The sequence below is a fragment of the Pristis pectinata genome, chromosome 12, assembly GCF_009764475.1.
Source record: "Pristis pectinata isolate sPriPec2 chromosome 12, sPriPec2.1.pri, whole genome shotgun sequence".
Classification (NCBI taxonomy): domain Eukaryota; kingdom Metazoa; phylum Chordata; class Chondrichthyes; order Rhinopristiformes; family Pristidae; genus Pristis; species Pristis pectinata.
Window position 1 is genome coordinate 2,526,812 of NC_067416.1, and position 133,620 is coordinate 2,660,431.

At 49.3% G+C, this 133,620-nt stretch overlaps 3 protein-coding genes across 9 annotated transcripts in view; 1 reads left to right on the forward strand and 2 right to left on the reverse strand.

Annotated features, from left to right (window-relative positions):
• Positions 1 to 17,849, forward strand: part of LOC127576798 (LIM domain-binding protein 1) — a 79,804-nt gene extending 61,955 nt beyond the window's left edge. For 3 of the 5 annotated variants that reach the window (XM_052027549.1, XM_052027550.1, XM_052027553.1), the window contains 9 exons: positions 1,182 to 1,226; positions 2,347 to 2,422; positions 2,690 to 2,792; positions 4,689 to 4,861; positions 5,812 to 5,934; positions 9,120 to 9,203; positions 10,692 to 10,815; positions 11,899 to 12,047; positions 13,102 to 14,225. In XM_052027549.1, the coding sequence (XP_051883509.1) occupies positions 1,182 to 1,226; positions 2,347 to 2,422; positions 2,690 to 2,792; positions 4,689 to 4,861; positions 5,812 to 5,934; positions 9,120 to 9,203; positions 10,692 to 10,815; positions 11,899 to 12,047; positions 13,102 to 13,332 (1,108 nt within the window). In that variant the 3' untranslated portion in view covers positions 13,333 to 14,225. Of the gene's footprint in view, positions 1 to 1,181; positions 1,227 to 2,346; positions 2,423 to 2,689; positions 2,793 to 4,688; positions 4,862 to 5,811; positions 5,935 to 9,119; positions 9,204 to 10,691; positions 10,816 to 11,898; positions 12,048 to 13,101 lie in introns of all 5 variants that reach the window. The other 2 variants (XM_052027552.1, XM_052027551.1) reach the window with 2 other exon arrangements.
• A 6,253-nt stretch (positions 17,850 to 24,102) lies between these two features.
• Positions 24,103 to 97,233, reverse strand: LOC127576693 (CREB3 regulatory factor-like). 3 transcript variants are annotated; one of them, XM_052027346.1, is made up of 11 exons: positions 95,379 to 97,214; positions 86,514 to 86,603; positions 69,048 to 69,156; positions 56,158 to 56,342; positions 50,644 to 50,769; positions 45,610 to 46,615; positions 44,419 to 44,610; positions 42,941 to 43,130; positions 39,878 to 39,951; positions 34,015 to 34,137; positions 24,103 to 33,369 (listed from the first exon to the last, which is right to left on the reverse strand). In XM_052027346.1, exons 4-11 carry the CDS (start codon positions 56,164 to 56,166, stop codon positions 33,281 to 33,283), a joined length of 1,809 nt encoding a protein of 602 aa, XP_051883306.1. In that variant the 5' UTR covers positions 56,167 to 56,342; positions 69,048 to 69,156; positions 86,514 to 86,603; positions 95,379 to 97,214; the 3' UTR covers positions 24,103 to 33,280. The 3 variants fall into 3 exon arrangements, 2 of the variants coding, with proteins under 2 accessions (XP_051883306.1, XP_051883305.1); XM_052027345.1 differs by lacking the exon at positions 69,048 to 69,156; XR_007957274.1 differs by lacking the exon at positions 69,048 to 69,156 and having other exon boundaries at positions 33,353 to 33,369; positions 43,027 to 43,130; positions 95,379 to 97,233.
• Positions 97,234 to 111,213: 13,980 nt separating this feature from the next.
• Positions 111,214 to 131,566, reverse strand: atpv0e2 (ATPase H+ transporting V0 subunit e2). The gene is made up of 4 exons (XM_052027333.1): positions 131,400 to 131,566; positions 122,343 to 122,390; positions 121,442 to 121,567; positions 111,214 to 111,706 (listed from the first exon to the last, which is right to left on the reverse strand). Exons 1-3 carry the CDS (start codon positions 131,501 to 131,503, stop codon positions 121,474 to 121,476), a joined length of 246 nt encoding a protein of 81 aa, XP_051883293.1. The 5' UTR covers positions 131,504 to 131,566; the 3' UTR covers positions 111,214 to 111,706; positions 121,442 to 121,473.
• Positions 131,567 to 133,620: the final 2,054 nt, after the last annotated feature.

The window sequence follows — 133,620 nt, forward strand, 5'->3', positions numbered from 1 at the left end:
GAGCAGCGTCCGTGGGGGGGAATTGTTGACACTTTGGGGACTGAGAGCGGAGAGGTGAAGCTGCCAGTGTCTGCCAGCTCCACAACCCTGCTCGCCTCCCCTACCTGATGCCACCTGCCTGTGAACTCACACCCCTCCTCAGTCCATCAGTCACCTTGGACTCCTTTCTCACCTCTCCCCTTCTCCTTATACTGGCCCTCTCCCCTCTCAGTCCTGATACAGGGTTTCGACCCCAAACATCGACAATTCTTTTCCCCCAACAGATGCTGCTTGGCCCGCGGAGTTCCTCCTGCAGATTGTGTGTTGCAATGGTACTGTGTTGTGCTTTTGGTAATTGGTTTATTATTGTCACATGTACCGAGATACAGTGAAAAACTTTGTGTTGCATGCCATTCATACAGATCATTTCATCACATCAGTACATCGAGTTAGTACAAGGGAATACAATAACAATGCAGAATAAAGTGTTGCAGTTACAGAGAAAGTGCAGGGCAGGCAGACAATAAGGGCCATGACCAGGTAGATTATAAGATCAAGAGTTCATCTTTATCAGACTAGAGGTCTATTCAAGAGTCTTATAACAGCAGAATAGTCTGGGTGCTCTGGTTTCCACCCACATCCCACAAATATACAGTTTGGTGGGTTAATTGTCCATGAATTACTCTTAGTGTGTGTGGGTGAGTTGTAGAATCTGGGGGGAGTAAGTGGGAATGTGGGAGAATTAAAATGGTATTTAATATAAATGAGTGCTGGATGGTTGGTGTAACTGATGGGCTCTGGGGCGTGTTCCCTTGCTGCGTGATTCAATGCTTCAAATTAAAACCAGTCCAACATAAAGAAAACCCTGGGACTGCCAAACCGTCCAACACAAAGCTATCCTCCCCCTTACCTGGAGCCTGGTATACACTTGGTGACTATGTATAACGAGTCCACTGCTTCTCACCTGGAGGTAAATCTGCCCCCTTATCCTGCACCTGGCCCACAGCAACCTTGTCAAGAAAGTGACATCGCCGTCTCAACGGCTTCTGAAGGACGGTGAGGAGTGGAGAATAAATGCTGGCTTGGCCAGCTATGTCCAGTGAAGGAAAGGAGCAGTCTGGGAAATATAAAGTTATAGAAATAAATGTTAGTGAAAAGTGAATGATGCTGAGTTTTTCTCTGTTTTCTTCTGCTCCTCCCAGTCCAACACCAATGTACCCTCCGACGTACTTGGAGCCTGGAATAGGGTAAGTGCCTGAAGTATGAAGCAGTAGTGTGTGCTGTGGTATTGGGCCATTGCTGAGCTTGGACACACCGCACTCCACGTGGGTGGGACAGACTGACTCAGAAGACAAAGAATAAACAAAGCCTGGGTTCATTCCACTTCCAATGCCCACACCCTGCTGGTGGAGAGGACCAGAGACCTGGGCTGACCACTGTTCATCTCAGGCTGGGACGGTTCCATCGACCTCGACCGTAGTTGCTGCCTTCAGTGAACAACACTCTTACCTCTGTTGGTTGCCCATGACCTGCCAGAGATGGGTGGTGATGGAATGGGATGTGGTTGTGTGGGGGAGAGGCAGGGCAGTGACCAGCAGGGAAAATAGAGAACAAGGTTTCCTATATACAGCAGTCGCCCTGAAAGGCCTGGCTCTCGTTTTAAAGTTCTGCTGGAGGACCATCACCATCCCACACCGGGGAGAGTCTACCCCTGTCTGTCCCCGTCCCACACCGGGGAGAGTCTGCCCCTGTCCCTGCCCCACACCAGGGAGAGTGTCCCCCTGTCTGTCCCCGTTCCACACTGGGGAGAGTCTCCACCCCCCCACCAGCCAATTCACTCTGCCCATTTCTGTGCCTCAATTACTGAACAAGGGCCAAGTTCTGGGGTTGATATCGTGGGTGACAACATAATGCCCTGGGTCTACCCCCTGCTGTCCCTGGGGCAAACTGAAGGTGATTCTGGGAGATGTTACAAGGTTAGTGGTGTTTGGTGTCGCAGAGACCGGCTAGAATGTGCCGGATCTTACCCGCACCTGTCTGCTGCCCTTGGTCACCCCTAACTCCAGATTCAGGGCCAACCCTGTGTCCTGGCATGTTAACTGCCGGTCTCCGTGTTCACGCTCGGCTTTCCGAGTCTCTCAGCCAGCCTGCCGCTTCCAATTCTGACCAAGTATATGTGGAATTTCTGCTCTTCCACTGACTGATCAGAGTTTACTGGCAGACCCCAGGCTAAAGATTAACCTGGGAAGCTAATTTCTGAGAGTGCCCCCTACTTGGTGCCCTGGATCAACCTCCAACATCAGGAAGTGTGGCGGAGCTGGTGGTGTGAGGGCTGGAGGTTACAGTGCCTGCTCTGTTCTCTCACAGGAGACACACACCCTACATGAACCAGACCGACTACAGAATATTCGAGCTCAACAAACGATTACAGAACTGGGCAGAGGTAATACAGTCACTGTATGTTTCTCGTTGTCTGATCATTAACTCCCTCCCTCTCTTCCCCCCCCTTCCCCCCCCCACCCCCATCTCACCCATTCACATCCTTCCTATATCTGGATCTCCCTTTAACTGTTTTTGTCTCCCTGTCTCTTTCCCTGCCCTCACTCTCAACCTTTGCCCTGTCTGGTCCCTCCTCTTGTTACTCATGTTTTACTTTCTCCCGTCCCCGCACTGTCAGACCCTGACTCTAACTGAACCTCTGACTCTCCAGGAATGTGACAACCTCTGGTGGGACGCCTTCACCACAGAGTTCTTTGAAGATGATGCCATGTTAACCATCACCTTCTGTTTGGAAGATGGTCCCAAGCGATACAGTGAGTCACTGTCTTATCCCAATATCTCTCCTCGTCTCCTCTTCCTGGCACCAGGTCTCACCAGGCACCACATTGGGAAATTCCCAGCCAGGGAACACTGCAGCTCTCTGCCTCACAGCTGACAACTGCCTCTCGTAGCCTTGGGTAAAGAAGCCCCGTCCCCGTGGAGCAGATTGACAGCTGACGGTCCTCAGAGAGTCTGCTGCAGTACTTGAGTGAGGGCTGAGCCCAGCAGTGGATGTGGGGGTGGGGAGGATGTGTGGAGAGGGACAGGAGGTTGTAAGTCTGACTCCAGTGAGGGCTGGGGTGACCAACCTCGTGAATAAAGCTCTACCTGTAATAGAAGTTTACAAATGATGAGAGGCAGAGATAGGGTAGACAGTCAGAATCAGGTGGAAATGTCAAACACTAGAGGACATGCACTTAAGGTGAGAGGGGAAAGTATGTGCGAGGCAAGATTTTTACACAGCGGGTGGTGGGTGCCTGGAACGGGCTGCCGGGGTGGTGGTGGAGGCAGGTACGATAGAGGGGTTTAAGAGGATCTTAGGCACATGGTATTGGTACTGGCTTTGGTTTATTATTGTCACTTGTACCGAGGTACAGTAAAAAAAACTTGTCTTGTAAACCGATCGTACAGGTCAATTCATTACACAGTGCAGTTACATTGAGTTAGTACAGAGTGCATTGAGGTAGTGCAGGTAAAAACAATAACAGTACAGACAGCAAATGGAGGGATATGGATCACGTGCATGGGATTAGTTTAATTTGGCATCATGGTTGGCACAGACATAGTGGGCCGAAGGGCCTGTTCCTGTGTTGTTCTATATTATAATAATAATAATAATTTATTTTTAGTTTTTAGCGTGATTTTGATTAAATATTTTTAATTTCATTTTTATAAATAATTATTTTACACAAGTTATTCAAATTTATCTGAATTGTTTTTGGGATGTTTCTCACTATCAGAGACTTTTACAAATAGGTAAAAGGCCTTTGACCAGGGGCAAGCTGTCAAATGTCATCAGGGAGGTGTGGGCAGGGCTTGCGGGTGCTCCGCCTCTCAGGTGGGGTGGAGTCAGCATGTTCAGTCCTGACCGTCATGGAGAAGTGTGTGCAGGCAGGGAGAGGGGAAGATGAATGGCAGGTCCTGACAGGTCCAGGACAGGTGCAATCCAAGTGCCCTGTGTCCCAGAGAAGGGCAGCCTCCCAGGGTTCACTCCCTGCTCTGTGCTGACCTTCAGGGATCGATTAAAGGGAAATCGCTCACAGAGTTTTACTCCTGATATCCACCCCATGATTCCGACGGGAGGGAGGAAACTGATGTGTAGGTTTTGGGGTGGGACTTCAGAGGTTAGATCCTACCAACAAGTGAGATTGCCCCCTTGCCCAGAAAGTTGTGGGTTCAAGCCCCACTCAGAGGCATCAGCACAGAATCTAGTCAGTACTGAGGCAGGACTTTAAACTGAGGCCTCTTCTGCACTCTCAGCTGCATGTAACTGACACCATGGGACTGTTTTGAAGCAGAACTGGAGAGTTCACCACAGGCCCTGGTCAATATTTAACCCCCATCCAATGCAGGTTATGTGCTCATTATCACGTTACTGTTCATGGGAGCTTGCTGTGCACCGATGTGGCTGCTGCGTTCCCCACGTCACAACCCTGACCAAACTCCAGAATGGTGTGTTGTCTGCAAAGCGTTTCGAGATATCTCAAGGATGTGAAAGGTGCTATAGAAATTCTTCTCTGATGAATCTTCCAATACTTGCTTTCCCAAATGCTAACCTGGAGAACGGGCAGGAGCTGCCGGAGAAAGCCCAGTGCCATCGAATGTTCGGTCACAGTGAGAATTGGTTCCTCTAACTCCGATAACCTGTCGTTTCTTTCACCCCCTCACAGCCATTGGCCGGACATTGATCCCTCGCTACTTCCGCAGTATCTTCGAGGGCGGAGCCACCGACCTGTACTACATGCTCAAACACCCAAAGGAATCGTTCCACAACAACTTCGTGTCATTGGACTGTGACCAATGCACAATGGTGACCCAGCATGGCAAACCCATGTTCACCAAGGTACAGCAGGGCACCCACGGCAAACAGAAGGGTAGCTGTGGGCACAGCAGAGGCAAATGCAATGTCGGCCTTTGCAGGAGCTCTTGCAGGGCGCTGGTGAGACTGCAGTCAGTCTGCTCTCGATAAGGATGGATGTACTTGCCTAAGAGAAGGTTCACAGGACCGATTCTTGGGATGAAGGAAAGGCTGAGCAAGTTGGGCATGCCCCCATTGGAGGTTAGAGGAATGAGATAAGTCGGCATTGGATTCTAAGGGGGCTTGATGAGGTGGATGCTGGGAGGATGGTTCTTCCTGGGGGAGGAAGTTGGAATCAGGAGCATGAATTTGAATGGGTGCTTGAACATTTAGAGTGGAGAGGCGATGACATTTCTTATCTGAGGAGTTGAGATTCTTAACTCAGAGAACTGGAGTCAGAATCATTGAATATATTCAAGGAGGAGATGGACAGACATTAGATCTACAGGGGAGTCAAGGATGTGAGGAACAGACGGGAGAGGGGAGCTGAGGCCAAGATCAGATCGGCCACAATCTCATGGAATGGTGGAGCAGTCTCGAGGGGCCGAATGGCCAACTCCCGTTTCCATTTCTCAGGGTCTTTGGTTTTGAGAAGCACTCAAAGAATAACTTCCTGAGGTAATGGCAGGGAGCTTCCGACAGCTTCTCACAGCTCCCTGGGAACGATGCCTAATTAGGATCAGTATCCAGTAGTGGAACACCAGCGAGATGTCCTAAACCCGTCACCCAGGAGCCTTACTATTACTTTTCCCCTCTAGACGATGTTTAATCTCCTGAACTCTACTGTGTCCAACTCGAGAGAGTAAAACTATAGGGATGTTAAAATTGAATTGCATTCCATGTTAAGGTGAGATAGAGATACTGAATTGGTTGGGAGGGTTGGTGTTCCGTTCAAGGCGATTGGACCATCACTAACGGTGCGCTCAATGTTCTAGGTGTGTGTGGAGGGACGGTTGTATCTGGAGTTCATGTTCGACGACATGATGAGAATTAAAACCTGGCATTTCAACATCCGGCAGCACCGTGAGCTGATCCCACGTAGCATCCTTGCCATGAACGTGAGTACCTCCCTACGACAGGTTCCCCTGCCCTGCTCTACCTCTGGGTTATCCCCAGTGGTCCTGACTCCGGACCCCTGGGCAGGAAGTCAACCCCCTCAAGACTGACATTGTTTACAGTCTCCACGTAAACTGAGGTACCAAAGCAAAGCAGGTACAGGTGCTGTAAATCTGAAATGGAAAATGCTGGAACTACTCAGCAGGTCAGGCAGCTTCTGTGAAGAGAGAAATGGGTACGGAAGGTCACTGACTCTCTTCCTCTCTCCATTGAAAATGCTGTGGGCTTGTTCCAGAATAACAAAAACCTAGTGAACTCCAGGGAATTTTTTGTTGATTAATTCACGGGACAGGGGCACCACAGAAAGAGTGGCATTTATTGTCCACCACGTAGATGACAGAATAGGTGGAGGTGTGGTGAACTGTGAGGCGGACAGGAATGGGCATCAAGGAGTTATAGACAGAGCGGAGGAATGGGCAGAGGGGTGGCAGATGAAATTTAATTCTGAGCAATCACAATGTAAAGCAGAGGGCACGATTATAAAGGGTACAACTACGGAGAGGTTTAGGGTTGTATCCAAACGTCATCGAAAGTGACAAGACAGGTTGAAGCAACTGGGATCTGAGCTTTATAAATAGAAGTGTGGTATACTGGGATAGGGAAGCTATGGTGAGCCTTCATAAAACTGGTTTGCCCACAGCTGGAGTATTGTCCAGTTCTGGGAGCTACACTATCGGAAAGATGTGAAGGCTTTGAAGGGTTGCAGAAGTGAAATGATTCGAGGGATGGGGGCTTGTGAGAGGCTCAGATTACTGGAACAGGGGACACCATGGTTCCGTGTCTCCATCCATTTAACTCATTGCTGTGTTGTGCAGCATCTCACAGTGTTTGAGATTCTTCGCCTGGCTGGTTCTTGCTGCCCTCCTTCTCACCTTTCTCCTGGGCTACAAGCAAGGCACAGTGTCACTTCCACCCCTCCCAGCACAGGGGGGTGGGGGTCACCCACACCTCGGTGTGTGTAACAGTGGTGCAACATTCAATCTGATTGAATCAGTGTGAGGGCCAAGCACATGAAACATTTTATTTCAGCCACACCTAACCAAACACCGATACTTTCAGTCGGCCATGTGAAGACACAACCTCTGAGGTTTACTATGGGCCTGGTTCAGATTGCTACCAGACAACAGCAACCCAATTTCCTTTTTAAGTTGTAGTGAACTATGGCTGGTGAGTGTTTAACTGAAATCCTTCTTAAAGAACTATGTGACCTAGAGACTCACCCACAGCCTGGGCCTTTGATCCCACCAGCTTCACAGCCTGGACTTTAAGATGCCTCCTGTTTTACAAATTAACAACTCCTTGGCAAGGTATATTTATTGTGTTGGGGTTGCTTCAATTAAAAAAAGTACTGCCTCTAGTTTCCTCTCTTACTCTCCAAGCTGAATTTAGCTCCTTGTATCTTTACCCAAATAATCCTCCAACTCTTCCTTTGAGACGGATTTGCTTCCTTGGGTGGAATTCTGTTCTGTATATTTGCAATATAAAGTGGGAAGAAGAATTCTAGTAGGGCTGTAAAGGTTCAACATTACCAGAGAAAAATCTGCTTCTTTTATCTCTTGAAAGTTGTACATAATTTATTTAAAGTGGTAAATACTTACAGATAATGTTTGTATGAAACAAAGAAAAATGTAAGCTGATGAGTATTATGTTTCTGATTTTGTGGTAATATTTCTGGAGGAAAATGTAAAAGATGTAAATTAGTTTTGTTTTGTTCTTTTTTTGGGGGCAGTCACGTGTCTGACCACAAAACAAATCAAGATACAGGAAAAGATTAGAACCTGCAGAGCGTACTGCATCTCCTTACAAACCCCAGCCTTCACAACTCACAGGTGTAGTTGCGAAAGCAAGATGGTGCAGATGCTGGAAATCTAAAATAGCAACAGAAATACTCATCAGATCAGGCAGCACCTGTAAGGGAGAGAGACAGGGTTAGGGGGCCACCTCAGTATTCAGATAAGAGCTCATCGACATTTATGTATTTCTTTCCGACCTGGGGGAGGCCATTTGGCCCATGAAGTCGATGCTGGCTCTCAGATCAGTCCCATTCCCTCACTCAGTTCCCTGTAACCTATTCTCCGCACATTCCCATCAGCTGCCCCCAGATTCTACCCCTCACCCACGCACTAGGGGTAATTTACAGCAGCCAATTAACCTACTGACCTGCACGTATTTGGGATGTGGGAGGAAACCGGAGCACCCAGGGGAAACCTGCAGGGACAGTCACAGGGAGAATGTGCAATCCACACACAGACAGCACCAGAGGTCAGGAGTGAACCCATGTCTCTGGGGCTGTGGGGCAGCAACCCCACCAGCTGCACCACTGTGCCCCCCAAACGTTAACTGTTCCTCCCTGCACAGATGCTGCCAGATTGAAGGTTCTTCCTGCCCGGCTAAGTCTCCACTTGCTGAGTATTTCTACTGCTTTCCATTTTTGTTACAGAGAAGTTTCTGAGTGCAGTCCAGTGAGTTTATATTTAGGTTGACAGAGGGTTTAAAGATCATCAGGCACTCACAGGGCTGCGACTGGAACTTCACTAATTAAACCAAGCTCCTCGCTGCAGTGAAGTGAGAGCAACCAATGGAACTTGCTTACCTACCAGCCCCAGGGGCCAGAATAAAGGGTCAAGAGAGCTGGACATGACCCTAGCCACGTGGCTTCTGCCCCTGACAATGCCTCCACTCTCTGGGCAAGGGGTGAAGGTGCTGATGTCCCTGAGGCAGGCCTTCACTCTGTGATACCCCTGGATTGTTGCTGCCACAGTATTGAGAGACCTTAGGGTAGGAATTCTGCTGAACAGCAGCGACGGCTCAATGCCTGCCAAATTCTGTTTCACTGACTTGTGTGGCAATGGATTTCAGACCTGTGAAACCAGCCGGCCGAGAGCGAGGTCCCCCCAGGTCGGTACTCACTGGGATTGCCCGGAGTTCGAACCACAACTTGCAGCAGGGAGCACACGGAGGAAGAGCTTCCTCCCGTCCAGAGGCTGTTAGTGGCCAGAACCTCACACCTCCCAGAAATGTCCTGACCAAGCCGGGGCTCTGCACCTCTCCGGTCCTCAGGCGACCTACCATTCTCAGCGAAGTCTCACCCCTTGCCTCACTGACCCGTGTTTTGTCTCTCCACCAGTCCCAGGACCCACAGATGCTGGACCAGCTGTCAAAGAACATCTCTCGGTGTGGCCTGTCCAACTCCACCTTGAACTACCTCCGGGTAAGGCCACTTTACACAACATTTCAAACCCTACCAGTAAAACCAAGGTGTTGGTGACGGAGCTGGGATCTGAGGAGATGAATTCACACTCAAAGTTTGTGGGTCAGTCTAGAGTCTAGAGCAGGGAATCAAAGCTAATACACGCTGTGCAGTACTGAGGGAGGGTCACACTGTGGGAGGGGTGGTGCTGAGGGAATGCCGCATTATGAGATGCATTATCTTTAGGACGATGTGTCAAACTAACATCCACCTGCTTTCTCAGGTGGGAATAAGTGATGCACTGGTGGATGTTTGGTGGGGAGTTTTAGCCGGTTGTGTGAGAATATTTACCCCGCAATCGGTGTAGCACAAAGATCTTCTGGACACCTACGTATTGCAGAGTTTTGGATCTTGCTGTGTGCAATTTCCTGCCCCATTTCCTGCATTACAGCAGTGACAACGGTTCCAAAGTACCTCACTGGTATGGCCAGTGAAAAACAAAATGGGGAATTCTACAGGTTTATCATTAAAAGCAAGTTTCGCTGGAATATCTTTCGTGTTCATAGTAGGCTTTTATATCCTCACAGTGTCGCATCAGGATATTATTCCCCAGTCTCCTGGGTGGCACCAGTGTTCTGGGCATTTCCTCATTTGTGACCAGAGGAATCCATTCAGTGAGCTGCAGCCATTACTGCAACAACACAAAGCCTTGTTTAAACCCAGTTTAGATTCATCCAGTCACCAGTTCTGTGATTCGTAACTAATCTCACAGGAACGTGAAGCCCGGACTGGCCTCCTGCCCCTCAGACTTGCTCTGCCAGTAAGATTGGGACTGTTCTGACCCTGGCTTGAGCTCTACTTTCCAACCTGTTCCCCAGAACCCTCAGCTCCTTCACCAACACATAATCTGTCCATCTCCTCAGTGACGCCACCTCCACCGCTCCCTCCCTCGGAGAGAAGAAATTCCACTGCATCTCCATCTCAATTAGACAACCCCTTATTCTGAGCCTGAGCTCCTGGTTTTACATTCCCTCACGAGGGGAAACCGCCTCTCAGTACCTACCCTGTCAGAATCTTTTAAGAACATAGAGCATGGGAACAAGCCCTTTGGCCCATCACGTTGTGCCAAAATAATTAAACTAGTGATTAAGTAGCTATTTATTTCATTCTTCTAAACTCCAAAGAGTTTAGGCTCAACCTGTCTTCCTAAGACAACACCTTCATCCCAGGAATCGACCCAGTGATCCTTCTCTCCACCGTCTCCAACGCAGCTAATTAAAGGCTTTCAGAGTGGAGCTGGGTTACAGAATCCTGCCGTGGTGATTCTCGTGGACAGGGAGGTTACGTACAAGATTCTGGGCACCAGGATGTGTAACTGGCTTTTCTCTTGGTCTCTCCATGTCCTCTCTTGTCCCTTGCTCCTCCTCTTCCCTCCTCAATCTCCCTCACTGCCCTCCCCAACCCCTCCTCGACTCTCCCCCACCCCCCACACCTCCCCCCCCTGACCAGCTGTGTGTTATTCTGGAGCCGATGCAGGAGTTAATGTCCAGGCACAAAACCTACAGCCTGAGCCCCAGGGACTGCCTCAAGACCTGCCTGTTCCAGAAGTGGCAGAGGATGGTGGCCCCACCAGGTACGTGGAGGCGAGTCCGCCGTCAGTCTGTGCATGATGTTGATGCATGATGAGGCTCCCACATCGAGCGGAAGGTGGGTGTGGACTGAGGCTGCGAGGAGATAACAGACAGGAGCAGGAGAAGGCCACTTGGCCCCTCGAGCCTACCCCACCATGACCGATCTGATCTTGGCCTCAGCTCCACTTTGGAAGTCCTCAGCTGGTGCAGCAGCACCTGGAGATGAGGTGACGTCAGAGCTGAGGCATTGGCATAGTGCCCCTGCCACAGACTCTGCCAGACTTCCTGAGCATTTCCAGCATTTGTAACATCTCCACAGCTGCTTATCTGGTGGTCACCACAATGCTGTCTGTGGGATCTCACTGTGCATGTTTCCTTCATTGGTGGCATCTGGCCATTGCCTGTAAAACACTCTGGGATGTCCCAAGGGCTATAGAAATGCAAGAGTCCCTTTCCACTCCACAGGAGGAAGATCTCTGGTGCTGGAGGGAGAGGAGTGGGTGTGGGGGAGATCCCTTACAGTCAGGGAGAGGTGGGGAAGATCCTTCACAGCTGGTGGTGATTGGTGGGTCAAGGGAAGATCCCCCATGGCAGGGGGTGGGTGGGAGGGGAGATCCCTCACAGCTGGGGTAAGGTGGATGGGGAAATCCCTCGCAGCCAGGGAAGGGGATGTGGGGGAGATCCCTCACAGCCGGGTGTGTGTGTGTGTGTGTGTGTGTGTGTGTGTGTGTGTACGATCCCTCAGAGCTGTGGGTGGGGGAGATGCCTCACAGCCAGGGGTGTGTGGGGGAGATCCCTCACAACTGGGGGTGGGTGTGGGAGATCCCTCACAGCCAGGAGTGGGTGGGGAGATCCCTCATGGCTGGGGAGTGGGTGGATAGGTGGAGAGATCCCTTGGTGTGGGTGGGGAGATCCCTCACAGCTGGGTGTGGGCAGGGAGATCCGTCACTGCCGGGGGTGGATGGGGAGATCCCTCGGTGTGGGTGGGGAGATCCCTCACGGCCGGGGGTGGGCGGGGAGATCCCTCGGTGTGGGTGGGGGAGATCCCTCCCGGCCGTCCACTCCTGACTTGCTCCTGTCCCCAGCGGAACCGGCGCGGCAGGCGCCGAGCAAGAGGAGGAAGCGGAAGATGTCAGGCGGCAGCACCATCAGCAGTGGCACCAACTCCAACACCAACAGCAGCAGCAAGAAGAAGAGCCCGGCCAGCAGCTTCGCCCTGTCCAGTCAGGTACCTGTAAGCATCCACGCTTCTTCCACCTTCAGCCACCGACCGCGCAGGGAGGGTGTGCCGCGGGGAGCCCCCTCCGAGTCCCAGGAGCGTGGCAACAGGGGAGTCCCTCTGTGTCCCGGGAGCACGGGGGAGCTCCCTCTGTGTCGCGGGAGCGTGGGGCCACCCCCTCTGTGTCCCGGGAGTACAGGGGGAGCCCCCTTCGTGTCCCGGGAGCACGGCAATGGGACCGTCCCCTCTGTGTCCGGGAGTGTGCCGCGGGGAGCCCCCTCCGTGTCCCGGGAGTGCGGCGACAGGACCGTCCCCTCTGTGTCCCGGGAGCGTGCCGCGGGGAGCCCCCTCTGTGTCCCGGGAGCGTGCCGCGGGGAGCCCCCTCCATGTCCCGGGAACATGGCGACAGGACCGTCCCCTTGCCCCGCGCACCCGCTGCCACCAGCGTGTTCACCTCGGCCGTGGGTCTGAGGGCAGGGCCGGGCATCCGAGCGGAGAGCTGGGAAGTGTGATGCAAATGGGGAATGTGAGGGAACGCGAGGACCCTCAGTTTGGAGGTCGGGCACTGGACCCTTCAGTCTGCTGCTCACTGAACAAGGTCCCGGGGATGTCGGACTCGGCTCCAGGCCCGTGTCCCAGAACCCACACTGCCCCTGTACACGTGACAGTGCCATGTAAACACGCGGGTCCATTGTGTGTGCGCTTCTGTGCCCGTGTTTCTGTACTCACTCCTGTGTGTGTGTGTGTATGTATTAGATGCACTGCCCTCCCTCCCCATGTTCTCCCCCCACCGTCCCCCCGTCCTCCCGTCCTCCCCCTCCCCTCTCCCCCTGCCTCTGTCCCCTCCTCCCTCCCCCTCCTCCCTCACCGTCCCATTCCCTCACTCGCATCCTTCCCCTCATTCCTCCCCCCTCTGCCCTTCCCCCTCCCTCCCCCACCCTCCACCACTCCCTCCCCCCCTCTGTCCTCACCCCCCCCTCTGTCCTGCCTCTCCCCCGACCTCTTTCCCACCTCCCCCCCCCATTGTGATCCCTTCCTGAAATGAGCTGAGACCTGCTGCGTGTTGCAGGACGTGATGGTGGTGGGGGAGCCCACCCTGATGGGGGGCGAGTTTGGCGACGAGGACGAGCGGCTCATCACGCGCCTGGAGAACACCCAGTACGACGCCACCAACGGCATTGACGATGAGGACAGCTTCAACAACTCGCCCGCCCTGGGAGCCAACAGCCCCTGGAACAGCAAGCCGCCATCCAGCCAAGAGAGCAAGTCGGAGAACCCAACCTCCCAGGCCTCGCAGTAAAGCTGTTCCATACGGGACACGCACATTCCAAACCCCCCCGGTGAATCTACCTGTCCAAGTAACCGTGTAGAGGTACCAGCAGGGTCAGAATGGAAGATGATCCCCCACCCCTTATCCCCACTCTCACATGGATCTAATCATCGCAAAGTATTTTTCTTCAAATTTCTCTTAATTACAAAAAGTGTTAAAAAGTGAGTTGCATTTGAGAAGGTTTAAATCTCCTCTTCCCTTGCTCCCCCCGACCCATCTCCATTCCCATCACCGGTGTCAGGTAGGGAGGAGAGACTTGCTGTTCTAGAAGTTTCCGTGCTGAGGGAGAGGGCGGTGTGGCGCGCAGCTGATGGTGCCCCCCGCCCCCCCCCCCAGCCAGAGGAATCCAGAGGGGCAGGGAAGATGTTGGAGTGGTCAGGGGATCTAGTCCCTGATGGGATGTTGTCTAATCCTGAGGGGTCTCAGCTGTAGGGATCCACTGTGGATCTACTACCAATGAAGATGCTGTCAACCAGGGATCTGCTCCTTGTGGAGAGTGTCAGCCAGTTGGAGAGGGAGGGATCCACTCCTGGAGGTCGTAGATATCTCATGCAGAGATCTACTGCTGTTAGAGAGGATCTCCGCCAGGGACCTACTCTTTATGGAGAGACTTAGCTGGGCACCCACTCCCGATAGAGGTCTCTGGCAGGGATCCACTCCTGAGGGAGAGGGTTTCTGCCAGGAATTCTGTTCCTCATCCAGGTGTCCACTGATAGGGAAGGTCTCGGCCAAGGATGTGGCCCACAATCACCTTCAGTGACTTTTACAGAAAAGAATCAGGTGGCCAGTGGCAGCTCTGTGATGGTCTCATGGTTGAAGAGCCATGGGTGCCTCTGGGCCTGTGAGAAGGGGAAGGGATGGGGGATTAAGGGTGGGTGGGAGGGAGGGGCAGGAGGCAGAGTGGGACTTGGAGCAGAGGTGAGGCTGTGTGGTGAAGGACACTTATTGTTGCCCCCACATGTTACCCCCCCCCCCCATGTGTTCACCAGAAGGGGGCTGAGGGGCCACTGGTACAGAGGCTGTGCAGAGGGAGTCACTGTCACCGGGATCAGCAGGTAACGTGCAGCCGAATCCCCTCTGCCCCAGCAGAGCTCACAGGACAGGCATGGTGTTCAGCTCAAGGCAGAATGTGGGCTCATTGTGAGGTGTTCCAGCAGATTAGTAAACCCACTGATACCTCTCCTCAGTCCTGATGCAGGGTCCCGACCCGAAACATTGACCACTCCTCTGCCTCCACAGATGCTGCTCAACCCACTGAGTCCCTCCAGATGTTTTTTACACCTCTGCTTTTGTTGCTGAGACATTAATAGAAATTGTCTTGAGGCTCTGCAGCTCCTCGGTGGATATCAGAGCTTCGCCTGTCACTCCTGCCCTCTCCGGAGTTTGGGCTCATGCACAGCATGCGAGGCAGAGTGCTCCCCTGACCTCAGGACCCTGGGGTTAGAAGGGAAGCAGCCCTGGTCTTCAACCTTCAGTGATAGCGTGTGTCTGAGGTTGGGGCTGATGGATCGGTTTTCTTACTTCCCTGGTCGTATACTCGGCCACTCAAGTCTATGCCGGCCCTCGAAGCAATCCCATCTCCCACTCATTTCCCTCTCATTTCCCTGTCACTCATTCTCCCCACATTCCCATCAACTCCCTCACGTTCCACCACCCACCCACACACTGGGGGCAATTTACAGCGGCCAATTAACCCACCGACCCGCACATCTTTGGGATGTGGGAGGAAACCGGAGCACCTGGGGAAAACGCACAGACACAGGGAGAACGTGCAAACTCCACACAGACAGCGCTGGAGGCTGGGATCGAACCTGGGTCTCTGGGACTGTGAGGCAGCGGCTCTACCCTCTGCACCGCCCAATGACCCCTTTGTTTAAATAACCTGCTACCACTCACCATCTTGGTCTTAAGACTGGCTGGTTTTGAGAGGCGTGTTACCCTTTTCTCTCTGGGTCAGATCTATTGAGGGCTCCCCAACACTTCCCCACCACCACTGGTACTTTTCTAAGTGGAGGTTGTTTTGTCACCTCTGGGTACCCACCCCGTCACCCAATTCCCTGGTGGCCTTGGGATCTCATTGCACCGTGGACCTCCCCATAAAGCTCTCTGGGTAAGTGGGTGGCCTGGTGATTGTCCACCCAGATGGCACCAATGTGAGTTGGCTACACCAGGTTTGTGAATGGCAGGAGGCAGATCTGTGCTTTGTAAGGTGCAAGCAAGGTGCCAGCCTCTCCCAGCTCCCCCTCGCCTCCGGTCCTCTCCTGATCTCGGATTTCTCCTGAGCTTTCTCCTCCAGACCTGACTACAGGCGAGTTCCTGTTGCTGGACATCGGTGGAGACCAGGACAGTGACACGAGAGTGAGCAAATGAACTGGAGGATAAGGGTTTATAGGGAGCGAGGCTCCCAGGTTGATAACGCTGTAATAACAACAATATGTTTTCATTTATTAATATTTTGAGATCTGGCCAGCATTTATTGCCCATCCCTAATTGCCCCTTGAGAAGGTGATGGTGAGCCACCACCTTGGACCCCTGTCGTCCTTCTGCTCTCTCACTGATGTACTGCAGGGAGTTCCAGGATATGAGCCAGGGAATGGTGATGTATTTCCCAGTCAGGATGGTGTGTGACCTAGGGCAGGTCCCCACACCGGTTCCTCCATCCATCTGCTTTTATGGCTCCCCTGGGGGTTCCCCAGACCTGCAGCCAATCTCTGCAGGTTAGGTGGGACAATTGGTGCCCTCAGCAAACCTTCCAGCACAGCCACCCTCCCTCTAGGAGATAGGATACTGATGAGAGTCTGTGCCTGGGCACACTGTGAGGCTGATTAATGAACGGGCAGGAGAGGGAATGGGTTTCCTCCAGTACAGTGGATGGTGTGTGAAGGAATCTCCCGAAGTTGCTAATGGCGCTGAGGATGGGGTTAACTGCTCTGTCAGCCAGGCTCGTTCCCCCAGGTCACCGGTTATCCTGGGACCTCGATGTCCCCAGTGTTGGGAGGGGAGGTCAGCTGGACAGACCCACAGGCTGATCAACCTCCAGAGCGGGAAGGCCGTGCACTTTCCACACAGGCAGAGTCGCACTTGAATGTGCTGCCTCTGTGGTTGAATAGCCCACTGGGACACGTGAAGGAGAAGGGCTGCCAGTGCCAACAGAACTGCGGCAAAGCTCACCCCCGTGAGTTCCAAGTTTGCCTATTCCACACACTCGTGCTCTGCCGTGTTCCACTTAATGTAACTCTGAGGAGTCCAGAACGCTGCTGCCAAGTGTCCAGTCCTGTACCGGACTCTGTTCACCCATCGTCCATGTTACTCACTGACCCCATGGGCTCCCAGTTCACCAAAGCCTTGATTTTAGATATTCTCACTTTTCACATCTCACCCCCCTCTGTCCCTGTGACCTCCTCCGAGGTTTGATCAGAATCCACGTCCATCACCCAGGACTACATTGAACCTTCCCAGATCTCTGCACCTCTCCCATTGTGGTCTTGTCATCAGCCTGGAACTTAATGACTCCACCATTGCTGGCCCTGTTCTTGCCACCCTGTCCTGTGAACTCCAGAACTCCCTCCCTTCACCCCTCAGTGTCTCCTAAACCTGCACCAAACTCTCGGGCAGCGTTCAGACCATCTCCAGACGTGGCTCAGTGACAGGTTTTCTCTGATGTTGCTCCTGTGAAGCACCTCAGGATCTTTCACTACATTAAAGGCACCATCTAAACACAGGTAGCTTTGGGGATAATGTAGGAAGGTGCTGCCGAACAGGTGTGTCTAAGGAATGGTTGGACAGTGCCCAATGCATTAGCACTGTACGTGGCCCTGTGGGTCTGCAGTGGCCAGCCCCAACTGTACAGCTTGTTTGTTTGCTCCTGTTTCTCTGCTCAGTGTGTTTCAGGGTAATTGCAATGGAGGAAATCACAGACTCTCAGACTCCACAATCGGCCAGAAATGTTACAGACACCACACCAGTCACTGGATACTCCTGACACTTAAAAATTAACAAGTAATTGCTGTATCAGGCACAATACACATGCCTGGGCCATACCCATGCTCTGCCAAGGTGGCTTCAGCTCTTTAAGTTTGTTTCTCTTTAATAGTACCTTTATAAAAAGGTTTTTTTTTAGCTACCTTCCAAATCTAACCCCTGGTACCTCTGTAAACAGAGAGCCTGAGACGGAGACAAGGATTTCTTCGCTGCTTCTCATGATTTTCTAATTTGCTGTAAATCTGTAGAGAAGGACGGAAGAAGATGCACAATGTCATGTTTTATACAGCAAAAGAAATCCGGGAAAAAAAACTTTAAAAATGCATTAGGAAGGTGGAATGCTGAACAATCCCCTCAGAATTGTTTGTAATGTTTTTTAATGTTAACTCGTGTAGGGGAACTGTGTTTTATTTTGGTTTTGAAGCCTTGTTCTGTGTATCTCTGCTTGTATATTGAACGCTAGTACTTACCAATCTGTATTGCTGTCATTAAACATATGGTAAACCATACAACGAATGCTCCCAGTGCTTCCTTTTCCTTGTTGGAGAGATTAGGGAAATAGGTGGTGATGGAGCGAGGCTCAAGATTCCAGCATCTGCAGTCTCCTGTGTCTCCAGTTTGTGAGGGATGTCTTCAACACAGTTTGGAAATCGGTAGGGATTAAGAGACTGATGCAACAAGAACAGAGAATGTGGGAATACTTGGCAGGTCAGGCAGCATCTGTGGAGAGAGACACAGAATCAAGTTTTCAGGTCAATCAGCTTTAAGATGCAAAAACATTGGGGAGAGAAGAAAACGAAAAGGAAGGTCAGGGATTGAATGGAGACCGGGAGACATGGTGATACAAGGGGTGATGGCGTGATTTGGCCAGTCTACAGGTGAAATGGCAGAACAATGATCTGAAATGAGTAGAGGATTGTATACAGAACGCTCAAAATCTGGAATAAAAGTCTCGCTGGTTGTGTGAAATCGTTGAATTCAAAGCCGTCCTGGAGGTCCAATCAGAATTTGAGGTGTAGTTCAACACAGAGTGGGCGTGGAAGGTCACTGTGACAGGCGACTAGAAACTTGGGGCTTCTCTTGTGGACGGAAAGCGTGTTCCACAGGCCGTGCTTGGGTTCTCCAAAGTCGAGGCGGCCACATTGTGAGCGTCAACTGCAGTGACTGGATTGGAAGAAGTGCAAGTGATTCGCTGCTCACCTGGATGGTGAGAAGGGAAGAGGTGAAAGGGTGTGTTTCGTGGGGGAAGTGCCGTGAGGAGGGAAGTGGGGACAAAGGAGTCACGGTGGAATTTCACATCGAAATGTTTCTAAATTGGGAGAGGTTAGTGGTCAAATGGACTTGGGCAGTGGAATCAGATCAATATATGTCGAGGGGAAAACTTGCGCCGCACTCTGGGAATGGGACCACGGCGAGAGCTCAAAGAACTGGCGCGGGATGATCGGTTGATGGAGGATGATAAATCCCTGGAATTGTGTCACAGAGAGCGCCGGAGGCTAGGTCATTATTTTCAAGGCGCTGATTGACAGATATTTGCACTAGCAGGAAGTTAAGGGTGGGGGCGGGAAAGCGGTGTCAAGGCCAAGGTTGAATCAGCCCTGACCTTATTGAATGACAGTGGACGGTTGAGGGACTGATCGCCTCTCCGGCTGCTGGTCCCCTTTGTTCCGAGGGCCTCCTGTGGTGCACCATTCGATGGTTATAGATGTCCTGAGCTCACCTGCAGTGTCTAACCCACGCATATCGTTCTCCACTTCTGAAATGAGCACAGACAAATCCCAGGAACAATTTCCTCCACCTCTGTGGTGGGATTTGTACTCAGCTGGGGTTCTGAATACCAGTGCAGCAAGTTAACCATCAAATGGCTCCTCCTAATAAATAACTCCTGCTGCAGCTGTACCTCTATTCTGTAACTATCAATGGAATTCAAAGGATAAACCCTCATGATAAATTTTCCAATAAGTTCATGATGTTCCTAAAGCAAACTGTGTTCCAAATGTAGAAACAAGGGACTGCAGATGCTGGAATCTGGAGCAGCAGGCAATCTGCTGGAGGAACTCAAGCAGGTCGAGTAGCATCTGTGGGAGGGAAGGAATTGTCGACACTTCGGGTTGAAACCCTGCATCAGGACGGAGAGTGGAGGGTGATAAATCCCTGGCGTTCTCCCCTCTCTGTCGGGACGCAGGGTTTCGACCTGAAATGTCGACAATTCCTTCCCTCCCACAGATGCTACTCGACCCGCTGAGGTCCTCCAGCAGATTGTTTGTTGCTCCATGTTCCAAACGCATTTCCATCCCACCCCCTTCTCACGGCACCTTCCTGTGCAACTGCCCTTTCATCTCCTTCCTTCCCACCATCCAGGGACCCAAACATCTCCACCAGTTGAAGCAGTCATTCCCTCCTTCTGCTTCCTATTTATTCGGTGGTTACAGGGTGGTCGCCTTCCCAGTATTTGCGCTTCTCTCTCTTTCCCCTCGTCAAGTATTTCAGATTTCACTTGTCTCCCGATTGCCTTTCTCCAGGACACGTTGTCAGTCACCATTGTTCAACCCCTCTCTCCAGCACCACCCCACCGCTTGCATCACTCCCTCTCTCCCAGGCCCTTCCCTCTCGCAGATGTTGCTTCTCGTTCTCTAAACCCTCCCACCGTTCTCCACAACTTGAAAGGTTATTGAACTGAAATGTTAACCCTGTTTCTCTCTCTAAAGATGCTGCCCTCTCCATAGGGTCATAGTCACACTGCATGCAAACAAGCCCTTCAGCCCAACTCGTCCATGCCGTCCAAGTTACCTTCCCAAGCTAGTCCCATTTGCCTGCATCGAACAGGTTATTCAACAATATAGGAATAGGGCCCATCACTGAAGGGCAGGGACTGACCAATAAATTCTAGGACACCATGGGCTGTTGCTGGGAGATTGGGTTGGTGGAGAAGAGCCACTGCAGGTCAGGCATCACTCCTTGAAGAGATGGAACTTCCTCAGCGACTCCTGGCAATCTGTCACCCAACGTGGAGAAGGAGAATTCGGGATGGTATCGAGGCCCTCGAGTCCCAGCATCAGGAGCACTGAGAGGTCCTGTGTAAAGTGGGGGCAGGAGTGGACTAACCACTCAGCAGCAGCTCCCTCCCACCTCTCCTGTGGCAGAGTCTGTGGTTGCCTCGTCAGCCCCATCATTGGAAATGCGGCAGACCCAGGAACTACCCATGAAGAACTTGGAAAATAGAACAGTGCAGCACAGGAACAGGCCCTTCAGTCCATAGTGTTGTGCCAAACATTTTGCCAAATTAAACTAAATCTCTTCTGCCTGCACCTGATTTATATCCCTCCATTCCCTGTATATTCATGTGACTAACAAACAGCCTCTTAAATGCCACTGACGTATCTGCTTCCACCCCCACTCCTGGCAGCCTGTTCCAGGCACCCACAGCTCTGTGTAAAAAACCTGCCCCATGCACCTCCTTTAAACTTTCCCCCTCTCACCTTAAATGCGTGTCTTCTGGTTTTTAAACATTCCTACCATGGGAAAAGGATTCTGACTGTCCATCCTATCTGTGCCTTTCATCATTTTGTAAACTTCGCTCAGGTCTCCCCTCAGCCTCCAATACTGTAGAGAAAACAACCCAAGTTTGTCCAACCTCTCCTTATAGCTCATGCCCTCTAATCCAGACAGCATCCTGGTGAACCTCTTCTGCACCCTCTCCAAAGCCTCCACATCCTTCCTGTAATGGGGTGAACAGAACTGCACACAATACAACCAAGTGCGGTCTAACCAAAGTTTCATACAGCTGTAACACGACTTCTTGACCCTTATACTCAATGCCCCAACTAATGAAAGCAAGCATGCCTTATGCCTTCTTTACCACCCTATCTACTTGTGTTGCCACTTTCAGAAAGGTATGGACTTGGACCCCAAGATCCTTCTGTGCATCAGTGCTGTTCAGGGTCCTGCCATTAACTGTGTTCTTTCCCTCTACATTGAATCTCCCAAAGTGTAACACCTCACATTTGGCTGGATTAAACTCCATCTGCCATTTCTCTTATCTGTAACTTTGATCGATATCCTGCTGTATCCTTTTACGATCTTCTTCACTCTCTACAACACCAATGTTTGTGTTGTCTGTAAACTTATTAACTAACCCACCTACATCAACAGAGGCCTCAGTCCCTGCGGAACACCACTGGGCACAAACATCCAGCCACAGTAACACCCTTGCACCACTACCTCTGTCTTCTGTGGACGAGCCAATTCCGAATCCATATCCAAATCCAAAGAAGAACAGGAACAGCTTCCCTCTTTTTCCTTTCTCTAAACCCACTGTGACCTTGTCTGCCTCTATCAACCCTCCCCTCAATCTTCTTTGCCTCTTTAGGGGAACCGGGTAAATCCTGGGATAGGCAGCCTCTCTGGAGCTCACTCCAGCTGGTCATTGAGCTGCTGCTGGTAAACAGACTGCCTTTAGGACCCAGTGAAACAATCAGCCAACAAGCTTCACTGAGGATGTAGATTATCTGAGCTGACCCATTTTATATTTAAATCAGTCTTGAATCACCAATGTTCCTGTGCAGTAGATAAACAGACTAAAGTTTTGCATTTTGTTAAGCACTCTGTTCCACTCTCCTGCTCTCAGATGCAGCCTACATTTTGATAATTTTACCATGACTTCATCGTGAATTTAATCTTTTAGTGACATCACAGCATCAGCTGTTGTCAGCAACCACGCTCGTCTCCAGGGCAACCCATCCGCTAGATTTTAAACAGTCAGATTTCAATCTTGTAAATAAGATTGCACTGCCCAAGCTTTAGGACTGACAGCATTACAAGTATTTCCACTGCGGTTTAAGTGCACATCAGGCGCTCTGGGTCTGACCTTCCTCTCACTGAGGCAGCTGACCTCAGCTCAGGAGCAGACGCAGAAAAAACAGACTGGGTCTCGGAAGGAGGGAATGGACCAGGGATTGTGCTCCTGCTCATGAGCTAGTCACACGCTGGACCGGTCCAAGATCTGGACAAACCAGGCCAGGATTTGGCAGAGTCACAGACATTCTGCGGTCAAGTCAACTGCCAACATCACACACACAAAAACCCAAGCAGGAAGACAGGTTCTCAGAGGCAGCTCGAGCTGTGGGAGAGTTCAGGGTGCGAGGACACACAGACCGATGCTGTGCAGGAGAAGGCCATTCAGTCCATCAAGGGTGTTCCTGCTGTTCCACATTCTGCAGTTATCCAGATTATCTTATTTCTCTTTCTCAGCTCTGATGAGAGGTCCCTCACCTGAAGCGTCAACGGTTTCACTCCCCACAGCTGCTGCCAGGGTTTAGACGCACATCTCCAATCACCCCCTCGAGAAGGTGGGGGTGAGCTGCCCTCTCAAGCTGCTGCAGTCCCTCTAGTGAAGGTCTGTGGTCCCACAGAGCTGTTGGGAAGGGAGTTGCAGGGTTTAGATCCAGTGACATATTTACAAGTCAGGACAGTGGGCGAGTTGGAGGGCAACCTGGTGGTGGTGGTGCCCACTGAAGCACACTGCCCTTGTCCAGCTGGATGGTGCAGGCTGTGGGACCAGGCCTGGTCCTGCACTGTTGGAGCAGCCTTGGTAACTGGTGAGTAACTGCAGTGCGTCTTGTAAACAGACAATGCACACCGCAGCCGCAGTGTGTGGGTGGTGGAGGAGGCTGGGGGTGGGGGTGGGAAAAAGCAGGGAAGGGGGAGGAGGGTGGTGCTGATCAAGCAGGCTACATTGTCCTGGCTTCTTGAGAGTTTTTGGAACACAAGTAGAAAGGGTGATAAACTGTATACTTACCTTCAGCAGATGGGTAACTAAGTATAAAAGTTAAGAAGTCATCTTTCAGCAGTATATATAAAAACTTTAGTTAGGCAACATTTGGGGTACTGTGTGCAATTCTGGTCACCCCATTACAGGAAGGATGCAGAGGCTTTGGAGAGGACGCAGAAGAGGTTCACCAGGATGCTGCCTGGATTAGACAGTGTGAGCTATAAGGAGAGGTTGGACAAACTTGGGTTGTTTTCTCTGGAGCGGCAGAGGCTGAGGGGAGACCTGATAGAGGTTTATAAGCATAGATAAGGTAGACAGAGTCCTTTTTCCCAGGGTGGAAATGTCAAATACGAGAAGGCATCAGTTTAAGGTGAGAGGGGGAAAGTTTAAAAAGATGTGTGGAGCAAGGTTTTTTTTAAATATACATACACACACCCCAAGAGTGTTGGGTGCCTGGAAATCACTGCCAGGGAAGCTGACACAACATCAACACTTAAAGAGGCACATAGACATGAGCTGGTAGAGAATAGAAGGATGCAGAGCATGTGCAGTGCAGGCAGATGGGATTAGCATAACCTGTCAGCACAGACATGGGCTGAAGGGCCTGGTCCCACACGGCACCATTCAAGGAATAAGTCCTTTTGGATGAGGCAGCCAGTACAGCAGACATTTATTGTCCATCACTTACCCTTGAACCAAGTTGTGCCATTTCAGATGGCGAAAGGGCCAGAATGGATGTGAAGGGCCTGTTTCTGTGCTGTACAACTCTAGAAGGGCATTCAGGGTTAACCGCGTTGGGCAGTCTGGAGTCACACATGGCCCAGACTGGGCGAGGACAGAGGATTGCCTCCCCCAGCAGCGAACCCACTGGTTATTTCCCCGAAACCCCCAGTTTGTTGCAAACACTTGGGTCACACTTGTGGAGTCGGAATTAATCCAAGCAATGTGACAACTGATGAAGGAAATGATTCTTTTTATTGATGGTTTCAAACAAAATAAAAATGTTACACATTCAAGAAACAATAGACCTTTGTCTTTAAATAGCAAAATTCTAATGAGCTCTCTAACAAGTTCCACAGTCTTTGACAGATTTGAACTATAACAATTAAATAAAATCTTAAAAATAAAGATGCCAAAAAAGGACTTTTCTTTAACTGTGGAAACAAACAGAATCCAGCAAATCTTAAAAGCCGATAGTGGGGGTGTGAACACTTGAACCAGGAGATCCTGGGTCCCAACCACCTTTGATCCCAAGTTGTACAACACACTCTCAATTAAATTAAAACCAATTCTCGATCAGCCTTGGGCAGGAGTTGGGAATAAGCCATGAAATGCTTTACTGTAAGAAAAACCACCTCTTTTGACTGAGGTGCTCTCGTGAATAGCTGCAATTTATCTGCCCAGCAACTCCCAGCAGCATCGGTCACGGCTCACATCCTGTTCAAACTCTAGAAACCCATGGAAGTGTGCAAAAGGGAAAATCGGGGTTGGAATCAGTCCTCACTTACACAGGGGATCTTCGGGATTACCCCCCCCCCCCACTGAAGTGAATGGTCAGAGGGCGAGGGGGTTCAGAGGGCCAATACTAGCCTGCAGCTACTCAACACCAGGGACTGTCCCTGGCCAATGCACAGCCACATGTCTCCAGCAAGCTGCACATCTGCAACACCTTATCCATGGTGGTGGGGGAAGAGCTTTTGCTGATGATTCCTCTGATGGAAGCAAGAAGCTCTGCCCTCATTTTAACCATGCTGAAGGAAGGATTTCCTTTAAGCAAGTCATCGGAGACAGGTTCCATAAATAATAAAAGAACTGCAGCTGTGATTAGACAACCCTTTTCCAACCAAGAGGGAAAGGGGCTTCACCCTTGTCCTCCTGGACAAATCGGGACTGCCAGATGTGTGAACATTGTAATGGCCCAGGGGGTGCCAGTGGGGAGGGAACACCCTGTGCTGTAACAGAAGCAGGAGGGAGGCCATCCGCTGGAGGGGGCAGAACCTTTGTCACGGCTCATTTCTGGGCCAGAACGTTACCTCAGGAGGGACTCATGGCAATAAACACTGCCCACACATTCTAGGTAACTCTCACAGTGTCCACCATCACCCACCTGTAGTTTCTCCTCCCCATATAATCTTGTCGTAGCATCCCTGGCTGTTGTGGGACGTCAACACTGGTGCATTGTGCTGAGACCTTCCCCTGACACCTCCTCCTCCTCCCCCTCCCCTGTTACAAGTCAGTATATTTAATGCATCAACAACATCTATTTGGTTCCGTCAGCTTTACCGAGAGAGTTCACTGCCTGGTCTCGCCATCAGCACAATGTGTTACAGCTGGGCTGAGGGAGCTGTGGGCTTGTTTCAGAGAAACCATGAATGGACCCACAGTGCATGTTACTGAGGGGAACAGCTAGTGTCTCTGTGCCTGCTCCAAGGTTGGGCAGGGAGGCTCCGAGGAGCAGGAACAAACAACTCAGTGCTCCTTCCCCATCCACGACACCGCTGACCAACCTCACCCTCTCCTGAAAGGGAGCAGCCAGGGAGGGAGTCACATTTATGGTGCTGCCACTCACCTAAAGACCAGCTCATGGGTAGATCTCTCATTCTCCCTCCCCTGCAGACAACGCATGGCTTCTGGAAGCAAAAGAAACCCTGCCGACACCTCCCGCCTTGCCAACGGGACGGACACCAGTTCTTTAATAAAAAAAAATGCCAAGGGCTAGAGACCGGAGCAGGTCGAAGGTCTCTGGCCTGGTAGGGTGCAATGGGTCTATTTTGTTTTAGCTCACCCACACATCTGCACTCTCGCACGGACAGAGTCCGGAGCACAGAGCTGGTTAATGACGTTGTGGGGCCGAGGAGAACAGTTGGTGGTGGAGCACAGATTCTAGAACAGGAAACAAATAAAACAGAACCAGAACTCCTCCGAGGATTCCAACCTTCATTTTGGGAGACTTCACTGTGTCTCACCTTAGCTCAAACCGAGCTCTGAAGCAAAAACTATCATCCAGTTATCCTTCACCAGTAATGATGTGTAATGCAAAAAGTTGGGGCTTGTTGGATGGACGTGGAGCTCTAGTGCAGAAGCAAGGGAGCAATCCTAACAAGGCAACGACCACCCAGAACCTCGCTTCACCCCGACCACTGCTTCTCATCTGCCAGACTGGAATGAAACAGCCTAGTTCTGCATGGATCTCACGATCCTACATTCAGTCAGCAACTGGCCCATCCTTCTGACCCAGTCAACTGGAAACAAGAATATATAGCACTTTAATTAGAATGTGGAGCCCAAGACACCAAAACCTTGCATTGCATTCTGGGCAGGCGACACCCCAGAACTTCTTCACAATGCGGAAAAGTTCAGCTGGAAGTGCACGGCAGAAGCTGGTGACCAATTGTTCCGTTCCCATCGGATCTCTGTCAGAAACACAGCTGGGGGAGGAAGGGCTGGGAACAGGGTCTGCTCCGGGAGTTTCATAATACCTGACAAAATGGGTCCCAGCTCCAGTGGTAACCCAGCTGTGGCCCAGGACAACCTCTGAGCCAGTGACACCCATTGGATAGTCTCAGCCACCAAATATGGCCCATTGGCTGGGCTGTGAGAGGGTGATGGGTGACCACGAGGTCACACACCGGGGAGGAGGGGCAATTAAAAATGTGTTTGGGGGTGGGTAGGAAGGGGAATGGGGAGATGATCTGGGAAGGATGAAGGAAAAAGGCAAGGCACTGCAATCCCATAGTTCAAGGGCACAACTTTAGAATGAATACAGCGAAAGGAGGGGAGACAAGGAAGGAGGCAAAACCCTGGGCAACAGAAACCAACTTCTCCAAAGATCAGACCTCACCTTGAGAAAGGGTCACTTCTACACTTTAAAAATTAGCAGCCACAAAAACCCACTGAGCCCAGCTGTAAGTAACCATGGCAAGAAATGATGTTTTATATATAGAATATACACACTACAATTTCAAATTTCTGATGAAAATTCAGACCAGACTTATCCAGACAACTAAAGTGTACTCTTAACAATAGATTTACTGCACATTCAAAGTAGTTTACAGTACTCATTAGCCAGAGACAAGAAAGAAGACCTCTGAATATACATATGACACTTGCATAACAAGCATAGAACAGTGTAGCAGCTTTCAATAATAAATGGCCAACTTCTCCGGGATTGCAATGGTTCCTGTTACCATTTACCAGCAGGGCTGTAGACTGGAGATTAGAGCTTCTCAAGTTGTCTAATGATAAGAAAATAAGTCTTTACCACTGCCACCCTCTCACCACCCCTCTACCTTTGGCAGCCCGACTGCTCTCAATGCCACATCCAAAGCAAGTGTTGACAAAGCACCCAGCTCCCCCTCATGCCCCTCTCCTCCTACCCAACACCAGCAAATCAGCATTGTCTGTGGGGTACCCATGCTTGGCATAGTTATGTTGGCACATTAACACTGTCAAACACACACCAGGCCTCCAAGATTACAGCTCGTAACTAAAAGAGATACCAAGGGGAAGAAACCTCAAAATCCAGCAAGCTTGCAATTCTCATGACCATGGTATGGGACTTCCAGAAATTCACATCCACCAATGCCATGCAGGGTGGGTCTACCCCCTCTGATCTATGCTTAAAAACAAGGTGCTTATTCTCGAGGAATCTCGTCAAGCTCGATAGCCATCAGGTTGTTAAATTCAGACTGCATTCTCCAGGGGACTTTGCTGGGCACGGAGGGCTTGAACAGAATGTCAGCGGGCACTTCCTGCCTGACAGTCACCAGCTGGGAACTGTCCTTCACACAGCTCAGGGGCTTGGCCAGAAATTGGGGCAATGTTTTAGAATTTCTCTCTGGCTGCTCATTCAGGGCAAGGTCAAGGGCTTGGGTCTTACACTGGAGAGCTGTTTGCATTAGCACTCAACATTAGCCGAGATGGAGACCAGAGGCCGCCTTGGCCAAAAATTATACTCTGCTCCAACCAAATCGAACACACCAGTCATTATCCCAGAGAGCTGAGAAACAGTGAGATGGCAATGGCTCCTGGTCTTTGAAGGCCAATGCATTCTGCAACAGATTTGACATTGGAACATGGAGACACCTCCCTTGCTCTCACTGCAGGACATGTGTGAGTGCACCATGATCAACACGTTCCCATAACTACACACATCGATTTGGAGGCCATGAATGAGTCTAGTCAGGTGGACAAATCCCATCGACCCAGGGATGGGGATGCAGTGTCAACACTTTGGGTCCCATTGGTAATGAAAATGTTAAACGTTACAACTCAGGAGAAACCCACTGGTGGCTTGGGAGGTCAAAGCAGTTCACGTTCCAGACCAAGACCCCTGACCCTCACCCACAACTCCAGCTCTCCTGATAAGAGAACAGGGAGGCTTTGCAAAGTCCAGGAAAGTTGGCCATTGACACTTAATGAAATCATACACACCAGTGCTGAGTTAATAACAGAAAGAGCCAGCTTTAGAACCATGACTTCAAGTATTACATTCTGTTCACAGCCTACAGCTCCCCTTCACTCAAAAGGCATACCTTGTGTTTTCAAATATAAATTTATATATTAGAATATATCAAAGCCATGAACTGTAGACATTGACTATCTTTAGGCTCTGCATGAACTACAATAACTTGCTTATTAAAGTGCTCAGAGTCAGCAATACAAGTTCTACAACTTTACAATACTAGGTGCTAAATACATTCTTTTCCATTAAGAGAATTCTTCTGATTATCTGAGTGCTTTGGCCCCAATAGATTATAAAACATATTAGCCTGGTTATAACCCAGACCAGTCCTTCCCCAACATAGGGAGCACCGAACATCTCGACCACAGGACTGTACAGGCGGGGCTTTAAGGCTGTTGAGAGCCATTCGGCCCATCAGCACTGTGTTAGAGCCTGCTGTCCAATGGGACACTGGAAGGAACGGCACAGTGTGGCCAAGCCAGCTTCAGTCCAGGTTCATGCGGTCAAGGCCCATCTCCACCCCCCCTCCCACCCTCCACCAAAAAACAAGAGGCAGCATTGTAGTTGTACGCAGTGAAAAGATAACAGGCAGAGCAACAGGTGCAGCCTCCAGGGCTTGTGAAACAAGCACGCTTCAGTCAGAGCCAGGCACAATGCGAGGTCAGTCACCGTGCTGCTCACGTGCAACTGTGCCTTCAAATTATTCCCTACTCAAAAAAAACTATTCCATCAGTAACTCTAGTAATGCCTTTACCACAATAGTTCTTGATAAGTGAACAATGCAAATCTGATAATAATTCAACACACTTTGAAGGGGAATAGACTGGCTGGTTTGAGTGGCGTTATCCAACAAGCAGCCCTGATTGACCAGGACAATGAGTCTGAACAATCCCTGCAGAAACAACGGAGCGTGCTTCATCTTGATGCAGCCCCACGAACCCTACACGGCTGCCTCCCTTACCAGGACGGCCGGGTGGCGCATGGTGTAGAACCACTGCCTCACAGCTCCAGAGACCCGGGTTCAATCCTGACCTCGGGGCGCTGTGTGTGTGTGTGGAGTTTGCACATTCTCCCCGTGACCACGTGGGTTTCCCCCGAGTTAACTCCCACGTCCCAAAGACATGGAATAACCTTTTACTGCAAGTTGCTCCAAGTGGAGAGACACTAATGCAAGACAGAGAAAGTGCTACCGGGAAAAAATAACTGGGGGGAATGGGACAGATGAGAATGCTCCGTGGGCCAAATGGCCTCCTGTGTCACAAGAGGTGGATATATTGCACCAATGAGAACCCTAGGTCTCTGAACAGATGCTCACTCAAGCCTCCTGGGAATGGTCCTCGGGGTGACCAGGGAGTTGGGGGTACAAATGAGGGGGGCTGTTGGGCAAGGGTCAGAGCATGAACTGGATTTGAAAGGTCTCCACAGAGCCCCACTTCTGGGGTCACACAGAAAACAACTCAAAGTGGCACAGGATTGAGAATCGCCCAAACTAGACTATATTTGAAAAGTGCCACACTAGCTTATTTAAAACAAAAAAAGGGACCAGTTCCATTTCAAAAGAAAACCAGACTTTACTGTGAAATGGGGGTGAGTGCTCTCGCTGGCGAGGGACCCAGAGGATACTCCCCCTTCAGAGCAGTTTGTGCCGTGCACTGGAACCAAACATCAAAGGGTCTGCTTCCTTCATTCCCATCACTGGCTCTGAGGGAAACACCAGCCCCACTCAGTGACCAACTAGTAAAGGGCAGTCACAATGGACACGACACGTCCCATTTAGATCAATGCTACACATCTCTGATCGCTGACTCTCCCTCTCCTGGCAGAAAATGAAGGAAGAGCTTGGACAAAGGCTTTCCTCACTTCCAAAGTTTGGGCCATGTGGTTTCAGGGAAAGGGTTCTACTAACGAGGAGATGGGATTCCTGAATGTCACTGGTAGCCTGGAAACTAAAGATCTGCTTAACTGAACCTCTAAGTCAGACAACTAAAGAGCAAAGTCCTGCAGGACATCTGAAACAAATCAGAAAACACTGGACATACTCAACGGGTCAGGCAGCATCTGTGGAGAGAGAAGAGTCAATGTTTCAGGTCAGTGACCCTTCAGAACCAATCTCACGGACCAGTCTTCCACATTAACTGTCCCTCTGCACCAATGCTGCCCGGATATTTCAAGCATTTTCTGTCCCATTTCATAAACTCCACCGGATGGCTCCTTGTCATCTTCCTTCAATCTGATCCTTCCGAGATCTTCAGGAAGGTTTCAGCAGCCGCTCACTGAAGCCTCCCAATGTCACACATCTTTATTCCCAGGATATCGATTGAAGAGAGTGGGAGGGGATAGGTTTTCTCCATCAGAGGGTGAAGCAGGAACCAGGAAGGTCACTCAGTGTGTTGTATACGGTCCATGCAGCCAGGGGGAGGGAGCGACCACAGATGAGGGACAAGTGTGGGAGAGAACAGCCTGTTTCCCTGTGCATGTCAGTAGGGGAGGAGTAGACTGCACCTGTCCACCGCATTCAATATAGGTGTCCTTTTGCAAATAAGCTAGAGGTTCTAAAAGCAGCTGGTGGAGAGCGATAATTTTTTTTTACACTGGATCCATCCTCAGTTGCTTCCTGTAGGGTAAGTGGGGAGTATTGATGGGGGACACCACCCGACGATTCACCTCCCCTGACGAGTAGCCAATGGGAAAGCACGAGCAGCAATGATTCGGACCCATCAAATGGCAGCACGCGACAGCCTGTCATCTCCTTCAGAAACAGAGGTCGAGATCCTCGCAGGAGGGGAGATCCTTCCCCTTATTCACGTCACCTCCGACGTGTCTGAGGTTTCCAATCACACTCAACAAGGAGTCCAAAGTCACCGACATGCTGTCTCCCAGTGAAGGGTTCGAGAGTGGGAAGAAACAGAGTGAAGCTCAGACATTATGTCACCTCCGCGTGGAAGGCACCGCAGGTCACCGCTCCATCTCCTCGGGTGGAGGCACAACGGCCAAGGCCGGAGTGAAACTCCCCACACCTTCCGTGGGCTGTTACTCGCGGTAAACCAAGTCCCACTCTGCAGCCAGGATCACAATGGACACCTGTCCCCGTCCCAAGTGGGTAAGAACTACACGCCTCCCTCTTCAGCATCAGGCTGAACACCCCCACCAAGTGATTCACTGACGCATCACCCCCGAGCTTCGAGCAATCTAGGAGGTAGCCACTGTGTGCAGGTTTTCAACATTAATCTCTAACCTTCCCTATCCCATTTCCATTGGTGGTTCCCCAGATCCAACACTGTCCCCCATCCCAGTTAGATGCCTTTCTCAGACCTCAGGGAGGAGACCCCATCAGCACCCGAGGTCGTTCTCAGTCTTCCCCATACACAGAGGCTGGGCAATGCATCGGGAACAGCAACCTTTCCTGTGCCATTCCCCCGACCCCTCAAACACAAAGCTCACCACTGCCTGAAGGGGTAGAACCACTCTCCTCGCTTCCCTCAACCGAGTCATGGGATCAGGAACCTGGCACCACGAAGAGAAGCCAGGACCTTCTCCAACTACTGTTGACCGAGGTCTTGGAAAACAGGGACAAAAAATGCAAACAATCCACGGCATTTCGGACAAGTGGTTCTCGGTTACTCTCAATCCCTTGGTCAGTTTTCTAGGTTCTCAGGTAAAACACACTGCAGCTGGATAGAACAACCTTGAACAATACACACCTGGCTCACACCTCCCTGCCTTGGAACACCACAGCCCATCTCCCACTTCTACAGCCATCAATTGTCAGTTGCTAAACATCACTCAGTCTCACCCTACCCCACCCACACACAAAAAAAACAGTCAGTCACCTAACACCTGTAACAGTGATTTCTTTTTCTATAAAATTAAAGTGCTCATGTATAAAATAGTAAAGAGAGACCACAGTGAATGTTGCAGCATTTCCCAGTTCACAGTATCACTGAATAAATCCCGACCATCGGAATCTACAGACCAGCTTCCCTCCGCAGGAGGTCTCCGGGATTGGACAGAGTGAACACGTCTCACTGTCACAACCCACACCCTCCCTTTTCGAAATCCTGCTCCAGAAATGCTTTGCTCCTGTCATTCAAAGATGGTATTTTGGAGGGATTTCATTTAAAAAAAACATACCAAAAAAAGCAATAGCAAATAAATTAGAACAACTGGGAAACGAGTCCAGAGGAAGTTGACACATTTGGAGGGTTTACCACTGGAGCTGGAATATTTCAAAAGCAAATGCACCCAGGAGAACTTTCCTCATTGTATGTCAGAGCGACCACTGTGCAGAAGGATTCCTCACCACCTTTTGCCAAGACAATCCACTCAAACAGCTGGCTGTGTTGTCCGTACCAAACCACCAGCTCTCAGTTCTGCTGCTTACTCGTGTGGATGTCATGCCTACCCCACAACCATCCCGGGTTCTCTGGCTAGCTCCTTGCCAAGTCCTCCTGGAGGGGTTAAAAGAGAGGAGTGTTGGGGGGGGGGGGGGGGGGGGGGAAGAGAAGCAGGGTTATCCGGAGGGGAATGCCAATCCACTCAAACATCCCCACCCCTCCTACTGAAAAAAGAAAATGACAGGCAGCAAGTAGATGGACACTGGGGGTGAGGTAGCTCCTCTTCGCTGACAACCAAATCTCTGCCCTGCTGCTGTTCAACTAGATCCTGTTGTCGAAGCACAGGTTCGGGACGGAGTGCGGCACTTGTCAGCTCAGGCTGCTGGCTGCTTCTCCCGCCGACGCCTTCTCCAGGACCTCGCTCACGAACTCAGACATTTGCCCTGCCACTGATCGCCCTGCAAGGCAAAACAACCGGCTCAGGAACGCCTGGAGCAGCTGCCACCACCCCGCGCACACGGGTCACCACTGGACAGGGGGGGAGTGGGGTGGGATTGGGCCATTTGGCCCTCGAGCCTGATTCACCATTCGGTTAGAACATGCCGCTGCCTCACAGCCCCAGAGACCCGGGTTTGATCCCGACCTCCGGTGGGGGAGTTTGCACGGTCTCCCTGTGACCCCAGGTGATTCTGCTTCCTCCCACATCCCAAAGACACGGGGCTAATGATTCCAAATCCTAACAACAATAACTTCTCCTCACATCACCTTTTCTTTCGTCAGTCACCTCAAATCTGCTCTCTGGTTTTCATTGAGCACCAGATCCCATAACATTTCAGAGGCATTTGGACAGGCGGGGAATGTTGGGACAGGATCATGTGTAGTCAGATGGGGTTAGATGGACTGGCATCATGGTCGGCACAGAAATGGTGGGCTGAAGGGCCTGTTCCTGTGCTGTATTGTTCTATAATCCTCTCTCCACAGATGCTGCCTGACCTGCTGAGTGTTTCTGCTATCTGCAGCTTTTTGCATTTGGTTTTTACAGTCAATTCCAAATGCCCCCAGCTACGGTTTCCTCACGGTGCAGAGCTCAGCTCTGCTCTTACCGACGGAGCCTTGCAGCAGCTTCTGCAGCTTTTCCATCATGCTCTCTTCCTCTGTCCCACCGCTGCTCTCCGCCCGCTGCATAATCTGTCGCTTGATCGCCACAATGACCTGGAGCAAGTTATCTGTGAGTGAGAAAACAAGAAAAATAATTACTGGCAAATGTTATTTGCAATTATTTGCCTCTTTATATACAGCAAGATTCCCCAAAGAAGACCAGGAGAGAAGGGATAAATCCTTCTTATTGGGGGCTGTGCTAGATATCAGGAAAATTCTGCTCTGAAATGTGCACCACGGACCCAAACAGGGAGCCTTTGATTGACAGCATCCTCCATACGGGAGGGACAGGTACTCCAGTTCTGACACTGGATGCAAGGAGGATGTGGAAGCGTTGGAAAAGGTGCAGAGGAGATTTACCAGGATGCTGCCTGGTTTAGAGAATATGCATTATGAGGAGAGACTAAGGGAGCTAGGGCTTTACTCTTTGGTGAGGAGGAGGATGAGGGGAGACATGATAGAGGTGTACAAAATACTAAGAGGAATAAATAGAGTGGACAGCCAGCGCCTCTTTCCCAGGGCACCCATGCTCAGTACAAGAGGGTATGGCTTTAAGGTAATGGGGAGGGAAGTTCAAGGGAGATGTCAGAGGGAGGTTTTTTACCCAGAGAGTGGTTGGGGCATGGAATGCGCTGCCTGGGGTGGTGGTGGAGGCAGGTACGTTGGTCAAGTTCAAGAGATTGCTAGATAAGCATATGGAGGAATTTAAAATAGAGGGATATGTGGGAGGAAGGGGTTAGATAGTCTTAGGTGGGGTTTGAAGGTTGGCACAACATTGTGGGCTGAAGGGCCTGTACTGTGCTGTACTGTTCTATGGTTTATCATCCCTCAGCTCGGTCAAGGTCACAATTAACCAACTGGAGCCGACACTTTCTCCGAGAGCGGTGTTGGAGTTTAGTATTTAATCCGATCTTCTACAAAACTGGCCACCACAACATTTATTACCCCCATCCAGTTGCCCTCGGACTGAGGGGGGAGTTAAGAGTTGACACATCGGTGGGTCTGGAGTCACACAGGGGTCAGGCAGCACAAGGACAGTGGATTTCCTCTCCTGAAGGACCATTGAACCAGATGGAGTTTCAAAACATTCCAGTGGTTTGGGGATTGTTGCTGCTGCAAGTGGCTTTAATGCAAAAGTCATACAGCTCAGAAACGGGCCCTTCAGCCCAACAGGTAAGGATTTATTTAAAACCCCAGCTCCCATGGTGAGATCAAACTCGTTATTCTGGTTCAGTGGTCCAGATCCCTGGTGCTGGCTCGGTACCTTACCCCTACACACCCAGAATGAAAGACAGTGACAGGCAGGATGAGACAGCTTTTCCCTGCCAAAGATCTTGGAGCAACTGGCTCTTGTACCGGCCCACGGGGACAGCTGACCTCTGCTGGGACCCAGCACAGTAGGGAAGTGGGGGGGGGGGGGTCATTGGCCAGTTGCATCAGATGTTGTTGGACGTTGGGAGTTTCTGCTGTCTCCTCCTGGAAGCCCCCAAGTGCAAGTGAAAACTCCTAAAGCATTTGGTTTTTATATATTAAAAAGAACGTTTGTTGGGGTTTTACAAAGGGGTCACAATGCCTCCCATCTCTGCATCAAATGTGGTGAAAAATTCAGCTTGGGAGCTGTTCATTTATATAGCACCTTTCATAGGCTCAACACAAAGAAATAAATTAGACCAAACAACTTGTTTTAGTGATGTTGGATTGGGTAAATATTTCCATGGGAGATTGGGAGAACTCTTCCTCTACTCAGGACCTTGAGATGGGAATTTTAACAACCAACCTAGAGAACAAACTGTCTTTTTTGGAAACAGTCTCTCTGTCTGCAGCACTCATTCTGTGACGCAGCGAGTGAGATCCCGGAGCTGTCTGTGCAAACACCAGCAGTGGGACTTGAACTCACAACCCTCCTTCTCAGAGGCAGAGTGCTACCCACTAAACCACCTTCAGACCCAACTCAGACCCCTCTTCCCGGGTGAGACAGGTATGTCCAGCACAGTTAGCACCACAGACCATTTCTTTCCTTCTGCGGAGATGGGATTGTCCAACCTCAGAATGTAATAGGGAGAGGTTGGGCAGGCTGGGACTTTATTCCTTGGAACGTAGGAGACTGAGGGGTTACCTCAGGGAGGTGTATAAAATCATGAGGGGCATCAATAGGGTAAATGTGCTCAGTCTTCCTTCAGAGAAAGGGAACAAAAAAAAACTAAAGGTGAGAGGGGAGAGATTCAAAAGGGACCCAAGGGGCAACTCTTTTGCTCTTTTGGGGCAGGTATGACCTGTTCAAAGAGGACGGATTGCACTTGAGTCCCGGGGGATCAATACCCTGGCAGGGAGGTTTGCTAAAGCTACTGTGGGGAGTTTATTGTTGGGGGGTGGGATCCGAACTGGAGAGACTGGGGGAAGAGGTGTTTGGCTCTCAAATAGAGAAAGCTAGTAGTAGGTATGATAGGCGGGTGATAGAGAAGGGACGTGCTCAGACAGGTTTGAGATGTGTCTATTTTAACACAAGGAGTGTTGTGAACAAGGCCGATGAGCTTAGAGCTTGGATCAATACTTGGAGCTATGATGTGGTGGCCATTACGGAGACTTAGATGGCTCAGGGACTGGAATGGTTGCTTCAAGTGCTGGGTTTTAGATGTTTCAGAAAGGACAGGGAGGGAGGCAAGAAAGGTGGGGGAGTGGCACTTAATCAGAGATAGTGTCACGGCTGCGGAAAAGGTGGACGTCGTGGAGGGACTGTCTACAGAGTCTGTGGGTGGAGGTTAGGAACAGGAAGGGGTCAATAACTTTACTGGGTGTTTTTTTTTAAATAGGCTGCCCAATAGTAACAGGGATATTGAGGAGCAGATAGGGAAGCAGATCCTAGAAAGGTGTGAGAATAACAGTTGTTGTGATGGGGGATTTTAATTTCCCAAACATCGATTGGCATCTCCAGACAGTGAGAGGTTTAGATGGGGTGGAGTTTGTTAAGTGTGTTCAGGAAGGATTCTTGACACAATATGTAGATAGGCCTACAAGAGGAGAGGCTGTGCTTGATGTGGTATTGGGAAGTGAACCTGGTCAGGTGTCAGATCTCTCAGTGGGTGAACATTTTGGTGATAGTGATCATAATTCTATCTCCTTTACGTTAGCACTGGAGAGAGATAGGAACAGACAGGCTAGAAAGGCGTTTACTTGGAGTAAAGGGAATTATGAGGCTCTCAGGCAGGAAATTGGAAGATTAAGTTGGGAACAAATGTTCTCAGGGAAAAGTACAGAAGAAGTGTGGCAAATATTCAGGGGATATTTGTGTGGCATTCTGGATAGGAGAGTCACGAGAGGATACAGGAACTGTGGTGTACAAAGGCTATAATAAATCTAGTCAAAAGGAAAAGTTTACGAAAGGTACAGAGAGCTAGATAATGTTAGAGATCTGGAAGAGTATAAGGCTAATAGGAAGGAGTTTAAGAAGGAGATTAGGAGAGCCATAAGGGGACATGAGAAGGCCTTGCCGGGCAGGATTAAGGAAAACCCCAAGGCGCACTACAAGTATGTGAAGAGTAAGAGGATGAGATGTGAAAGGATAGGGCCTATCAAGTGTAGCAGTGGGAAAGTGTGTATGGATCCGGAAGAAATAGCGGAGGTACTCAATGAATACTTTACGTCAGTATTCACCACGGAAAAAGATCTGGGGGATTGTAGTGGGAACTTGCAGCAGGCTGAAAAGCTTGAGCATGTGAATATTAGGAAAGAGGAGGTGCTGAAACTTTTGGAAAGCATCAAGTTGGATAAGTTGCCGGGACCGGATGAGATGTACCCCAGGCTGCTGTGGGAGGCGAGGGAAGAGATCGCAGAGCCTCTGATGATGATCTTTGCATTGTCGATGGAGATGAGAGAGGTTCCGGAAGTTGTTCCCTTATTCAAGGGAGGGAGTAGGGATAGACCAGTGAGTCTTACCTCAGTGGTTGGTAAGCTGATGGAGAAGATCCTGAGAGGCAGGATTTATGAACATTTGGAGAGGTATAATACGATTAGGAATAGTCAGCATGGCTTTGTCGAGGGCAGGTCCTGCCTTATGAGCCTGATTGAATTTTTTTGAGGATGTGACTAAACACATTGATGAAGGGAGAGCAGTAGATGTAGTGTATATGGATTTCAGTAAGGCGTTTGATAAGGTACCCCATGCAAGGCTTATTGAGAAAGTAAGGAGGTATGGGATCCAAAGGGACATTGCAGTGTGGATCCAGAACTGGCTGGCCCACAGAAGGCAAAGAGTGGTTGTTGAAGAGTCATATTCTGCATGGAGGTCGGTTACCAGTGGTGTACCTCAAGGATCTGTACTGGGACCCTTGCTCTGTGATTTTTATAAACGACCTGGATGAGGAAGTGGAGGGTTGGTTTAGTAAGTTTGCGGATGACACGAAGGTTGGGGGTGTTGTGGATAGTTTGGAGGACTGTCAGAGGTTACAGAGGGACATAGATAGGATGCAAAGTTGGGCTGAGAAGTGGCAGATGCAGTTCAACCCAGATAAGTGTGAAGTGGTTCATTTTGGTAGGTCAAATATGATGGCAGAATATTGTATTAATGGTAGGACTCTTGGCAGTGTGGACGATCAGAGGGATCTTGGGGTCCGAGTCCATAGGATGCTCAAAGCGGCTGCGCAGGTTGACTCTGTGGTTAAGGCGGCATACGGTGTATTGTCCTTCATCAATCAGGGAATTGAATTTAGGAGCCGAGAGGTATTGTTGCAGCTATATAGGTCCCTGGTCACACCCCACTTGGAGTACTGTGCTCAGTTCTGGTCACCTCACTACAGGAAGAATGTGGAAGCCATAGAAAGGGTGCAGAGGAGATTTACTAGGATGCTGCCTGGAATGCGGAGCATGCCTTATGAAAGCAGGTTGAGGGAACTCGGCTTTTTCTCCTCGGAGCGACGGAGGATGAGGGGGGACCTGATGGAGGTATACAAGATGACGAGAGGTATTGATCGGGTAGATAGTCAGAGGCTCTTCCCCAGGGCTGAAATGGTGGCCACAAGAGGACATAGGTTTAAGGTGCTGGGGAGTAGGTATAGAGGAGATGTCGGGGTAAGTTTTTTACTCAGAGAGTGGTGAGTGTGTGGAATGGGCTGCCGACAACGGTGGTGGAGGCGGATACGATAGGGTCTTTTAAGAGACTGTGGCTAGGTACATGGAGCTTAGAAAAATAGAGGGCTATGGGTAAGCCTAGTAGTTTCTAAGGTAGGGACATGTTTGGCACAGCTTTGTGGGCTGAAGGGCCTGAATTGTGCTGTAGGTTTTCTATGTTTCTAACTTCTTCGCACAGAGGGTGGTGGGTATATGGAACGAGCTACCAGAGGAAGTGGTTGAGGCAGGTACAATAACAACATTTAAAAGACACTTGGACAGGTCCATGGATGGGAAAGGTTTAGAGGGATATGGGCCAAATGCAGGCAAATGGGACTAGCTTAAATGGGCATCTTGGTCAGCATGGATGAGTTGGGCCGAAGGGCCTGTTTCCATGCTGTACAACTGCATGACACTACGACTCTAGACCAGGATTAACCTTGGGCTAAAAGACTGTGGAGAGCTGCCTGCCGCAGAGGGTTGGAAACTAGACTGAAGCCAAGATAGGTCAGCTGTGATCTTACTGAATGGCGCAGCAGGCTTGAGGCGCTGACTGGCCAACTCCGGCTTCCATTGCTTGCGCGCTCATAACTGGTGCCTGGGCTTAAGTGGTGACCCCTTCACACGGTGCGCAGTGGGTGAGGACGGAGCGGCCCGATCGCCCTCCCTGCCCTCTGGCCAGTGGCCCCTGGGAAAGACACTCACCGTGCTCGGTGTTCAGGCCCCACAGTTTGATTTTGTTTGCCTCGTGCTGTGCTTTCTTCTTTAACCTGCAGGCCCTAAACGTTTGAAGAGAAAGCAGAGGGTGAACAGTGGAGAGAACCCAGCGAAGTGCCACCTACACATCCTCACCTCTCTGTGAGCTGCTACAGAGGCAGGCAATTAGTAAATGTACCCAACACAACTCTGCAGTGGTTAGGAGTGCAACCTCTAGTGTAACTGAATGTTATTTTAAAAATCGTAGTTTTTGTATATTCACACATAGTGCTGTACAAGTCACAAATTTAAATCTATACTGGTGTATCAATTATTCAATATACCACCTGAAAGATGTGGTGGATTGTGACATTGTGTGACATACACTGGAGTTAATTAATATACATGTATTACAGATTCTTCAGTAGATTTTGTACTTAAAATAGATCCTATGATTTAATATCTGCACGAGATATTACATCAGGTTTAATTGGACAGGTAGATGGATAGGAACAGTTGAGAGGGACATGGGTCAAACACAGGCAAATGGGGCTGGTTTAGATGGGCATCTTGGTAAGCACAGATGAGTGGGGCCGAAGGGCCTGTGTCGGTGCTGTATGACTCTAGGAAAAGGTCAGAAAATGGGGGGGGGGGGGGGGGGGGGGAGTCTCTCCGGCATCATCAACAGATGATGCCAGGTCAATGCACCTGACACATTAACCCCATTTCCCTCTGCACAGATGCTGCCCGATCCACAGGGCATCTCTGGCAGTCCCTGCTTTTATTTCAGATTTGCAGCATCTGCAGGATTTTGACTCTGTCCTGTCAGAGGCGGTGATGTTACAAACAGCGTTGACGTACCAGAGGGGGCTCCGTAGTCCTTCACAGCCATGCTGGAAGGGGAGGAATGTTTGGTTTCAGAATGCAGTAGGTGACTGGTGGGGGGGGGCGGGGCACAAATCCTCACACAGATGGGCATGGGAGTGGGCATCGAGTACAGGGATCATCTGCACCACCTGCTGTGGCCATGTCTGCATTTGGAGCAACTTTAGGCTTCCACTCTCCAGCTTTGAGAGTTCCTCCAGGTAACTGGGTTGGAAGCCATCTCCCTCACATAGCATGGTCAAACCTCGCAAAGATGGGTTGGTGCCTAAACCAAATCAGGAATTCCCCAGATCCCTCCCAGACTCTGCTCCAGTGAGCTGGGCAGAACTGACTGCTCCATGTAGAGTTTTCATCCACGTTAACAAGAAGGTGGGGTCATCAGACATCACCCAGTGTCAGGAGTTGTTGGCCCTTGGTTGGGGCCAGCCAGCACCAGGAACCCTTGCGGGATTAAAATTGGTTCTGACCATTCAACATGATCAGAAATCACGTAGTCCCCAGCAACACTGCTCCAGATCTCGGCTGCTGGTTTGTCTCCCAATGAGCCCAGGAGAGCTGTTGTGTGGATTCCACTCAGTTTTCCCCCGAATGGAGCTGGACGGTGTCTGCATGAGGTTCCTATTCATCAATTCACCCCTCACCACCCCACACATCTGTGCTCCATTAACTGGGCCAAATGCAATACCCAGTCCCTCTCCGGGAAGCTTCCTGGTCAGAAGCCGTGATCAGATCCAGAGCACTGTCTTCTCAAGGTCAGTTGGATCAGATGTCAATGTGACCTTGAGAACAGCTCGGGGGCTAGAATGGGGGTGATATGGGGGGGCGGGTGGAGGGGTGGAGAGGCATCAGCAGAGAAGAGGGAGTATTGGTGGGGCAAGATTCAGATTGGTGCCGGTGAAGTCAGTGACCAAACACAGTAACACTGAGAGCCAAACTGTCTGCCTTCTGGTATGTTTAGAAACAGTACAACTGTTCCCTTCCAAATGAACCCATTGATTCATGTATCTGAAATCAAAGACAGGTCTGCATTTATATACAGCTCCAAATCACTGACAGCACAACACAGAATTATTCACAGCCCAAGATCTTTCCAAGTGTATAACAGGACAGTCAAGTTATACACAGCAAGCTCCCATGAAAATTAGTAATAGCCAGATAATCTGTTAATCCAGGTTTACGCGGTTTAAATATTAGCCAGAGGGGGGTTGGGCTAACTCCCCTGTTGTTTGGGATAGTAGCTGCAGGTTTCTTCCATCAGAGAACAGAGCAGGATTTAATCAAGCGTGGTCACTGCTGGAATGTGGGAGACAGCGGTCGATGCAGGGCTCCCACACCAGCAGTGTGGAAATGAGCATAAGCAGATAATCTGTTCCGGCGATGTTGGTGAAAGACACCCATGGTAACACTCCTGCAATCCTTTGAAATAAAACCTTGGGCTCTTTAACACTACCCAAGGTGGCAGACAGGGCATTAGCTTGGCATCTCATCTAAACAACGGCACTTCTGACAGTGTAGCAACCCACAGAACTACCCTGATGTGTTGTTCACCTGGACTTTTTATGCTTAAGGACTCAGGAGTGGGACTTGAACTGCCCATCTCAGAGTCAGGACTACTTTCCACCGGGTCGAAGTTTGTATCTCAGGAGTGGGACTTGAACTGCCCATCTCAGAGTCAGGACTACTTTCCACCGGGTCGAAGTTTGTAATGCAGAGGGAGTTACGACAAGTGATATTGACAGTTTTGGGTCAGGGACAAGGGCAGGACTGGTGTCTGATACAGTTGATTGTACAGCCAACAGTATTTTAGTCATAAAAGTGCAGGAGGGGGAAACTACAGCAGCTTCTCCCAACCACAGCAGGGCAAGTCCACCAGAAACAAAGTGGAGGATACTTCCCAAAATTTTGTGCTTCAATTCAATCCCCATCACACATTGTGATGCAGTCAAGGGAATCACCAGTTCACATTCCGTCTGTTGACTCAGATCATCGTTGACAATATATGACAGACTATAAATCAGATTGCATTTGCTAGTTTCCACAGCTGCAGAGAGTTCATTCAGGAGGATGAGAATTAACAAAGTATTTACAGAAATAAAGCACGAGAAATTGGGGAACGTGAAGCACGCGCCCGAGAAACGAAAGTCTACCGACATCGCTCGCCTGGTTTGCCGGCTGGTGTTTATTTACCTAGAGGCCAGTTTATTTTTCTCCTTTCTGGACCGGGGTCTGGCGTTCATCGGCAGTTCACTCACTGGTCTTAGGTCATCAATTACCTTGTTCAGCTTCTTCAGTTCCTCTCCGATGTGGAGCAGCTTGCGTGGGTTCGGAGTTAAGTCGTCGACATCCGTGCGGCGGGACTTTTTCGCCAATCTCCGCCCTGGATCGCAAAAATGATAAAGAAAAGGCTACGTGGGAAAGTGGTCCCGAGGCGCGGAGTGCGGTCTCACCCCTGGCTGCAGAAGAGGAGCGGGAAAGCAAGCTGGGAGTAGTACACAAGGAGGGATGTAGGTTGTCAGCATGAGGGAGCAGAGATCTGACAAGTGGAGTATAATTGAGAAAATGAGAACTTAGCCATTTTGGCAGGAAATTTTTTTTTAAAAAAAGAAAGCATGCCATGTAAATGGTGAGAGATTGAGAGAGCTCTGAGGCTTCAGTCAGGGCACGGAGTACAGGAATTGGGATGTTATGCAGCAGTTGTACAAGACATTAGCTTGAGACTGCACCTGGAGTATTGAGTACAGTTCTGGTCACCACACGGTAGGAAGGATTTGGTTGTGTTGGAGAGGGTGCAGAGGAGAGTCACCATGACATCACCTGGATTGGAGGACTTTAGTTATGGAGAGAGATTGGAGAGGCTGGGCTTGTTTTCCCCTTGAGTGAAGGGTGACCTGGTAGAGGTATAAACGATTATGAGAGGCACAGATGGGGGGAGATAGTCAGAGCCTTTTTGCCATGTAGGAGAGTCAAAAATGAGAGGGCATAAAAAAAAATATACACAGAGAGTGGTTGATATCTGGAACTTGCTGCCAGAGGCAGCAGTGGAATTAGATACAGTCAAAAGAAAGAGGTATCTAGATCGACACTTGAACAGTCAAGGCAGAGGAGGGTACGGTCCTGGTGTGAGAGTCTCGCCGATGGGCAAAAGGTCAGCATGGATGTGATGGGATGAATGGCCATTTCTTTGCTGTTCAGCTCCATGACTCAAGGACACTTCAGATAACGGCAGCTTACAACTATTATAAAATCTGATCCCAAGTCACCCGTCCGGGTTCTTCTAGAAGAGTCAGAAAATTCTCTAATAAAATTAGGCTCAGTAGAATTGAACAATTTTTAAATACCACATCTGTATTTTCATAGGTAAAATATAATAAATTACATTATTAATGAACAAGTAGGGTTTCAAAACTTGAATTTTTTCTTTGCTTTTGTTTATTGAAAGCATTTAGGGGAAAAGTTTCATTAAATCCCAGAAGATGCTTTTCTGAGACTGAAGTCTCCAAAAGGGAAGGAATGATGTACGCTGGATTTCACGGTATATAACTGATGGAAGAAAATTGTTCAAAGTGCTTCACAGAAGCCAGAGAGGCCAGGATTCTGGAGCAAAGACCCAGACAGTCAAACCAAGGGGTAAGATGACCAGCACCACTGTACCATCTTGGTTTTACCTTGTCCGACCCCATTCTCCTTTTGGTAGACGTTACTGGGTAACGTTGAGGAGTCCCACTCCGAAGGCTGCAGGATACGCTCCTGCTTGCTGGGCGTGGCGTGGCTGTCGCTGTACTCCCAGAAGTAACGGCGCTTCAGTCTCCTAACGCCCGTTTCCGAGGCAACGTCAGCAGAAACCTCATGCTCGTTTCCTGGAAGAGATGAATGAACATGGAAAGGGTGGCTCACTCTTAAATGGAATAATTCACGGCAGAGCTTGTTCGGAGAGTCCTGCTTCTGTGACATGTCCACCTCTACATCCAACACTTCTTGACTGGGGGAGAGGGGAGCAGAAAAGTCAAACCAAGAACCAAACCATCATCTCTCTGGCAAACAGACCAGTTAGTCGGAGTCTCACACAACCAGGTTCAAGAACAGCGACTTCCCTTCAACCATTTGGTTCTTGAACCAACCTGCACAACCCTAATCACTACCTCAGTGTAACAACACTATGACCACTTTGTACTACGATGGGCTTTGTTTTTCTTTTGTTCTAATTGTGTTCTTTCCTGTACAGTTCAGGTTTAATTTATGTTTTTCTTGAGAATGTTGTGTCTCTGATACTATGTGCCTGTGACGCTGCTACAAGTAAGGTTTCTCATTGCACCTGTGCACATGACACTTGTTAAGATCAATATACAAGATGTACAACAAGTCATCGGGAAAAGTCAAACCAGTTCATGGCTAGAATTGGAGACAAGATCCTGGAACTATCAGAAGGTCACGCGGTTTGGAATGGTCTGTATGGATGGCATGTAAAACAAAGCTTTTCACTGTGTCTCAGTACATGGGACAATAATAAACCAGTTATCAACCCATAAACTCGACCATAGCTGACCAAATATACCAACCAGATTTATTTAGTTACTTCAAAATTAAACTCCACAGCTGCTGCGGTGGGATCAGAACTCCTGCCCTTGGATGAATTGCTCATTAACAACCTTTGTGTTACCATGCACCCATCCTGCAAGGAGCAAGAGTTTACCACTTCCCTCCCGATCTCTCCTGCCCTGAGTACTGACTTCCCCAAACCTGCCCCGTCACTTGACCTCTGTACACTGCTCCACGTTAACTTTTCCCAACTACCCTTGGCAAGGCCCAGGTCAGGTCAACACTAAATGGGGAACTGAAAACAACTATCTGCGGTATACCTGCTTCAGAAAGGTAATCACTGAAGTCATCTTTATCTTCATCATAGTCTTCCTCCTCCTCATCTTCATTCTCACTATCGTCCTGCTCGGAGTCCGAACCATCCTCGGCCTCTGGTCGGTCTTCACTCTGATGCAATCCCAGACCCTCCGCGCTGAACAGGGAGTAGTTGTGCTCCTCGTACTTCAGTTCAGCTCCGGCCTCTGGAGCAGGCTCCACAATTGCCCGCCAGGCAGGGAAGGGAGGCTGGTAGATTTGGCCACCTCCCTTGTTAATGCTGGCTTTCTCCATCCCCATCTCCCTCTGCTCAGCGGCCACCGATCGCTTGGGCTGCTTCCAGGAGCTTGGTCCTGTTCGGTCACGAGTGGCTTCTTCTTCCGGGCCGGACGCAGCATCTGCAGGGGCCCTGGGATGAGCCGTTTGGTGAGGGAGGAGGCGATTCCCAGATTTGGGGGGCACTTCGACATTTCTGGGGCCCGTTATGTTGTTACTGGGCACGATGCTCTTCAAGTGGCCAAGTTGGTCTTCTCTTCTCTGAAAAAACATACCACCGTCTGAGTGGAAGTCAGAATCCATTAAAGAATCCATCGAGTTGGATTTCTTGGAGGCCTCTGTGGCTCTACCAGCAGTGTCCAACCTGCCGGAGAATGGAGAAGCTTCCCTTGCTGTCCGTAGCAGACACCAGGAGTCACCCACCTGCTGAGAGTCATCCGCATTCAGTTCAGCCAGCGTTGGTGTCTGAGAAACCCTGGCCTCGTTTTGGTAAGGACTTGTGTTCTCGTCCAAGCCCAGCAAGTCCAACTCTTTATTGTTCCAAAGGTCAGCCTTGGTGTACTTGGTGAAGTCTTCGAGAGCCGACACATCCCAGCGCTCACATCTGGTGCTGTCAGACGGCTCATCGTCCACCAGGTCACTCAGGAGCTCGATGTTCTCCTTCATTGGGCTCCTGTACAAGTTCAGACTCAGCAGATCATTCCTGGAGCTGTTAGTATAAGCCAACTGGCGTCCCTGGGATTGACAAAAGAAAAAGCAATGACTAATATTTTCTGTTTATACGTGTTCCTTTCACTCCCTTACATAGAATATATGACACCAAACAGGCCATTTGGCCAAACCAGTTTGTGCTCCACTGGAGCCTTCCCCCGCCTTTCCCATCACAATCTATCAGCGTGACCCTCTGTCGCCTCCTCTGTGTCCAGCCTCCCCTTCAACACTCTCCACCCCCACCCCTCCCTGTGGGAGTGAGCTCCACATTCTCACCACTCTCTGGGGAAAGGAATTTCTCTGGAATTCCATGTTGGATTTCTTGCTGACTCTCTGATACTGGTTACCCTCTTCCCCACAAGCAGGGACGTTCTCTCTGCATCTGCTCCATCAACACCCCTCGGCACTTTACACGCCCCCCCCCCCCCCACCGGGTCTCCACCCAACCTCTCTCCTCAAGTAGAAGAGACACTGCCTGCTCACCATGATACCTCTTTTCTGGGGTCATCCTTGTAACTTCTCTGCACCATCTCTGGTTCCTTTGACCAGGACCGTACGTGGTCTGATCGAGGTCTGACACAGATTTAGCACAATTTCCCTGCAATGGTCTCTCTGGGCTTTGGTCTGCTCTCTCCTGCCCTGCTAACTTGCGGGCCAGCTGTTAGTGTATTTGTACACCCAGACCCCTCTGTCCCTCCACCCACCCAGTCTCACACCATCATCACCAGTAACACGATCTCCCCATTCTTCCCACTTCAGAGTTGCAAGTTCAAATCCCACCATGGCAGCTGGGAATTTAAATTCAGTTGATTAAATCTGAATCGAAATGGAAACAGTTACTGAACCACTTTGTCACCCACTTCCTTTAGCATCGGTTTCTCCTTCCATAGATGCTGCCTGACCCACTAAGTGTTCACAACATGGAGACGCAAGGAATTCTGCAGATGCTGGAATCTGGAGCCGCTCGCAGGAAGTGCTGGAGGAACTCAGCAGGTCAGGCAGCATCTATGGAGGGAAATAAACAGTCGACGTTTCGGGCCGAGACCCTTCATCAGGACTAGAAAGGAAGAGGGCAGAAGCCGGGATAAAAGGGTGGGTGGGTGGAGGAGGAGCACAGGCTGGCAGGTTATGGGCGAGTTCAGGTGAAGTGGGGAGGGGGGGGGGGGGGAGGCAGGTAGTGGGTAGTGGAAAGTTCTCACAACATCTTCTGTTTTTATTTCAGATTTCCAACATCCAAGTATCTTTTATTTTTTAAATTTCAGAGCAATACAGCACGGATACAGGCCCTTCAGCCCAACCAGTCCATGCCGACCACGGTGCCCAACCAGCTAGTCCCAATTTCCTGTGATTGGCCCATACCCCTCCGAGCCCCACCCCTGCATCTACCCATCCAAGTGCTTCTTAAATGACACTGTTGTACCTGCCTCACCCACTTCCTCTGGCAGCTCGTTCCACACACTCACCACCCTCTGCGTGAAGAAGTTGCCCCTCAGGTCCCCTTTAAGTCTTTCCCCTCTCACCCTAAATCTATACCCCCTAGTTTTGGACTCCCCTACCCTGGGGAAAAGGCTGTTACTGTCCACCTTATCTATGCCTCTATTTTTTTAAAAATATAAACACAAAGAGAATTTTCTTCCACTTGTCCCAACTGGTGTATAAATGGGGTCCAATGTCCTGCCTAGTCCTCAACACTTTCACCCCAGGCTATCTAAAAGGAGAGGTTTGTACATCAAGGCCACTAATATCTTTCTTGATGCCACTCTCAGTAAGTGGACTCCAATCCCCAGGTTTATGAGAATTTGAGCTTGGATTATAACATCTCTACTTAAAACCCCGACTGGCTGGTTAACATTTACTTAGGGACAAAGGCAGGCAGCTGATCCACCAGTCACGCCATTCGACAAACTCGCAGCCAATCAGTGATCCATGTGGGAATAGAATATTAAATGACACAATCATAAATGCCTGTGAGAAGAGGGAGGGAGGGAGTGAAGCGAGGGAGACAGTAGCTGAGGAACGGTAGAGGCAGGGACTGGAAGGGGGACAGAGGGACAACGAAGATGTGGGGAGATACTGAGGGTACGGGGGACTGAGGGTTGGAACGTTTGCGAGACCAAATATATTTCTCCACATCCCTTTGAATGTTTGTTAACCAACCATGTCTCAAGCTTAGGTCAACACCGACCCTTCACCGACAGGAGAGCCATTCTTTCCACATTCTTACCCACAACGGACCAAGAGTGGAGAGAAAAGGTAGCCAGTATAAAGGGAAAGGGAGAGGCGAGAGCGGTGGAGGGTAGTAGGTGACTGGTGGGCAGAGGAGCAGCGAAGGATGATGGGCAGATGGACCCAGGTAGGAGAAGGGGAGAGGTGGACAGAAGCAATTGGATAACAGGTGGAAGTAGATGAAGGGACGTGTCCTCCTCCTGCACTGCCACATTCCAAAATCCAAGCCTCCCTTCCTTTAGATTCATTGTTTCTTACTTTTGGATGGATGGATCTTCAATCCAGTGCCAAATGTTAACACCATCAATTGCACAGACACTGGTCTACCACGCCTGGTGTACAGCGTGCACCGACACTGGTCTACCACGCCTGGTGTACAGCGTGCACCGACACTGGTCTACCACGCCTGGTGTACAGCGTGCACAGACACTGGTCTACCACGCCTGGTGTACAGCGTGCACCGGAGCACAGTTGCTCGACATACCATGGATGCTACCTCACCTAATGCGGCAAAGGCACCAGAGGTAGCTTTACATGGGTGCCAGGGCAACAGTGGGTCCATACGTGGTTGCTCCAAGACCACCGACTGATTATACACGCTTTAAAATATATTCATTTTTGGGATCTGGATGTCACCAACCAGCATTCATTGCCTGTCCCTAACTGCCCTCGAAGGCCGAGTGGGGAGGGGGGGGGGGGGGGGGGGGCATGGCTGAGCCACTCTCGAACCACTGCAGTCCCGGTGAAGGTGCCCCCACAGTGCAGTCGGGGATGCAGCTCCAACACTTGGACCCAGTGACGAAGGAACGCCAATACATTTCCAGGTCAGGGGTGTGGGAGCTGGTGGGCAACATCTGGGTGGTGGTGATCCCTCACCCTTCTCAGTGGAGGAGGTCATAGTTCGGGAGTGGCCTGGCCGTGTATCAGAGCTGGAGGGAATCAATGTTTCAGCTGGTGAATGGGGAGCCATTGGAGCAGAGTGCTGTGTCCTGGATGGTGTCGAACTTCCTGCACAGAGGTAAACGGAGGGCATGGCATTATTGCAACAACATTTAAGGACACTTGGACAGGTAGACAGTTTAGAGGTGTCAAACACAGGCAAATGGGACTGGCTTAGATGGGTCAGCATGGACGAGTTGGGCCGAAGGGCCCGTTTCTGTGCTGCATGACTCTGTGACACAATGACTCACGTCTTGTAAATGATGGGAAAGCTTCAAGGGATCAGGTGACAAGCGACTCACCATCTCACACCCAACCTCTGACCTGCCCTCGGCACCACAGTGCTCCCCTCTGGTGACCATTGAGGGAAGGTCTGACTCTCCCTGAGTGGGGGTCACTGCTGGTCCCTGGTGTCATGAATGTTTATCCGAGGGGTTGAAAGGTGGGCAAGTGGGTGTGGGCTGGGTCCCTTCTGATAAGGGGTGAACATCCAGTACATTACCTTCACCAAGGCTGCCAAACCCCCCGTAGGATGATGCAATGAAACTGGAACACTTTGGCAGAAAGGCTTTCAGATTGAATAGCGACTTTCAGAGAGGCATTAGATATATACGTGAAAAAAAGATAATTTACAGGACTAATTAGAGGGTCTTTTGAGGAGCTGGTACAGGAAACATGGGCCAAATGGTTTCCTTGTGCTGTGAAATCCCATGATCTGGTTTTGCTCACACATCACATTCAGTATCCCAGGCACCATCAGATGGAGGACGTGCCTGTTGTACAGCTGCAGGGTTTACATCCATCTCTACCCTTACTGATGGTCCCAGTTTCGCTCCTGCCTCACGTTACAGGACTCTGCTGTCTGAAAACATCCACCGTCCCTGTACCTGTTCATACAGGAAGCCGGAGTCTGGGCTGCTGTCCGGACTTGCAACAGTTTGATCAGAGGAGTAACACGTGCAGCAGCTTCTAAAAGCATCCCCAAACGCAGGTTCCATCCCACAGGCATTGGGCTGTAAAACAAATTGAAGTTAGTCCAGATCACAACAGGATTTTTGTTTAATTGAAGCAACCATCTCACCATCAAGATGGAAGCTTCAAGAGACTAGAAAGTCTCGGCCCATAGTGACCAAGATCAAACACTGGATACAAACAACAGTTACTTCTGGAGTCAAAGTCGCATAGCACAGAAAGAGACCCTTTGGCCCATTGTTTGTACTAAACATTAACCACCCACTTACACATCCCATCACATTCCCACCAACTCCCTCCAGATTCTATCCCTCACCTACATACTAGGAACAATTTACAGCAGCCAATTAACCCACCGACCCACACATTTTTGGGACGTGGGACGAAACCGGAGCACCTGGAAAAACCCACACAGTCACAGGGAGGACTTGCAAACTCCATACAGACAGCACCCAGGGTCGGGATTGAACCCCGGTCTCTGGATCTGTGAGGCAGCAGCTCTACCAGCTGTGCCACTGTGCTGTCAATACAACTCCAAAGTCACCCCTCAGTCTCCTACACTCCAAGGAATAAAGTCCCAGCTTGGCCAACCTCTCCCTATAACTCAGTCCCTTGAGTCCTGGCAGCATCCTCATAAACCTTCTCTGCAATCTTTGCTTGAATTAGAAACAGCAATCTGCAAAGATTGAAGTCAGCTGGCCATACTCCAGCTGTCCTTCAAGATTAAGCCTCTAATGTTACACTAGACCTTCCTTGGCAGAAAAATCCTGTGACAATAGTTTACTTTGCAATGGATACAAACACAGAACACGTTTAGCCAAGGCTTGAGAAGGGTTTGAAGTGCTCCTTGTACTAACACTGAAGAGCTTTCTGGGTTACCGTGGTAGCCTCTGGGTGACTCATCTTTCCAGAAGACAGACGCAGCTGGATCATCAGCATCGCATGTAATCCAGAACAAAACATCCGCTACGTGGAAACCTCTTTGTGAACCTCCGCCTTTCAGAAAGCTGCCAGCAGAAATGCATTTCACGCTCAGAGGACGGACGTGGCGATGGGGGAATCTCATTGCCCGAGGAGGTTGTGGTTCAAACCCCGAGCACCCACCCTTGGACCAACGATCCAGAGAATGGAGTTCGAGTCCCACCAACCATCGCACTCGATTAGTAACCTGGAATTTGGACAGATAACTACTAGTCTTAGTAACGATGACCACTAAACCACTGGTTTGTTATACAAATCTGACCAGTTCACCAATGTTCTTCAAAAGGGGGACTCCACCATCCTTACTCAGTTTGGCCAGTGGCAACTCCAGACCCACCAACGTCGTTGGCTCTTGCGCGCCACGTAATGGCTTGGCAAGTCTCCGAGATGGAGGCAGCTCACTGCCACCTCAAGGGCATTGGGGAATGGGGAACAAGTGCTGGCCTTGCCAGTGATACACAGACCCTGAACAGCAGATACACTTAAACAAACCTCTACAGTGCCGAGGGAGTGCTGCACTGCCAGAGGGTCTGGCTCACTGACCGACATCCACGACCGACGTCCCACCTGCTGTCTCAGGGCACATCCAGTGGGACCTCAGAAGGAAACGGCAGGACACCACACCCACTATTTGCCCTTGAACTAACCCTACTAAACCTTCCAATAACCACTCCTCGTCCCTTTTCCCTCTCCTCCTGACCCCCATCACCCTCTTTCCACCTGTCCATCACTCACACCCCTCCCACTGGTTCCCCTCCCCATCTCCCTCCCTCGATTCCAGGCTCCACCTTCCTCTCCTATCAGATTCCATCTTCTTCAACCCTTTGTCACTTCCACCTATCACCTCCCAGCTTCAGACACCATCCCCACTCCCCCCCCCCCCATCTGCCTATCACCCCCTCACCTCCTTACACTGCCCATCTCCCCTCTCAGTCCAGATGAAGGGTCTCAACCCGAAATGTCAACCCTCCATTTCCGTCCACAGATGCCGCCTGACCCGCCGAGTTCCTCCAGCGGTTTGTGCGTTCAGCACTATCCGACAGCTGTTTGTTGGATCTTGCTGTGCACACGAGCTGGTATGTTTGCCTGCAGTGTACCGTCACACAAAGCACTTCAATCAGCACGGCTTTGGGATCAAAGGTGCAACACAGCTGCAAACATTCTTTACAGCTGCCCTAACATCTGGCTGTACTTACAGGTTTGACCTTTGTTCTACACTCAACGTTCCACGGGTGGATGGGATTCCCCTCACCAAGTGCCACCCGGGAACCGTTCGGCACGATCCTCAGAAGGCACCACCCTTTTGGACTCTTGTCACCCAGTGGGGTCACTGATGTATGGCGTAGGAGGGCATGTTTGGCCCATTGGGGCCTTGAAGCAGCAGCAAGTCCTCTGTGGGACTGGCCACAGGCACAAGACGACTACATCGTGCCAACAGGACCGAGAGGTGGTACTGGACGGTGTAAGACCAACTAAAACCAGCCTGATCCCACACAGTTCATCCCCAGTGCGTCAAATCACAGGACCGTCCCAGGGCAGAGCAGTGACCAGTTGGAGAGATGGGTTGTTCACGCTGTGCACGCGATCCCGCGGTGTTACAACAGGGAGAGATGGCGACTCCCCTCAACCCAACCCGGAATAAAATAGTAACTGCAGATAAGAGGCTAATTTATCACCTTAACAATTAATATTTAGGACTACAAAGGATTTTTACAATTACTTTAAAAAAATTGTTTATAGAAATTGAACTGATGCATAGTGAATAGAGCTTGGATATCGTGGGCTAAAAATAGTTTAAAGGCCTTGACAGCAGCAACAGAGAGCGAGGCCTCAGGAGGTGGATCCTGAGGCCTAGTTACCACTAACAACCTAAGCTGTCCCTGGGTACGGAACGATGCCTTGCCCAGCTCTGCATGTCTGCGTCAGGTCAGTGGAAGTGGTTGGGTAGAATGTTCGGGCCTTAGATCCCACACAATCCAATCTAACAGAGATTGAAGTGAGAATTTTCCTCCTGGCTTGATCTGATGAGCTGCCATGTCGTTTGCAGGCCAATGATCTCCAGGCAACTGTGCGCTAACTGGGTTAGCGTTGTTTTAAAACTTATGTGGGCGTTCTCCTGGCAGACAGCTAAGGACAGAGGCTCAACTGTATGTAGAAGGAATGAAGACACTTCGCTGTTACTGAGTTGGAAAGGGTAGACTCTGGCCTACCCAAGCTAGCAATGGGATCAAAATCCAAAAACAAAAGCTGCCTCCAACAATGCATCAGTCCCTTGGGTTTTTTTTTAAATCCATTTAAGGGGTCTGGGGTTTACGAACAAGGACTCATTGCCCATCCCCAATCTAATTATTGTTGAACATAGTGACTTGCTTGGTCACCTTTAGGGAGCAAACAATAGTAAATCAGTTTTGTGGGTTCAGTTGGGTTGGGTCAGGCCAGGCCAGGGAAGGGCAGCAAATCTCCTAGTGAACCAGGTGGGTTCTGTGGTCATTATTAATAACCAGTTATTTTTTCTTAATTCTAGGCTATTAACTCTGGATTGTTTATCCAGGCCTCTGGTTTACTAGTTCTAAGTTAACCACTGCACCAATGCAGGGATACAAGGGAAGGCAAAGGCGAGAAGGTAAAATCATCCAATCAAGGCCAAAGACTCCAATGGGGAAATGTCTTTTGAGTATTTAAGACTCACATGACCCCCTCCTGCTGTTGCTACACCCAATGAAATAACCCCCATCACCACCCCCAAAACCCACTTCAAAAAGGTACAGTTAATAAAAATGCTCCCAGATGAAATCAGTTTCTTTATAATACCATTAGTCCAGTTGGCAAATATTCTGATCCTCTCCAGTGGTGAGGACTAGTATATAAAAGCAATGATGTAACGCTGAGGCTTTATAAGATGTTGGTCAGCCCTCATTTGGAATATTGTCAGCAATTTTATGCCCCGTTCAGGAGGTTCACAAGAATGATCCCAGGAATGAAAGGGTTAACATACAAGGGGTGTTTGATGTCTCTGGGCCTGTACTCGCTGGAGGATGGCGGGGGGGGGGGGGTGGGGGGGGTGGAAAGAAAAAAAAATCGCATTGAAACCTACTGGATACTGAAAGGCCTGGATAGAGTGGACCAAGGAGAGGATGCTTCCACCAGTGGGAGTGTCTGGGATCTGAGGGCACAGCCTCAGAATAAAGGGACATCTGTAAAGGGGGAATTTCTTCAGGCAGAGGGTGGTGAATCTTTGACTTCGTTGCCACAGACGGCGGTGGAGGCCAAGTCACTTGGGTGTATTTAAGGCAGAGATTGGTAGGTTCCTGACTGGTAAGGGGGTTAAGGGTTACAGGTAGAAGGCAGGATAATGGTGTTGAAATAAAAATCAACCGTGATTGAATGGCAGAGCAGACTTGATGGGCCAAATGGCCTAATTCTGCTCTTGTACCTTATGGTCCTATGAAGTGAGCAGATCACTACCCATTCAACGAATTAAAAGGTTAAAGGTTTGGAGGACAGCAGGGGGCAGACACAGTGGGCCGAATGGCCTTCTCGTGTGGACATTTCCAAATCCTGGAGACTCCACCATAATCCTGGAGTTGGACACTCAAACCTCCCAGTGAACAAGCTCAGTGTCCCCACCTCGGAGCCAACTAACGTGCAGCGTTCGATGGGTGAGATACAACACACTGCAGCAGCTTCATAAAAGGGTAGTTTACAATGTCAGTGGGGCAGACTCCATGAGCTGTAAACGGGTGCAATCCTAACCTCCCATCCTTCCCCAGGCTGGTCTCCAACTTCCTAAACCCAACACAATGAGCAGACGCCCTCCACTAGACCCCCCCCCCCCCCTCGCCCAGTCAGATGGAAATGAAGGCAAAACACTTGCAGCTAATTGGTCAAAGAGTTCACAAAAGGGAAGAGTGTTGGAAGTTCATGGCAGAACTGCTAACACTAACTGCTGTGTGGGGTTAAACACGAGGCACAATGGCTGAAGCAATGAAGGGCCCACGATATCAAGGTTGTTAAAAATAAAAAAATGGGAGTCACCAACGATGCCAGCATTTATTGGCGATCCTTAAATGCCCCAGTTAAGATTTAACTACATGAGAGTTTGGGAGTCACCTACAGTTCAGGCTGGGTAAGGACGGCAGATTCTCTGAAGAGCATCAGTGAACCAGGTGGGTTTTTACAACAAACACTGTTACAGTGTGATTTTTATTCTAGATCTATTTAACAACTTAAGTATAATTTCCCAGCTGCAACAGTGGGATTTAAACTCATGGTCAAGGCCTCTGAATAGCTTATCCACGACGCCGTCTTTCCCGTACAGCATTACAGGTCCTTCTGAAGGTAGAGCCACATACAATGCAGACACACACGTGGCCACACCAGCCCTCACTCGAGGCCAGGGTCACTTTGGGGGTAGTGGGAGGAAGAAGACAACGTACAGGGGTTCGTACCTGTGGCATGACCGAGCCGAGAGTTGGTGCCACGGAACAGGGGCAAAATGGCGACAGGCACCCCGGTCAGCTGGCACAAAATCCTTCTCAATGGCAACTACCGACCGACAACAGGAGGATCGCGGTGATGTAAGTAACTTCGAGCTCAAGTCCGTCCCATTCAGGAGCAGCCAACGTCTTCATCCCTGAGTGAGCGAGGCAAGGAAAGAAGATTAGATGCAGCTATGATGCTCCACAATTGAGGCAATGAGAAGCAAAACCAGATACCAGAAACACTCAGCAGGTTGGGCAGCATCGAGGGACACAGACTATTGTGGGTGGATGCACTTTCATTTGAAATGAACATTCTGGTGGTCTGATGGAAGATCATTGACATGAATGCCAGCCCCGTTTCTCTCTCCATGGATGCTGCTTGACCTGCTGACCATTTCCAGCATTCTGCCTTCTTTACTGATTTCCAGTATCTGTAGGATTTTGCTTTTAATCGAAGTCCCGTGTGTGGAGTGTGGCCGAGATATAGAACCAGACACAAAGATAACCTCTCTGCAGATCGTCATCAGGAAAGCAAGGCTCACGAGCAGGGACGTAGGGCTGTGGGGGAACCCAGGGCACAGGCAGAGCTTGAGGGGCCAGGAGATGATGGAGACTTTACATCTGGGAGCAAAAGGGAGGAAGGGAAGCCAGCGCCAGATGAGTCAGTACTGAGGAGAGACATTTGGAGTCCTTTCCTTTTCAAGAAAAGGAGAGGCAGGAGATTTAACTGGGGAGGTGCATAAAATTACCAGAGACCCAGTCAGAACAACGATGGGCTCTTTCCATTAACAGAGAGATTGGTAACAAAGGGGAATTTGAGGTATCCTGGAAGGGAGTTGAGGAAAGTATTTCTCACTTAAAGAACACTGGGCCCTGGAGCCCCCTGCCAGAGATGGAGGCAGACACCTACTTCACATTTTAAACCCCCACCTCCCCCAACCCCGATAGCCCCCTGCCAGAGATGGAGGCAGACACCTACTCCACATTTTAAACCCCCCACCAGATGAGCTGTGATACACAGGGCAACAGACAGCAGCTGGGCAGTGGTTTAACTAAGTACATTTATCTGGCACGGACAACCAAGATGCCTCCTGTGCTGAAGTCTGTGGGACTTGTACATTACACGAAGCCTCCCTCTAATAATCTAAAATCCCCTCTCCATAAGTGGAGGTTAAATCAACTCCACTAAACATTCAGCAGTTAACAGCAAATATTGTGTGTACTCAGAAATGATCCGGAGATCCACACAAATGTCACTTGAGATGGCAAGCCACACATTCTGCATTCAAAACAACAGACCGCAATTCCAATGTACAATTCCCCCAGAGAGTCTCAGTTATAGAGCAGCTGATCAGCTCGTGGCATCGTGTGTGGCAGCCCTGTCGGTAACAGAACAGTCCAGATACAGAGACTTCCTGCTAGCCAAGGTACCCAAAACAGGTTAGCGCAGTGTAAACAAATTCCCTCGTCATCTCTGGCCCCCACTCAAGGTAACCAGTTCAACGAAGTTCTTAGATTGAGCAACACACCAAGAATCAACAGCTGTGATAATTCAAAGTGTTCCACTCACACGTTTGGTTGGTTAGTCCCAGATGCCAGGCATTTGTCCAGACAAGATTTGCTGCCCTCGGGGTTTGTGCCGGGGTGGGGGGTGGTGCAGTGGTTCTGAAAGCACACAGCTGTGCGGCCCAGCCTTGCTGTTGGGTAAACATCAGCCACAGTGGCCTTGAGGAGGCTTGCAACTACCAGAGGCTCTGTTAGCTGCAGCAAGTAACAGAGGCAAGTTTCTGCAAAGCCTCTGACATCAACAGCAAACGGACTGCGCTGGTAACGAGACGGTCGCCCACCCATTTGCAGGCTGTGGGTTTGTGAGGAGGGTGTGGCGAAAGATGCAAGGGTCCTTGTCACGGTTCATCCCCAGCAGCTGCGTAACACAGGATTCTCTGATCTACGGGCTGTTCCCGGGGACACACAAAGAGACGGACGTCAACTGCTGCTGGAAGGCTATCAACTCGGTGAAAGACGCCCTTTGGTCGGCCCGAAACTTGTTGGTCTCCCAGCACTGTGAGATGTCCGTAGGGGAATGCTACCGACTGGCACGTTCCAGGCTGCAGGAGTATGTGCTGAGGGATGAACTGAAGCTGGGTACAGCCAATGCAAAGGCTTGGTGGGGAAGGACGACAGTTTAGGGTTCTTCTGCCACTGGAGAGGGAGGGGCGGGGTCAGGCAAGAAAGCCCCTTAAATATTGTAAATATGGGACTGGGTAGCCCCTGGGGAGCCACACGTGCGGCATTGATGCTGTGTTTTTTTATATTAAAAAAAGTAACACTAATGAATGATCTGTAGAAGATTGTAAAGGTTTGCACTGTTTTATAATTGTATATAGTTTGTCTTTTATTATGAATAAAGTGCCCAACTTTAACCCAGTGTGTCTACAATTAAACCCAGGAGGTCAGGTGTAATGCTGGTTTAACACTGGCCCCCAGTTCAATCTCTGTTGAAGCCAATATTGTAGGGTGCAAGACAGGTGTACGTTCCTGGTCTCCTGGGCCCCTCAAGTTGGTTTAAAAATCGTACCCTCCCCAATTTGCCCACCACTGTGTACACACACCCCAAGGAAAGAGGTGTTTTTTTTTGGGGGGGGGGGGGGGGGGAGAAAGACTCAGCGAAAGATGAGGCAAAGTTTAATGCAAAATGGAGCTGACTGTTTGCACACAACAAAAGGACGACGACAAAATAATTGGAACGCAATACAAACATAAAACAGGTCAACGCTTCACTTGAAAGCCAAGACAGAAACAGTCAAAGTGCAGTGGAACTGGGAAATGAGCACATTTCTTTATAAGCTGATCCGACTCAAGCCCCCAGGGTTATGACCCCAGGTGCCACACAGAAGACCTTTACAGCAGGGCAAGGAGAGCAGAGGGGCTGGGAAAGAACCAAGGCAAATTGAAAGAGAACCGGAGTTGTTACAGCAAGATGAAGGCCATTCAGCCCAATAAGTCCAGCTGCTGGTAGAGGAATTCCATCAGTCCCATTCCTTGCTCTTTCCCAACTGCCCTGCAAGTTATTCTCCCTCTAGGGCCATCCAGTTCCCTGTTGAAATACCCGACTAATACTGGGGTTCATTTTCTAAATAAATACAAATTAGAGTCATACAACACAGAAACAGGCCCTTCAGCCCATCAAGACTATGCTGACTGAGAAGCTCCTACTTACACTGATCTTATTTTCTTCTCCCCACATTCCCATTAACCACCTCCCAGATTCTACCCCTCAGCTTCACACTGGAGCATGTGGGAGGAAACCAGAGCACCTGGGGGCAACCCACGCAGTCATAGGGAGAACGTGCAAACTCCACACAGACAGCGTCCAAGGTCAGTATCGAATCCAGATCACTGGAGCCGCGAGGCAGCGGCACTAACAGCTGTGCCCACAATGTGTAACGGGGCTCAAATCTTTGGTTGTAACCAATAAAAAAATCTTTAAATACCCCTGCGAAAAAAAATGTTTTTTTATATACATTTCCCCCACCTATAAAACTCTTGTAGCAGCTCCAAATATCAACCTGCTGGATTTACATCTGCTTTAAGAATACTGCTCATTGTTTCCAAAATACTCACGCAGACCTCTGGCTTGTCTCACTTGTGAGTGAGATGTACTGGTCAGTGGTTTGAGCAAAGCCAGAACAAACCCTGGAGTGGAAATGGCTTGAGAAAAATTATTTCATTGATGAAATACAGAACCTAAACCTCTTTGCAAATATTACTACCAATAATTCTGACTTAACTCTGCTTTGAGAGTCCAAAAGTTGATGTGTCCAAAGTTAAAAGTTCTTAAGTATTTTCTTAAATAATTGAAAATACTTGACCAACAGAAATTGAGCCACAAAGTTCAAGCCCTAAATAAAATGCAAAGATGCAAGTTAATGATAGAGCATTGTTCTGAGTGTGTTGAAACACTGGACTCCATTCACAGACAGTGCTGAAGTAAGAGAGAGGGAGGTTAAAGAGAGCCCATAAAATTTGACAAAAACTACTATTTTGCAGCACAAAAACAGGAACTTAAAAACTTGGTGTGAGAGTTACCATGCAAGACCTTGCTCCTTTAAAAGTGTATGAGGAACTATTTCAAATAAAAATGTTAATTCTAAACACACACACACACATTTACTTTCCCCATTATGCTTCTTTGCAGCCATTGTTTACAACAAGGTACTTATTCCAACTATAATTGAAAATAAAATAAAAACTGCAGATGTTGGAAATGTGAAATAAAAACTAAATGCCGGAAACACTCAGCAGGTCAGGCAGCATCTGTGGAGGGAGAAACAAGGTTAATGTTTCAGGTCAATGAGCCTCTTTTGGAACTGATGAGAATTCACTAACCTGAAACATTAATGCCATTTGACAACTGTTGCCAACAGTTCATTACTCAAAGAGCAGGAATAGGGTGAATCCAGTCTACAGCAAACAAAGTCACCTTATTCAAAAGCATTAAAAAGAGCAGAGGGAGAAGAAACTGCAGCAACTTCTCCCAGCAAAAGCAGGATTATTTTCCCCCAGAAAAATGGAACAGAGGATAGGTGCACATAAATTGAAAGCACAAAAGCAGTTTCAGCCACTTACAGCTGCAAGGATGCCGGTTCTTTGACTGACGGGGGAAGTTACCCACCCTGTACTCTGGCTGGCCATAGAGACATCACTATATGTGGCTAATTTATAATGGGCACCTCTCGAGAAACCTCATCATGTTATAACAATGCCAGCACCAGTGGTGGGGCGTCTGAATCACCAGCATTCAGTGCAACCAAACCACCCGACCTGTGGCTGTCAGGACCTGGCCAGCTGTACCAGAGCCAGCACGGGCTGTGCTGGTCTGACTTGGTACTTTACCCAGGTCAGGATTAGCACCATGTTCCCAATCAATGTGTGTGCAGCAGACCAAGCCTTTCTCCCCATTTGCTGAAAGTTCCTGTGGTAGACAGACGTGGAATTACAAGTACTTGGGTTGGATTCACACTGGCAGTGTTGTCAGCTTTAAGTGTTACGCTTGGGTAGACCTTGCTCTCTTTACCCTAAGACTGTAGGTAGTTTCCCGTGATGCCCAGTACCGTTCATTGAGTAATAAACTATATTAAAAACACTGACAACATGTGAAGATGGCATGGACGAAGGTTACGGCCCACAAGCTAACTCTGCTTTATCTGTTAAAACCATGGGGATTTTTCAATCTTTAAACCAGACACAAACCATTAAGCACCAAACATGGGTGATGGTGTTTGTACCCACACTTGTCCACCAATCCCACCAGCATATCATCCATGTCCTTCACAGGAACCAACCTCCCCTCCTTGGACTGTCTTTACCTCTCATTGTCTTAGTGAAGCAGCCGGCATAACCAAAGACCCCACCCACCCAGGTCATTCTCTCTTCTTCCGTTGGGTAGAAGATACAGGAGCCTGAGGGCACGTACCACCAGACTTAAGGACAGCTTCTATCCCACTGTGATAAGACTATTATACAATGAGATGGACTATGACCTCATGATCTACCTTGTTGTGACCTTGCACCTTATTGCACTGCACTCTCTCTGTAGCTGTGACACTTTACTCTGCATTATTACTGTTTTTACCTGTACTACATCAATGCACTCTGTACTAACTCAATGTAACTGCACTGTGTAATGAATTGACCTGTACGATCGGTTTGCAAGACAAGTTTTTCCACTGTACCTCAGTACAAGTGACAATAATAAACCGATACCAAAAACCAAAGTGTTTATTCAGCTTCTCCTCAACTGCATCTCTGCTTTTGTAAACTGTAATTGCTTCTACATTCCCAAACACACTCTGGGTAAAGTAGTCAGAGGAACAGCTCCTCATATTCTTCCTGGGCAGTCTCTTACCTGATGGCATGAACATCAAATTCTCAAACTTCTGGGAACCGCTCCCCTCTGTCCCTCTCTCCCCACCCCACCCGCCCCCCCACACCTTTACCCTCCCCTCCTGATCCAACTGTTCCGTCATCCCTTTCCTCTCCATCCGCCCATCACCCACACACCACTCCCACTGGTTCCCCTTCCCACCTCCCTCCCTTGATTCCATGCCCCACTGTCCTCTCCTATCAGATTCCATCTTCTTCAGCCCTTTGTCACTTCCACCTATCACCTCCCAGCTTCAGACACCATCCCCACTCTCCCCCCTCCCTCACCTGGATCCACCTATCACCTGCCAGTTCTGGCCCCACCCCTTTACACTGGCCATCTCCCCAGTCCAGGCGAAGGGTCTCGACCCAAAACGTCGATTGTCCATTTTCCCCCCCCACAGATGCTGCCCGACCCGCTGGGTTCCTCCAGCACCTTTGTGTGTTGTCCCACAATTCCCTTTGGATTGGATGGAGACCAGCCTATCTTGGCGTGGCCCCTGGTTCTGGTCTTGCCTGGACCACTGATCCAGAGACCAGAGTTCAAACAGCACCATGGAGCTGGGGAATTTAAATACATCAGTTAAATAAATCCAGAACTTAAAAAGGGCTGTTTCAGTGATGGGCAAGAAGCAGACCTCACTGCCAGCTGCTTCACCAGCATCCTTCAGGCGAAAAGATTCAACACTCTTACCCAGTCTGGCCAAGACATCACTCCAGACCCACTGCCCTCGGAATAGGCAGCAGTCCATTGGGCAATTGGTGAGGAGCAATAAACGCCTTCCACACCAGCAATACCCACATCCCACCAATGGATCAGCAGAAACCTTCTCCACATCCACCCTCAAATCCCCTTCCATTGGGTCACCCCTCAGTTACCTCTTCTCCAGAAGAAAGATCCCCAGATTGTTCTGAGGCAGCACAGTGGTGCAGCAGGTAGGGCCACTGCCTCACAGCTCTAGAGACCCAGGTTCAATCCTGACCTCGGGCGCTGTCCGTGTGGAGTTTGCACGTTCTCCCTGTGACCATGTGGGTTTCCCCCGGACCCTCTGGTTTCCTCCCACGTCTGAAAGATGTGCAGGTTGGTGAGTTAATTGGCCGCTGTACATTATATGTGTGTAGGTGGAGGGGTAGAATCTGGGGGGCAGGGGGGAGTTGGTGGGCAGAATAAATGGGATTAGGTGTAATTGGGCTGGTACAAACTCAGTGGACTGAAGGGCCTGTTTCCCTGCTGTCTCTATGACAATGACTCTCTAACCTTCCAACTCTGGTAAAATATCAGTGACTTTGCCTTTCGTTTTTCCCATCACCTCCACAAGAGGAGCAGAACTGCTCACAGGACTCCACAGCTGGGCTAAAGATACCAATGGAACCACTTGGCGGTGTTTTAATTTTGACTTCAGTCTAGGAACCATCAAAAGGTACACAGGGAGAACGGATCCCACAGGCAGGAGGGTCAGTCACCAGAGCACACAGATTCAAAACAACTCGACCAAAATGCTTTTGTGGAGAAGGGGTGGGAGAGGAAGGAAATTGGATTTGTGTTTTCACAATGTTATGTTCTACCTGGAGTGTGCTCCCTGAACGTGCAATGGAGACAGATTTAATGGTAACTTTCAAAGAGGAATTGGACAGATTGTTGACAAGGAAATGAGAGCGGGGGCAAAGAGAGAGCTCTTTCAAAGGGTTCACACTCAGCCAGTGGGCTGAACAGCCTGCACTGTATAGTTCTATTATATACATTTATCTTAATGGTGGTTGGAAGCTCAACCAAGCCACTATATCTGGTTTTCTTTAAAAGCCCTTTACATCAGTACAGAGGCAACTAAATTATTGAGGTACAGAGGGTCCAGGTCCATAGTTCACTGAAGGTGGCTACGCAAGTGGATTAGGTGGTAAAGGAGGTGTACGGCACGCTTGCCTTCACTGGCAGGGGTGTTGAGTATAAGAATAAGGAAGTCACACTGCAGCTATATAAAACCTTAGTCAGACCGCACTTGGAGTATTGAATGCAGTCCTGGTTGCCCCATTACAGGAAGGATGTGGAGACTGTGCAGAAGAGGTTCACCAGGATGCTGCCTGGATTAGTGGGTATGAGCTATAAGGAGAGGTTGGGCAAAGTTGGGTTGTTCCCCCTAGAGTATCGGAGGCTGAGGGGAGACCTGACAGAGGTTTTTAAAAATTATGAGGGGCGTAGATAGGGTAGACAGTCAGAAATGACAAACACCAGAGGACATTCTTTAAAGGTTGGGGTTTGGGGGTGGGGGGGGGGGGGGGCAGAAAATGGGAAGGATGTTTAAAGGCAAAGTGAGAGACAAGTTTTTTTTTCTAAAAACGCGGAGAGTGGTAGGTGACTGGGGTAGTAGTAGAAGTGGGAAATTTGGTGGAGTTCAGGAGGCTTTTAGACAGACACATGAATCTGAAGGGACTGGAGGGACGTGGATGATACACAGGAGGAGGATGACGACAACAACAACAACAACAACGAGATTTAGTATAAAATCGGCATCAAGATCGGCACAAGGTGGACCGAATGGCCTGTCCAGTGCTGTACCGTTCTATAATACTCCAGAAGTTATCAATAGAGGAATCTTGAGATTAGGCATGACTGATGCGGAATCAGTGGAGAACGACTCACTTCATCGCAAAGCGGGGCAGCGAGCTGCTCACCACCCACAGACATTGCATACTTTTACGTGCAGGCTTCACGCACCCTTCCACGGTCATGGACACCAGCTGAGAAAAGCAAGTGGCCAGAAGGAAGGGCTTGTGTGACATTGGTGCAAGAAATAGTGGCCCCGAGGGGAAATCTGCCTCTAGTCCAGCTTCTCTTCCCAACTTTACCCTCCAGCTGTCTGACTGCTAAGAGATGCTGCCTTGGAATTGTTGTTGGAAACTCTCACCCTCCAGGGCTACCTAACCTGCTCAAGAACTCCCAGCTACTTTTATTTTAGGCATCAGATCTGTAGCGTTCTTGCCTTTGTTGTTCTACAGAAAGAAGCGTAATTAACGTCAGGGTTCAGCACTTGTGGTTTAGAATCAGCATCTGCTAGGAATAAGTCAACTATTGTATCATAAAACTCCTGCACAGTTTGATTGCCTCTGTACAATTAACTCATATGGAAATATAACCAATTGTTAACTTAAGTGGAAGTCACTGCAATAACCAATATTGTGGTCACAAAAGGAGAGGGCTCTTAAAAAATAAATCAGAAGTGGTGATAATGAAAGAGCTCCAGTCTGTCACTCAGATAAGAGCCTGAAAATTTATCAATCCCAATTTTTTTTTTAAAAAACTCAACACGTAGTCAGAGTTATATAGAAACAGGCCCTTCAGCTCACCAGATAGATCTGTGTCGACTTTTTTTGCCATCTACACTAATCCCATTTTCCCACACTAAGACCGTACCCTTCTATGTCGTCTCTTCAAGTGTCTGCCTCAACGCCTCTAAGCTTAGTAATTGCATCCGACGCCACCTCCTCTGGTGGCACGTTCCAGGTATCAACCACTCTAAGAGAAAAACTTCCTCTCAGATCTCCTAGAAATCTCCTTCCTCTCCCCCTTTGTTTTTGATACTCCTACACTGGGTAAGTGATTGATTATCTACCCCATCTATGCCTCTCCTAGATGTTATACATCTCCATCAGGTCACCCCTCAGCCTCCTTCGCTCCAGGGAAAACAAGCCCAGCCTGTCAATCTCCCCCCAGAACTAAAGCCCTCCAATCCAGGCAGCATCCTGGAGAATCTCCACTGCACTCTCTCCAGTGCAACCACATCCTTCTTACAGTGTGGTGACCAGAACTGCACACAGTACTCCAGGTGTGGTCTGACCAGCGTTTTGTAAAGTTGCAACACAACCTCCCAACTCTCATGTTCCATGCCCTGACATATGAAAACAAGCATGTAGTACGCCTTCTTCAGCACCTTATCTACTTGCACTGCCACTTTCAAGGAACTATGGACTTGAACCCCTATTCCTCAACGTTTTTCAGTGCCTTACATTTACTGTACATCTGAGCCCAATTTGACTTGCTCCATTTAAAACAAAACTGTAACGGAAACTCATAACTGAGTATGGTTTGCATACACAATCTAGTAGAGCTGTTTCAGAAGAAATCTTTCCAGCAACTTGAGAGTTTGTCTTATCAATTCTCAATCAGATTGTTCATTTTGATTGTGCCAAACAAAGAAAAAGTTTTCCGAGGAAGGACAGGAAGTGTCCAGTCAGTGGGAGCAACGTCATTTCATCTCTGCACTGTGTTGAATCCTGGCACAGAATGAAGTGTGACGGAAGTGTACCGTCAGCTCCGAGTGTAGCCTCCTAGCTCCAGAGACACGGATTCATCCTGACCTCCGGAGCCGTGTGTGGAGTTTGTACATTCTCCCCGTGACTGTGTGGGTTTCTCCGCATGCTCTGGTTTCCACCCATATCCCAAGGATGAGCTGGTAGGTTAATTGGCTGCTGTAAATTAGCCTCTAATGCAAGTGGCAAAAGGATCAAAAGAGAGTTAATAGACAGGGGCATAGACAGAGTTAATGCAAGTAGGCTCTTTCCACCTAGATTAGGAGAGATAAGTACGAGAGGACATGGCTTTAGGGTGAAAGGGGAAAGGTTTAGGGGGAACATTAGAGGGAACTTCTTCACTCAAAGAGTGGTGGGAGTGTGGAATGGGCTGCCATCTGATGTAGTAAATGCGGGCTCGCTCTTAACTTTTAAGAGTAAATTGGATAGATACATGGATGAGAGAGGTCTGGAGGGGTATGGGCTGGGGGCAGGTAAATGTGACTAGCAGAATAACGTTTTGGCACAGACTGGAAGGGCCGAATGGCCTGTTTTCTGTGCTGTAGTTTTCTATGGTTCTAGTTGATGGGCGAGAGTGAGAATGAACAAGTAGCAGGGGTACAGGGTGGCGCAGTGGGACTGATGGGGTTCCTCCTTGGGAGGAGGCATATACCTAATGGGCCAAATGGCCTCCTTCTATAATGCTGCAAGATAATGGGTGGGTGTGGGAGGAGAGAGTTATCTGGTGACGTGGGAGCTGATCTCCAGAACTGAAGTGGAGTTGCATTTCTATAGTGCCTTTGGATAACCTTAATGTGTTCCAAAGGACTTCAGAGAATGAGATGGTTCTGAAGTGCAGTCAATGTTATGATGCCAGTACATGCAGAGCAAGATCCCACTGCAATAATGACCAGATAACCTGCTTTAGCGATGTCAAGCAAAGGTTAAAAATTGACTTGGGACCCTGTTTGGCCTCAAATTACATTTGTGTCAAGGGACCTCACATTAACATCTCTGCAAAAAAAGGCACCTGGCAGTGTGGCACCCCCTCAGTGTCACCCCTCCTACAATGGGGTGCCCCCCCACACAGTACTGGCATTGACACAGTGTTACATCGGAACATCAGCCAGGGCCGATGGATCTGGGTCAACTAACCTTCTGATGGAGGTGAATGCACAACGCAACGAACTACAGCTGAAGGTTTACTTCCCACTGAATTCACCTGGACTTCCAAATGGGAAATTCACCGGTGGATTTCACTGAATACAGATGCCAGTGCTGGCTGGCATGTACCACATGGCTTGAATTGCTCTCCAAGCCATTTCCAGTCAACCACCAATAGGCCTGGACTCGGAGGTCAGACCAGGGAAATACAGCAGGTTTCTTCCCCAAAGGACTTCATTGTGCATCAAACATCCCCCCAACCCCTCCCCTGACCTTATCGTGGTGGAAGGTCATTAATGAAGTAGCTGAAATTGGTTACTACCCTTCATCCCAGCTGGTCTGATGCCCTATACAGATTTGGGTCTCCTTATGGTCAAGTGGCTCAGCTCTACTTAGGGGGAGTTAACAACAGGCAATAAACATCAGCCTCGTCAACAAAGTTCACAACCCACCAATGGATTAAAACAAATCCACATCATTTCAATTTACCTTCACACCCAAGCTCTGGGAACCACAGCGGTGAGCGACAGAGGGGTTAGCCAATGAGGGCACATTGACCAGGTTGGACCGATGCTCGCTGACATTTAGAGGAATAGGAGGTGGTCTTATTGAGACACAAGAGATTCGGAGGGGCTTTGGTAGGGTAGATGTTGAGGGGATGCTTCCTCTTCTGGGCATTGACAGCAGGGACATCGCCCACATCACTCAGCTGAGGGGAAGTTTCTTCTCTCGGAGTGTGGTACATCTTTGAAATTATTTACCCCAGAGAGTTGTGGAGGCAGATTTATGGTTTGGAGGTGAAGGATTGTGGGAAACAGGCAGGAACGAGGAGCAGAGGCTGACACCTGACTGGCCATGTTATTCAGTGGGACAGGAATGAGGGGCCGAATGGCCAAACTCCTACATCTTACGTACAAATGTTCCCTCGATCAGAAAAGCGACAATTTCAAATTCCTCTGCAATGGATATTCAAAACAGCCAAAAAACTACAATCAAAAGGACTGTACTGCTGGGTTTCCCCAAGTTACTGATCACTCAATGCAAATCCCGACCTCTTGCTAAAACCATCAGACCGAAGTCCCGGCAGAGAGGCTGGAAAGTTAACTCTCCGATGACTGCAGGGAGTGTGGAGGTCAGCCAAGCTGGCTGCACAGGGCTTCTAGAACACCAGGCTATAAATAGCACCGGGCCACTGCGAGTGACAGCTTTCCGTCACATCTGCTCAGCGGGGCCGGAGTCCGAGCCTCGGACCCTTCAAGGACACAACCCAGGGGCACGTGACCAGAACAGACCCCGGCCCTTTGACTTGCCTGCTCACGTGGCCGAACCAGAATGAGGGAGACAGACTCCAGGCTGTCCAGCACAAGAGGCAAGGGAAGGGGATCAGTAGTGGCAGGGTCCCACTACAAGCCCAGCAGGGAGACAACAGTGCGAGCTGGTCAATCACTTCCGAAGTGAACGAGGAGGAGAGAGGCTTTACTCACGAGCACGGTGCAGCGGCCTGGCCGTCTTGGAACGATCACAACTCGGGACTGGGTTCATCGATCAGTCAGTCAGGGACAGTGCCAGCCACCAGCTCATCGCCCGGCACAGCTGACGAGACAGACAGGCAGTGACTCAGCATTCTGCCAGCTCCACTTAAGTAATGCCAACACGCACCCCCTCCCTCCCCCAACCACCCCACGCTGACCGAGGGCAGACCTGCATTGCATTAGCGCCTTGCACGCCCCTTTTCAGCAGGTGCCAAAGCTCTCCACGGCCAATGAAGTGGTCACCGTAATGCAGGAAACGAGGCAGCCGACTAGCGCACAGCAAGCTCCCACAGAGAGCGACGTGATGTGACCAGACTGTCAGTTATAGTGACATAGGCTCAGGTGGAGGGGGTGAACAATCCCCTGCTCTCCTTCGCGGTAATATCATGGGAATTCTGACAGTACAGCACTCCCCTAATCTACACTGAGTGCTGTGTCAGGAGTGGGGATCGAACTTGCAGTCTACCGACTAAAGTGAAGTGCTTCCCAGTGAGCTGTGGCCCATGGTTTACAGCACAGGACAAGGCCGTTCAGCCCAACTAGTCAATGCTTGGTGTTTCTGCTCCATCCCACTCTCCCTCCGATGGGTTAATCCAACTTCCGCTTAAAGCCACCTCTACAGCTGCCCTCGACCCCTCCTCATGGAGGAGCTCCATGTTCTCCCCCACTCCTCGGGCAGGGAAGCCCCTCCAAAATGACACTAAATTGACGAGCACTAGTTTCAGCCTCCCCATTCATCCAAAGTGCACCCAACTCACTTTGATAGACCTCACCATAGAACACTACAGCACAGAAAACAGGCCATTCAGCCCTTCCAGTCTGTGCCAAAACTTTATTCCGCTAGTCCCATTGACCTGCACCCAGTCCATCACCCTCCAGACCTCTCCCATCCATGTATCTATCCAATTTATTCTTAAAACTTAATAGTGAGCCCGCATTTACCAAGTCAGGTGGCAGCTTGTTCCACACTCCCACCACTCTCTGAGTGAAGAAGTTCCCCCCTAAACATTTCCCCTTTCACCCTAAAACCATGTCCTCTCGTACTTATCTCTCCTAATCTAAATGGAAAAAGCCTACTCACATTTACTGTCTATACCCCTCACAAGTCAATTTGTGCAGCATTTACTCCTCTCAGGGCCCACCTCTGGACCCAGCAACACCAGAGGCTTCCTTTCTACCCCCCCAAATTCCCTTGCTACTCCTCAGCTTCAACACAGGTCAATCAGCAAAGGGGGCAGGACCACACAGCAGGGAGTCCGAGTGACACAGCGTGGAATCAGGCCCTTCAGCCCGAACTCATTCATGCCAACCTGAGCTAGTCCCATTTGCCTGCGTTTGGCCCATATCCCTCTGAATCTTTCCTATCCATGGACCTGCCTAAGTGTCTTTTCTTTTTCAATCTTTTTATTAGTTTTCAAATTAACACCGATTAATATATCGATGTTTATACATGTAATACAAAGAGATCAGGAGAACAATGACATGGATAATCATAAAGAACAATAAAGTATAAAAAAAATCTGTAGATCCAATGATCTGTTAGTGAATGAATATAAAAGAAAAAGATTTATTATAAAGAAAAAAATCCCCAAAACAATAAGAAAAATTATAAACAATATATCAAACCAAACTAAGCTAAAGAAAAAAAAATTAAAAAACAAAAAAAAAACTGGACTAAAATTTCTCAGTAGAAACAGAACAATATTATGTCATCAACTCTGTTTCTCTAAGTTGAAAGGTTATTATAAGGGGATCTAATATCATGTGAAAATATTGAATAAATGGTCTCCAAACTTCCTCAATTTTAAGCGAAGGATCAACAGTACCACTCCTAATTTTTTCCAAGTTTAAACATGATATAGTTTGAGTAAGTGTCTTTTAAAGATTGTAATTGTAGCCGCCTCTACCACTTCCTCTGGCAGCTCGTTCCACACACCCACCACCCACTGAGTGAAGAAGTTGCCCCTCAGGTCCCCTTTAAGTTTTTCCCCTCTCACCTTAAACCCATGACCTCTAGTTTTAGGCACCACTGCCCCGGGAAAAAGACTGACCATCCACCTTATCTACACCCCTCATGATTTTATAAACCTCTACAAGGTCACCCTCAACCTCCTGCGCTCCAGGGAAACAGTCCCAGCCTATCCTTGTAATACAAACCCTCCAGTCCTGGTAACATCCTGGTGAATCTATTCTGCCCCCTTTCCAGTCTCGTCACAATCATCTGAAAACAAGGTGGTACTTCATTCTGCTCAGCATCCCCCACCCAAGGACCCCCGAGCACTACCAGATCAGAGAGAGGCAGCCATGGGATTGGACACATACACCCACCATCACCTAATGACTGCCAGATCTAGCCTGGACAGAGGTTGTCACATGACCAACATCTCAAAGCAGAGGGAGGGAACAAGGGAAAGGGAAGGTTAAGAGTAGACCCTATCCATAAACCCACACCAAGCAGGAAGCCCCTTTGATTTATTTTTGCTTCATCTCTTGCTCGAGATAGAGACCTTCCTCCCTGACGCCCAGAATCAGTGCTGTGCAGATCTATACTGGTTGCAGAGGTTGTCACATGACCAAACTAAGTTGTGGGCTCAAGTCCCACTCCAGAGCCTTGAGCACCAAACTCCAGGCTCTCGCACGTACTGTCCAGTGTGGCGCTAAGAGAGTGCTGCAATGTCTGAGGTGCCGACTTTCAGACGAGACGTTAACTCGAGACCCCAGCCTGCCCTCACCCAGCACAGGAGAATTCCAAGCACAACCTGGAGGAACAGTACCTCATTTTCTGTCTTGGGACCTTGCAGCCTAACAGCATGAACATTGAATTCTCCCACTTTAAGTAAACTCAACACCACCCACCCCCTCCCCCCCCCCCCCCCCCCACGCTTCTTCTCTTCCCTTTCCCAGCCTCTTTTTTTCTACCCTTTTTCCTCCATACCTTTGACCCATCCCCCTCCTCCCCCACACCTGCCTGTCACTATCTCTTACCTGCATCTACCTATCACCACCCTGTGCCCACCCCGCCTCCCCTCTTTTGTCCACCTATCACTGCTCTGCTTTTCCCCCCTATATATTGGGCTTCCCTTTTTCCTATCTTCAGTCCTGAAGAAGGGTCTTGACCCAAAACGTTGACCGCCTGCTTTTCTCCACAGATACTGCCTGACCTGCTGAGTTCCTCCAGCATCATTGAGATTTTCATCTGGATTCCAGCATCTGCAGTCCTTTGTTTCTCAAAGACCTCACTGATGTCCAGGTCAACATTTACACCTCAAAACCTACACTACTGCGAGTGACTGGGTCACAGTAACATAAAGGCAATTCCAATGCACAGGACCGCAAGCTGCAGCTGAGCAGTAGACTCAGCACAACACATCACGGGCACATCCCTCCCCACCATCGGGAGTATCTACAGGAGGCACTGCCTTAAGAGGCAACATCTATCAAAGATCCCCACCATCCCGGCCATGCCATCTTCTTGCAGCTACCTGCAGGCAGGAGGTACAGAAGCCTGAAGTCCCACACCACCAGGTTCAGGAACAGCTACTTCCCTTCAACCATTTGGTTCTTGAACCAACCTGCACAACACTAATCACTGCCTCAGTATAGCAACATTACAATCACTTTACACTATAATGAACTATTTTTTTTGTTCTAATTGTGTCCTTTCTTGTATAATTTATGTTTTCCTTGTGAATGTTGTGTCTCTGATGCTATGTGCCTGTGATGCTGCTGCAAGTAAGTTTTTCATTACACCTGTGCACACATGGACTTGTGCAGATGACAAACTCGACTTTGACCTTCCTGTGTACAAACACTGGCAGCTACGTTTCCCCAGTTACAACAGCTAGCTCCTCCCACACTCCAGAAAATCCACAATTCCATTTAGACAGAGTCCATCAGGGTCAACATGAAGCTCCACTTTCCTACCTGGACCCCAATCTTCAACTCTCCTACAGACCACTGGTCTATCCCAGCCTCGGATACATTGAGTGACTCTGCTCTGACGGCTCTCTGGGAAAGAGAATTCCAGAGAGTCACCAGTGAAGAAGTTGCTGCTCATCTCCATCTCAAAAGGGGTGACTCCGATTTATGGGGCACCCCATAAAGACAGACGAGCATTTGGGAGACCAGCCGGATGGATTTACTGGCTGCTGCAGCCATCGTCTGGGAACAGGGCATTTCCCTGTGCCTTCTCCCCCCTCCCCTCTGAGCCATAACACTCAGGGGCTGCGTGGAGCCGAGCAGAGCCGGGAGCGCTGAGCGGACTCACTGAATCTCTTCCCGCTCTCCTGTCACCACTGTTTCTGTGACCTGCTCCACACACATTTCCAACTTATGAACAGCTCGGGTTAGGGACAGTTCTCAGGATAGACCCCTGTCGTATCCCAGCGACTGCCTGTATTCTGAGATTTTTTTTAAAAATGCACATAAAACCCTTCTCGGTGTCTTTTTAAAGTAAGAAACAGCCTAAAACTCTGGGACAGTGCTGCATGGGGAGCCTACACTCCCCTGTACATAAAATTATTCATTTTTGCTTTAAGATATAATATAAAAATTTACTTTAAAAAGTGTCAACAATCCATTAAAGTTTTGTCTGTGAGGTCAAGTCTTTTAACTTCCTCATTTTGCTGAGTAGTCAAACGTCATGACCCTGCGACCACTCCACACAGCCAATCTTCTCCAAGCTCCAGCTCGACAGCCTCGTGTGAGAAACTCCCAATGACATGGGAGGCCATTTCAGCCCAGAGTCTCTGCTAGCTCACGGAGCAATTTTCCCCTATAATCCATTTTCCCCATATTCCCATCAACTCCCCCCAGATTCTACCCCTCACCCACACACTAGGGGTAATTTACAGTGGCCAATTAACCTTCCAACTTGCAAACTCGGCACAGGTATCACCTGAGGTTGGAATTGGACTTGAATCGCTGGAGCTGTGAGGTGACAGCCCTTGCAGTAGTGCCACCAAATAGTCCTATACCTGCCTTTCAAACCATGACTCCCAACATTAGATTTCCTCTTCAGAAGAGGCAGTTGGTTTCTTTCTGTGAAAACCCTTTAGGTATTTTAAGTACCTGAAACAGATCACCCCTTAATCTTCCAATTAACTATAAAAACCTGGTAGAAAAATATAGTTTCTGCTCCCCAGAACCTTCAGTCCAAGAATGCATCTACTTCAGCTTTGAGCTGTTCAGTGACTCCTTCCTCCACAGTTCTCCAGGAGACAGAATTCCAAAGATTCCTCACCCTCAGAAGAGATATCCCTCATGAATGGATGATCCTTTATTCCGAGTCTCAGCCCCTCGATTCTGGATTCCATACAAGCAGAAGACGGCCTCTCTGCATCAACCCCTTTATAATCGTTTAAGGTTTCTATAAGACCACCCTCATCCTTCCCAGCCCGTAGCCCAGCCTCAGCAACGTCAGACCGTTCTCCTCCCCTCACTCCCACCTCCTGTTGCTGGTTTCTTTGCTTGCTTTATTGCCACTGATTTTAGCTTCTGCCATCACCCTCCGTCCCTGCACCTAAAACACACCATAACATTTTCCAGTACTGACCAAAGGTTGTCGACACAACCATCCGTTTCTCTCCCCACAGATGCTGCCTGACCTGTTGAGCATTTGCAGCATTTTGGTTTTATTTCAGATCTCCAGCATCCATGGTATTTTACTTTTCTTTATTCAGCTTTGGATGGATTCCCAACTCCCACCGCCCTGTTCCTGAGCCACGGGGATAGCTGAACACCAACCTATAGCAGCTCCCCCTCTGGTGAAGCCTCAATAGTAAAACTTGTTTTTGAGATGAGGAGAAACAGGGAGTAGTGAATCTGTGGAATTCTCTGCCCAGGGAAGCAGCAGAGGCTGCCTCATTAAATATATTTAAAGATTTTTGCATAGTAGGGGAATTATGGGGAAAAAGGCCAGGAGGTGGATCTGAGTCCACGGCCAGATCAGCCATGATCTTATTGAATGGTGGAGCGGGCTCGACGGGCCAGATGGCCGACTCCTATGTTATGTTCAGTCTGTCCATGGGATTACTGTAACCACCTCAGCCCTACCACCCTCCAGAATCTTTGCCCCCTCCAGTTCCAGCCTCTTGACCATCCTGAACGTAATCGCCCTGCCAATGGTACCTTCAGCTGCCTGGGCTCAGAGTTTGAAAACTTACTCCTCAAAACTCCCTCTCCCCCCAAAATGGTCCTTAAAAGGCATCCTTTTCATCTCAATACTACTCAGTAACTAGTCTTTACAGATAGCATTCCTATTAAGTGGTTTTGGGCCCTTATGTGAACATCTCCATACATAAATGTAGTTTATTGGGGAAACTTTGCCTCACACCACAGATAGTTCCCCCACCAAAAAAAAAGGGAATTCTGTGTACGGGAAAGTACTTAGTAATCCTGTGTTATGTCCAAAGCACTGTTATGTCCAACAGTCACTGTTGAAAAGTAGAAATGTGGAAGCCAATTTGCTCACAGCCAGGCCCCACAAACAGCCACATTCTAATGAACCACCTGGTCTAGTTTTTTAAAATTATTTATATATTTATTGAGGGATAGATTCTGACCACAGGATTTTTGGGGAGAAGCCTCTCGTTACTGCCACCCAAGGGTAGACCGGTCATCCAAAAGACAGCTCCAAAGATAGAATGGCATTCCATCAACTATTTCCCAAAATCCAGAGTGCCCTGTATTAACCCCGGGCAGATGTCTCTGGGAACATGGCTGCACACAGACAGCTCCACTGCAGCACTTGGAGCTGGCACCTCGCCCCACAGTCCCCACATCAGTCTGCTCCCAGTTTTCAAGAGTGGAGGAAGAATTCCAATGCCTCACTCCAGGGGAAGGCCTGACCCTTAAACACACAGAAAAATACCCATGTCCACGTTAGAAGGACCAGCACGATTTTCTAAATACCTGGGTAACCGGGGGGGTAATCCAGTGTGCTTACCTACTATAGTTAGACTCACTTTGACAAAATATACACACTATTACAGACCTTGGTCTCTGCTGCCTGAAGATCTGCCCTTGATTGGAGACCTTGAGTTATATAACCCCTTGCTTGCTTTACTTAACAAGGGACACATGTGATGACACACTGGATCTAAGTGGCTGTCTTCACCACTCCCCAAGGTCCTAGTGCCCTGAGCCACCAAGAACGATGTACACTGCATTAAAATATTCCCGCTGTTTAGGTCAGATTCAAAACAGAATGTCAGCAAAAATCTTGCACTTGTATAGCACCTTTCAAAGCCCTAGCATGCCACCACAAGGTGGTGGGTATATGGAACAAGCTGCCAGAGGAAGTGGTTAAGGCAGGTAGATTGACAACATTTAAAAAGACACTTGGACAGGTTCATGGATAGGAAAGGTTTAGATGGATATGGGCCAAATGCAGGCATGGGACCAGCTTAGAGGGGAATCTTGCTCAGCATGGACCAGTTGGGCCGATGGGCCTGTTTCCGTGCTGTACACCTCCCACACAAGATGTTACATGGCCAATGAGAGAGCTTTAGAAGCATATTCAATATATTCATTTATCAAGCTGTAGGTGCACCATATCCCAAGGCAGACCTGGGCTCTGCTCCACAGCGACAGTTACAGGACACACAAGCTCCTCAATTATTTTAATGCTGTCCTGGCAACATTATTTCCCACTCCACATCGTCACAAAATTAACAGCTTGCTGTTCACGAGAGCCTGCTAGCTGCAAATTGGCTGCTGCATTCTCTGCATTATAACCGTGACTAAACCTTGATGTGCCCAAAGCCTGCTTGAAGAAATGCAACATCTCCACCGATTGGGAATCTCTGGCCCACGACCGGTCACAGCAGGCAAGGAGCATTCGGGATGGGATTGAAAAGCTTGGGGCCGTGCATCAGGAGAACACACAATCCCCGTGTAAGCACTAGAAGCTGACAAACTACCCACCACCCTCTCGTGTGCCACCTCCTGCCCCATCCGTGGGGAAGACTGGTGTCCCCACCAGCCCCGTCCACCACCTCAGAACCAGAATGGAAGCAAGTTGTCTTCTACCTCCAGGGACGACCTCAGAAGAACACTTCAGAAACATTTCATTGTCTGCAAGATCGTGTGTGACACATGAAAGATGCTCTGGAAAATGCAAGTTGCTGTCTTTGTAAATAATATCTTGCAATGGGAGATAATCAATTGCTTTGGAACAGGGGACAATGTTCCCAGGTGCTTCACAGGAATGTCCTCCATTTAAATCTGACCCAAGCCATGTATAGAGACACTGGGCAGGGGAGCAAAACCTCATCAGAAGGTAGGATTTAAGGATGTCTAAAGTGTGGGGGAAAGAGGCAAGAGGCAAAGGTTTTTGGTAAGAGTTCCAGAGCTTAAGGCTCAGGCACTAAGCATGGGCTTCGATGGAAGAGCAATTAAATTTGGGAATGATCAAGACACGAGATTAGGAGGGGTTTTGGAGCAAAGAGAACTGTAGTGGGGACACAGAGGGATTGGAATGCAGAGCAATTTGAAAACAAGGATAACATTTTTTAAATTAGGATGTAGTTGAATGAGTAGCCAGCATAGGTCAGCGGGTGTGGGGGCTACAGTTGAACAAGTCTCTGAGAGTTAGGAACAGAGCAACAAAACTGTGGACCATTTCAGAATCAGAGAGGACGGCCAGGACTGTGGTGGGAGTCTCAGACGAGCCAAGACAGGGACGCCGTCCAACGATATTTTGGGAGAGACACCATGTGATCAGAGCCCATACATCAAGCCAGTTAACAATCTGGGCCTGTTTTCAGGGAGAGGTGTACAATCAGGGGTCTGGGGAATGGACTTTGGTGATGGCCACTGAGGACAATGTAGTAAATTACAAAGTGTATAAGGCACAAGGTTGGGTAGATGGTAGGAAAGGTACTCCCATAGCAGATGTGTTCAAAAGGCACAAGTTCAGGGTAGAGAGCAAGAGGTTTAGAGGGGATTGGAGGTTTTGTTTCCTGCCCCCCGGAGGGTGTTTGGAATCTGGAACATGCTGCCTGAGGAGGTGGTGGAGACAGAGACTCTCACAACATTTAAGCAACATCTGGACGAGAACTTAAATCACCGAGGCACAGAAGGCAATGGACCAAGTGCTAGAAATGGAATTGGTATAGATAGGGACAATGGTCAGGGCAGACAATGGGCTGAAGGGCCTGTTTCTGTGCTGTAGACTTAACAACAACTCTTCAAATAGCATCCAGTCAGAGTAAAATCTCTGCCCAGCCACTAGTGGATACCAGACAACATCCTGATAACTTGGGGGGGGTGGGAGAAATAGGGTGGTGGCAGGAGAGGGCAGGGTGTCACCAGCATACGTGGAAACCAGCAGTGGTGTTTCGGATGATGGTGCCGAGGGACATTGCGTGGAGGTGAAACCTGAGGCAGCCAAGGTTGGATCTCTGCAACACCGCTTGGTAACGGAGTAGGAAGAGAAGCCATTGCTGGTTCTCCTATCATAGATAGCTGTGGTGCAGTTATCCTCATACAACAGGTAACTAGAGTGGGTGTAGGAACCACACGCAGGCAGTGGAAAGGACAGCAGACTAGCTGGTGAGAGGTTAAAGAGCCATCTCCTCACCTCAGTAATGCTGAATATCATCAACGATAAAAATCAGAATCCCAGAACCCTAGGAACACGAGTTGGCCATTCGGCTCTGGACCCTGCTCCTACATTTGCTAATATCACAGCTGAGCCAACCTGACATCTCTCTGTACATTGATCCCCAATTCCCCCGGTGGTGAAAACAAAACAAATGATAGACATCAGTCTTGACCACACTCAGTGACCAAGAATCTACTGCGTTCTAGGTTCAGAACTTCCAGAATAACTCTGCATGGAGAAATTCCTCCTCGTCTCCGTCCAACAATGGTCCAATCCCGAGTCAACATCCTGGTTCCAGAGCCTCCAACCTGAAGAAATAGCATCAATCCCTCCCAGAACCTTCCACATCACAATGAGATCAGTCAACCTTCTTCACCCCATGCTCATCCAACTACCCTGAATTAATCCAATGAATGTACTCTCCAAGCCAAGCTCATCCTACCTCAAGTACAGAGACCGTCCCTATATTGAGTATTCCCAGCAAATCTTACCAGAGCCCTGTACAATCATAGCAAGACTTCCTCCCTGGTGTACCCCTTCAATAAAGGTCAGCACACTAGTTACCTTCCCAAATGTTTGTTCTACATCCACATTCAATTCCTGCTTCTCAGAAACCACCCACCCAGCTCCCAGTACACCTGCAGTCCCTCACTCTCAAAGGAATCCCTTCTACTAACCCAGACAAAGGAGCAAGCTCACAACCCTCATACTGCAGCCCATCCACCAGCCACCCTCTTAACCCGTCATAGCACAGCCCAAAGGACAAATGGGGGATACTCCACAAGCAGGGGGTCTCTCTCCTGTGTGGCATCCCAACCAATCTCATCCTTCATTCCTGTCATGGGTATGAACTCTGACCTCTCCACGACACTGTCCTCACACACATTCCTTTGCACTACCATGGACTTCTATTTTTTTGTCGTCTTGTACAATTTATGTTCTGCGTGTTGCCTGTACCTACATGCCTGTGATGCTGCTGAATGCAAGCTTCCCCACTGTATCTGTGGCTCATCGTACTGGTGCACATGACAATAAACTCCACTTGACTTGATTGCAACCCCTTATCAATTGCCTCTACCAGAGATCAGTGACTCTCTCCAAGACAGTCCATCCCTCAGTAACCCTGTAGCCTCAGCCCCGACAGCCCTCACCATCATCACAGCAGCTCCCAAGTCTGAGCACCCACCAGACAATGTTGTTCACTGTGGTTCTCACTAGACCTTCTGCCACTAGCCTTTGCTCCTCTTCTATTATTCATTCTGTTTCTGGACCATCTCTGGCCAGGCCAGCAGTTATTGCCCATCCCTAATTGCCCTTGAGAAGATGGTAATTAGCTGCCTTCTTGAACAACTGGAGTCCTTCTGGTGAAATACCTCCCACAGTGCTGTTGGGGAGGGAGTTCCAGGGTTTAGACCCAGTGAAAATGAAAGACTGGTGACATATTTCCAAGACAGGTGGGGTACTCGGAGGGGAACCCGAGGGCAGTGGTGTTCCCCTGCTGTTCCTGCCTTTCAAACTACAGGTGGAAAGTTTGGGAGGTGCTAGTAACAGTAGTACATTCTGTAGCCAGTGCACACTGCAGCCACCGAACGCCAGTGGTGGGAGGGAGGGAGTGTCGACGGTGGGGAAGATGGTCTACTGAAAGAGTAGGCGGCTTTATCCTGGATGGTGTTGAGTATTGTTGGGTCTGAACTCATTCAGGCACGGGGAGCATCCCATTACACTCTTGACTTGTGCCCTGTAGATGGTAGAAAGGCCTTAGGGCATAGGAGATGAGTCACTCAGATTCAGAGGAGTTTATTGACATATACACCAGGGTGCAATGAGATTCCTTGCTCACGTGAAGCTACAGAGTAAACAGTGTACATGGTGATAATAACTACAGCAATGAGCACAAACCAACAGAATGGTGCAGCAAGATACACAGCTTCTGACTGCTCTGGAGTAACAATTAAAAGTCCACTTTTAAGTTATTCACCACTCAAACCCTGGATCTAGTACAGAGTAGTTTATCACAGCTTCACATCATGAAGGACCAAGTGTTATGAGATGAGATGTTAGTTCAGGGATGCCACATCAAACCCAGCACAAAATCCAATCATCAACTGCACCTCAACGCTCAGATGCAGTTGGTGGCCTCCTTTCTGCCTTATTAATTTCAAAATTAATTCCTTCAAATTTTCCTTTCACTAAGTCCAGCTAATCTCCGATCCCCTTTAGCTCATGTACAAATTATAGGTCTGTAGGGACAATTAGATAATTGCAGTTTCATTTTCCACATCACTGAATCCCTTTGCTAGTTCACCTACTGTTTCCAGAGGTCTTCAGCCAACCATATATTCCAGCATTCACCCATCGCGTTCAATTATCTACACAATCACTCATGCATTGTACTTTAATACCTTCTTAACCCTTGACAAGGCATCTCCTACAGGTCTACACCTTGCACGCTACCTGTCCTTTGAACTCTCAGTTAGAGATCCTTGCAAACCTTTAAACAGCTCAAGGTTGTTCTCTGAAACAAAATGTTTCAGAACAGGTCAGATACACTGAAATACCAAGGGAAATTGGAAGACTCATTAATACTTTGAACAGCTCTGTCAACTCAGAATTATCCAGTGACTGACTGGCTGAACCCAGTAAAGGTGTCCAACACTAGTATTACACCACATCTGGGATATATGTAACTGCTTTATGGATTCTTGCTGGTTCCCTTGATGGAGTAACATTTTCAGGGCTTTGAACAAACAATCAATAGTATTCATAGGATTGCTTTACAAAGAGCCAGGTCAGACTCGATGGGCTGACTGGCCTCCTCCTGTGGTGAAATGACTCTGATAGGTTCACAAGATGTGCCCCCAGGCAACGATCACCCCAGCAAGAAAGACTAACTACCTACCGTTAACGTTCAGTGGTATCACCACCGCCAAGTCCCCCAACATTAACATCCCGGGGTGACTATCAACCAGAAAGTCAACCAGGCCAACCTGGCTAGGGGAACAGTTCAGAGGCTGGACATATTGAAGTCAGGTTTCTTTTTTGCACAGCAAGCTCCCACAAACACCACAGTGGACACTCCACCCCAGCAGCATTGGTTGAAGGATACACATTAAACCCAACACACAAGGGATAAATCCAGCTCTTCATTGAATAGTGCCTGGGATCTTTCTATGCACTCACGACAGAAAACAGGGACTGCGTTTTAAAAGTCTCACCTGAAACACAGTCGCTCTGGAGGACTCCCTTGGTCCTCCACTAAGAGCACGAGCCTGGATCACCTCCTCAAGCCCCTGCGGTGAGGTCTGTTACCAGTAACCAGAGACAAGAGCACCACCCTCCAGAACACAACACAAGGTTACAAACCACAGGCTGACCCTTGTGGTGTTGCACTGAGGGACTGCAGCAGAATCATTGCGAGGTAAAGCATGGAAACAGGCCCTTCGGCCCACTTAGTCCATGCCAACCATCAACCACCCACACACTAATGCTACATTATTTCCATTTTCTTTTATTCTTCCCACATTCCCATTCACTCCCCCCAGATTCTACCCCTCACCTACACACTAGGGGTAATTTACAGCAGCCAATTAACCCACCGCCCCGCATGTCATTGGGATGTGGGAGGAAACCGGAGCACCTGGGGGAAACCCACAGTCACAGAGAGAACGTGGAAACTCCACACCGACAGCACTGAGGTCCAGGGCTGCTAGCTGCGTCACTGTGCTGTCTTAAATGGTCCTTTTGATGGAATGTTTACACAAACCTGTTCCAGCAGGTACCAAAGAATTTTTTGGAGGAGGGTTCCCAGTTTCCTGGCCAATATTCCTCAGTCAACCAACCACCAACTGCTGCAGACAAGTTAAGATGCTGCAGATGCTGGCAATCTGAAATAAAAACAAAGTGCTGGAAATACTCAACAGGCCAGGCAGCAACCGCGGAGAGAGAAACAAGAGTTATTGTTTCAGGTCAACGATATCAGTGGTTCTCTCTCCATAGATGCTGCCTCACCTCCTGAGCATTTCCAACATTTTGTGTTTTATTTATGTCTGCTGAAACCCTCCCATAACAGCAATGGTACAAAAAAGAAACTCACTGCAGTCAGAACGTGCCAAGATTGCAGTGATGGTTATTGATCCACAGCATTAGCTCTCCCCACAGATGCTGACTGACTTGCTGAACATTTTCAGCTTTCTCAATTTTGAAACTTAATGTTGACATCTGCTTAATGCAGTACAACAACAACCTGCATTTATACAGCACCTTTCCTCAGCTCTGCTGAAACATTTCATAACGTATTGAGGAACGTTAATCAGATAAGTTGCCACGAGAGGAGTGAAGAGGAGAAACCCATGCGTTGGGCTCTCTGAACACTGGGAAATATTGAACCAGATTCCCTGAGATTATCCTATAGGATCAGTGACTGACTGACTGATGGGGACTAGGACAGGGAAGTTTCAAAACCCTCCCCACCTGGAAGAACCAACCCCAGCTCAAGGGGCAAATCAACCGGGGAGCTCCCGGTTACAGCGAAGTTTGCAACGGGCGAGGAGGGCTCCAATCTCACACAGGCCGAGTCAGTAGGAGCTGGTTCATCAGCACAAGTTAGATCCTGATCACAGACCAAAATAAAGCTGACAGCTTGGCAAAAAAAAAACACACACACATGACAGATGCAGCAAACAAGTTCAGAGCAACAGGTTAATCCAAAATACAGCGTTTAATGTGGTCACACAAACCTCAGTGCACTGCAAGGTTCTGCCTCCCTGCATCGAGAGAGGATTATGGAGGAGGGGCACGCCAGAGGCCTTATTGTGCTGTCCTTCACACCCCGACGACTCCATCCCCACACACCCTATGAGCCTTTGACAGCTGGCTGGGTGGAGACACATCTGGGGCTGTGGCCAATTGTAACAGTTTAAATATCTTTGACAGAGATATTAGAACTAAAAGCTGAAGTTAATGATTTCAGTGTTTTATTGTTTTTAAATATTTAAAACAAACCCACACTATATTAAAGACTTTACACTAATGCAACAGACTTTAAAACCAGTGTGCTAGTTCCCGTGTAATGCTGGGGAGTCTCAGTACGTCCACACTCACCTTCTGGCTCCTCCAACACCATGTAGTGACAGGCGTGTTCTCCACTGACTCAAAATCTGGGACATCCCTCAACTCACTGTGCAAAACTCAGCACTCCCTCCCCTGTCCCAGAGGGGCAGGCCCCCGGGAGAGAGGGCAGGAGCAGGGATCATTGATTGGTTGAAATGCAGAGGCAGGATACCATACACTGATGCTGCAGTGGAGCGAGTTTAAAGCACAAGAGATGGAAGTGGGGAGTAGGCCACTCAGCCCGTGTCTGCTGTTATTCAGCAGTTCGCCACTGACCACTTCCCCTGACCTTGCACCTTATTGTCTACCTGCAATGCACTTCCCTGTAGCTGTGACACTTTACTCTGTATTCTGTTATTGTTTTTACCTTGTACTACTTCAGTGCACTCTGTAATGAATTGATCTATACGATCGGTATGCAAGACAAGTTTTTCACTGTAGCTCGGTACAAGTGACAATAATAAACCAATTCCCTCAGTGTTGAGCCCCTCTGCAGGCTGGTGGTAATTGTTGCAATGCTTCAAGGGCCAGGTCCTTTGTGGAGGAGACCCCTGTCCCTACCACACCCCAAAGGCCACAGCACAGTGGGGGAAGTGGGATACCAACAGAGAGGGACAGATGTTGTGAGGGGACCCAAAGTCTTCCCACTGCTTAGCAGAAAGACCTTTCAGTTCATCGGAGGACGTGATGAGGAAGCCCACATCCCGTGCCGCAGGTCTCCTGGATCTCTGCCCCTGCCCCCCTGGATCTCTGCTCCTGCCCCCACCCTGCTTCCCTTCGACGCATTCCACCCCGAATCCTCCTGCAGCCTATCCCAGGTGCAGACGTTCAGGGAAGGGTAGTGGTTGGAATAAACTAGGTGGTGGAGCTGGAAGGGGCACAGCAACAGGCAACGTTCCCAATGCTGAACGTTGTCCACAGTCAGAGCAGAAGTACACACTTCTAATAACTCAGAAATAATTTTGCACTTTCTGATCAATTTACATCAGGAAGAATCAGGAGGCCACCTGGCCCCTCGAGCCTGCCAACCCCATTCAATGAGATCATGGCTGATCCAATCTTGGCCTCAGCTCCACTTTCCCTTTGGCCCAACTGGCCTGTGCCAACCAAGGTGCCCATCCGAGCTATTCCTGCATTTGGCCCATTTCCCTGTGAACTTTTCCTACCCATATACCCATCCAAGTGTCTTAAATGTTACTGTAGCTGCCTCACCCACTTCCTCTGGCAGCTCGTTCCATACACTCACCACCCTCTGTGTGAAGTTGCCCCTCAGGTCCCTTTTAAATCTTTCCCCTCTCACCTTAAACCTGCCCCCTCTAATTTTTGATTCCTTTTCCCTGGGAAAAAGACTGAGTGCATTCATCCTATCTATCCCCTCATGATCTTATACGCCTCCATAAGGTCACCCCTCAGTCTCCTACACTCCAGGGAATAAAGTCCCAGCCTGTCCAACTTCTCCCTATGACTCAGGACCTCGAGTCCTGGCAACTTCCTCGTAAATCTACATGACAACATCCTCAAATTTCTCTTCAGCCCTCTACTCCCTCACAGACCAAGAACCTGTCAGTCTCGGCGTTTAACATATTCAGTGACTCCACCCCACAGCTCTCTGGGGGAAGAGAATTCCACAGTCCCCACCTTCTGACAGAAGAAATACTTCCCCATCTCTGCCTTACATGTGCAACCCGTCATTCTGAAAGTTCTAGGTTCTTCCACCAAGGGGAACTCCCTCAGCATCTACCCTGTCGATTCCCCCTCAGAATCAGGTTTCAATAAGGTTACGTCCCATCCTCTGGAGCACATCAGCCCAACTTACACCGGAAACAACGCCTTCATCCCAGGAACAAAGTGGTGAACCTTCTCTGAACTGCCTTCACTGCAGCTACATCCCTCCTTAATTAAGTTGAACAAAACTCTCTGTAGATCTCCAGCTGTGATCTCTCCAGCACCCCGTAGATTGCCCTGCCTTTACACTCCTTGCATTGAAGGCCAACATTCCATTCGCCTTTCCAATCATCTTCTGCAGATGAAGGAGCTGCAAAATAACTAAGCAAGCCAAAAGAATTCAACCATTTGGATCAAGTGTTGCACAGACACTAACAGGGACCTCGTCAGCCTCTGGTGGTCAAAGGAGCAGCCTGTTCTGTCTCAGTGGTCAGTGAAACACTAACATTCTGCAAGAGCCTCTGCATCAACAAGTCCACTGACAACAGCTACTTGCATTTTTTGAACACAATGAAACATCTTAAGGGTTGGAAAATTAACAACTAACACAGAGGAGACCAAACACTTAGTCAAATAGGGTGGGTTTGGGAGTGAGAGTATGGGGCGGGGAAGGGAGATGGGGTAATGAAGCAGCAGGAAGAGAGGTTCAGGGAGAGAGCTGGGACCCAGGTAACCAATGGCAAAGGAACCTATAATGGCATTATTAAATTTCCGCCAGAACCAAGAACTGGAGATCACTCCGAGTGTGATTTTGGAGCGTTAGAGTGCTGTGGAGATTACAGAGACCCTGGAGGGATTTAAAAACAAGGGCAAGGATAGCCTACCACAAACTGTTCTTTCTTCCTACATCATTGCCTTAAATAACCCTGCATCTTACAGCCGAAGTATCAAGGCCATTGACTCGAAGCAGAAAACACCGTGTAAAAATCCCCACCTTGTAACCCAGTCAGCAATTCCAAGGCACAAGGACCACTCACCATCATTTCTGCCCTTTCCTCCACACCACCAGTTAAATGATTTCAGCGACACCGATCCAGTAACAGATTATCTCCGGTTTACAAAAGGATCTGTGAAAAGACAGATTTAACATGCATCAAACACTTTCCAACAAAAAAAACCCTGCTCCTGCAAAACCGAAAGTTCAGTAATACTGAGTCTTGTTTTTTCCTGCTTCAACATGGGTTTCCCCAATTCTGTGAGCAAGATCTAGCTTGAAACATGCAGTTTGCAGATAGCAGAGGGTAGATCACTTCTCCAGATTGATTTCAGATATTGGCAGGTCCTCCAGTCAACTCCTCCACAGAACCTGTCACCCAGTCCAGTGGCCACCACACCTCCGTGTCCCAAAGCAGCCCCCGGCTCTGCCCTCAATCTCTGCTATTAAACAGCCACCGACATTTAAAACTGCCACTGGAAACAAACTTAAATTAAGTTTTGTGATGATTTTTTTTATTACATTTCAATTATAAATAACTCTAATTCACAACTCTCCTCAAGTTTTGGGTATTAAAGGAGAATCTTAATAAAGAAAAAGAAATTTAATCAGATAACATTTTAAATATTAAAAGGCAGATGAGTGGTACTATACAGCTGCAGCAGGTGAATTTTGTTAAAACTAAAATTGGGTGCAGAACCATTGAATTATTTCTGGGGTTGGGGGGGAGGCAGGGAGAATGTAGAAGATTTAAAGGGGTTGCATGTTATTTCAGCTTATCCAGGCATCGATAATGTCACATCTCACAGCACGACTTATCACAATACTTATGTTCCTCCCAACTGACATTGCACACTTGTCTAAATTTGCATTGAGATTAGAGGTATTACGTAAAGATATTTTTCTTTCCAAACTTCTCACTCAACCCTTCAAAATAACTTTCAACTGAATTCTTGGTGGCTAATATTGAAGGTGCAATATTTTATTAGAAAAGGCTTCAGTCACTCTGATCCAAATTCTCCCAGCAAGCCTAAATAAAAAACAGAAAATGCTGGAACTGTTCAGGAGGTCAGGCAGTGTCTGTAGGAAGGTGCATCTCTCCCCACAGATGCTGCCCGACCTGCTGAATATTTCCAGCACTTTTGGTTTATATTTTAGATTTCCAACATCGGCAGTTTTTTTTTAAAAATTCCATTCTCTCCCCAGGAAACTAGCTGTACAACACTTAAATGTGAAATTCTGTTGGAAGCTCCATTGAGAATCAAAATCATAAGCAATAGAAACCAAGTTGGATTTGAATAAACTAATGCAGATTACATTACTCATCAACCAACCGATCTATAATATTTAAAGCATCAGTCACACTTCCTTGTGAATAAGGAACCGTCTCCAAACATCTCCCATTTAAACAGTGGCATGGAAAGGAAGCACTCATTGAACAAAATAATATTAAAATACTGGAGTAGAAAACAATTAAATCACTGCCACTGTCTTTATTCTGGAAAGAAAAGGTGCATCTCTTCACAAGGAGATTAAATTCCTCCTTCCCACTCTCCTTCCAATTTAGACACATTCCCTGGCCACTGAGGAGTTTGAGATGGTTTGGGATTGTAAGAGTGCAGATTGAACTGGACAAATAATAGTTACCGGAGCACAGCTGCAGAGCACAGACCTGGAGAGGGACACAAGGTCAGACAGAAAGGAAATTAAACACTCCCATATCTAGCATAGCCTGCAATCTGCTTCGTTTATTCTCCAGGAATTCAGATCACTCCATAATCATGAACAATCTCACTTTCATTCCCCACTGGCAGTACAAGCCATCTCTTGTCATTAGAGCTCCGAGCTGAATTTCCCTTTCACATCCCTCCTCCCATTAAAACCCTGCCCATTTGTATATTTCAGTCACATCACAGGGACTGACTGGAGTCAGCAGACCACGGGTTAGACTGCCATTCCTGGCGGGAACATGGGCACCATTCCCAAAGCAACACTCCCACTGCAGTGCCCAGGGAGTGCTGCACTGTTGGAGGGGGCTCCAGTCGACTGGCAGGGGGAAGACTTAAATTAAAATCCCATCTGAAACATAGATCAGTACAACACTAGGCAGGCCATTCAGCCCACTGTGTTGTGCTGATTTATACTAAATGTCCTCCTGTGTATCATCCACATCCCTCCATCCCCTTCATATTCATGTGTCTGTCTAAAAGCCTCTTAAACTTCACCAAACTGCCTGCTTCCACTACTACCCCTGGTAACCCGTTCCAGGCACCTACCACTCTCTGCATTAAAAACTTGCCCCACGCGTTTCTCTTAAGTTTCCCCCCTTTAACCTTAAAAGCACGTCCTCTAGTGTTTCACATTTCTACCCTGGGGAAAAGATTTTTTCCAAAGTCTGCTTTCAAAGTGGATGTAATGGATCTCAGGGCATTCTTTGAAGAGCAGAGAAGTTTTCCCCAAGCCCACCACTGAACCCACAAGCCGCATTACCACATCATCACAACCCCACCCTCTGTGGGAGCTTGCTGTGTACTATTGGTCACTATGTTTGGACAGTGAATTCACATCTCACTGGATAAACTGAAAATAAAAAAATTGCAGATGTTAGAAATCTGAAAAGCAGAAAATACTCCACAGGCAGCAACTGTGGAGAGAGAAAACGAGTTAATGTTTCGGGCTGAAGACCTTTCATCAGAACTGGGAACTTTGACACTTGAATGTTGATTTTGTTCCTCTCTCAGACACTGCCTGATCTTCTGGGTATTTCCAGCATTTTCCGTTTTAATTTTATTGGCCAAATTGTTCTTGGAAACATTTCCCTCGTCCTTCACTCTGGACTCGACGAAATACTATTAGTCTGGCAGGTGGTCACTCCTGGTCAGCCGGCACTCCTCCCTCAGCCACCAGCACAAGACTACACTTCACCCAACATCACCGACACACAACGTGCTCTGAAGCACTTCGCGGACACATCATCGAATAAAATTCTACACCAGCTAACCGCTGGTGATATCAGGCTAGGTGACTGGAGCCGAGATGAGGAGCCCTGGCGGTGGGGGTGAGACAGGGGCAAAGGGACAGTTTCCAGGGCTGAAGCAGTACAAAAAGAATCAGGGATGGATGAGAGTTGTTGGGCCAGAGGTGGTTAGAGAGGCGAGCAGGGCCAGGAACGTGTTGGAAGACACAAAATTCTTAACACACAGGGAGAGTCAAACAGTAATCCACATGTCAGATGCATCATAGCTTGGTACAGCAACTGCTCTGCCCAAGATCACAAGATATTGCAGAGTTCTGGACACAGCCCAGTCCGTCACACAAACCAGCCTCCCCTCCACTGACTTTGTCTACACTTCCCGCTGCCTCGGGAAAGCAGCCAACATGATCAAGGACCCTCCCACCCCGGTCATTCTCTCTTCTCCCCCCTCCCATCGGGTAGAAGATACAAAAGCCTGAGAACATGTACCAACAGGCTCAAGGACAGCTTCTATCTCGCTGTCATCAGACTCTGGAAGTGACCTCTCATACACTGAAGATGAACTCTTGATCTCTCAATCTACCTCGTCGTGGCCCTTGCACCTTATTGTCTGCCTGCACTGCACTTTCCCTGTAACTGTAACACTTTATTCTGCATTTTGTTTCCTTTTAGTCCTTCGATGTACTTATGTACGGATTGATCTGTCTGGATGGCACGCAAGCAAAAGCTTTTCACTGCATCTCAGTACGTGTCAATAATAATCCAACGATATAAATAATTACTCTTTTTTAGAGCTGCTCTTTCTCCTTGTTTCAGCACCTCAGTTCACCAACATGGCATCATTAATCTACTCTCTCCCTCTCCCAGTTATGACACTGATCACTCCCTCTATTTACAGTACCTGCTCCAGTGTCCTGTCCTTTGCACTTTCACCCAGACAGCACCCACACTCCAGGTCCGCAGCCGTAGGTCCCACAGATACTGCTGCTCCCCGGCAAAACCCGCTCCCACCCTGGCTGCTCCCCTGCAGTTCAGACCCCACCCTCCCAAACCCAGAGTGGATGAGAGGTGAGACTTCAGCCAACCAGTTAGGGGCCACTGCAAACCCCTCCCCTACTGAGACTGCCCACTACTGCCTTGACCCCCCACCGCAAGTCCAAGAACCCCACAAGGCCCCTGTCACCAAGGTTGAACCCAGACAATCAGTGATAAAAATCAAAGACCTGCAGATGCTGGAAATCTGAAGCAAAAAACAGAAAACTGGGAGCATGCGGCAGGTCAGCCAGCCTCTGTGGAGAGACAAGCAGTCAATGCTTCAGGTCGAAGACCTTTCTTTAAAACTGGGAGATAGAGAAAACAAGTTGTAGAGGGTGGGGCAGAGATGTTCACCTGTGATAGGGTGAGACCAGGATTGCACTGGGGATAAGTTGTGGAGGTTAGTCAATGAGGGCAATTAGAGAGAGCGACAAATGGTGTGAAGTGGGGGTAATTAGTCAGCAAGACCACGAAGGAACAAAATGTTGGGGGATGCAGGGCTGTGGGACCTGCCCAGCGGGTCAGGCTGTGGTGATGGAGGAAATCACCCAGTGTGGCCACAGGTGGACTTGCAGAACGGGCCCGTTCTGATACACACGGAGAACACGGGCTACCCGTCGGAGGATTTGATCTTTGAGTCCAGAAGGCTGAATCGTGCCCAGGTGAGGTGTTACTCTGGGCCTCGTTGTAACAGCACAAGCGAGGGCCATGGCCAGGTGAGACAGAACTGAAGTGACAGGCAACTGAAATCTCAGGGTCACCCCACTGGCCGAGTGTAGGAGTCTGTTCGGAGGCCTGTTCTGCCCCACCAGGTTAAACCTCAAATGATCTGCTGGAGGAACCCAGCAGGTTGAGCAGCATCTGTGGGGAGGGAGGATTTAGGGATGTTCTGGGTCAGAACCCTGCATCAGGACTAGTGCAGGGTTTCAACCTGAAATGCCAACACTTTCTTCCCCCACAGACACTGCTCGTCCTGCTGAGTTCCTCCAGCAGATTGCTTATTGCTCCAGATTCCAGTGTCTGCCGTCTCTGTGTCTCCAGGTTAAACCTCACTCCCACCTCCCCCACCCCCAGCTGTGCTACTGCTCCCTCCCCAGACCCCACCCCAGTCTGTGTCAGCTTTCAGCCCACACTGGCCATCACTGTATCAGGCTGCCAAGTCCTCGTGCCACTCACCACTACCCCACTCCCACAGCCCCTGGCACTGGTCACCCACCCCCAGACTCTGGCCCTCTCCTTCCCTCCCTCCACGTACAGGAGCGAAGGTCTGTCCACCTGCGGAAGGTTCACCCACTGCCCCTTACCCCACACAGACCACAATGGAGCCAGTCACCTCTCACACCCTCGTCCTGTACCCCCCTCACTATCCAGTCATTCCCCACTCCCTCCCTTTCTCAGTCACTTCGCCCCCCCCCACCCCAGTTCCACCTTCCACAGCCCCACCTGCTTCCCAATTATCTGGGTTGTCCCATTTTCCCCAGACATTCCCCTAACACACCTCTCCCCCCATTTCAAGTGCCCCCCCCCCCCGATCACATTCTCCTCCCTAATCACAACTCAATCTGTTCCCACCGCACCCCTCCCAAACTTCCTTACTCAGTTCCTTTCTGGTATTCCCATTTTCCAGCATTCCCATTTTCTGGCAATATTCTAGTTTACCGTGTCTTTCCCCATCCCCAACGTTACCCGTCACTTTTTGCCACTATCACATGCGTGTCCTTGGCATTTCCCCCCCTTGCCTCTCTCCAGTGGCCACCCCCCCTCCCCCTCTGGCCTTCACAGTGTGTTAGTTACAGCGCACAATATTCAGCTTGTAAGGAAACCCCGGTGTCAGCAACACCCGGTGACCAGAACCCTGAAGCACAAGTGCATCCTGGTCCAGGGACTTTCCAGCATCCTGTGAGATTCCTGGAATCTAATCTCCAGACAGAAAACAGGAGCAAGTCACTGCCCTTCACAGCGCTCAGAGTCCATCACCCAGACTTAGCCCCCTGTTCCTACATTCGCACTTGATGCCTCCAGCTCCAACAATACCCAACTCCTTCAGCACATTTGGCTTCAACTGCCTTCTCCGGTGGGGATTCCCCTGTCCGCCAGTCTCCGGGAGGAGAGTTCCCCTGGCTTATCCCCCCCACCCTCTGACTGCGATCCCTGGTCAGCGGGGAGTATCCTTCTGCTCCTAACCTATTGGAATTTTGCAGGTTTCCACCTCCCCCCCCCCAAACCCCCACCCCACCTCCCCCCCCGAAACCCCCACCCCACCTCCCCCCCCTCCCCGCCCCACCCCCTCTCCTCCCCCCACCCCCTCTCCTCCCCCCACCCCGCTCCACCCCCCTCCTCCCCCACCCCGCCTCCCCCCTCCTCCCCCCCCACCTCCCCCACCCCCCCCACCTCCCCCCCTCCTCCCCCACCCCACCCTCCTCCCCCCCCTCCTCCCCCACCCCACCCACCTCCCCCCCTCCTCCCCCCCACCTCCTCCCCCCACCTCCCCCACCCCACCCACCTCCCCCCCACCTCCTCCCCCCCACCTCCCCCACCCCACCCACCTCCCCCCTCCTCCCCCACCCACCTCCCCCCCACCCCACCCACCTCCCCCCTCCTCCCCCACCCCACCCACCTCCCCCCCCTCCTCCCCCACCCCACCCACCTCCCCCCCTCCTCCCCCACCCCACCCACCTCCCCCCCTCCTCCCCACCCCACCCACCTCCCCCCCCTCCTCCCCCACCCCACCCACCTCCCCCCCCTCCTCCCCCACCCCACCCACCTCCCCCCTACCTCCCCCACCCCACCCACCTCCCCCCCCACCTCCCCCACCCCACCCACCTCCCCCCCCACCTCCCCCACCCCACCCACCTCCCCCCCCACCTCCCCCACCCCACCCACCTCCCCCCCCTCCTCCCCCACCCCACCCACCTCCCCCCCTACCTCCCCCCCCTCCTCCCCCACCCCACCCACCTCCCCCCCCTACCTCCCCCCCTCCTCCCCCACCCCACCCACCTCCCCCCCCTACCTCCCCCCCTCCTCCCCCACCCCACCCACCTCCCCCCCCTACCTCCCCCCCTCCTCCCCCACCCCACCCACCTCCCCCCCCTACCTCCCCCCCTCCTCCCCCACCCCACCCACCTCCCCCCCCTACCTCCCCCCCTCCTCCCCCACCCCACCCACCTCCCCCCCCTACCTCCCCCCCTCCTCCCCCACCCCACCCACCTCCCCCCCCTACCTCCCCCCCTCCTCCCCCACCCCACCCACCTCCCCCCCTACCTCCCCCCCTCCTCCCCCCCTACCTCCCCCCCTCCTCCCCCACCCCACCCACCTCCCCCCCCTACCTCCCCCCCTCCTCCCCCACCCCACCCACCTCCCCCCCCTACCTCCCCCCCTCCTCCCCCACCCCACCCACCTCCCCCCCTCCTCCCCCACCCCACCCACCTCCCCCCCCTACCTCCCCCCCTCCTCCCCCACCCCACCCACCTCCCCCCCTCCTCCCCCACCCCACCCACCTCCCCCCCTACCTCCCCCCCTCCTCCCCCACCCCACCCCCCTCCCCCCCCTACCTCCCCCCCTACCTCCCCCCCTCCCCCCCTACCTCCCCCCCCTACCTCCCCCCCTCCTCCCCCACCCCACCCACCTCCCCCCCCTCCTCCCCCACCCCACCCACCTCCCCCCTACCTCCCCCACCCCACCCACCTCCCCCCCCTCCTCCCCCACCCCACCCACCTCCCCCCCTACCTCCCCCCCTACCTCCCCCCCTACCTCCCCCACCCCACCCACCTCCTCCCCCTCCTCTCCCACCTCCCCCCCTCCTCTCCCACCTCCTCCCCCTCCTCTCCCACCTCCCCCCCCGTTCTTCTGAACTCCGGATCAATCAGGCTAATATTCACAAATCTCTTCTCAAATCCAAGGGAAGCAGCTCGGATTTGAACAGCGGTTGTAAGAAAACCTCTCAAGGGTAACGATAAAAAGGGGGCAAAGTTAACCCTGCCTTCTTTAGAAGGGCTCCCAATGCCCTCCCTCCCCCGGAATCCCATGATGGATGGTTTGACAAGGAGGGAGGGGCAAGTGACTACAGTGCAAGTGATGTGTTTGGTTCCACCTGATGCGACGTACAAGCGGGGGAAAGCCCCACAAGGCTGGGCCACAGATCCAGGAGGTGGAGTTACCAAAGGATCCAAACAAACATGGCCCTCCCAGGGGTCAGAGAGGGTGACATTGGCCGGGCTCTCGGGGAGAACAAGATGCGAAGTTAACTCCGAGCCTTCGCACTGGAGCTTTAGCTCCTGAGAGGCAAGTTTTAAAACAAAGAATTCACTTTGGGTGGGGTTGGATTGATGAGGGGCTGGGCAGAAACATCAGCCTCTGGGAGAAGTGGAGAAGTGGTTTAGTGAGTCACACTTGGACTGGTTTGTGATGGAGGCTGGGGACCCCCGCCAGGAAGCAGGGTCCCTTTAAAAGGGCTCCGAAAGAGCCGGCCTCCGGTCTGACTCCTCCGCACCTGAATCCAGCGCCGATTTCCGCCCCAGTAACAGCCTGAAACTAACGTCGGTGCAATGAACCCGCAGCAAGTCAGTCGCACCGAACCCGCAGCGTCTCGCTGGTATCCCTTCCCTTTAAAACAAAATACCAACTGCCTTCTTCCCAATCCCCAGAGCCTGCAGAAAAATGAACCCCACAATGTTACAGAGGGCAGCGGCCAGTGTAGCTTCCCCGGAGGCAGAAGGAGAAGCGAAAGCAAGCAGAGCCCGGGCTGGTGCGGGTGAAATCCGGCTCCTGGGTGAGAGAGAAGTCAGTAATGTGATCAAAAGTGCAACCTACAGCTCTGCCCCCTGCACTAGGGAGGTAAACGAGGGCCAGACGGCAGATGGACGGGGTTGCAACACTGTCAAAGCAACAACGTGAACTTACTTTGCAGCAGGTGACAAGCGACCCTGCCGCTACCTGCAGCCACAGACTCGCCTCTCCCTCCGACAGCTCCTGCTTCAGTTTGGCTGCTCGGTTTGTTTTGATTCCGTGTAGCTGATCATATGACCAGCTCCTCAAAACCCTCCCCCCTCCCTCCATTCCCCTGTCACATGCTCCCTTGTCACCCGCAGAATTAAAGCGGCGATGTCTGCTTGTTGCACGTCTGCACCCTGCAACGTCCGGAGCGTTGGGGAACTCAGACAGCCCGGAGGGCAATGCGTCCAGTTTTGGTTCCATCGCTTACGGGAAAGATAGGAAATTCTCGCCGAGGATTGCAAATTAAAACCCTCCAATAGTTTTGGGTTTTTTTTCTCGCTCCGGATTCCAGCATCTGCAATCTCTTGTGTCCCCGGACGACTTAAAGAGATTTTACTGGAACAACGCGAAGGCTGCGGGGTTTCAGTTTGGGAGACAGACCCGGAGTTAGTGTGTACAAGGACTGAGCGGGAGCGGTGGGAGCTGGCTGTGCCTCTGTGTGACGGGACCAGGGCTTCGCCGAGAGTTTCTTCAATTGTATGAAGCTCCGTTCTGTATCCACTTGAGCTGTGGAGCGTCGCAGGAGAGATTTACTTGGAGGGCGGTAGGGAGGTTTTAGCTCCAGGGTTAGGGGGGATGAGAGGTTAGATGGAGACGGGCGAGATCAGGACGGGGTTAGACCGGGAAGCTGACACCATTGGCGACGGTTCAAGGACCGGGGGGTGCAGATTTAAAGTGATACAGAGGGGGATGTTTTGAGGAAGAATTCTTTTAGTGCGGGGAGTACTTATGGGCCAGGGCTGGCTGCCTGTAAGGGTGGTGGGAACAGTCAGGTAGAGGGAATGGGATCAGCTGGAGGGAAAATCGCCGGCAGGGTTGTGGGGAAAGAGCGAGGTGGAGGCAATGGGTCGACAGAATCGCTCTACAATAGGGGCTGGCACGGACTCGATGGGCTGAAAGGCCTTTTGCGCTGCAACAATTCTAGGAAGGGAAGACGTGGGTTGTGTGGGCCTATGGGTTCAGGTACCACTGGTGGGGTGGGTGCCTCACAGTTCGAGTGACCGCGCATCACGGACACCAGCCTCCCCTCCTTGGACTCTTATTGTCTTGGTGAAGCAGCCAGAATAATCAAAGACCCCACCCACCCAGGACATTCTCTCTTCTCTCCTCTTCCATCGGGTGGAAGATACAGGAGCCTGAGGGCACGTACCACCAGACTTAAGGACAGCTTCTACCCCACTGTGATAAGACTATTGAACGGTTCCCTTATACAATGAGATGGACTCTGACCTCACAATCTACCTTGTTGTGACCTTGCACCTTATTGCACTGCACTTTCTCTGTAGCTGTGACACTTTACTCTGTACTGTTATTGTCTTTACCCGTACTACATCAATGCACTCTGTACTAACTCAATGTAACTGCACTGTGTAATGAATTGACCTGTACGATCGGTATGCAAGACAAGTTTTTCACTGTACCTCAGTACAAGTGACAATAATAAACCAATACCGATACCCCGGTTCAGTCCTCAGACGGAGGGAGCTGTGGGCATTGGGATCTCGAGGTCTGCCGTATGCTTCATTGTTCAGAGGGACAAGAGACTGCAGCTGCCAGACAAGTCTTTCCCCCTCCGCAGATGCTGCTCGACTAGCTGAGTTCCTCCAGCAGCCTGACTGTGGCTCCATTGTTTAGAATATAGAACACTACAGCATAGTACAGGCCCTTCGGCCCACAATGTTGTGCTGACATTTTATCCTGCTCTAAGATCTATCTATCTAACCCTTCCCTCCCACATAGCCCCCCATTTCTCTATCATCCATATGTCTATCTAAGAGTCTCTTAAATGTCCCTAACATATCTGCCCCCACAACCTCTGCCAGCAGTGCATTCCACGCACCCACCACTCTCTGTGTAAAAAGAACTTACCCCTGACATCCCCCTTATACCTTCCTCCAATCACCTTACAATTATGCTCCCTTGTGTTAGCCATTGTCGCCCTGGGAAAAAGTCTCTGACTGTCCACTCGATCTATGCCTCTTATCATCTTGTGCACCTCTATCAAGTCACCTCTCATCCTCCTTCTCCCCAAAGAGAAAAGCCCTAGCTCGTTCAACCTATCCTCATAAGACATGCCCTCCAATCCAGGCAGCATCCTGGTAAATCTCCTCTGCACCCTCTCTAAAGCTTCCACATCCTTCCTATAATGAGGTGACCAGAACTGAACACAATACTCCAAGTGTGGTCTGATCAGAGTTCTATAGAGCTGCAACATCACCTCACGGCTCTCGAACTCAATACCCCGATTAATGAAGGCCAACACTCCATACGCCTTCTTAACAACCCTATCAACCTGAGCGGCAACCTTGAGGGATCTATGGATGTGGACCCCAAGATCCCTCTGTTCCTCCACACTGCTAAGAGTATGGTTGGTGATATGCTGGGTATGGTTATGGTATGGTTGGTTGGTGGAACTTATGGTATGGTTGGTGATATTGCTAGGCTGGTAATTCAGAGGTCCGGACCCCCAATGTGTAGACCACCAACAAGGGCAAGGGAAGCAGGGCACCACCACCTGCAGGTTGCTCTCCAAGTCCCACACCACCCTGACATGGAAATCTATCACCGTTTCTTCACTGTCACTGGGTCCAAACCCCGGAGCTCCCTCCCCAGCAGCACTGCGGGAGCACCTTCACCAGAGGGGCTGCGGTGGTTCGAGAAGGGGGCTCACCCCCACCTTCTCAAATGTGATAAACATGGGCATCACCCCGTCTAACCCTGGAGCTGAAGTCCCTCCGGTACGTTCCGGTGAATCCCTCCTGCATACCCGAGAAATAAATATGGAAAAAGAAGTTTTATTGCAGGTGCCTGTTTCTGATGTCACACTCTCTGTGGCTGGGCAAGTTCCCTGGAAACCCCTCAGCTCCTTCCTGCTGGTGAGGAAATAACTATCCTCAGGACCAATGTGACCATAATTAGGCTCTACTGACTGGTTCATGACAAGTGACCCCTCCAGGGCTCCAAAGGACAGACCCCTGTCAAAACCCAGAGCCAATGAGCTGCCTCTGGTGTAGTCACCATGGCGCCCAACTCGTGCACAGCAAGCTCCCACAAGCAGCAATGGCCAGCGAACCTGTTTGCCATTGAGCGAGGGGTGAGGGCCCCTCTGGAATACCCATGCATTCTGAAGCTGTGTCCTGGGAACTTTCTCATCCACCTGAGAGGGAGCCTGGGCCTCAGCTTCCAGCCTCATCTGGAAACGGCTCCTCCAACAGCACAGCACCCCCTTGGTCCTGCACCCTGTTTGCTGAACCTTGTCCTCCCAGAGGGTTATCGCAGGTGGACTCCGTGCCGTGGGGCTTCTCATGGTCAGTGAGTGGAGTTGGTCAGAGAGGATTCGGTCAGTGAGCTGACTGGGTTGTCCCTCAGTCACAACACTCCATGCACAAAGGGGGACAGGGGTCCTTCTGGGAGGGTGATGCCAGCATTCACTTGGTTGCCCTGTCAGGGTAGTGTTTGCCTGCTAAGCTCACCGATTAAACCCAGCAGGAGGGAGACCAGACCCCAGGGAGAACAGTACAGACCCTTCGGCCAATGGGATCTGTGCTGTCCATGATACCAAATGATCCCATCTGCCTGCACATGGTTCATCTCCCTCCATTCCTTGTCTGTTCATGTGTCTGTCTAAATGCCTTTTAAATGCCTCTGTCATATCTGCCTCCACCACCACCCCTGGCAGCCCGTTCCAGGCACCCACCACTCTCTGTGTAAAATACTTGCCCCGCACATCTCCCTTAAACTCACCCCCCCCCCCCCCACCATAATGCTATGCCCTCTAGTATTTGACGCTTCTACCCGGGGAGAGAGACTGACTGTATCTGTGCCCCTCATAATTTTACAAACCTCTATCAGGTCTCCCCTCAGCCTCCACTGCTCCAGAGAAAACAACCCAAGTTTGTCCAACCTCTCCTTATAGCTCATGCCCTCTAATCCAGGCAGCGTCCTGGTGAACCTCTTCTGCACCCTCTCCAAAGCCTCCACATCCTCCCTGTAACGAGGAGACCAGAACTGCACACAGTGCTCCAAATGTGACGTAACCAGAGTTTTATACAGCTGCAACATGACCTCCTGACTCTTGTACTCAACACCCTGACCGATAAGACAAGCATGCCGTGCACCTTCTTTACCTCCTTATCCACTTGTGTTGCCACTTACAGGGAGCTGTGGACTTGCACCCCAAGATCCTTCTGTACATCAGTGCGCCTGAGGGTCCTGCCATTTACTGCATACGTTCCCCTTACACCTGACTTCCCAAAGTACAACACTTCACACTTGAGACTGAATCTGCCCATTGTTTGTGGTCACACTGGGAACCTTCACGTAATGGGGCTTGTACCCATAACCTCACGGTAGTTATTTTGGAGGTTACTGGGGAGCTTGTACCCCTGTTTGCTGCCCCACACCCTTCCAGTCAGAATAGCAGATCAGCAGTGGCAGCTGTGGATCAGCTCAGGGACAAAACTGAGGCCTGATCTGCAACTGGCCTCACCGCAGCCACACTCAGTCCACTCCCGATCCCTTCCGTGGCCGGCCCCACCCACCTCATGGAGCCAGGCCCTGTGGGAATCTACCGGGACCAGTAGAACAAGCAAAGTCAAGGGCCAATGGTGCACGTGTCCTGCCCCTGTTCCAAAGGTGAAGGAACAACGAGCTCGGATTCGTGGCTGCTGCCAGCAAACTGATTATGAAAGAGGCCAATGTTCAGGTACTGAGTACAAGTGGCACACTCCAACATTTCATCGGCTTTCAAGATACCGACCACAGTTTTATTTGCACTGATGTCTAGGATGGTGTGTTTATTTTTAGATCCCCACTGCACCTCTCGCTCTGTTAAAGAACGTAAAGGGTAACCGTCACTGCCAGGCGTCAGGCAGTAAACTCTTTACTGTTCGCCCTGCTGTGGACATTCGGTGCAGTGGTGCAGAGTAGTTATCAGAAGAAAATTATTCATTGGGTGTGTCCACTAACGCCCAAAATTAGTTTACAGCTGGGCCCAGGGCCAATTCTACGGGCATGTGGAACCTGATCTAGTTCATATTCTCTGTTTAGAAGTAAATCCATCCATTCAGGGACTTTCCACTCTGATCTGCATTTACTACATCAATATCAAAGCAAAACACTGGAAACGGGAGTGTCAGTGGGAGTTCGCAGTGGGTCAGGCAGCATCTGCGGAGAGAGAAGCAGTGAACACCTTTCATCAGGATTCGAAGGGTTGGAAGTAGTTTTAAGCTGAGAAGGGGAAGGGTGTATGGAGGGAACTAAAGGGAGGGAGTGTGATAGGGAGGGACTGAGGGACACAAGGGGTGAAGGAGTGGCTGAGAGAGGGTGGTGAGGGCTGGTGGAGACACAAGGTGTGCCTGAGGGAGAGGTTAGTAGGAGGTGAGTGAAGTGGCCAGCTCACTGTTGGGTCCGGCAGGTTGCAGTGTGCCAAGTTGGAAGAGGAGGTGTCCCTCCTCAAGCTTACACTGAGCTTTGTGGGACCGACGTAAGTCACCAGAGACACGGCTCAGATGGGGTGCAAAGTAGATCAGGGTGGAAGTGGTGAGCCACAGGGAAAAGGGTGGGGAGGGGAGGGGGAACAAATGCAAAGTGGGGAAGGCAGAAGAGGGACAATTGTACAAGACAGGGAGGGAGAAACGGTGGGAATAAGGGGTGGGTCTGGAGGGGGTGGGACCGAGAGAGGGAGTGCCATTGGAACAGAATGTGGGCTCACGTTAATACCCGTTATAAAATGAACATGGATGTTCTCCCAGTGGGAACCGGACCCCCTGGGAGGGGTTCACCATGGGGAGGGACTCTGCATTTTACAGACCTTCTGTGTCACAGGGGGTATCACCTGGGGACAGGTGAGAGACCAGCCCCACTGACAGATCGATGAGTTGGCTTCTGGATGCGCTGCATGAACTAGTCACGTTACAGGAGTCCCCGAACCACAGGGGTGACCATCTGACCCCTTGAGTCTATGGAAACTCTTTGAAAGGGCTCTTCAGTTCTTAATAAAAGCAGAAAGTGCTGGAAACACTGAGCAGGTCAGGCAGCGTCTGTGGGGAGAGAGATAGTAACGTTTCAGGTCAGTGACTCTCCATCAGAACTTTGTAGTTTTGAGCTGAAAGGTTTACTGTTCCTCCCTCCACAGATGCTGCCTGACCTGCTGAGTGTTCCAGCATTTCCTGCTTTTAGTTTTTCAGCACCTGCTGGTGGCTGTTCTCCAGTTGCTGGTGGCTGTGACTCGGGTGTGGACGTGTACAGCTTTGGTGATGGCAGGAAGAACAGCATTAGGGTGCAGGGAGATTCACGCACATGCCGGGGCTGGGGAATTATAGTCACAATGGAGAGCCTGGATTTTAACTGAGGGAGATTTAATTGAGGGGTGTTACATGATGAGAGAACTGTTGAACAGGGAGGATCCAACCCCCCCAGCAGAGAGGTCAGTCAACACGGGGAGGCTTGGGGGTAAGTTAATTGGCAGTTGGGTGAGAGGGGGAGGAGAAAGATGCATTTCACTCCGCTCACTGCCTGAGGCAGAAAGTCTCCCCACAGTTAGATGTTGCTGGGATCACCTGTGGACCAAGAGTGGGGAGCAGGAGTGACCTGGCCCATTGTTGATGGACATGGACACAACGGGCCAGACACATTTGTGGGGGAGCCCAAAACTAGGGGACGTAGGTTTAGGGTGAAAGGGGAAAGATTTAAAAGGGACCTGAGGGGCAACTTTTTCATGCAGAGGGTGGTGAGTGTATGGAACGAGCTGCCAGAAGAAGTGGGTGAGGCAGGTACAACAATATCATTTAAGATGCACTTGAGTAGGTACATGGAGGGGTGGGGTTTGGAGGGATATGAGCCGAACACACGAAATTGGGACTTGTTGGGTGGGCACCGTGGTCGGCATGGACTGATTGGGCCGAAGGGCCTGTATCTGTGCTGTATTGCTCTATGACTCTAAGAAGGAGACAGGCAGATTCCTGGACACAAAAAGTATTCGGGGATGGAGGGAGAAGGGGGAAGGCAGTATTGAGGTAAAGGATCATCCATGATCGTATTGAATGGCAGAACAGGCTTGAAGGGCTGAGTGGCCTACTCTTGCTCCCACTTTCCTGGGCCACCTGTGTCACAACCTTCTCCAATCCCATCACTGGTGAGGCCACAGCTGGAGCATAGTCCGCAGTTCCGGTTGCCTGGGTACAGGAGGGATGTCATTCAGCCGGAGAGAGTGTGCGCTAAAGATTGACGAGGGTGTTACTGGGACATGAGGGCTCGAGGTAAGAGAGGCAGGACAGGCTGGGTCTGTTTTCCCTGAACGTAGGAGGCTGAGGGGTGACCTTACGGAGGTTTATAAAACCATGACTAGACAGCACAGTGTCACCATCCTCACTGGGTAATGAACCATGACACAGTTGGCAGACAGGATACTGGTTGTCATGGTTTCACTTTGATCCGTGAGACCTTAAAATTGCCATTATTGTGTGTCTCTGTTACACTGCCTTCATAAAGAAACCATTGTAATAGCCTAATTCAGCAGTACAACACTTCTGTGGGATACGCATATCCTGATTCCTCCCACCCCAAGTTTCCAGTTGCCAATTGCCCAGAACTGCTCCAGGGTCCCAGGAACTGGGGACTCATCTCCACAACACTGTACCTCCTGCCCAATGGGAGCTGCGAGAAGATGGCACGGCCCGGGTGGTGGGGGAACCTTTGATGATGGACGTTGCCTTCTTGAGGCAGCGCCTCCTGTAGATGCTACCGATGGCGGGGAGGGATGTGCCCGCGATGTATTGGGCTGTGTCCACTACTCTCTGAAGCTTCTTATGTTCCTTGGCATTCCAGTTACCGTCCTGGACCGTGATGCAACCAGTCAGGTTAAGAAGGAGATGAGGAGGAACTTCTTCTCTCAGAAGGTCAAGACGTAGAACTCGCCTCTGCTGGAGAGTGATGGAGGCTGAGTCATTGACGTATATTCGAGGTGGATATTGTCAGACATTTGAAGTACAAGGGAGTTAAGGGTTTGGGAGAGAGAGCAGGAAGGTGGTGTTGACAGCAAGATTGGGTCAGCCGTCATCTCACTGAGTGGTGGAGCAGGCTGGAGGCAGTGACTGGCCAACGCGTTTCAACGTGTTATGTTATGGCCCCTTTAGATACCCTGCTGGAACCAGGTAGTCATGGAAACACATGGGAGGCCATTCAGCTCATGGGACTCTTTGAAAGGACTCTCCACTGAACCCCCCTCCCCTGCACCAACCCCAATGACCTGCACATTCTTCCCCTTCAAGTTCTACAAGCTCCCACTGAACCTGTGATCACTGCCCTTACAGAAGGCCATTAGCGGTCAAAGTGCAAAAGCATTCCCTTTGTCCTCCTGGTTCCCTACCTTCACTTCATGCCCTCTGTTTACTGACGGTGGTGTACCCCAGAACACTCTACGCAAAAAAGGATGCATTTCACTGTGTGTTTTGATGTACATGTGACTAACAAAGATATCTCATCTAAAAGCCTTCCTAGTTTTGAAACAGACTTCCTCAAAGTTCACAGGTACGGTAAACGGAGAGGACAGATGGTCTCTTTCAACCCTCCAGGCCCACAAAGAGATTAGGGTTTGTACACTTCCCCACCCTCTCCTTCACTGTCTTTCAGTGTCCACAAATCCCAATGCCTTTAAGCTTTAATAAGCTCAGCGAGGGAGCAACCACTCTCTCTAGTGTAGAGAACTCCCAAGGTTCACACCCCAACGGAGTGAAGAGGTTTTCCCTGATCTCAATCCAAAATGCCCGGCTCATTACAGCTGTGGGGACTCAGAGGTTTAGCTGCTGGTGTGGTGGCCCCAAGGCCTGAATAAACGATGGGAAATGTAAACCACATAGTTCAATAATCAGGAATAAAAGGCCCTTCTCAATAACATTGACCATAAATATGCAGTAAAAAGGAAAGAACTTGCAGGACCACGGGGAGAGAGTGTGTGAGTGGGACAAGCTGGATTGCCCTTGTATGGAATCAATGGGCAGAATATTCCCCTTCCATTGGAGTGGCACGGTGGCAATGGAGGTAGAACGGCTGCCTCGCAGCTCCAGTGACCCGACCTCGGGCGCTGTCTGTGTGGAGCTTGCACGTTCTCCCTGTGACCGTGTAGGTTTCCCCCGGGTGTTCCGGTTTCCTCCGTCCCACGCCCCACGTCGCTGTATTTGTTGTTACCATGTACAGTCTTTACTCTGTGAGCTTCATGTGAGCAAGGAAGTTCATTGCACAATAAACTCATCTGAATATGAGACGTGTGGCTTGGTGGGTTAATTGGCCGCTGTGTATTGCCCCCAGTGTGTGGGTGAGGGGTAAAATCCTGGGGGGAGTTGATGGGTATGTGGGGAGAATAAAATGGGATCAGTGTAGGATTGGTGTAAATGGGCGGTTGATGGCTGGCACGGACTCGGTGGGCCGAAGGGCCTGTTTCTGTGCTGTATCTCCCTATGATTCTCAGCCACATTGTTCAGGAGTTTCAGTCCTGCCAGCAACAGCTGCAACCTCTAATTAAACCAGCCTTTACCTTCTGACCCAATTCTGATTCTCCCACCAGAGGAATAGGTCTCTCAGCATCTGCAACACCATCTTTATAGACTTAAAACTCCAAACATCTTATTGCTAAATGCTGCAATGGGAGACTCCTTCACTCTGAAGGTATGTCTGAGCCTCAACAGGATGAATCTATTTTAGCAACACCCATTCTTTCAGCCTACTCCCAATGACACTGTCAACAATTCAATCACTGGATACTCCTTGACAATAGCCTTCTCACAGAAGCAGAATGTTGTCTGACCTGCTGGGTACTTCCATTTTTATCAAGCAGGGTGTTCTTCTTGGAACTACTCACCTGTGATGGGACAAAGAGCCTCCTCCTCTTACACAGACTATCTTTTTTTCAAGATAGACAATTCATAATAAAAAAATATATAAAGAGTGAACAGTGCAAAACCTTACATTCGTGCATTCAGTAGTGTTAACTCATTTTTTAAAAAATACTCATGGCTAGAATTAACTCCTGCCTGAGGAAGGACCTGGACCCGCTGCAATTTGCCTACCACTACAACAGGCCTACTGCGGACACAGTCTCACTGGCTCCCCACTCAGCTTTGGAGCACCTAGACAACAGCAAAACATACATCAGGCTGCTGTTTATCAATTACAGCTTGGCGTTCAACACCATCATCCCCTCAGTACTAGTCAACAAGCTACCAAACCTGGGCCTCTGTACCTCCCTCTGCAACTGGATCCTCGACTTCCTCATTGGGAGACCACAGTCAGTGTGGATCGGTAGTAACATCTCCTCCTCACTGACAATCAACACAGGCACATCCCAAGGATGTGTGCTTAGCCCCCTGCTCTACTCTCTCTACACTCATGACTGTGTGGCCAGGCACAGCTCAAACACCATCTATAAATTCGCCAATGACACCACTGTTGTTGGCAGAATCTCAGATGGCGACGAGGAGGCGTACAGGAGTGAGATAGATCGGCTGGTTGAGTGGTGTCGCAACAACAACCTCACACTCAACGTGAGCAAGACCAAGGAATTGATTGTGGACTTCAGGAAGGGGAAGTCGGGAGAACACACACCAGTCCTCACTGAGGGGTCAGCGGTGGAAAGGGTGAGCAGCTTCAAGTTCCTGGGCGCCAACATCTCAGACGATCTATCTTGGGTCCAACACATTGTTGCAATCACAAAGAAAGCACACCAGTGGATCTACTTTGTTAGGAGTTTGAGGAGATTTGGTACGTCACCAAAGACTCTTGCAAATTTCTACAGATATACGGTGGAGAGCATTCTGACTGGTTGCATCACTGCCTGGTATGGAGGCTCCAATGTACAGGATTGCAAGAGGCTGCAGAGGGTTGTAGACTCAGCCAGCTCCATCACGGGCACAACCCTGCCCACCATCCAGGACATCTTCAAGAGGTGGTGCCTCAAGAAGGCGGCATCCATTTTTAAGGATTCTCACTACCGGGGACATGCCCTCTTCTCATTACAACCATCGGGGAGGAGGTACAGGAGCCTGAAGACCCACACTCAATGATTCAGGAACAGCTTCTTCCCCTCTGCCATCAGATTTCTGAACGGTCCATGAACCCATGAACACTACCTTGTTATTCCTCTTTTGCACTATTTACTTATTTTTGTAACTTATAGTAATCTTATGTCTTGCTCTGTACTGCTGCAAGACAATAAATTTCTTGACATATGTCAATGATAATAAACCTGATTCGGATAGCACCATTGCCACTCACGTGAACCCCTGGGGTGATGCACCGTTACAATATTTAAGAGACTTCCCCCTGACCCAGCCCCTCCATCTCCAGCAGCGGAAGAACACTAGATGGAGGTCCTTCCCCACCGAGTCCTTGCGTTGGCTGCGCCCAGCTTCAGTGCGTCCCGCGGCCCGTACTCCTGCAGCCTGGAATTTGCCAGCCGGCAGCGTTCCCCTACGGACGTCTCACTGTGCTGGGAGACCAACAGGTTTCGGGCAGTCCAGAGAGTACCTTTGACCAGGCTATCCTGATTACTCATGGCCAGTTCCCAAGGAAGAGTTTGCCCAGCACAAACTGCTCATGGACAATGATTCCTTTTATGTGGTGACTACTTCACACAGTGCACACTTCCCCTCCCTTCCCCACACCCCCACTAAAGTTACATTAAGAGAGTCCAGATAGCGTCATAGAGCAATACAGCACGGATACAGGCCCTTTGGCCCAACCAGTCCATGCTCACCCAGCTAGTCCCAATTTCCTGTGTTCGGCCCATATCCCTCCAGGCCCCGCCCCTCCATGTACCCATCCAAGTGCTTCTTAAATGATCCCGTTGTACCTGCCGCACCCACTTCCTCTGGCAGCTCGTTCCGTACACTCACCACCCTCTGCGTGAAAAAGTTGCCCCTCAAGTCCCTTTTAAATCTTTCCCCTTTCACCCTAAACTTGTGACCCTAGTTTTGGACTCCCCTCCCTGGGAAAAAAGACTGTTACTGTCCACCTTATCTATGCCGCTCATAATTTTAAACACTTCTATAAGGTCACCCTTCTACCTTCCAAGCCTGGCCAACCTCTCCCTATAACTCAGGCCCTCTGGTCCTGGCAACATCCTCGTAAATCTCCTCTGCACTCTTTCCAGTTTAACCACGGCTTTCCTATAACAGGGTGACCAAAACTGCACACAGTGCTCCAAGTGCGGCCTCACCAATGACTTGTACAACTGCAACATAACGTCCCAACTCCTATACTTAATGCCCTGACTGATGAGATGAAGGTCTCCACCCGAAACGTCCACTGCCCATTTCCCTCCACAGATGCTGCCTGGCCCACTGAGTTCCTCCAGCATCTTGTTAGTTCCGGCATCCGCAGTCTCGTGTCTACATTAAGAAAGTTCAGTTATCAATGGTTCAACCTCAGTTCTCTGGGAGAATTGAGAAAGTCACAATCCTCAGACAAGCAACTTTGTCTCTTCTCATTCTTAAATGGTCAAAACTTGTTCTAAAACAATGGTTCCTAGTTCTGTGTGCACCAGCGCCCATCGCTTGAGCCTCTTTAGAATCATACATTTCAATGAGATCACCTCTCATTCTTCTAACACACTCAACTTTTCCTCATCAGACAATTCCTTCATCCCAGGAATTAGCCGAGTGAACCTTCTCTGAACAGGCACCCAATGCAAGTATGTCTCTTCTACGTAAGTAAATTGGTAAATTGGTTTATTATTGTCACTTGTACCGAGGTACAGTGAAAACTTGTCTTGCATACTGTTCGTACAGGTCAATTCATTACATAGTGCATTGAGGTAGTACAAAGTAAAACACTAACAGAATGCAGAGTAAAGTGTTACAGTTACAGAGAAAATGCAGTGCAGGCAGACAATAAGGTGCAAGGCCATAACGAGGTAGATTGTGAGGTCAAGAGTCCATCTCATCGTATAAGGCAACCATTCAACAGCCTTATCACCATGGGATAGAAGCTGTCCTTGAGCCTGGTGGTACGTGCCCTCAGGCTCCTGTATCTTCTGCCTGATGGGAGACGGGAGAAGAGAGAATGATTCAGGTGGGTGGGGTCTTTGATTATGTTGGCTGCTTCACCAAGGCAGCGAGAGGTAAAGACAGAGTCCATGGAGGGGAGGCTGATTTCCGTGATGTGCTGGGCTACGTCCACAACTCTCTGCAGTTTCTTGCAGTCCCGGGCAGAGCAGTTGCCGTACCAAGCCGTGATGCATCCAGATAGGATGCTTTCTATGGTGCATCGATAAAAGTTGGTGAGTGTCAAAGGGGACATGCCAAATTTCTTTAGCGTCCTAACGAGGTAGAGACACTGGCGAGCTTTCTTGGCCATGTTGTCTATGTGGTTCAAGGACAGTTTCTATCCTGCTGTAATAAGTCTATCCCTAATACGATAAGATGACCTCACAATCTACCTCGTTATGACCTTGCACCTTATTGTCTGCCTGCACTGCACTTCCCTGTAGCTGTGACACTTTATTGGTGATCTTCACTCCTAGGAAGCTGAAGCTCTCAACCTCAGCACTAAATCTGCATGCAGTACACCAGGTGTTAGTGCAAGTGAGGTCTGTCTCAGTATTTCAGCCAGGGAGCACCCAGTAACATAATGGAATGCAAAACAGGGCTCAAGTATGTTTAGCAAACAATAGAGGAAGATACTGATACTCAGTAAAGTCACAAGTCCCACTGCTGTTGTCTGATGTTAGAACCGTGGTCTGCCTGACTCGAATTGAACATTCAACAATCCCAACACTCAGTAAGCTGAACACAGCAGTTTTATGGAGGATGTGGCTGGGGTTACATGGTGGGATTGGAGATGTCTGTAATGGCAGCAGCAATACTCGGTCAGCATGTTCAAAGAGTCACACAGCATGGAAACAGGCCCTTCGGCCCAACTCATCCATGCTGTGTTGCCCATTGAGCTAGTCCCATCTGCCCACGTTTGGCCCATAGCCCTCTAAACGTCTCCTATCCACATGGCTTTTAAATGCTGCTAATGTGCCCGCCTCAACCACTATTTCTGGCAGCTCATTCCAAATACGCAGCACCCTTTGCGTGAAGAAGCTGCCCCTGATGTCCCTTTTAAACCTCTGCCCTCTTGTTTTTAGCACCCCCCTTCCTGGGGAAAGGACTGTGTGTTTTCACCCTGTCTATGCCCCTCAGTCTTATATAATCAGGTTGCCCCTCAATCTCCCATGTTCCAGGGAATAAGGCCCTAACTCAAAGCACTCAAACACCAAGGGATCACTTGACGAGGATCCCAGACAACCCATTCCTTGCTCCGTGGCTGAAATACTGAAACAGACCTCACCGTTGGAAGTTCCAGGCGATAGACCAGTGGACCAGCAAATGCACCACTCTGGGAGTGTGATTTCCCATTGGGAGCTGGAGACCAGACTCTCACCTCTCTCCGTTATTGTCACTGCAGCATTTCTTTCTGCACTACTTCCGTTTGCACTACAATCTGTGCACCGTTCTGCTGTTTTCTCCTCCTGGTTGTATTTATTTCCATCTACACTGTTTACTCTGTGAGCTTCAGCCGAACGAGGATTTCCATTGCACCCTGGTGGATTTGACAAGCTAATCGCACGAACCAAACTAAATGAGGCTGGGCCTGTTGTGGACTACCTGACTACAAGGTGCAGATCTATTCGTTGAGAGGGTGGATAGGAAGCAAAAACAAATCAGGAAACAGTAACTGGGCGACACCAGGTAGTCTCAGTCACCACGAACCCACCTGTCAGACCCGAGGTTGAGTTTAAATTCCAGTTCCACTCCAGAGGCCCAAGGTTAGAAATCTGGACCAACTCTCCAACACTGCGCTGGGGCAATGGTGCACCGCTGAATAAGATGTGAATTTGAGGTCCATTTGCTCCACAGAACAATGCAAAATATCATAAGCCACTGTTTGACACAAGGGCTGAAGTCTCTCTACACCAATATTTACCCCTCAATCACCAATTAGGTCACAGAGTCATACAGCACAGAAACAGGCCCTTCGGCCCGACTGGTCCATGCTAAGATGCCCATCTAAGCCCATTTGCCTGTGTTTGGCCCGTATACCCTCTACACCTTTCCTTTTCATGTACCTGCCCAAACATCTTTTACTTGTTATTGTACCTGCCTCAACCACTTCCTCTGGCAGCTCGTTCCATATACGGACCACCCTGTGTAAACAAAAAATTTCCCCCCCTTACCTTAAACCTGTTCCCTCTAGTTCTTGATTCCCCAACTCTGGGAAAAAGACTGTGTGCATTCACCCAGTCTACACCTCTCATGATTTTATACACCTCTATAAGGTCACCCCTCAGCCTCCTACACTCCAAGGAGTAAAGTCCTACCCTATCCTCTCTCCCTATAACTCAGTCCCTCGAGTCCTGGCAACATCCTCATCGTTATCCCATTGCTGAGAGCTTTTACTGTGCACAAATTTGCAGCTGAATTCCCCACATTACAGCCGTTCCCCTACTGATGAGTGCTGTCAAGTGCTTTGAAATACTAAGGGACCAAGCTTGCATTGAGCCAACATGGACTCAATGGGCCAAATGGCCTCTTCCAGACTGTTCCTGGCAATTCCTCTTAATTAATTCTCAAGTCTGTAGATTGCTGGAAGATCACAGACCCTTTTTTTCCTCTCTCTCTCTCTGAAACAACAGAAGCACAGGCTGCAAGGAGATGGATGAGATTTGTGGATGTACCAGGGAGATTAATAAAAACAAATTAAACTTGGAACACATTCTGGTTTTATTGCACTGGCTAACATCATCTACAGCATTGAATAGTTTCTTACTTTTAACACCGCAATATTTGATAAAATAAATAATCTTTTACAGAATTAACACAAGTACATGATTTATTCCGGCATTAATATCACTACACAACACAATCAACCTTCAGGTTTTTTTTAAAAAGGCTTCTTAATTGGGTAGAGGTGAGATCTTTCAATTAAACAAAAGACCAATGCGAGCTTCATCTCAGGATTCAGTGGTGTTGAACTAAAATCTCATCTAAACAAAACTCTCAACCACCGAATTATTGGGGTGACATCAGCCTTTTCTTCCTTGTTACTGACTTGGAATAGAGAGAAAATCTGGATGTTTACTGGAGAACCTCAAGAGGGAGAAAGAAAAAATCTGTGGCAGCAAAGTGCTGTATTAGGTTTGAAGGTGTGGAAAGATGACAAGCAACTTCAAAAGAGATACCTCGGGCAGTCAGCATCTGTGGAGAGACAAATCACGTGTCAGTGCAAAGCCTCTCTAGTAAGGAATGAAAAAGGGGAAATGATGGGGAAACTGGGGTCTGGAAACAGAGGCTGTTCGGAGAAGTGGGGAATGGTATCAGGAGTTGGCAATTGAGGACCAATAAATCTCTTCACTGAGGGCTGTGAACCTTTGGAATTTTCTTCCCAGAGGATGGTTGATGCTCTGTCCCAGAGTACTTGCAAGGCTGAGATCAGTGGGCCCCCTTGGTGTTCATAAATCAGAGAACCTGGGGATGGGACACCAGCTGGACGAAGGTCCTGAACGCTGCAAACCCCTCACCTTTCCCTCCCCATCTGCCCGTCAGACACACTGCAAAACCTACCATTTGTTGACTGAAGTGTTGATCATTTTCACGTGGAAACATTCCTTGCATCGGCCTAGTTGTCACTTTAAAGACCTCCCTCAAGCCAACACTGAATCATCAAATAAAAAGCCTCAACTTGTCCAAGTTCCCTTGATACCCGCAGACCCAGGGCCATCCTTGTAAATCCTTCTGGATGTTCCCCCCCTCCACGTCTTTCTCTCCTCAGGGAATGGAGACTTGCTCCATAATCAGTCATTAATCTGGGATATTTGAACTGTAGAAGTTCTAATGATCATACATCACAGAGAGTGACCAGGCGAGAACAAAGGCTGGTGCGAGAGAGCGAGTGTGCACAGAGAATGAGAATGTTAGGTGGGTCGTTAGACTGATGCTGACTTCTAGACAGGGTAAATGAAGGGGAAAAGATTTGGCAGGTGGAATGTATAATGCAAGGTCATCCACTCTGGCGGAAAAAGCAGAGACTATTTTAAAAAAATACAGTGAGACCCCTGGTGTTTTTGTAGATGGATAACAGTTGGTAAAGCAGCCAACATAATCAAAGACCCCTCCCACCCTGGACATTCTCTCTTCTCCGCCCTATCGGGCAGAAGATACAAAAGCCTGAAAGCACGTACCACCAGGCTCAAGGACAGCTTCTACCCCGCTGTTATAAGACTATTGAATGGTTCCCTAGTACGATAAGATGGACTTTTGACCTCACAATCTACCTAGTCATGGCCTTGCACCTTATTGTCTGCCTGCACTGCACTCTCTCTGTAACTGTAACACCTTATTCTGCATTGTTATTGTTTTCCTTTGTACTACCTCAATGCACTGTGGTGAAATGATCTGTATAGATAGCATGCAACACCGTTTTTCACTGTACCTCGGTACATGTGACAACAATAAACCAATTTACCAAACTTACAGGTGCAGAAAGCAATTGGGAAGACAAACAGTAAAGTGGGCCTTGACTGCAAAAGGGCTAGACTAACAGGAGCAGGGAAAACTTATTACAAAGTTATTTCCCAGTGAGACCAGACCTGGAACACTCCCATCCCAAGGGCACATTTGCAATAGAGGGAGCACAGTGAAGGTGCACCAGACTAAGGATGGCTGGTTTGCTGTACAAGGCGAGATGAAGCCAGCAGAAGCTGTGTTCTCTGGAAGTGGGAGAGGTGATCTCATTGCCTGACAGGGTTGGTGTAGGGAGGAGGTTCGCACTGGCTGGAGGTCTACAGCCAGGGGTCACAGACTCAGAATAAGGGGTCGGCTGCTCAGCACAGAGAGGAAATTCACTCAGAAGGTGAATTCTCTACCTAAGTTGACGAGAGGTGGAGTATATCCAAAACTGAGGTGGTAGTGTGGGGGGGGGGGGGGAAAGAAGGGGAAGGGGTGCAGGAGCAGTGGGGGATTATCAGGGGCAACTCAAATTTAATTTTTAAATGTGAAGAGAATCAGGGGATAGTAGAGGAAAATGGTGCTGATCTTACTGAATGGCAGAGCATGTTCAAGGAGTAATGACTGACTCCCTGACTCCTCTTTCAATATCCAACGTTAAGCTCTTATGGCTCAAAGACACGAGTTCAAATCCCACCCTGGAGGCCAGGAATTGACCACCTCCTGTGTTCAGGGACATTTAGGGATGGGCAATGCTGGTGTCACCAATCACATCCACATCCTGTGACTGAACCAAAAGATCATTTCTGTCCTACAGGTTATAGAGGATAAGCATCCTAGGCCACAGAAACATGTCCACTATGTCCATGTTGACCGCCTTGTACCATCTACACTGATCCCACCTCCCAGCATTTGGTCTGTTGCCTTCTCAGCCTTGGTGATTTAAGGGCTCACCCAGATACTACACAAACATTGGACAAAAACATTGACCACGGTGTGGTCAACATTGACCAAGTGGTGAAAACACTGACCACTGCCTCCAGCCCCCCTCTCCCCGCAAGGCAAGTTGATCCAGATTCAACCAATCACTGGGAGAAAAAGTTCTTCCTCAGATCCCCTCTAAATCTCCTACCCCTGTATTAAGCTGATGACCTCTGGTTTTACACACACCACTGTGACAGGAAAAGGTTCTTGCTCTCTATGCTCCTCAGTTTTGTATCCCTCTATCAGGCCCCCCCTCAGTCTCCTCCACTCCAAGGAAAACAGACCCAGCCTCTCTAGTCTCCTCATAACTGAAACACCCCATCCCAGGCATCATCCTGGTGAATCCCCTCTGCACCCTCTCCAGTGCAGTCACATCCCTCCCATCGTGTGGTGACCAGAACTGTACACAGTGCTCCAGCTGTGGCCTAACCAACATTTTATAAAGTTGTACCATAACCTCCCCACTGTCACAGTCTACACTCTAGCTAACAAAGTATCTTAACTGCCTTATCTACATGTGCAGCAACCTTCAGGGATCCTGGGACTTGTACACCAAGATTCCTCTGTCCCCTAGGCATGATCCCTGATCTGTAGTTCTTGGAAAGTGATCATATTATGATTGAATTTCTCATACAAATGGAGGGTGCAAGTAGTTAATCTAAAACCAGTGCATTGTGCCTAAACAAGGGAGACTACAATGGGCTGAGGGCGTTGGCTAGCGTAGACTGGGAACGCAGGTTATATGGTGGGACAGTTGAGGAACAGTGGAAGACTTTCAAAGAGATTTTTCATGGTGCTCAACAAAAGTATATTCCAGTTAAAAGCAAGAACAGGAAGGGTGGGGAGAGCCAGCTGCAGATAACTAAGGAAATAAAAGAAGGCTTCAAGCTAAAAGCTCATGCATACAAAGTCACCAAGGGTAGTGGGAAACTGGAAGATTGGGAAAACTTTAAAAAGCAACAAAGAACCACGAAGCAAGCAATAAGGAAAGGGAAGATAGATTATGAAAGTAAACTAGCAAAAAATATAAAAACAGACAGTAAAAGTTTTGATAATTATATAAAGCAGAAAAGGGTGGCTAAAGTGAACGTAGGTCCCTTGGAAGAGGAGAAGGGTGAATTAATATTAGGTAATGTGGAAATGGCCAAGGCCTTGAATGACTATCTTGTGTCGCTCTTCACGGTGGAGGACACGTCTAACATGCCAAAGAGAGATGTTATGGATGCGATGGGAGGTGAGGACCTCGATACAGTCGCTGTCATTAAAGAGGTAGTGATGAGCAAACTAGTGGGCCTAAAGGTAGACAAGTCCCCTGGTCCTGATGGGATGCATCCCAGATACTGAAAGAAATGGCAGAAGTTATAGTGGAGGTGTTTGTGATAATTTACCAAAATTCTCTGGACTGGTCCCAGCGGATTGGAAGACAGCGAATGTCACACCACTGTTTAAAAAAAAAGGATGTAGGCAAAAGGCAGGTAACTATAGGTCAGTTAGCTTAATGTCTGTAGTTGGAAAAATGCTTGAAGCTGTCATTAAGGAAGAAATAGTGAGACATCTGGATAGAAGTGGTTCCATCAGGCAGACACAACATGGATTCAGGAAGGACAGGTCCTATTTGACAAACTTACTGGAGTTCTTTGGGGATATAATGAGCGCAGTGGATAGAGGGGAACAGGTGGATGTTGTATACTTGGATTTTCAGAAGGCATTCGATAAGATGCCGCATAAAAGACTTATCCAAAAGATAAGGATGCATGGAGTTGGAGGTAATGTATTAGCATGGATAGAGGATTGGTTAACCAATAGAAGGCAGAGAGTTGGGATAAATGGGTGTTTCTCTGGTTGGTAATCAGTGGTGAGCGGGGTGCCGCAGGGGTCAGTGCTGGGCCTGCAACTGTTCATGATATACATTAACGGTTTGGAAGAGGGGACCGAGAGTAGCGTATCTCAGTTTGCTGATGACACTAAATTGAGTGGAAAAGCAAATTGTGCAGAGGATGCGGAGAGTCTGCAGAGAGATATACATAGGTTAAGTGAGTGGGCAAGGGTCTGGCTGGTAGAGTACAATGTTGGTAAATGCGAGGTCATCCACTTTGGAAAGAAAAATAGAAGATCAGGTTATTATTTAAATGGTGAAAGATTGCAGCATGCTGTTGTGCAGAGGGACTTGGCGGTGCTTGTGCATGAATTGCAAAAGGTTGGTTTGCAGATGCAACAGGTTATCAAGGCGGCAAATGGAACGTTGGCCTTCATTGCTGAGGGATTGACTTTAAGAGCAGGAAGGTTATGCTGCAACTGTACAGGGTACTGGCGAGGTTGCACTTGGAGTACTGCGTGCAGTTCTGGTCTCCTTACTTGAGGAAAGATGTACTGGCTTTGGAGGCGGTGCAGAGGAGGTTCACCAGGTTGATTCTGGAGATGAGGGGGTTAGCCTATGAGGAGAGATTGAGTCACCTGGGACTATACTCGCTGGAATCAGAAGAATGAGAGGGGATCTTATAAAAACATATAAAGTTATGAAAGGGAGAGATAAGAAAGAGGCAGGAAGGTTGTTTCCACTGGTGGGTGAGACTAGAACGAGGAGACATAGCCTCAAGATTCGGGGGAGTAGATTTAGGATGGAAATGAGGAGAAACTGCGAGGAGGAGTAGTGAATCTATGGAATTCTCTGCCCAGGGAAGCAGTAGAGGCTGCCTCAGAAATAAGACAGTTAGATTTTTGCATTGTAGGGGAATTAAGGGTTATGGGGAAAAGGCAGGTAGTTGAAGCTGAGTCCACGGCCAGATCAGCCATGATCTTATTGAATGGCAGAGCAGGCTCGACGGGCCAGATGGCCTCCTCCTGCTCCTATTTCTTATGTTCTCTGTCCCCTAGACAGGGGAACCTGGTTCCTCTGTCCCGTAGACAGGGGAACCTGGTTCCTCTGTCCCCTAGACAGGGGAACCTGCCCTATCATTCATTGTGGATGTTCTGGCCTTATTCCCAAAATACATCACACATCAGGATTAAATTCCACCTGCCAAAGCTCTGTGCATCTTACCAATTCACTATCCCCACCGCCTTCAAACTCTTGGATACAGGTCCTGGGGGTTTATTGCCTTGCAATCGTTCCACATACATTCCACTAACGCCAACTCCCTGGTCACTCCAGACTTGGTCGCCGCTACGTCTGAGAAGATTTCCATCTTCCGTGAAGGCAGACAAAAAAAAAATATTTGGTCTCTCTGTCAGTTCCTCATTTCCCAAAATAACCTCTCGCCTCAGTTACTGCTGTTTTCCTTCTCACATCTATTAGAAGATTCTAAGAGCTCCTTTGTATCTCACCAGCCTGCTCTTGTGCTCTCCTTCCCCATATCAATGCCTTGGGCGTCCTTTACTGAATTATGAAATTTTCCCAACCTTTGGCTCAGCACTGTTTGCAACTTTCCCTCATTACTTCAGCATACTGATCCAGAAAACCACCCCTTGTAATACTCTGCATTCATCCTCCAAACTAATTCGGATTGTCTAGTTTACATGTAGATTAAAGTCCATCTAACTATGTTATTCTTACGAGCACCTCTGATGAAAGATCTCTAACCTGAAACAGCAACTGTTTCTCTCTCCACAGATGCTGCCCGACTGAGTGCTCAAGTTTTTTTTCTATTTTTATTTCAGATTTCCAGCATCTGCATTTCCCCCCCAATTTCCATCTCTAATTTCCTGGAATTAGAATCAGGTTTATTACCACTGACTTGTATATCATGAAATTTGTTGTTTTGCAGCAGCAGTACAGTGCAGACATAAAATTATTATAAATTACAAAATAAGTAAATAGCACAAAAAAGGAATAATGAGGTAGTGTTCATGGACTGTTCAGAAATCTGATGGCGGAGGGGAAGAAGCTGTTCCTGAAACACTGAGTGTGGGTCTTCAGCATCCTGTACTTCCTCCCCAATGGTAGTAATGTGAAGAGGGCACGTCCTGGATGGTGAGGGTCCTTAGTGAATGGGTAGCTTTTAATTTGAGGAAAGGTTGGAGATTGTGAGAAAGGGGATGTGGAGCGGGATGCAGGAGGGTGTCAAACCAGGGCTCACTGTTTAAGAACTAGTGGTCAACCATTGAAGACGTTTTTTATTTCTTTCAGATCATATTTGGAACTCTCTTCCTCAAAAGGGAATCGGAGGCAGAGCCTTTGATTATTTTTAAGGCAGAGTTCAATAGATTTTCGATAAGGATTGAAAGGTCACCAGGGGTCAGCAGCAAAGGGGAGGTGGGGTTGCAATCAGATTATCAATGATCTTTCAGGATGGCAGACAATGGGCTGAGTGACCTACTCAGAGTCAGCACAGAAACAGGCCCTTCGGCCCAACTGGTCCATGCTGACCAAGGTACCTCATCCAAGCTCGTCCCATTTGCCAGTATTTGGCCCATAACCTTCTAAACCTTTCCTATCCATGTACCTGTCCAACTGTTTAAGTTCCTGCCTCAACCACTTCCTCTGGCAGCTCATTCCACATACATACCACCCATTGTGTAAAAAAAAAGTTGCCTCTCAAGTTCCTATGAAATCTCTCCCCTCAAACTGATGCCCTCTAGTTCTCGATTCCCCAACCCTGGGAAGAAGATGGAATGCATTCACCCATTCTATGCCCCTCATGATTTTATACACCTCTATAAGATCACCCCTCAGTCTCATACGTTCTAAGGAACAAAGTCCTAGCTTGTCCAACCTCTCCCTATAATTCAGTCCCTCGAGTCCTGTCAATTGCATTATGAGGAGAGACTAGGGCTAGGGCTTCACTCGTTGGTGAGGAGGAGGATAAGAGGAGACATGATATAGGTGTACAAAATATTAAGAGGAATAGATAGAGTGGACAGCCAGCGCCTCTTTCCCAGGGCACCAATGCTCAATACAAGAGGGTATGGCTTTAAACTAATGGGTGGGAAGTTCAAGGGAGATATCAGAGCAAGGTTTTCTACCCAGAGTGTGGTTGGTGCATGGAATGCACTGCCTGGGGTGGTGGTGGAGGCAGGTACATTGGTCAAATTCAAGAGATTACTAAATAAGCATATGGAGGAATTTAAAATAGAGGGATATGTGGGAGGAAGGGGTTAGATAGTCTTAGGCGAGGTTTAAAGGTCGGCAGAACGTTGTGGGCCGAAGGGCCTGTATTGTGCTGTACTGTTCTATGTTAATGTCCTTGTGTACATACAAATTAGGAACAATGTTAGGGGTGTAAACTTCTTTGCACTTCTCCAGCTACGTAAAAAAGGCAAATTATGATGACTTTACCTACCCTCAGATGGGGAAGCCCTGCAGGAGAAGGTAGTGGTCAGCTCGCAGTGCTGCTCCCCCACACCAAGGGGCGCTGTCACGCCCCTGGAGTGACACGTCACCACACTGCCATCTGCCGGCAACTGCAATTGCAGCAGGTTCAGCCGCTCAACTTTTCAGTTGCAGTCAAGTTTCCAGCTGAAAGCTGTAACTCTGCAGTACGTACGTCTCTCAGCTCTCGTTCAGGAAGTGGCAACATAATGGAACGACATTCTGCTCTTTGGTCTCATCAATGGCTGTGCAGAGTATCAAGTTGCACAGAACAAAAATGGCCAAGTTCGATCCCCATTAACCTTTGGGACAGTTCCCTCAGATGGACGTGCCTGGGGGTAGCAGTGTGATGGTAGAAGTGTCCTCACACTAGAAAACCCACCAAGAGGGACAGGTGGATCTATCTGCAATGCCCTCACAGTCAACTAGTCCGTGCAAATCAATTGCTGGAGAGAGATAGAACACTTAGAAACCAGAGTTGCTGCTACTACCAGGAAAAACTAAAACTAAAATTATTTAAACTAAACTAAAAATTATTAATAAACATCTTCAATAAAAACAGGAAACACTGGCAAGACTCAGCAGGTCAGGTAGCAGCTGTGGAGAGAGAAATAATATTGTTTCAGGCCAAAGACCTTGCATCAGATGAAGTGTCTCAGACCCGAAACGTTGACTGTTTTCCTCTCCATAGACGCTGCTTGACCTCTTGAGTGTTTCCAGAATTTCCTTTTTAATTTCAAATTTCAAGCACCACATTGAAGTTAAAAGAAAAAATGTGGAAGTTTAAAAGAAGTGGGTTCCATAAGCATGGAGTTATAATGTTAGGCAGCGGAAATAACTTCCAGGGAAGGAAGCGTCCATGGGTCAAACCTTCCTCTGACCAGTCACGTCTCTAACTCTTCCCAAGGCCAGAATTTTCTCTTCCTTGTTTGGGATGTTGGGGTCCCTGTCCCCCACCTGCATCCAGCTTGCTGCTGAAGAATGAAGTGCTTGCGCTGCAAGTCCGCCCACCCCCTCACTGATGGAGATTGCAAGACAGATAAACAGACTTGCTCCCTCTCAGTCCCGCCAGGAGTGGTTAAATCTCCTGCTCCACTCCCCGAAACAATCTTTACTCAGTGGTTCCAGGAGGTTAAAGGCAAACTTCCAGCTGGCTGTCAGGTAAATCCCTGCCTGGTCATACAGCACGGAAACATGCCCTTCGGCCCAACCGGTCCATGCCGACAGATGCCCCATCCAACCTAGTCTCATTTGTCAGTGTTTGGCCTGTAACTTTCTAAACCTTTCCTATCCATGGACCTGTCCAACTGTCTGTTAAATGTTGTTATTGTACCTGCCTCAACCACTTCGTCTGGCAGCTCGTTCCACATAACCCCTGGATTAGATCCCAGCCTGTAACTCACTCCCGGGGATCTGTTATTCTATAATATAAAACTCTGAATCTTTTAAGTTCTGAGAGATCTGATCAAGGTATTTAATGGGGATGGGATTGGGGAGGGGGAAGGAATGGGGCTGGAGTATTCAGGAGTAGTGAAAGGCAGCATTCCTTCACACTAGAGAATGTCTCGAACGTCCTTGGAGGGTCTCTGGATGCTCAGAGGGGTAACTGGTCCTTTCAGTGCAGAAGTCTTGCTGTGTACAAGACTTAGCAGAACCAAACACCATCACCCTCAGACCAACACCTGCCTTTAGAGGTAAGGGAACATCGTAAGGTGCATTATCAAACAAAACAGAATCACACAGGGAGATACCACAGCCGATGACCAAAAGCTCAGCAGAGTTTTCAAGGAGCATCCTGAAGGACAAGGGACAGGTGGAGAGGCTTGGGGTGGGAGCTCTAGAGTTTGGACACCAGTCAGCTGAAGGCTCAGCCACCAATAAATACCCGAGACCACAGTTCCCTTCTGTTTGACGCCAGCAGCGAGCTGCCGGGTGGGAAACGTGAAATGGAACAGGAAGCAGCTCAAGCCTCTTCTGAGGTCCGTGCCCCAACATCTGGCCGACTCTCCTTGTCCAAGTCCAGGATCACTCATGCCCTTGGGTGGGGGGGGGGGGGGGGGGGGGGGGCGGGTGCGGAGGGGTGGAAGAAACGGGGAACCTGGACACACCACCCAAACCAAATCAGTGGAAAGTGAGGGCATCAAGGTTGATCGTCCTCCTCCCTCCACACACTGCGGAGTCAGGTGTCCTTGTACCGTGTCACCAATGGCTCCAGCGTAGTCCCGTCTTATTCCCAGAAGTAGCGGAGATACCAGATGGTTTCATTCTTCAGCTGGGGTCCAAACAGAGGGTTCATCTGAGCCAGGAGAGCGATGAGCCAGCTAGGGAGAGGAGGAAAGTTAATCCGACCAGCAGACTTCAACAGTTGGCCAGTGATATCTGCTGCCGCCCACGGTCAGAAACAAAGGGAATCTCAAGATAACCAAGTCCTGACACTTTCTCTAGCCAGGAAGACTATAATGTATTAAATTACATTAGCTTATTCCAAGTTAGGCTCAACCAGTGATTAACTACACGTTAAACTGCACAGTTACACCAGCACTACAAATGAAGACTGTAGTTATACTGCCACTGTGTAAAGGTGTTGAGCCCGGATGTGGGAGGGTAATTGAAGTCAGGTGATGAGCAGGCAGCAGGAACCAGACCTTCAGCTTCCTGTTCTGTACCCAGCTTTCTGTCCCGTCTGTCTCTCTCCACAGATGCTGCCTGACCTGCTGAGTATTTCCAGGTTTTTATTTTGGATTTTGCGCATCTGCAGTATTTTGTTGTACAATTCCTGGCTATCGGGCTGTTTGCCCACCATTCCGAACTCGAACCCCAAATTTTAATCCCAGTACATCACATCCATTACACAACACTCACTCCCTCAAAGGATTCATGTTTGCTTTGACATCCAACCTGACTGCCAATGTTAAAGTTTTCAGTTCCTGGGTTTTTCTAAATCTCAAGTAAAGATGAATCCTCCCGGCAAACACACCTACGGTCTCACTGTGCCGCAGTTCTTCCCATCCCAATTATTGTTCAATACAAATGTACACAGAACAGCCCCTAGTAAGGGTTTAAGACACACAGTGCAATCACTATCCAAGTACTTACAAGAGGTAGCAGCAGACAGCCGTGGTCACGATCATGGTTATTATGACTCTGCAGAACAAAGACAAGGTTTGGATCACCAACAGTTGAGAGATCTCGGTGGTAGCACTTGATACAGCACAGCAAACAGCACGCTAGGGCAATCAGCCCACTCACCGGCTACTAATGGATGAGCCTTCAATAAGCAGCATTAAACTCACCACCGAGAGGCAGGAAATCGAGCTTTGCCTTAAAGTACATAGAACACTACAGCACAGTACAGGCCCTTTGGCCCACAATGTTGTGCTGACATTTTATCCTGCTCTAAGATCTATCTAATCCTTCCCTCCCACATAGTCCTCCATTTCTTTATCATTCACGTGGCTATCTAAGAGTCTCTTAAGTGTCCCTAATGTATCTGCCCCCACAACCTCTGCAGGCAGTGTGTTCTACACACCCACCATTCTAAAAAAAAAGAAACTTACCCCTGACATCCCCCTTATACCTTCCTCCAATCACCTTAAACTTATGTGCCCTCATGTTAGCCATTGTTGCCTTGACAAAAAGTCTTTGACTGTCCACTCGATCTATGCCTCTTATCATCTTGTACACCTCTATCAAGTCACCTCTCATCCTCCTCTTCTCCAAAGAGAAAAGCCTAGCTCACTCAACCTATCCTCATAGGACATGCTCTCCAATCCAGGCAGCATCCTGGTAAATCTCCTCTGCACCCTCTCTGAAGCTTCCACATCCTTCCTATAATGAGATGACCAGAACTGAACACAATACTCCAAGTATGGTCTAACCAGAGTTCCATAGAGCTGCAACATCACCTCGCAGCTCTTGAACTCAATACCCCGACTAATGAAGGCCAACACACCATACACCTTCTTAACAACCCTATTGACCTGTATGGCAACCTTGAGAGATCTATGGACGTGGACCCCAAGATCCCTCTGTCCCTCCACACTGCTAAGAGTCCCGCCATTAACCTTGTATTCTGTCTTCAAATTCCCCCTCCCCCAGTTAAATACTTTCCCATATTGTCTTCTCCTATCCCTCTCCAAAGCTATGGCAAAGTAGCGCCTTTCACCACCTCAGGATACTCAGAGCCAATTGAATGACGTGTGGTCACTATTGCAATGTAGGAAATCCGGCAGGCAGCTTGTGACATCAAACTCCCACAAGCAGCAATGTGATGGAACACCGAACAGGAACAGGCCCTTCAGCCCATCATGTTGTCCCAAACACTATGATAAATTAAACTACATGATCCGTATCAGCCCATTCCAGGCACCTACCACAAACTTGTCCTCTAGTATTTGATATTTCTACCCTGGGATAGAGGTTCTGACTGTAGTAAGAGATTCTATCCCATGCCGACCTACACTAAACCCCACTCACCCACATTAGGACACTTCAATGGGGGGGGGGGGGGGGTTATAAATCCAACAGCAAACAAGAAACAACTTCCCTTCCTCATGCAGGAAGGTCATTAGAACGTGGAACCAGCATGGTCCTGCACCCATCATCTCGACAGGGGGCAAAGGCAGTTCTACATACTAGGTGTAAACATCACTGCCATCTCAGTGGCAGACATGGTTGATGCACAAAGTTAGAGGTGTTTCTGGAGGGGGGGGGGGGGTAGGGTTGTGGGAACAACATGAGATGGTAACACTGGCCTCCCATGTCTGCAACACACACAGTCCCCGGACAGGCAACAGAACCCTGTGAGTCGACACTTACAGGCCCACGCTCCAGGGCAGTACTGAAGGAGCGCTGTGCTGCTGGGCAAGGCTGCCCACTCAGATACGTTAAAAAAAAACCCTGGGTGCTCTTTGAAGAACAGCAGGGAGCTCAAGTCCTGGCCAATATCAATCCATTGACCAACATCATGAGGAATGATTTAGATAGACTATCACTGGTGGGATCCTGCTGTGTACAATTAGCTGCACCAGTCAAGAGTACTTGATAGAGTGGGGCCACCCAGGGCAGTAATGAACAAAACTTTAGCAACACTGGCCAGATCTAACGGTGCAATTATCTGGTGAATTATTGGGATTGCTCTACTGGGAGCTAGCACGGAGTCCTTGGGCTGAATAGCCTGCTCCTGTGCCATGATGGTTCTATAATTCTCTCTTGGAGCTCCATTCAAACTCCGATCCATCACCCTCACTTCCATCAAAAATCCCCTGGTATTTCTGGGACAGCTGTGTCCCTGCCATCACCGTGACTCTGGTGGAATATTCCACTCTCTACCTCCCTGCACAGGGAGTCAAAAAGAGGAGCAGCACACAGAAACTCAGCAGATCAGGCAGCATCTGTGGAGGGAAATGGACAGTCGACTTTTTGGGTCGACACCCTTCATCTAGTCTGATAAATAGAGGGGAGATGGCCGGTGTAGAGGTGGGAGGGAAGGGGTGGAGCAAGAGCTGGCAGGTGATAGGTGGATCCAGGTGAGGGGGGTGATAGGCAGATGGATCCACCTATCACCTACCAGTTCTGGCTCCATCCCTTTATACTGGCTCTCTCCCCTCTCTTTCAGTCCAGATGAAGGGTCTCGACCCAAAATGTTGACTATCCATTCCCCCCCCCACAGATGCTGCCTGACCCACTGAGTTCCTCCAATGTTTTGTGTGTTGCTCCAGATCCCAGCATCTGCAGTCTCTCTCATCTCCTAGTTAACACAGAAGTACCACTGGTTCAGTAAGTAATGGTCAGGGGCACGTTGCAGAGGGTTTCCATTTAAAAGAAAGTTTACTCTTCAGTGAAGAGATCAAGGAATTTCATAAAGGACTTCGCTCTCTGTGAGTGTCTGCAATCTGACAAGGTTTGGACCTGAACAGGATTGTCCTGGTAACAAGGGTCAGTGGCCAACAGCATGCCCTGGTTACCTTTATGGAAACGTGTTTAACAATAACCAACCATAAACAGGCAAATGAATTAATGAATGACATCTCCCTTCAACTTGATCATAATTTGGTTTTATACACAACCTTTAGCACTGTAAAATGTCTCCAGAGTAACATGATAAGTAATGTCACACATAATTAAGGCAGATGCAGTACGTCCAGAACAAGCTCACGTACAAGGAAGCTGACACATGGAGAAACCGCCAGAGCAAAACCGTCAACAGTGACAAACAAAGCCACACATTCGTGACAAAAATAAGGCTGATTAAATAACAGGAAGGAAAGGTTTGCATTTCCAATGCACCTCTCACATGCCCAGTTTTGCCTCTGATGAAGCATTCTTGAAGTGTGGTTATAAAAACAGAAAACGCTGGAAACACTCAGCAGGTCAGGCAGTATCTGTGGAGAGAGAAACAGAGTGAATGTTTCAGGTTGAAGATCCTTCATCAGAACTCAACAAACGGTCTTCAACCTGAAACATTAACTGTTCCTCTCCCCACAGATGCTGCCTGATCTGCTAGGTGTTTCTAACATTTTGTTTTTATTTTAGATTTCCTGCCTCTGTGTTTTATTTTCCACATTAGGAGGTACAGAAGCCTGAGGTCCCCACACCACCAGGTTCAGGAACAGCTACTTCCCTTCAACCATTCAGTTCTTGAACCAACCAGCACAACCCTAATCACTACAGTTTAGCAACCCTGGGACCACTTTGCACTAAAGTGGACTTTGTTTTTCTAATCATGTTTTCTTGTAAAATAAAATGTGATTAATTTGTTTTTTGTTTTGTGAATGTTTATCTGATGCTCTGTGCCTGTGACATTGCTACAAGTTTTTCATTGCACCCATGTGTGTACGTACTTGCACATACAACTTCAACTTTAGGTGCAGTTATGGTTTTAACTGTAGTGAACACACCAGCCAATTTGCACACAGTAGCTCCCACTAATGTGGTAATGACCTGGGTGATATTGGTCTCAGGGCACTGGTCAAACCTACCCTCTTCTTCAAAATATTGGGTCATACAGCATAGAAAAAAGGCCCTTTGTCCCTCCATGTCCATTGTAACCATCTACACTAACCCCATTGACCCACATTATCTCTGCCTTGGTGATACAAGCGCTTGTCTAGTTACTTCTACAATGTTGTGAGTCTCTGCCTCCACCACCCCCTCAGGCATTCCAGATTCCAACCATGTGTGGAAAAATTCCCTTTCAAATCCCGACTAAACCTCCCACTGCTCATCTTAAACCTTTGCCTTGTCTTAGACACCCCCACCATAGTAAAAAGATTTTTACTATCTAGCCCCCCACTCACTATTTCGTATACCTCCATCAGGTACCCTCAGCCTCCTCTGCTCCAAGGAAAACAAACCCAGTCTATATGGTTCCTTCTTGTAGCTGAAACGCTCCATCCTAGGCAAGATCCTGGTGAACCTCCTCTGCACCCTCCCCAGTGCAATCACATCCTTCCTATAGTCTGGCGACCAGAACTATACTTGATATTCCAGGTATGATTGTTATGCTCCCGAGACAGGGCCTCAGTTTAATGTCTTATTGGGAAGACAATGCCTCCGACAGAGAGCACGCCCTCAGTGGTGTTGGTACCACACGGGAGTCACCCAAGACACTTTCAGACTGGAAACACCAAACTATCTCGAGGGGAAATTAAACAGATTGACAGGTCGGCTCCTGAAGGCAGAGGTCCAACAGAAAGTCCGTGATCTAAAGAACACATGGTGGGTGGAAAGAGAAGGAAGCCCAAAACATTGGCCAAGAATCAGCTCAGTCAACACTTGACCTACACAATGAGATCATTAATTAAACCCATCTTGATGCACAGTACCAGGTCTGGTTTCAGGGTACACGACAAAATAGGCCAAAAATCAGCATGGTTTCCTTAAGGGGAGATCTTGCCTGATAAATCTGTTGGAATTCTTTGAGGAAGTAACAGGCAGGATAGACAAAGGAGAGTCAGTGGATGAGGCTGCTAAACAAGATAGGAGCCCATGGTATTACAGGAAAAGTACTAGCATGGATAGAAGATTGGCTGACTGGCAGAAGGCAACGAGTGGGAATAAAGGGGGCCTTTTCTGGTTGGCTGCCGGTGACTAGTGGCGTTCCGCAGGGGTCGGTGTTGGGTCCGCTACTTTTCATGTTATATGTTAATGATCTGGATGACAGAATTGATGGCTTTGAGGCCAAGTTTGTGGATGATACAAAGATAGATGGAGGGGCAAGTAGTGTTGAGGAAGCAGGGAGTCTGCAAGACAGGTCTGTTGGACAGGTTGGAGAATGGGCAAAGAAGTGGCAGATGGAACACAGCGTAGGGAAGTGTATGGTCATGCACTTTGGTAGAAGGAATAAAGGTGCAGACTATCTTCTAAACAGGGAGAGAATTGAGAAATCAGAGGTGCAAAGGGACGTGGGAGACCTAGTGCAGGATTCCCCAAAGGTTAACTTACAGGTTGAGTCTTTAGTTAGGAAGACAAATGCAACGTTAGCATTCATTTTGAGGGGACTAGAATATAGAAGCAAGGATGTAATGCTGGGGCTTCATAAAGTGTTGGTCAGACCACATTTGGAGTACCGTGAGCAGTTTTGGGCCGCATATCTAAGGAAGGATGTGCTGGCATTGGAGAGGGTCCAGAGGATGATCCTGGGAATGAAATGGTTAACAAATGAGGAGCATTTGATGGCTCTGGGCCTGTACTCACCGGAGCTTATAAGGATGGGGGGGGGGGGGGTGGAATTTCATTGAAACCTACCAAATATTGAAAGGCCTGGATAGAGTGGACGTGGAGAGGATGTTTCCAGTAGTGGGAGAGTCCAGGACCAGAGGGCACAGCCTCAGAATAGAAGGACATCCCTTTAGAACAGAGATGAGGAGGAATTCTTCAACCAGAGGGTGGTAAATCTGTGGAATTCATTGCCACAGACGGCTGTAGAGACCAAGTCATTGGGTGTATTTAAATTGGAGATTGATAGGTTCTTGATTAGTAAGGGTGTCAAAGGTTACGGGGAGAAGGCAGCAGAATGGGATTGAGGGAAAAGTAAATCAGCCATGATAAAATGGAGAGCAGACTTGATGGGCTGAATGGCCTAATTCTGCTCCTATGTCTTACAGTCTTATGATAATCTGCTGTGATTAGCTTCAGAACACCACTGAGGGACCATCCCAAAACACCAAACTCCTCATCCAGACTTCCTTTGCCCAACTGATTTTCTCAGAATAGAAGGACGTCCCAACTGATTTTTTCCCATCATTACACAAATCAAAGTCTCCTGTGATTATCGCTGTTCCTTTCTGACAAGCTCCCATTATTTTTTTGTTAATAACTCTCTATCCTACTAGTCGGGGGCTGTACACCGCTTCCACAAACTGACCTTGCCCTTATCATTTCTTAGCTCCGTCAAAATCACTTCCACACCAGGGCATGAATTTAACATCAGAGGGGACAAAGGAGATGTATGGGGGAAGTTTTTTTTAAAAACCACAGGGAGCAGTGGGTGTCTGGAATTCAATGCCGGGGTAGTGGTGGTAGAGGCAAATACAATAGAGAGGCTCTTAGATAGGCTCATGAATGTGCAGAGAATGGAGGAATATAGACATTGTGAAGGCAAAAGGGGTAAGCTTAGTTAGGCATTTAATTACTGGTTTAATTAGTTCGGGACAACATTGTGGGCCGAAGGGCCTGGTCCTCTGCAGGACTGTTCTATGATTCCCGAGTTTAGATCATCCCTCTCATTGACAGAATCACCCCTCCACCACATCCCAACTTCCTAAACATCAACCCTTCACTATTCAGACCTCAATCATGGTTCTAATGGCCATCAGATCATACTTATTTCTACCTGCACTCCTTGTTCACCTTACTTTTCAAATGCCATGTGCATGAAGATAAATGTTGTTCTTTAAGTTATGTAACCTCTAGATTTATATATTGACTTACTCTTGGGTTTGTATGACTCCTTCCCGAGTCTGTTTATCACTTCCTACATGCCTCCCTCTCTCTACTCTTTAGCGCAACATTGATTCCCACCTTTCAGTTTCAAATCCTCTCCACTTCTCCATTTATGTAGCTCACTGGTACAGCAGTCTCAGGTGTAAACCGTCCCAGTGGTACAGCTCCCCCTTTCCCCAGCACTGGTGTCCGTGCCCTACCGATGGAGCACCGTTCTACCGTACCATTCAGTTCTCTACTAATTAAAATAGAAAATGCTAGAAACACTCAGCAGGTCAGGCAGCATCTGGAGTCACAGAGGCAGACAGCAAGGAAGAAAGTCCTTTGGCTCAACTCCTCCATACTGACCAAATACCAGATACAGGCACAGTAGTGTAGCGGATAGCGTAACGCTATTACAGCGCCAGCGACCCGGGTTCAATTCCAGCCGCTGTCTGTGAGGAGTTTGTATGTTCTCCCCGTGTCTGCATGGGTTTCCTCCTGGTGCTCCGGTTTCCTCCCACATTCCAAAGACATATGGGTTAGGAAGTTGTGGGCGTGCTATGTTGGCGCCAGAAGCGTGGCGACACTTGCGGGCTGCCCCCAGAACACTACTCAAAAGATAAATTTCACTGTTACAATGTACATGTGACTAATAAAGATACCTTATCTTAAATGCCTACCCAAGCCAAATTAATATTTAATTAACTTTTTCTTTCTACAGATGCTAGGTGACCTGAGTATTTTTCTAGCATTTTCTGTTTTTATTTCAGTTTTCTAGCATCTGCAGTTTTTTTTTTAAAAACTTTCACTCCTCTAATGTTATTTGTGCGATGCCAATCAGCACATGCCTCAGGTACAAGTTGACTCAACGGGCTAAATGGTCTCTTCCAGTAGTGTAACCATCCTGTTGGTTTATGTCCCATGCCTAACATCTGCAGTTTGCCAACAGCACTGATTCCTGAAAGCTTCATAGATGGACAACTTACAACAGGCACCTCAACGCTCTGGGGAAACCTTACCAACACTGTCCCTGCAAAATCCATCAAATCCAGTATAGGCAAACTAAAGTCGGCTCGCTCTCCCAAGCCAACATCCCCTGCATCAAGACTCCAAATGGTTCCAGTGAGAGGGTCACATCACCTGCATGACCTGTGCTGGGCTCCCAAAATAAGGCCTCTTCCCTGAAATTGGTTAAGGCAAGGGATTACCAGGAGGACCGAAAAAATACTTCACAGATGTTCCAAGCCACCTTGAAGATAATTTGACACATGGGAATTCCTGGCAAGAGACACTCAAAATGGAGGAGCAACATCGAGGAAAGATCTGAACATCACCAGGAACATGTAGAGGACCAGAAGGAACAACAGACCCAACCGAGCACCCATTCCCCAACTGTGGGTCCCAATATGGTTCTTCACCCACAAAACAGGAGTGGGAGCAACTCCTGACGGACTGTCTGAGATACAGGAGCAGTGCCAGCCCTCATCTTTCTGCTTGAGTTTCAGGAATAAGACAAACTCGAAGCAAGAGAATGACCCACGGGGCCAACATAGACAGCAAATGGTGAAATCTCAGCACCTTGCTACATCTGGGGCTTCCAGGTGATGGTCAGCCCACATTGCAAGGGAAACCACGACAGACAGAAAGTTATACTTCAGTTTACAATTATAGCTTACATCCAGCTTGTGTCATGACACTCCCAACCTCCCCTCACCCCTTCTACTGGGCAGGGACACCACAACCCCCACTTCTCTCTGTAGCACAAAGGGCTGTCTCTTATCTGGGGAAGTGGCAAGGGCTAACTCCCCCTCAACTCTCCAGCGGGATGAGAGGGAGTGAGGGAGAAAATGTCATGCCTCACCCATACCACCCCTCACCCATCCCCAACCCACCCACTCACCCCCCCAGCTCCCCTAACCCACCCATCCACCTCCCAATCCCTCAACCCCCCACTCCTCCAGCCACTCACCCCCACCTCTCCATCCACCCCCCAACCCTCCATCCGCCCCCACCCACTCCCCTCCCCATCCCCAACCCCCAACCTACCCATTCCCCCGCTCCCCAACCCACCCATCCATCTCCTCCCCCCTCCATCCATCCATCAATCCACCCACCCACTCGCAATCCCTCAACTCCCACCCCTCCATCCACCCCCCAGCCCTCCCATTCCCCCCCACCCCCGTCCCTTCCATCGCCCTTCACCTCCCGTCTCCCCATCTCACGCACCCTCTGTTCGGACCCTTGGGCACGAACCAGGGGAGGACGCAGCCGACCAGCCCCCACAGGACGGTGAAGCAGATGACGGGCACGGTCACCGAGTGCCCACCCATCGTGTCCGAACCTCGGCCTCTCCGCTCGTCCCCCGGCTCCCGATCCAACCGATCACATGACCCAAACTCGGCCCGCCCCTACTGCTTCTCTATTGGTGGCCGATGACCACACTCTCTATCCATTGGCCGGCAGGGAAGCAATCGTCATTCAATTGGTTACTTTTCTTGTCAATCACTACCAACTCTTGGTGTGATTGGCTGTTTATTCATCGTTCCCGTCGGTTTATTCCTCGTGGTTCCAGGGATTCCAGGTAGATTCCTCTTGCATTAAATCTGACCGGTTACAATAAAAAATAACATTTTATACCAAAAAATTGTTCTGCAGCGGTACTCATGAATTAATTGGCTGATTGTTGTGTGTGTGTGTGTGTGTGGGGGGGGGGGTCCTTTTACCATCTGCTGGTCTGTAATTGGTTTGTTCGTTGCAAAGCTGCTGAGATTTCATTGGTGGAGGCGAGTGCCACTCATCGGGAGGGCGGGCCGGCAGCTCGGAGGTCGCAATATTGGGATAGCCATCAGGGGTAATAATGTGAGGGTGCTGGGATCACTGTCAGACCCAGAGCCCGTCCTAGAACCAGTCCAGGAGCGTCCCACTCACAGTCACGGTCAAAGGCGAGGTTATTGTGGGATGCACAAGTCCATGTGTGCACAGGTGCAATGAAAAACTTGTAGCAGCATCACAGGCACAGAGCATTCCTCCGTCTACAGTTTTGCAGATGACACCACCCGTATCTCAAACTATGATGAGTCGGGGTGCAGGAAGGAGATAGGGAGCCTAGTGACATGGTGTCACGACAACAACCTTTCCCTCAATGTCAGCAAAACGAAAGAGCTGGTCATTGACTTCAGAAAAGGGGGGTGGTGTCCGTGCACCTGTCTACATCAATGGTGCTGAGGTTGAGAGCTTCAAATTCCTAGGAGTGAACATCAATAGCCTGTCCGGGTCCAACCACATAGATGCCACGGCCAAGAAAGCTCACCAGCGCCTCTACTTCCTCAGGAGGCTGAAGAAATTTGGCACGTCCCCTTTGACACTCACCAACTCTTATCGATGCACCATAGAAAGCATCCTATCTGGATGCATCATGGCTTGGTATGGCAACTGCTCTGCCCAGGACTGCAGAGAGTTGTGGACACAGCCCAGCGCATCACAGACACCAGCTTCCCCTCCATGGACCTCTCACTGCCTTGGTGAAGCAGTCAGCATAATTAAAGACCCCATCCACCTGGGTCATTCTCTCTTCTCCCCTCTCCCATCAGGCAGACTTTAGGACAGCTTCTATCCCATTGTGATAAGACTATTGAATGGGTCCCTTATACAATGAGATGGACTCTTGACCTCACGATCTACCTTGTTTGACCTTGCACCTTATTGTCTACCTGCAATGAACTTCCTCTGTAGTTGTAACAGTTTACTCTGTATTCTGATATTGTTTTTACCTGTACTACCTCAATGCACTCTGTACTAACTCAATGTATCTGCACTGTGTAATGAATTAATTGGTATTGGTATTGGTTTAACGGTATTCAAGACAAGTTTTTCACTGTACCTCGGTAAAAGTGACAATAATAAACCAATACCAATATAAGCAGCATTCACGAGAAAAATATAAATTAAACACAAATTATACACAAATTTAGAAGAAAAAACAATTAGAACAAAAAAAGTCCATTTTCAAATTCCACAGAGAGCAGAAGAAAAAAATAAAGAATTAAAAATGAACCTAACTGCACAGCATTTCACACATTGACATCAATAGATCAGTCTTTTCCCCCAGGGTAGGAGAGTCTAAAACTAGAGGGCATAGGTTTAAGGCGAGAGGGGATAGCTTCAAGGGAACCTGAGGACCAAGTTCTTCACACAGAGGGTGGGTATATGGAACGAGCTGCCAGAGGAGGTGGTGGTTGCAGGTACAATTACAACATTTAAAAGACCTTTGACAGGTACACGGATAGGAAAGGTTTCAGAATCAGAATCAGGTTTATTATCACTGACATACTGTATATGTTGTGAAATGTGTTGTTTTGCGGCAGCAGTACAGTGCAAGACAAAATTACTATAAATTACAAAATAAATAGCGCAAAAAAAATGGAATAATGAAGTAGTGTTCATGGGT

Coding starts and splice junctions, on each gene's coding strand:
- atpv0e2 (XM_052027333.1), bottom strand. CDS start 131,503: ATGGGTGGGCACTCGGTGACCGTGCCCGTCATCTGCTTCACCGTCCTG. Junction 122,391..131,399: donor CCCAAGGGTCCGAACAGAGG/GTGCGTGAGATG, acceptor TTTGTTCTGCAG/AGTCATAATAACCATGATCG. Junction 121,568..122,342: donor GCTGTCTGCTGCTACCTCTT/GTAAGTACTTGG, acceptor TCCTCTCCCTAG/CTGGCTCATCGCTCTCCTGG.
- LOC127576693 (XM_052027345.1), bottom strand. Junction 46,616..50,643: donor CCGGCTTCCTGTATGAACAG/GTACAGGGACGG, acceptor TGTCAATCCCAG/GGACGCCAGTTGGCTTATAC. Junction 33,370..34,014: donor GCTGCTGCAAGGCTCCGTCG/GTAAGAGCAGAG, acceptor TTTGCCTTGCAG/GGCGATCAGTGGCAGGGCAA.